Below are 128,794 nucleotides of genomic sequence, written 5' to 3' on the forward strand. Positions count from 1 at the left end.
TCTGGTCACCACATTACAGGAGGGATGTGATTGCACGAGAGGGGTGCAGAGGAGATTTACGAGGATGTTACCAGGATTGGCGAACTTTAGCTATGAGGAAAGATTGGATAGGCTGAGGTTGTTTTCTTTGGAATAGAGGAGGCTGAAGGGAGACTTGATTGAACTGTATAAAATTATGAGGGGCCTAGATAGAGTGGATAGGAAGGACATATTTCCCTTAGCAGAGAGGTCAATAAACAGGGGGCATAGATTTAAAGTAATTGGTAGAAGGATTAGAGGGGAGTTGAGGAAAAATAAATTCACCCAGAGGGTGGTGGAGGTCTTGAACTCACTGCCTGAAAGGGTGGCAGAGGCAGAAACGTTCATCACATTTAAAAAAGTACTTGGATATGCACTTGAAGTGCTGCAACCTACAGGGCTAAGGACCAAGAGCTGGAAAGTGGGATTAGGCTGGATAGCTCTTTTTTGACCAGCGCAGACATGATGGGCTGAATGGCCTCCTTCTGTGCCATAAATTTCTATGATTCTATGGTCGCGATTTCACCGACCTCGGTGGGTCCGGTGCGGCCGGTGTCGGTGGCAGGTCCCGACCCCGCTGTTGGCTCCAACCCGCTCTGTAGAATGATTTTCCCCTGATTGGGCTTGTTAAGTCCACGCAGCGCATTTGCCGGCCAATTGAAGGAAGCAGGTCTGATGACATCACTTGATGACGCGTCATCAGCCGGTTTCCTTAAAGGGACCATGCGCAAATTGATTTTGACAGTTGTGCTGTCAGTGTTCTACATTATCGAGGTGCTGCAAAAACTGACAAGCACTGCACAGAGGTGCACGGCTGCACGCAGACTCTCCCATGACTCCCTCCGTATGGAGAGAGTCACAGTACGCAGGGAGGTTCTCTTCCCTTCCATGGGCGGAAGAGACCTCCCCAGGAGATCAACGCAGTCTGGTTGCACATTGCACAAGAGGACACAAGCGGGGATGTCATCAGGAGGACCTGGCTACAGTGACGCAAACCTTTAAATGATCTCAGTAGATCATGAAACGTTATTGCAAAGCTACACTCAGCCTCATCCTGCTGTGCCACTCATCACATCCCCATCATTCTGCCTTCGCTGCCCTACTCCTGCACATCCTTACTCACACCAACTTACCTTGCACCTCCACCCATCCCGCTCTATCTACATTATCACTTCCCCATCTCACTAGCCACCCCTCACACTCACCCTCATCCTAGTCCAATCATACCAACTAACAACACACAAGGGTAGGCACTTATGGCCTAGAAATTCAGTTGCGTTCGCCAGCCGTTAGCGCCTTAGGAGGGGTAGATCTCGAGCGCTAGGCACTTAGCGCCCGGGCGCAGGATGATCTGCGCCTACGTCCAACTTCAGTAGACATTTAGCGCCGGCGCAAAGTGTTTGCGCGCGCTCAGCTGCGCGCGCAACTTATGACGTCATTTCGTCGTGCAACACCCTTTGTGCGCCCCAAACCGGAACTTCAGTCGCGCCCGCCCAATGTGGGCGTGGCGGTGTTAAGAACTGTGAAGTGGAACGCAGCAGAGGCCCTGCGGGCCTCGGGGAGCGCTAATTAAAGGGCACTTACACTGAACTATAAAGGCCAGCCATTTTGCTGCAATGACTTTTCTGCAACGGATTTCTGGACAGAGACCAAGGAAGAGACCTTACTGATTTGGCCCAACATAGGAGAGGTATTTTTGGCTTCTGGCCAGAGCTTGGAAATTTGCCTCATTGTGATTTCATTGTTTGCAAGTATATTATGGGGGCTGCATGGGGTTCCAACCCTCAGTTCCAGCATTATGTGCGAAGGGCTCGCAGACGCTGTGTGAGAGGGGCAGCCATGCCTAGACGCAGAGGGGGCATCAGGCGTCGGCAACGTAGGCCTTACCCACTCAGGGAATACCGCCAGCAGGTGTCCTATCTCACCATGACTGCCGCGCAGTGTGTTAAGAGGCTGCGCTTCAGAAGGGAGGTGGTTGCAGAGATCTGCCAGCTGCTTCACAGAGATCTGCGTCCACAGCTGATGTGCAGGACGTCTCTGTCGGTGGAAGTGAAGGTCACGGTGGCTCTGAACTTTTATGCAAGCGGCTCCTTCCAAGCCGCTACTGGGGACATAGCTAACATCTCCCAGTTCGCCGTGCATCGCTGCATCCGGCAGGTCACCGATGCCCTTTTCACAAGGAGACACCAATTCATCTCCTTCCCCATGACCCTAGAGAGGCAGGAGCAGCGTGCAATCGGATTTGCGAGGATCGCCGACTTCCCCATGGTGCAGGGCGCCATTGACTGCACGCATGTGGCTTTGCGGGCACCTATCGACAATGCCGAGGATTACCGCAACCGGAAGGGCTACCATTCCCTCAATGTACAGCTGGTGTGTGACCACAGGCAGCGCATCCTAGCTGTCAATGCCCGCTTTCCAGGCAGCAGCCACGATGCATTTATCCTGCGCCAGACTACTGTGGCTGACATGTTCCAGGCACAGCCTCCCCCAAGAGGATGGCTTATCGGCGACAAAGGCTATCCTTTGTGTACATGGCTCATGACCCCGCTCCGCGCACCCAGGACCCCTGCTGAGGAGGCATACAACGAAAGCCATCAAGCCACAAGGAACATCATAGAGCAAACAATTGGCATCCTCAAGCAACGGTTCCGCTGCCTGGATCGCTCCGGCGGATCTCTGCAGTATTCGCCGGATAGAGTCTCCCAGTTCGTCGTCGTTTGCTGCATGCTGCACAACCTGGCTATCCGCAGGACTCAGGCACTGCCACCTCACGTTGGACCACCACTTCAGGAGGATGAGCAGGAGGACCATGAGGAAGAGGAGGAGGAGGAGGAGGAGGAGTACCAGCCCAGGAGGGAGCCACAAGGTCCAAGGGCCGTCCGTCGGCGGCTTATTGAACGACACTTCTAGGCCCCCTGTCAGGGAATGGCTTGTGGCAATGAAGGCACATGAATGCAGCCGCTCCGCAAGCCCTCAGCCGGTTAACGCAACAACCACTTGAAACATCACACATGGACAAGCTGAATAAAGAAAAAGCTTTATTGAACAAACTCAGGGCCCTTCCCACATGAAACCCAAAAACAGACAACACCCCCAAAAAACAGTCAAAAACATATCTCACTCCCACAACCTGGGGAGGAATAACAAAACTTGTCCATCCAAATGGCCTTCATCCTCAGCCTTACCAAAAGAACACCCCCCATAGACAACACAACCACCCCCATATAAAAAAACATTTGCCAACACACTCTACTTTGTGTGTCGAGAGGGCGAGTCCTTGTCCAGGCTTTTCCGGCCCCTGGCCGACCTGCTGCTCCGCCTCAACCTGGGCCCTGTGGGTGCTGCAAGGCTGGGGGAAGGCTCCTGAGGGGCACATTGCGTGACGGCAGATGCCCTTGGGGGTCGGCCTAGACGAGCTCTGGCCCTCGAGGGGCCGGCTGCTGACTGCTGCAGCTGTGGCTGGGCAGCATCAGTCCCTCCAGCAGCTCGTCGCAGCTTCGCTGGGGGAGTGGCAGTGGCGGCTGCAGCAATGGGGGCAAGCTGGCTGATGCCAGGCGCTCGCTGCTCGCCTGAGACACTGGCACTCGGCCGGGCTGGCACTGCAGCAAGCGCAGCAATCTGGTGAAGGCCAGACCGCTGTGCTGCTGCAGCGCGGCGGGTGCCCTGGCGATGCCTGCCTGACACAGCGAGTGTGGCAGCAGTGAGTGCCCGTACTGCCCTGGTCTGTGCCCGCATCAGACCAGCCAGTGACTGCACGGCACCACTGATCAACTGTCCACTCGCTGCCTGTGCTGCCCTGAATTCGTCCCGACTCGCGTCCTGTGCTGCCCTGAATTCGGCCCGACTCGCGTCCTGTGATGCCCCGAATTCGGCCCGACTCGCGTCCTGTGATGCCCCGAATTGGTCGAGACCCCTGGCCTGTGCTGCCGCGAGTTGTTCGAAACCCCTGGCCTGTGAGGCCCCGAAATCGGACACACTATGAGCCAGGGACTCAATGGCCTCAGGCAACCGTGCCACAACCCCCATGAACTCGGTGTGCCGACGATCCGAGTCCGCGGACATTTGATCAAGGAGGCGCACCTCCTGGGCGAGGACCGTCTCCGGACTGGAGGCCGGACTCTCCCTCTGGGGAGAAGGCAGCCGAGCTGCCTGACCCTTCCCGCATGGCTGCACGCCACTGGGCCCAGCAACTACACTCCCCTGCAACACTTCCCCCCTCTGGGGAGAAGGCAGCCGAGCTGCCCGACCCTTCCCGCATGGCTGGACGCCACTGGGCACAGGAGCTACACCCCCCTGCAACACTTCCCCCTGGCTCTCCTCCAGGGAAGACGTGTCCCCTCCATTGCCATCCCCTGGTGCGGATGAGGGTTCCCCCGATGGGCCGCCTTCCTCTTGCTCCTCCTCGTCCTCCTCTTCCGAGGGACTGACACTCGCAGCTTCAGGGACCTCCTCCTCACCAGCTGAAAGCAGGAAGGCACAAGAGTAGCTTTAGAGTGAGGACAGGGCGTCAGCGAGGGAGGCATGAGTGGTGGCATTCTGCGCATTGGTCGGACAGTGGCAAAGGATGTAGATCTGAAGCGCAAGGGGAACGAGAGAGGTCCAAAAGGTCATGTCCTTACCATTGGGGCCCAGCACAGGGTTGGCATCTCCAATTGCAACGGGGCCAATCACCCGGGCACCCATGAGTCGACCCACGCGCTCCTCCAGGTCACTGAGCTGCTGGAACTGGGGACGGCCTCCCCCGGTGACAGTCCGGCTCTTCAGATTCTGGGCCAGCTTGGCCTGCAAGAGAAAGGATGGCCTCTAAGTACAGTGTGGTGCCCTGTTGTTGTGTGCACTGCCTCCCATGGTCGAATAGCTTGGCCAGTGTGTAAAGTGCAGAAAGTGCAATTGATGTTCATGCCAGTGCCATAGCTGCTGGATGAGGGCTGGCCATTCGGCCTTTGAGGTCCCTTTGCCCATAATGTGAGGTGCACATGCAAGGATGAGGAGGACACTGGAAAGGGTACTCACCCTGACAATCCGAGTGAGGTCGTTAAACTTTTTCCGGCATTGGACAACAGTCCGGGGGACATCGCAGGTGGCTGTGACCCTCTGGGCGATATCCCTCCAGGCTCTCCTGTACACCCTGTTGGGAGGCTTCTTGCCACTGTCCGGGAACAAGATATGGCTTCTCTTCTCCAAAGCCCTAACCAGCACCTTTAAATCATGGCCAGAGAAGCGCTGCGCTCGCTCACGGGCCCTCTGCATCCTTCCTGGCGCTATTTCTCTCCAGCAGCAGTGTTTAGGCCTAGCTGGAGGGCTGCAGTATCCAGGGCGTGGCAGCAGACCAAGTCGACCCTTCCCCCTTTAAGAGCTGGCCGGCGCCAGGGTGTCTGCTGTCAATCAAAACATGACCGCACCTGCGCTGCGCCCGGCCTCGGCGGTATCAGTCTGCACCGCCGGCTTAGCGCCTAAGGATAGCCGTGCATCGCCAGTTTTAGCGCTCGAGCAAACTCCTTGGCCAAAGCTACTGAATTTCGGCGAACTGCCCTCCACTTTCCGGCGGGCGCAAACTTTAGCGGCCGCCCGACTTTACCGCCCCAAAAGTGGCTATACTGAATTTCTAGGCCTTATGTGTTTTAGCCAATGTTCATGTGAAGTTTTTGTTAATGTGCTGTCAAACATTGAAATCTTTATTTTCAACACTTTGCATTCTTGGACAGATTTCTGTGCACCTTTGGAAGTGGCTTAGTGAGTTGCAGTGAATGGTGAGACATAATGGTCCCCGCCCCCCACAATGGTCATGAGTGTGAAAGGAATGGCTTTGGCATCGTAGGTATGCTTCATGGTGTTGGTGTGGGGTGGTGCCAACCTGGCACATCATGTGGCAGCCAGGGTATACAGCGTCAAGTGAAGTAAATCTGGTCATGGTGAGGCCATCCCTGGCCTCCCGGGCAGCAATGTGCTCGGGTGCTGGTGTCCTGTGCAGCATCAGTTGATTGCGGAGAAGTTTGGTGTTGTTGTTGGTGCTGCTGGTGTGCCTGGTGTTGCTGGTGTGGGGGCTGATCGTGGTGGGATTCTAGGACCAAGGTGAGATAGTTTCAAGGGCGCTAATGCTGATGGAATAGATGGCAGGTGAAGTTGAGATGATAGTAGTGATCTGTCACTGGTGAGAGAGATTGTTCCAATGAGGTGACACTGAATACAGAGTTTACTCCAAACACTTGCAACCTGCATAAAGCTCAATCTGTCTTCCAAATTCAGTAAGCAACAGCTTCTGAGCTTGGAAAGTGAACAGCTGTGAGATGGGAGCTTTTATAGCACATTTGCAGCAGTCAAGTAAAGAGATCATTTCATGGTAACACAACTCCCGACCTCCTTACCTGACGTGATCCCCGAGCAGCGTGGACCCCGTGGGCAACCTCATAAAATTTAAAGGTGAGCTCAAAAAAACATTTTAAGTGGCTCTTAACAAGGTCATAATAACTTGAATTTCCTCCCCTGCCACTGCGTGTCGGGTCTGTTCAGCGTTGCCAGACCCGTCATCTGGGAAAGTAGCGTGGCGGCAGGTTGACAGTGGGTTCCTGACCCACTGTGAAAAAGAAAGATTTTCCCACCTGACCCACCACCAAACGCGCCCGCTGACCCCCAAAAAAATTCCCCCCTATGAATCTATACAACTTTATACACTCAATGGTTGCAAAGTCATCCTTGTAAAAGTGCAGTTACCTCAAAACAATTTTGACCAACTGCTATAGAGCTTCATCTCATCAAACACCTTTGCTTGTCAATCAAGAAATTAATTTAGAAGTTACAGGAGAATAAATAATAAACTGGCCTATGTGAAGAGGAATGTCATGATTTTCAGCCCATGGGTATATCCAGTCCTAGGCACAGTGATGGGCTTGAAATTAATCAAACTATATCTTGGTCATTCGAGATAAAAGTTTTTAAAAATGCAAATGCTGATTAAAAACAGAAAGAGATGCTGGAGGTGCAGATCCATTAATATTTGAGGCTAGAAATTCCGACGGCACCGCTGGGCCACCACACATGTGGGACTTCCACCCACCCATCAGTCCCCACCATGACCCTGTCCCAAATCTGCAGATAAGGTCATTTGCATATTAGCGACAGTCAAATGCACCAGTCGCCACACTATAAAGGCAACTTATAGTCGCAGATCTGGCAGGACTTCCGAGCGGCTCTTTGCTGCTCCATAGGATGTGGCCACAGGCCAGTCTGGCCAAAGAGGGAGAGCCTGTTGATGGCCTCTGTTGTTGCTCCCTCGATGGTAGGCCCCGTATTGAGATGGCAATTGATCCCTCTGGGATTGATTGCTATTTGGATACTGTATAATGGGACCCACACAGGGCCCTGTACAACATGTACACCTGCTTCCTACAGGTGAATGTACCACTGGCCGTATATGTAACTTAACTGGCGGGATCTATATGGGAGCCCATGATCCTATTAGTCACGGTCCCAAAAATGACAGTAGGACAGGCTGCATACAAAGGAACCGCATGTTCCCCCATCACTACCCACCGGCCAGAAGTTTCTGATGGAGTGAGAAAGGGGCAGAAACCCAACAGAGTTGTGCCCCAATTTCTGTTTTCGGGGTGACTGATTCCTGCTCCAAAAAGGAGCAGAAGTTCCAGCGTCCTTAGAACAAAGGCCTCCAACGGAAGCATTTACTTGTCTTTTCTCTTTTTAAATATGTGTACTTCCAGTATTTTCTCTTTTTATTTTATATCTGCATTTAAGAAGGGAGATAGAACATGTCCAGGGAACTATAGACCAACTTAACATTGGTGGTAGGAAAAATAATGGAATCCCTACTAAAGGAGAAAATAGAAGAACATCTAGAAATCAAATATATAATAATGAATAGTCAGCATGGATTTCAAAAGTGAAAGTCTTGCTTGACCAACTTCATTGAATTTTTGGAAGAGGTAACAGAGAGAGTAGACATGGGTGATGCAGTAGATATAATTTATCTAGATTTTCAAAAGCCCTTCGATAAGGTACCATATAATAGACTCATGAATAAGGTCAGAGAATGCAGAGTCAGGGACAAGTAGCAGAATGGATAGCTAGCTGGCTTCAAGACAGAAAGCAGAGAGTAGGGGTAAAGGGTAGCTATTCACAGTGGCAGAAGGTGGCTAGTGGTGTTCCACAAGGACCAGTGCTGGGACCACTGTTGTTCACAATTTATATTAATGGTTTAGACCTTGGAATCAAAAAACACAATTTCTAAATTTGCGGATGACCCAAAATTGGGGGGCATAGTCAATACTGAGAAGGACTGCAACAAATAACAAGAGGACATTAATAAACTTGCAGAATGGGCATATAATTGGCAAATGAATTTCAACACAGATAAATGTGAGGTATTATATTTTGGTAGGAAGAATAGGGAGGTCACTTATTACTTGAAGGGTGCGAGTCTAGGTGGGGCAGAGGAGCAAAGGGATCTCGGAGTACAAATACACAAACCACTAAAAGTAGTGACACAGGTTAACAAGGCCATAAAAAAGCAAACCAAGCACTAGGTTTATTTCTAGTGGGACAGAATTGAAAAGTAGTGAAGTTATGCTAAACCTGTATCGAACCTTGGTTAGACTACACTAAGAATACTGTGTACAGTTCTGGTCACCATATTATAAAAAGGATATAGAGGCACTGGAGAGGGTGCAGAGAAGATTTACAAGGATGATACCAGAAATGCGAGGTTATACCGATCAGGAAAGGATGAACAGTCTGGGTCTCTTTTCTCTTGAAAAAAGAAGGCTGAGGGGTGAACTAATAGAGGTTTTTAAAATTATGAAAGGTTTTGATAGAGTGGATACAGAGAGAGTGTTTCCACTTGTGGGGAAGAGTATAACTAGAGGCCCTCAATATAAGATAGTCACCAAGAAATCCAATAGGGAATTCAGAAGAAACTTCTTTACCCAGAGAGTGGTGAGAATGTGGAACTCGCTACCACAGGGAGTGGTTGAAGCAAATTGTATAGATGGATTTAAGGGGAGGCTAGACAAGCATATGAGGGAGAAGGGAATAGAGGGTTATGCTGACAGAGTTAGGTGAGGAAAGACAGGAGGAGGCTCGAGTGGAGCATAAACACCGGCATGGACTGGTTGGGCCGAATGGCCTGTTTCTGTGCTGTAATATGTGTACTTCCAGCATTTTCACTTTTTATTTTATATCTTGGTCAGTACTGTTTTATTAATTAATTCTGTGTGATGTCTTCAAATAAGTTATTTGTGTTATTATTTTGAATTGACTGGGCAAGAACATTTACTTGTTACATGGTCAGACTGTAAAGGTGACTTGTAGTGAGCTGTCTTTTGTTTTCCCAGTGAGAACATTGACAGGCAAAAGCTCTCCTGACCTTTCACAGAGTGTTAGTCAGAGACTCATTACTGCAGGATTTGAACTTCAAAAGTCAAATTGATCTTTGTATCCTCCAAATATTAACGCCATAAATCTCTTTCTTACAAAGAGCAACTTAAATGAGAAAATGTATGTCCTATTTAGTACCAAGAGTACACAGCAAAGAGAGAGCATTTCAATGCACAGCTATTGTATTCTAAAGAGTGCTATTAGTCATATTGAAAATAATACTGCTGAAATTTGTTTCTAGATCACTGTAATTGAAAACAGGCCTGAAAAGCTGCAGTTTTATAGGCTGATCTGCAAGTTGAGCTGTTCTGTGCTTCCATGTATGGAATCATTATGTCATGTCTTTAAGCTGGTGCTTTTACCCAATTGGCATATGTGGGTTGAAATTGGGCCTCTCTGCCTTGTTTTTACTGCAGTTAAAAAGCCCAGATCTCTCAAGTTTGTTACTCTGTCAGTATTAAATGCACAATTTTACAATCCAATCCTAATGGTGGCCTACATGGTGGGGGCAGGAACTGGTTTGCGGCTTGAGTGATGTCTCTGTCAGTATTGAATATAAGGAAAGCCTCAACCCGTTCTGGTTTAGTGATTTAGAAATGACATGCCGGGAAGGAACATATGGCATCACATTTACTGCTTTATGAGAGTCCTAATCCTGTAGGCTGCTCGAGCGGGGACACAGAAATGACTGACAACCAGCTGGATCATCCCTATACTATGTGCGATGGGGGTTTACACTTCAATAAAGAACTGAAGTGCTGGGGCCTCATTGAATTAGAGCCAGCACAAGTGCAGTCCAGTGTCATTTTGGTTGAGCTGTACTGAGGTACTCAGTTGTTATTTTCATTCCGAGAGGAACTAAAATGAGTTAGGATACAGCCACAAACCTGGAAATTATGAACTACAGGAAACTTTGGTTTATCCGGAGGTTACGCTCACGCCACCAGCAAAAATCAGGAGCCGTTTCGTTAGTTTTTTTTTCTTTTCGTTGCTTTTTTCTCAACAGTCAAGCTCTGCAAGGTCTTGCTGAAGCTGTTGCTAAGCTACAGAGACGCTACAGAGACGCATGCAAGGTACGGCCGACTGTTTAGAAGCTGTTGCTAAGCAACAGGGTTTGTTGCCAGATACGGAGCTCAAAAGCTCCGTATGTTTCGACATTAGCGCTGGTTTGTCCGGCAGTTTTGATGGGACGACAACAGCTCGGTCCCATCGGTGCCGGATAGCACAAAGTTTCCTGTATAAACGTGCATGTTATGTGGCTCCGTGCTGGGTGTAGTATTTCATCCCAGCCACGTTCCTCCAAATGTTACCAGCATTCTCTTTAAAACAAAGACGTAAATAAATAGAAAAAAAAGGTTGCAACAGTTAATCAGTTCTATATGACAAGATTTTTTTTTTTTAAGTTCTGGCCATTCAATATGAGAGGAAATTTGGACCAAAATAGTTAAACAGCAATTTTCAGCCTCCTCAGTGGTTCTGTTGGTAAATGCAAAGCCCGATATGGAACAGAGTTAAACAAAGCAGGAGATCCCGCTGTACATTTTCAGTAATATGAGCGTTGCCAGCTGATATCAGGGAACAGAACCAACAGGAGCAACATTTTATTTCACTGTTCAGCCATCGTAAATGGGCGAATTCAAATAAAAATGACGAATGGATGAATAGTGTAATATATACAGTAATAAGGGTTGTGTTTTCCTTTTGACAGGACATTTCAGATGAGTGAATTGAAGGATGCTCCTCCTCTACACACAGCAACAAGTGCACTCATTCAGATGTTATTAAATAATAGCTTGACTCATTGGATTACATGCAGAGACTTTAGAATGGAAATAAAAACCAACTTATGATCTCGAGAGCAGCGGGCCTGTTTGACAAGAGTTGGCGACAGGAATTTATCACAGCAGAAACCACGTTACACGTTGCATCTCACTTGACTTCTCGGGATCCCTGGGGAGGTAAACAATGGATGTGGCAGCACCATACATTTATATTAAATAGGTGTTTCCCTGCTCTTACTCCTCTTGATGTTAGCTCTGTTAGTCAATCACTATTGCTGCAGGAGTGTGACCATGATGGTTAAAATCACACAGTGCGATATTAGTAACAAATATGTTAACATGCTCATAGAAAATTCCTTCATCTTGTATTTTAATTGGGACAATGCCTCACTTAAAATAGTAGACAGAGAGAAAGTTCATACAAATGTGTTAACTTGCTTGTTTAGCAATATCACACAGAACAATTTCAACCCATAAGTATCTTTGCAAATCTTTCTTGTGTAAAGAGAATGGGGGAGAAATTCGGTATCGCCCCGTTTGGGGCGCAATTATCGGCCGGGCGCAAAGTTTTGCGCCTGGCGCTAATTATCGCCTCCGACTGCAAACTTGGCTTCTATCGCCCCTGGAAGTGATTGGAGCTACACACCTGTCTTAAGGTGCTAACGCCGAGGAGCGAGGCGCTACCTCAGAGCGCTGGCGAAGCTCAGGTGATGCCAGTCAGCAATGGAACACAGACACACTGGCGCCGGCCAGTTCTTAAAGGGGAGGGTCGAACTTGCTCTCCATCCACACCCTGCTCATTGCAGCCTTGAATCTTGGCCTGGAGAGACCTGTACATCAAGTCTGCTGGAAAGAACAATGGAGAGGCCCAGGGAAAGAGCTCAGAGTGCAGCCCCCATAATCTCTTCTAAATCGATGCAAGGAACGTCAAATCAAAATGAACCTGCAAAGTGCTGCTCAGTATCCAAAACTTCTTCACACAGCATTGAATCTCTCCAAAAGTCTCTCTCTCTCTCTCAGAATGCGTGGTGCAAAAATGTCACTGACAAAAAAAGGCAGGAAGCGGTCGTCTTTAAATATTGCTCCCCCAGTCCCTTCCCAACTGCAAAACGCTCCCCTCAACTTGTAGTTGCTAGCAGCAGGCGGTAAGGCAGGGGGTGCCACTCAATATCCGGTCCGGGGCGCGACTGGGGCATTGCACGCTCAACTGATGTCACAATCTGTGAGCGCAGGAGATCGTGGCGGTAGTGTTTAGCACCACCGCAAAATGTCTGGTCAATTTCGTGAGCGGCGCAGACATCGCCATGCCCGGGCGCTAGTTGCTTTGCACCCCATTAGCACCCTCTTAAGACACTAACGAGAGGCGCAAAGCAACCAAATTTTTTCCCCAGTGAAAATATCTGACTAACAAATATTTGGGCAGTCAAAAAGCAGTGCAGGCACTATTTAACTATTCTATTACATGTGCATGTGGAGTCATCTTCCTTTCCTTTATTTTGTCATTGAGATCTCTTCAGGTTGTCCCTATGCAGCTGCCACAGTAAGTGGGTTCAAAACATCTACGTTGGAAGGTAAGCTTGTTATGGGAGGGTAGGAACAGCCTGGGACAATGGTGGACATTTCTTTACTTTCCAGCTTGTGAAAGCACCACCAGTATCAACAAAAGAGTTGCATGAACTGACAGAATCATGGTTATCAGATTCATTCAACAAAAACAGCATTCAATTCGATACTGAGAGGATGAAATTCCTCCTACCAATCATTTTAGTAAAGTGTCACGCCTTAAGCGAGTTATTACATTAGGTATCTCCGATGTGCAGTCAAAGTGTGCAAGAGAGTTTAATGCGGGCCTTCTAACTACTTCCTCAAACTATTCTTGCATTTGAGTCAAATTAAGGAATGCACTTAAAGGGGCATCATCACTCTTCTGGGAGATTTCAGGCAGGTAAGTCCACGGAACAGACAAGGGCAACTAGTTAATACTCTGTTTTGGAGACATCCTACTGGCCATTCAGAATGCTTGCACTCAGACTCATGTGACTGTTGAAGCCCAGCCCTTTCTGATACATATTTTATAAGATCGTGCTGATTTATTTTTTAGCATACTGTAAGCATTTTTAATTTTAGATACAAGCTTGGTGATTTGGATGGATGCACATACAAATGCTAATGTAAAGCTATGCCAAACAACTTTTACAGTTTATGTGGATCAGGTTCCTTATAATTATTTTTGTGGACTGTTAATTTTCATCATATTTATTTGACTATCAGTTAAAGAATATCCTTATTAAACAAACATTTGAGGTTTTTCATCACTTCAATCAAGCTCTACCCAGCATTCAGTAATACTTCTCCAAACTATCATTATTGATGATACTACACCAGACCATGCCTGTAAGTTTCAAAACTTTTACCTTCCCAGCTTTTCATGATTGCCCATATGTGAGCTATTTAAAATGGTGCTGCTCCTAGTGATGCCACATCGGTCTCAGGATAGAAGGGCGTGACTACATTTTTTTGTTTTTCAAAACCCAACTGAAGATCTGAAACGTATTTTCCTTTCAAAAGCAAAGCGCATGAAGGAATTCACTCAAAAATATAAACAATTTAAAAGAAAGACAGTCATCCGAAAATCATATAACATTTTTCTAACGAAAAAGCCATGGAGCAATGGATAAGACTATAATGTGCGCCAAGAGACAGTCCTGTATTTTGCATTACACGCCCACTCGTCAGTTTTCTGACCAACGCTGCCATCTAGTGGCGACAGATACTAAAGATGTTCACGGTGGGCTTGTGTGTCGAAGAAAAGCTCTGAATGCACAACATTGGCATATTATCAGAAGATTGCCATGATACTATTTGTGCTATTTGTATTAGTGCCTAACAGCAAAACTAAAGCACCATCCCAAGGACCAAAACTGTTTACTCATGAAAAGCAGTTATAAGAGTCACGACAGTAGTCCAGGGAGGAAAAAAGAAATTTTATACGGTGCTTTAATTGTTCTTTATGTAAAATAAATCTTCAAAACAGCACAATGGCTATTTTACACTTAAGATATAATAGGGTATCAATTTATGTCTAATTAATGGGAGGAAATTTAGCAGGTTAGCAAAAATAGCTTTGTTAAAAAAAAAATCAGTGTGTAGGTTAACTATTAATGTTGCTGTCATGATCTGAACAGGGAGGCGAAGTGGCTTAAGCTCCAGTGTGAATCTGCGAGTTTCTCATTTCAACAGATTTTAGTCACAAGACCAATGGCCTCCCACAGTCCATTGTCATGCTAATTTTTTGTTGCAATTCAAATGTAGGATAAACTTGGTTTCCAATTGGTTTTAGTATTTGAGCAGACTTTACCCTGGCGACAATCAGATATATTGGGGGGTAATTTTGACTTTGGGCGATAGTGTAAAACGGGAGATATTGGATCAGCTGCCCGTAATACACCTCTCCCGAGTTTTATTTCCATTGAAACGGGCGACTGATCCAATATCACCCATTTTACACTATCTCCCAAAGTCTAAATTATCCCCATTGCCACCACAGAATTTCTGTTCATCATTAGTGTTCACAGACTGAGTGACTGAGAGCGAAATCCATCTTAGTTTACAACTAAGATGGAATTTGGGGGCAAAAAGGTCTGGGTGCAATTGTCATAACATTCTGGAATTAAAACTAACCAATGATATTTAGTGCAAGTTAAAGTTGGAATTACCTCTAAATGATTCTAACAGTGCAAACACTGCCCTCTCAAAACACTCTTTAAAATGCCAATACTGACAACTTTCATACTTCTGGCCCCTTTTGCTCATTGAGCAAACATGCCTATCGGCACGCAGTAAGGAAACTTGCTGACAATCATGGATGAAAACAAAATACTAAAGAGCTGTGTATCATGGAGCACCTCTCAGAGTTAAAAGGTGACACGTTTCGCCGTTTGACTTTGACAAATATTTCAAATCCTTGGTTGCTTTAGCTTAGATTTCTCTCTGGCCTCCAACCTGGCGAGCTGCATTTGTCTTCTCCTAAAATGGGCCCAGGACCTTTGGTGATCATGATTAGCATTCTAGAATATGAGACGCGGGCCAAGCTTGCCTACCTCTCAGCCAAGCCTTTGTTGTTTGCGAGTTGGTTATTAATTTTAATATTTTCAGCCAGTGGTGCCCAGTGGACGCGGATATAATTCTGGGCCCAAATGTTGCTTCAGGCCATTTTAAAACTTCTTCCCCTACATAAGAACAGCCACTGAATTTCAAAAAAGTAATCCATTGGTTGTAAAGTGCTGTGGGATGTCCTGAGAGAGTGACAAGGTGCTGTATATAAGTGCAAGTGCTTCCTTTCGACAGCAGTTATGCCTCTGTTTGCCCATTGTTTGTCTGCCATGTCCAGGCTGGCTGCCAATAAAAAATAATGTCGGATTTGTTAGACAGGGTTAAGTGGCTCTTAACCAAATTCCTCAGTTCATTAATTTGCATGGTGTCAATTGAATTTGATTGGGCCATTAAATTATCTGCCAATGGATTTATTGTTGCACCTCAGTGAAATGTGCCACATTAGCATTAATAGTAATTCTGTTGCTTTCCTCTCAGTTAACTGATACTTACGGCCATGCGTAGACAGAATACTTATGGTTCAGGGGTGAGCACCAGTAGTGTTGGGGCCACATAAAAGGGTAGATTTTCTGATATGCACTCATGGGAGGTGAGGTACCTCCTTCAGGATGAGGACTTGTAAAATCTACTCTATAAAGTTTAAATTCATGTTTCCATTAATATGTATATATCTCTAAAGTTGCTGATACTAATTGATCCTTGTGTTCTGATTTCAAGATTTACCTGCCAATGATGCAACAGTGCTAAGAATAGACCTTTCCAAACCTTCAGCCCCACATAATTCAAATGGGACAAACCAGCAAGTAAGAAATATAACTGCAATAGGACATGGTTGCCTGGGTTTCAAGAATCAGAATTCAGGGGCTCGGGGCTGCGTGTGGCCCACAAGCTAAGGTTCAGGCACCCCTGCTATAGTAGTATTAAACTTACTGACTGCTTAATTGTGCTTCCGACCCCATGTCCTCTCCATCATAAAGGCCGCCTACATCCATCTTCATAACATTACATGTCTCCACCACTGCCTCAGCTTACCTGCTGCTGAAACCCTCATTTGTGTGTTTTTTACATAGATTTGACTATTCCTCTCCTGGCCAGCCTCCCATCTCCCATCCTCCATAAACTTGAACTCTGCTGCCCGTATCCTAACTTGCACCGAGTCCTGTTCACCCATCACCCCTGTGCTCACTGGCCTACAATGGCTCACCAACACCTCGATTTTAAAATTCTCATCTGCTTGTTCAAATCCCTCCATGGCCTCACCCCTTCCTATCTCTGTAACCTCCTCCAGCCCTACAATCCTCAGAGATCCCTGCATTCCTCTAACTCTGGCCTCTTGTGCATCCCCCACTCACTTCACTCCACCATTGGTGGCTGTGACTTCATCTGTCTAAGTTCCCTAGACCTCCCTACTTCTCCAGCTCTCTCTCCTCCTTTAAGACTCCTTAAAACTTACCTCATGGACCAAGCTTTTAATCACACACACAAAAAAGCAAAATATTGCAGATGCTGGAAATCTGAAATAAAAACAGAAAATGCTGGAAACACTCAGCAGGTCAGGCAGCATCTGTGGAGAGAGAAACAGAGTTAACGTTTCAGGTCGATGACCTTTATTTTAATCACCCATCCTTCTATCTCCTTCTTTGGCTTGGTCAATTACTTTTCCTTTCTGTCTCTTTTTTTCTCTCTCTCTTAATCCAATCTTTCCTTCCCTCTCTTCATTTCTCTTTCTGTACCTGATTTGATTCTAATTCACCTATTTCCTTCTCTGTCATTTTTCTGGGTTTTTTTCTCAATCGTTAAACCTCATTGGTTAAGGAGATAGACTGTTGGTCCCGTCTTTCACCAAGGTCCCAGATGCCCTGTTGACCTCACGCGCCATTATCAGCTCGCACTTCCAGCAATCTGCGGCTCAAAAAATAATTTTGAGTTGAAGGATGAGGCAAAAGTCTAACTAACGAAACACATTGCGTTCTCCGCTGCCCCGCTCCAGCAAATGCTGGACCATAGTTTATTGTTCCTTTCAAGGAAGCAGGTTTTTGTTTGCTTTCGGAATCTGTAAAGCCTTTGGGAGATGGGTAGCCACTGTTCTTTTAGTTACTTCAAACAAAGATACTGGCCACCTCAGATTCCTCTGTCAGGCTAACTCTGATTAGAAGCATACCAAAGATACACCTGAGAAAAATGGACATTAAAATGCGGTGTATTATTTTCCAATGGATATTGTTTTACTGTCTGATTTTTGTTTATTCTCAGTGTCAGTTAAGACATCTTTGCGAGTTTAATTATTTATTCTCAAGCATCACAGCACAGCATTAAGAACCAAAAGTTAGTGCTCCCCGATGAGTAGATTTTGACTTTGTGTGATTGTATAGCATGGGCGATAGCGAGTCTGCAGCCCGTTTTACATCTCTTCTGATTTTTAATACCAGTTTCACACCATCGCACAAAGTCAAGATCTTCGCCATTGCGTGTGTAACTGAGTCATAGGGGGTAATTTTGCCAGCCCTGGGGAGGCGGGTTTGGAGGCGGGACTGCCGGGAAAATGGCAGTCCACCTCCGTGCCATCTTCCCGGGAGGCGGGTCCCCGACTCGCGCAGGGACCCGTCTCCTCGAGGCGGGAAGGGGATTACAGCCACTTAACTGCCCGTTAACAGGTAGTTAACAGGCAGTTAAGAGGCTTATCCCCATTTTACCAACACAAGTGCGGGTTTCCCGACGTCGGGAAACCCCGCCAGGGTCAGTGAGGCGAGCACTGGGTCTGCGGGGGTGAGAGGGGTCGAAAAGTGCGCTGTGAAGGTAAGTGATGGGTGCAAGTGTGGAGAGGTAAATATGGGAGGTGAGTGTAAAGTGTTAGAAAAAGTTTCCTTACCTTTGCTTCTTCCTGCAGGCTTCAATCGTTGGGGATCCGGAGGCTCCTCATCTCCACGGCAGAGATGACAGAATGGCTGATGCATTCTCTGATGCAACAGCCATCTGATTTCTGCTCAGGAAAGAGGTTTTGGTGAGTCTTCAATACAAGAACTTACCATAGAACAGAGATTGTCAGTGTTTGACAGTTTCTTAGAGCTGTCAAACGATGACAATTCAGATGAAACATTATACGCTGACGTTCTCTGTCACCGGCTTTCCCTTAATTGGCCTGTTAAGCCCACTGGGCAGGCTTAACAAGGTCAATCAAGGGAAAATAGCGTGGGTTGGCCAGACGATGATGGAGGCGGGACTGAAACCCAACAACCAGCGGTCCCGTCCCCAACGCACCCCCATTGATAAAATCCAGCCCATATAGTCCAGGTAGAGCCCAGGTTTGACCTCTGGCCTGTGCTGAGTTAGCTGACCTCATCCAGAATGGTGGTAGGGGCACGACAACTTACCTCAGCACCTCTGAGCTAGGGAAAAGTTGGTCAGGTTTACCACTCCAGCTGGATGTCGAACTATCCCTACTCTAAGTTCGTGTGTGAGGACACTGGACAAGGACAGAATTGGCCTCAGCTGTGATGTCCCCTCATGGATCAGTTAGCCTGGTGACACTCACTCTTCACGGTTCACTTATGAATATTGGCCATTTGGCAAGGTACAGAAGGACAACCAGCACCAGTGAAACTATTGCTGTCTATGAAGGGGTAAGTGCCTTCAAGAGTAGGAGAGCGAAGAAAATCGGTGATAAAGAAAAACCTAAAAGTTTTTTTTTTAAACAGAATCTTCAGCTCCGCCCATCCATAACCTAATAAACTCAAATTCCACACTTTGCTGCCTGTTTCAGAGCTCTCATCATGTTAAATGGTTCATGACAGTAGAATGTAAATAATGATGAAATGTGGGGATAAAAGCACTAAAGTTTGACCTTTGTTCTATAGAGTCAGGAGTCTGTGTCTGGTGCTTCTCAATATCAAGGCAATTGTTATGTTAGACACTTCCTACAAGTGGGCGGTAACTTAAAGGATTTTCAACCTACAAAAGGCAATAACCACAGTATCTGTAGCCTCAGGTCACAACAGGAGGTAAAGATAACTTTGAGATATATGCTGCCAACATCTTTGAGACTACTTTTCAATGATGACTGATCGACAGTGAGCAAGAAAGTACTGTATCCTCAGTCCTTAAATATCCGTGGTGCCCATGCCACACGTTTGGGTCAAGTGTGTTGATTCCTACTTTGCACTGTTTTAATTTTATAAGTTACACCATGCTTAGAAATGACTTTGTAAAAGTTGAGAAAGGATTCACCTGAGAGACAATTAGTTAGAAAGCTTTTTTTTGTGAAACAGTAATTTCAAATAGTAAACAACTTATTCAGAAATTCCTATTTATAGCAATCATTAAATTAAAATGAACCTTCTCAATCCATAGTCTTGCAGTAATCCATAATGTGTTTCATTAACTGATCCTTTAGAACTGAAAGGGCCATACTTTTTGATATGAATATTATTTAATAATTTACTTCAATTGTTTTAAATTACAGGCAAAGAAAAATCTAGGATTTTTCTTTATCTTACTCCTCATTCAATATTCAACAAAATAATTTCAGAAAAATTACCCTGATGCTTCTTTTCTTCCTTCTTAGCTTAGCACTTCCCCATAGCAACCCATTTGAGATAGGGAACTAACCTTGTGGGGAACTATGGGCACTAACTCCGTGTTGGAGCTCCAGTACACTGCGGTACTGGGCCAATCTACTAACTTAGTTTTGTGGTTTCAGCTTTTTGGTTTCAACCTGGTTGATGCCTGGTTCATCTCTTTCTCTTATACTGCCGGCACTGCTAATTCTCCAGCCCAAAACGTCACCAGATACGAATCTGCAAGCAGTAGGAATCTTTGAAATCTGCACAATGAGCCTCAGCCTGCAAAGTTATTCTTCCCGCCTGCTCCAGCAGATTACAAAGAGAAAGACATTCCCTCATGCTGCAGGTACCAGCTGCTGTGTGTCTACAAAGAAACCACTGTGCAGTCACTCCTCGAGCTAGTGCTCTGATATTCAACAACTGTCTTGAGTAGTTTCGAACAGTTCACCTGACTGGTGCAGTGGAGAGTTTTTAGTACCTTTGGACTATTATTAGCTGTCAAAGAGAGAGTTATCAGTTGCAGGCCACACTTAGAAGGGACCTTGCACTCCAAATGTAACTCAGCCATTTTATTCGTTTTAAGTGACTTATTACAAGTATTGCAAATTTGAATTTAGAAAATATTCGAAACACTGTCTTTTGCAACAAGGCAATTGGTTGTGGTCGTAATAAGGCATTTTATCCATTAAAGGAAATTAAAACAGCCCAACATAATGGTCAAATTCTAGTTATTTAGTGGCAGGACGAAATATACCCTGAAGGAAAGTAATTCTGTTTCTTCATGATAATGCCCTGGGCTCAGTGCTTCAACATTGTGAAAGGGCAGTGATCAGGAGATTAATTAGTTCGCAGCATCTAATATGCCACCAACACTGACATTATTGAGAGCTCGCTGGCACAGCAGCACGGATTATAGCAAAGTGGTACCGCATTTGTCTTTAAATATTCATCCTGAGCACACAATTCCATTTTAATGATCCCTATTTAAGTCTCCAGATATCTGTTTTCATCTAAAATAGACTCAAGTGATGTTTCCAGTTCATTGAGAGAGCTATAATGTTATGTCTATGATTACCATTTATACATTAGCCCATAGGTTTCTATCCTTAAGATATAAATCTGACAACACCCTCAACAAAATTCAACAGGAAACAGAAAGAGACGGGTGTAATCTAGTTTGTGAAGAAACTTTTACATAGGGTGCGCTTGCACTATATCTACAGCGTTGGTGCGAAGTGATTTTGACTTAAGGGTTTTCAGCTTCTGTGCTCATCAAAGTGAATCGACAGAAAGTCACAGGCTGGCAAGAGCGGAGGTAGAAAATCCCAGCTGTTATGAATCTTATGATCCATGAAGAAAGACTCATGAAATAACACTGGACGGCCAGCTGGTGGTGACGTCCAAGGAGTATAAATACTCGGGCGTGGGCCCAGCTTGCCCAGGACATTTTGTAAGACAGGAACTAGTGAAAGATAACTAGACCTCCATGTTTTGAAACAAGTTGATTAAAGCCTTGCTTTATACTCGAACCAAGTGCGTAGTGAGTTTTATTACGTCACCAGCCAAGTTGTGTAAATGATGTTTTCAAGCTCAAACTGACTCTGCTTCACCCTGGTGTCAGATTGCGCCGCCCTGACTCTGGACTTGGACTGCATTTACCCTATAATTGCAGCACTGGGGCAAAACAAAACCACTTCACATCAACGCTATCGATATGGGCCTAGAGTTTCCATTAGTTTGTGCTGGTTTTACCAGCGCAATTCGTCTGAAATCGGCCAAACCAGTGTAAACCGCCGAGAAGTTTTAAGCGCAAGTTACGTTGAGCGTAACTCGAGGTTCCGCGATCTTTAAGGCTGGTTTAAAAAATATTGCGGCCCACAAAACGGGCGACGCCCCCGATCAAAATAGTGAGCATGACGAGTTTCCGCTGATTGCGACCGTTCGAGAAGGCTCTTTAAGTTAAGTTTTTTTTGGCACTAATAGACACTTTTTAAATGTTTTTAAATACTAAAAAATATTGAATTTACTGAGAAACTGACTAGTGTACACCAATGAATAGTATATGCAAGACAGAGAGCAATAGATTTTTGAATATTACGGGAATCAAGGGATATGGGGATAGTGCAGGAAAGTGGAGATGAGGTAGAAGATCAGCCATGATCTTATTGAATGGCGGAGCAGGCTCCAGGGGCGAAATGACCTACTCCTGCTCCTATTTCTTACGTTCTTATGTTCAATTTAGTTTTCTAAAATCATATTCAGTGATTTAAAATCAGGTTACTCACAGGTGGTGGACTAGGCACTCATATTAAAAATGTTTATTTTTTTGTGATAAACCCATTTTCAGCTGTATTAATAAATCTGCACCAGGTTACCACTCTTAAATATATCAATGTATATTTTGTAAAGCAAGGGAAAAAAGTAAACAATTACATTCTATTACGCTGCCCGATTGCACTGATTCATGGAAGATTTTACGTTTGCGATTTTGCAAAGGAGTTTGGGCGGAAACCTGAACCAAAACTTCACCTCAGAAAACCAGCGCAATTTCAGGCGCAACTTGCACCCAGATTGGCGATTGTGCCCAAAGCGGAAACTCTACTCCCATAGCGTAAATGTGCCCTTAGAATAATGGCAATTAAAATAGAGTGCAATAGTATTCAATACTAAACCATGTGCAAGGGGCAATTCCAAACTCGTCTTTGCTTTAAGAACAATGTGTTCGGTAAGATCCAAACGTTGCATTTTTTTTTTTTTTAAATGCACCGATGATGTGGATTTCTTCACCGAGTCAACTTTATCATTTGCAACATTTTTTAACTCCCTTGGAAATCTACTAAATGTACATTCACAGCATGGATCAGGGAGCAACCTGTGAGAATGCTGACTGTAGCAAATGCTCCAACACTAATTATTTAAGCTGCCGCTCAGTCACGATGAACAAACTCCACTTAGAATGTAAATTACTTTAGTAACTTGTTTTGAAGAGCAGGAAATTGATAATGAGTAACTTGTTTTGAAGAGCAGGAAATTGATAATGGGCGCACTCAAAAAAGTATCATTTCCTTGTCTGTTATGGTTATGGAAACGAGAAAAGCAAACTCGTCCAAGGTCTCAGTGATTAAATACAGTACTGTATTCTACTAAGCGAAATAGGGCAGAAAATCCTAGGTTTGATCTGTATTTTGTGCTGTGTTGGCTGAACTCAGTCTGGTCACCAGTAGGTCATAGCTACAATTAACGCATTTTCCTCAGGCTAAGGAGGGGTGGGGGGTAGAGGTCGGTGGGGGGGGGGGGGGGCGGAATTAACTACAGTTCCTATTCCCTATTGCTATCCAGCGGACGAAATGCACATTTGCACAAATGTCAGGCAAGGACAGGTTTGGGCTAATTGTAATGATGAATCATCTGCCAACACTCATCATTTGTGCTCCATGAAGAGCAATGATTTGGACTATACACTGGAGAATTTGTGGGACCAGGAGGCAGAACCTTTGGGACTAAGAGGACAACTTTAGAGATGGAAGGTACCGGCAGAAACAAAAAAATTAGTGAGCATTAACTTCCGAACCGTATGTGCTTGATGCAGTCTGTGCTTTTTGGATGCCTTGTCCAACCTGCTTGCTGCAAAGCCATTGGGGGGTTTAACAGTAAAGAAGGACTTTAGGAGAATCAAGGGATATGGGGAATCAGGCGGGAAAGGGGAATTGAGGTTGAAGAACAGCCATGATCTTATTGATGGGCGGAGCAGACTCGAGGGGCCGTATGGCCGACTCCTGCTCCTAATTCTTATGTTCCTATGGTCTTACGTTCTGGGAAGATGTTGGTTTCAAAACGATTGATTGGATTTAGTGCTAAACCTCAACAGGTTGACAAACTTCATCGCTGTCTTCCTCATTAACTGATTACAATCCTTAAAGAGAATTCTAGCTGTCGAGGTCTGCATAAAGTACAGAATGAGATAAAAGGTGTTGGATCCATCAATCCCATTCTCACCACTTAACCATGTACAACTTCCACAATCATAGATTCCACCCAACCCATTCAGTCTCCCAAGTGAGGAGACAGCACAGGTGAAATCTCCCAGAAGATGACATTTTTCACTGAACCTGACCTGAAAGCATTGCTGAAAACTCAAGGATAATGACTCGATTCTACAAATTAAATTTTTTGTTTCTTACCATGTGTATTACATGAGTGACACAGTCACACCAAGCATATAGAGCCATTATGCTTATACAATGTTCCAGCATCTACATCTGTCCTTAGCCTTTGATGCTCTTGTCCCCACTAAAACCATTACTCTTTCTCACCCTGGTCTTTCCCCCGATATGGCCACCATCTTCACTCCATAAGTCCAAGGGACGCAGATTTAAACATTTATTACAGACAACTGGTTTAGCCATTCATTGCCAGATCTGGCTGGACCGCACAAAGCACGATTGGGTCCTGCTGTCCTCTGCCAAAACTGCTCACTGCAAAGATAATGCCCGGCTTCTCTTCTCCACTGCAAACCACCTTCTCAAACCACTCTCCCCTGCCTCCAGGGAGTGAGGCGGAGAATTAAAATGATAGGCGACCAGAAGCTCAGGGTCTTGCTTGCAGACTGAATGGAGGTGTTCCGCAAAGCAATCGTCCAATCTATGTTTTCCCAATGTAGAGGAGACCGCATCATAAGCAGTGAATACAGTTATACTAAATTGAAAGAAGTACAAGTAAATCGCTGTTTCACCTGGAAGGAGTGAAGGACAGTAGCTGTTGGTAATGATTCTGCCATTCCCATTTACACCTCCTCTAGACCCAACGTTTGTTTCTTTACTTGTCCCATTACCATCCCCTTTTGCCTCGCACCATCATCCCTTTTGTCATTTAATCTCTCCTGCCTTCCACCCTATCACAGACCCTCCCTTTAGTTCCTTCCTCCCCTTCCCCCTTTCTCTGCCACTGTACTTGCTTAAGACCTGTTACATCTGTAACTTTTTCCAGTTCTGACGAAAGGTCATCAACTTGAAACATTAATCTTGTTCCTCTCTCCACAGATGCTGCCTGACCTGCTGGGTATTTCCAACATTTTCTGTTTTTATTTCAGTTTTCCAGCATATGCAGTATTTTTCATTTTAGCCTAATATCTATACTGTAACAGGTAAAATTATTCTAAGATGTTGCCTGGAGGAGCATCTGCACAGCAATAACTTTGCAAGAAACAAGAAGATCTGCCTGGGAAACCTCCCCGAAGACCTTGAGGATACTACAGATAAAGTGGATCGCAGTACTTCCCATGATATAATATATATTAGACTTTCAGATAACTTTTGGTCAAGTTCCACATGAAATGCTTCCAATTAAAGTAACAGTCACAGGAATCCAGGGTAGAACGTGGCATCAGCTAAGAAGCTGATTGAAAAGTAGGAAACAGAATACTTGTGTGAGAGGTGTAATATCAGCCTGGGAGGGGGGCGGGGGTGGGGTGGGCTGGGGGGAGGGGGGGAAGGTCTTTGAGTGAGTCCTACCAGGGTAAGTGCTTAAGTCCCATTTTCTAAACTCCATAAATCACCTGGATACCTAAACTAATGCAACAACAACAACGTCAAATTGTATTTATATAGCACCTTTAACTTAGTAAAATGTCCCAAGGCGCTTCACAGGAGTGTCATAAAACAAAATCTGACACCAAGCCACATAAGGAGATATTAGGGCAGATGACCAAAAGCTTGGTCAAAGAGGCAGGTTTAATGAGCTGTCATCACTAAGGTAATGAATACTAGATACTGGAGATGCAGCTAAAGAATTGTAAAAGAATTCATTTACAGTTATGCAACTGGGCAGACAATTTGCAAATTAAATTTAACGTTGATTAATATAAATTGTATATGAGATAAAAAATGCAGGTCATAAGCATTCAATTAATGGAACGGAATTGAATTAGCACAAGGGAAGTGGGAATCGTTCTTACAACTTGTACAGACTGTCTTAATGCACCAATAATAAAAACTTGCATTTACAGGAAACTCTCTCTTAACCAGCAAAATTCAAGAGTAGGTTCAGGTAAGTTTTACTATATTTTAGTGGCCGTGTAACCGGGGCTCCTGCACCTGTGGCCGTCTATGGGGCTCTCATACCTTGGTAAGTATACCTCTCTGTAATCCGGACTTTTTGATCAACCGGCACCACGCCAGTCCCGTCGGTGCCGGATAAAAAAGAGTTTCCTGTATATAGCACCTTTAACATAGAAAAACAAGGTGCAATCAAACAAAAATGAATGCTGAACCAGAGAAGGAGATATTAGGAGGGGTGACCAAAAACTTCATCAAAGAGGTGGGTTTTAAGGAGAGTCTTAAAGGAGGAATGGGATGTAAAGAGGCTGATTAGAGTGAGAACACCAATATAATACTTCCTCTAAAATGTTATTAACATTATTATTTGTCTTACTGAAAGTTCTAAAATTGATAGTGACATAATAAACTCACTTGGTTCGAGTATAAAGCAAGGCTTTAATCAACTTGTTTCAAAACATGGAGGTCTAGTTGTCCTTCACTAGTTGCTGTCTTACAAACTGTCCCTGAGCAAGCTGGGCCCACGCCCGAGTATTTATACTCCTTGGACGGCGCCACCAGCTGGCCGTCTAGTGTTATTTCATGAGTCATTTCTTCATGATGATGAGATTTATAACAGATAGCACTCAACTTTAATTAATAGGGGTATAAGTTTTTCTTGGGTGGTAGCTCAAATCAGACTGCTCGTTTTGCACCATGTCCAATTTCCGAAAATCAGATGGAGTGCGAAACGTGCTGCCAATTTGCTTTTGCCCAGTTAGCGCTACTACACAAGGCAAATTTATACCCCACAGTTTTCAGTGTACTGTACTACTGTACATGTGCTCCTCTCCTCTTTGATGTTTGTTTTAAGCCATTTTAATCACAAAAAAAATACTTTGTTGGTTGCAAGAGCTTTGTGTTTTAAAGCTATTCAAATATTTATTGGCACATTTTCTCTTCTCCTCCCAGACACTGATATTTCTGAAGAAAATGTTAGTGAATTCATTACATCCTAGAGAAGATCTGTTATGTACCACAATGCAAAACCAATTACTTATTTTTGGGATGACAACATTTAGGGGATTGTGTTTTTTCTTTTATTGGCAAGCCTCTGCCTATATTTTATGGAGCTGTGCATATACTGATTTCTTCTCATGCATATAGAATATGAGATTTCAACTTTGATGTACCTTTTATTTTATAATGTAAATGAATCAAAGGATAAATAAAAGTGATGTAGTGGCGCAGGCACAGGAAGGAAACACTTGGTCTAAACTGATCGGAATGGATTGGTTTCGAAGGGCCAACAAAAAGGATTGGAAGGACTGAGACCTTTTGGATTTCCTTTCTCACTCATTCGTACAATGTCGAGAGAAAACTCCACTATTACATGTGTTTTAAAAAAAAGCCTGCACCCCTTATATTAATTGGCAATCTTTGAGCACTGCTAATGTCAACTTTCCAGGCATCGTCCTCAAGCGCACTGTGCTGCAACCTAGTGAATTCTGGCTTTTCAGAAGTAACTTAGTATGTGACTGCTTTAGCCAGAACAGACACGGGTCAGTGGGACTGGAGGGAATCCAGAATGGCTCGGGGAGGGGGAGGGGGAGGGGTGTGGTGTTTTGCTACGAGATGTTTTGCATGAGTCAGGAGAATACAAACTCTTGAGGTTACATTTTCCTTATTGTGATGCTATTGAACTCTTAACACAACACACGCAGTACTAGATACAATCCTATTATTACTATTGTTATTCTAGTTTTACTTGTGTCTGGGAAAGTCCTTTAGCGTTCCATTAGCACCCTATTGAAAGGTCTAGTAAGCATATGCCACTGATATGGATGAAAACAATGAACTAATTGATAATAACTATCCTTTTGTTTGACAATGTTCAAATGTAGTTGCAACGGAGATCTTTCCTTTGTTTACTGTAGCTGGCGTACTGAATCTTCCACTGCAGATTCAAGCCTGAAGCACCATCTACAGACCAAATGCTGGTACTGCCCGGTCGGTGCTGAGGCCTCTGAGGAATTGGTAATTTTGGAATCTATCAATTAGTTAGTTAGATAGGAAATGGAGCAGAATGTGTTACAGATATGTGCCAATACTACCAAAGTATCTTCTAAATGGCCATCGTTCTTATGTCAGCCTTGAGTGTTGACAGTTTATTCGACCACAGGGCCATCACAGCCAACCCTGATTGCGTTCTCACCTGACACCCATTCCTAGGAAGGAAAGAGACCAGGAGTGGGAATCCTGCCTGATTTTGCCATCTCTCCCCCAATAGGTTTGCAGCTACATTTAACACCCACACCCTGGTCATAGCTGAGAATAGCTAACTCAGCACTGACCAGAGACTTTCTTTGCCTCTGTGGCTCAGTCACACACCCTTTTTGATTTCCTTCACTCCGCCATTGGCAACCGTGCCTTCAGCTGTCTAGGCCTCAAGCTCTGGAATTCTCTCCCATAACCGCTCCGCCTCTCTCCTCCTTAAAACGTTCCTTAAAACCTACCGCTTTGACCAAGTTTTTGGTTACCTGTCCTAATATCTCATGTGGCTCTCAAATCATTTTCATTACAGTCATTACATGCACAAAAGAACTTGTATGTATATAGTGCCTTTCATGTCCTCAGGACATCCCAAAGCATTTCACAGCCAATGAAGTATTTTCACTGAAAAGTGTAGTCACTGTTGTTAGGTAGGCAGTGGCTCAGTGGGCAGCACTCTCGCCTCTGAGTCAGAAAGTCTTACTCCAGAGACTTGAGCACAAAAATCTAGGCTGACACTCCAGTGCAGTACTGAGGGAGTGCTGCACTGTCGGAGGTGCCGTCTTTCAGATGAGATGCTCTCTCAGATCCCATGACACTATTTTGAAGAAGTGCAGGGGAGTTGTCCCTGATGTCCTGGCCAACATCCCTCAACCAACATCACTAAAAACAGATTATCTGGTCATTATCACATTGCTGTTTGTGGGAGCTTGCTGTGTGCAAATTGGCTGCCACGTTTCCTACATTACAACAGTGACTACACTTCAAAAGTTCTCCATTGGCTGTAAAGCGCTTTGGGATATACTGAGGTCATGAAAGGCGCTATAGAAATGCAAGTCTTTCTTCCTTTAGGCCATCGCAGCAATCAGTTTGTACAGAGAACAGCCTCACAAACAGCAATGAGAATAGATGACCAAATATTCTGTTTTAGTGGTGTTGATTGAAGGAGAAATATTGGCCAGGAGAACTCGCTGCTCAACTTTAAATAGTGCCTTGGAATCATTTACATCCAGCTGAGGAGCACCCGGGAATTAGCTTGGGCCGCCGTAACTGCAGTGCAAGATCGGCAGAATCCCTGTTTACACGTTTCCCAAGGAAATTCCCAGCGAGCACCTCTGAGAGCACAGCTCTCCATCTGTACTGCACGGAAGCCTCAGCCTAGATATCGTGCTCAAATACCCTGGAGGAGGACTTGAACTCACAACCTTCTAACTTAGATATGAGAGTGCTCGCACTGAGCCAAGGCTGTTAGAATGGCACAGTTGTACATGTATTTCAAAGCAGTTTGTGTCCCAGCTATTGAAGAAAAGTTTCTTAAATACTTTTGCACAAAAGAGCAATGGTCCTTTAAAAGCAAGCCTTTTAGATTCTCTGAAAATCCAGCAATACAAAGTTTATGCCAGATGCAAGAGTATTGTAATAAAAGAACGTAAACAGTAGACTGTGGATGGAAGAAGATATATTAAACTATCATCTAAAATATAAAATAAAGCATCGTGTTAGTTTAAGATATAAAATGCTAAGTATCTTATGATATTAATAATCACTAACTATATTAGTTGATAATGAGTCATTTAATCCTAAAGTCTCTCAAATTTTTTCAAAGCTCTTGGCCAGAGGAGATTGAGACACGATAAATGAATCACAGCAAGAAGCTGGTAAATGTGCATGTGATGAAGATTTTTCCATTACTAGCCAGCTTCCTGGTCACAAGGTAGAATCCTCTCTGCTTGCAGGAAAAAAACAAGATTTTGTCAAGGTGCGTGAAGTTGAACATGTGTATCCAATGGATCTAGAGTGCGGGAAATATACAAATCCATTTGTGTTTGCTTTGCTGCTTTATAACTCCTATATTCATCACTGCAGCTGTAATCTGGTTTGAGCAATTAAATGCACATGAGATTGATTGAAAACTGCCGGGGCTAAATTTCCACATGATTCTCCTGCTTCTCCACCATAACTTGAGTGGACAAGCTGCAGATACCCCGGAAAAACACCATAACCACATTTATGCAGTTTTTCTAGGGTTTCAACAACAACAGCAACAACTTGTATTTATATAACGCCTTTAATGTAGTAAAACGTCCCAAGGCGCTGCACAGGTGTATTTTAAGACAAAAAATTTGACACCGATCCACATAAGGATAAATTAGGGCAGGTGACCAAAAGCTTGGTCAAAGAGGTAGGTTTTAAGGAGCGTCTTAAAGGAGGAGAGAGATAGTGAGGCGGAGAGGTTTAGGCAGGAAATTCCAGAGCCTAGGGCCTAGGCAACAGAAGGCACAGCCACCAAAGATTGAGTGATTATAATCAGGGATGCTCAAGAGGGCAGAATTAGAGGAGCACAGATAGCTTGGGAGGTTGTGGGGCTGAAGGAAATTACAGAGATAGGAAGGATAACAGTGGATGAGCAGGAGAATCCCATGGAAATTCCCGCTCCCCCCCCCCACCCCCACATAGAACCATAGAAGTTTACAGGACAGAAGGAGGCCATTTGGCCCATTGTGTCTGTGCCAGCTCTTTGTTACAGCAATCCAAATACTTATCCCATCACCAATGTTCCCTGTAATTTTTTTCGGTGCGCGGCCCTTTTAACTTAAGCATGGGAACACCACCACCTCCAAGTTCCCCTCCAAGTCACACAACATCCTAACTTAGAAGTATATCGCCGATCCTTCATCGTCGCTGGGTCAAAATCCTGGAACTCCCTCCCTAACAGCACTGTGGGAGTACCTTCAACGCACGGACTGCAGTGGTTCAAGAAGGCGGCTCACCACCACCTTCTCGAGGGCAATTAGGGATGGGCAATAAATGCTGGCCTTGCCAGCAATGCCCACATCCCACAAAAAAAACGAATTAAAAAAAAAACACGGCCCATTCAATTTTTCGTGCATACTCGGTTATTTCCATTGTAAAGCCAGAGAGCGGCCTGCACGGGACCTCCAGACCGCTGCACAGCTTTGCGGGAACATTGCACACCGCCCTGCTCTCTCTCCCCAAAGCCCTATATCTTCCTCTGCTTTATGTTTATTTTCTGTTTCCTTCAAAGATGGAATAGTTTCCTGCCTCAACTGTAGTAAAACATTCAATGTTTTACTACAATTACAAAATGGCCACTGAACAACTTCTTTGATTGCTATTTTGATTATGAAGGACCAGAAAATAAAAGCTGGGTAACAATATTCACAGGAAGGAATAGCTTCACCTTCCCCATAGGAGTGGGCCTTTGGCGTAGCGGTAGCATCCCCGCCACTGGGCCAGATAGGCGTAGGGTTTCGAACCCCACTCCAGACAGTCCCAGCAAGTGAAGTCGGAGCTCCAGCTCTAAATTCTGGGTTGACATCCAGCGGGATATTTGCGTCCATGGGTGTGGGTGGCCCCCCCCCTCGAATGGGTTGTGGGAGCCTGTAAAACCCTCCCGCCATAGGACTAACCACCCTAATGACTGGTACGAAGATGGTTACGGTCACGGAAGGAGCGTTAATCGCGGCCAGAAATCCTTCCACCACTTCATACAGTTCCCCAAAGGGAACAGTATGAAGACACGTACGATGACGACCTTCCCCATGCTTTTGTTGGCCTTGTAGTTCTACTGAGGAAAACGGTTCCACTCCATTTGGTTTTTTTTTCTTTATGGGATGTGGGCATCGCTGGCAAGGCCAGCACTTATTGCCCATCCTTAACTGCCCTTGAGAAGTTGGCGGTGAGCTGCCTTCTTGAACCGCTGCAGTCCGTGTGGTGAAGGTACTCCCACAGTGCTGTTAGGTAGTGAGTTCCAGGATTTTGACCCAGCGACGATGAAGGATCAGCGATATATTTCTAAGTCAGGATGGTGTGTGACTTGGAGGGGAACTTGGAGGTGGTGGTGTTCCCATGCGCCTGCTGCCCTTGTCCTTCTAGGTGGAAGAGGTCACGGGTTTGGGAGGTGCTGCCGAAGAAGCCTTGGCGAGTTGCTGCAGTGCATCTTGTAGATGGTACACACTGCAGCCACAGTACGCCGGTGGTGGGGGGTGTGAATGTTTAAGGTGGTGGATTGGGTGCCAATCAAGTGGGCTTCTTTGACCTGGATGGTGTCGAGCTTCTTGAGTGCTGTTGGAGCTGCACTCATCCAGGCAAGTGGAGAGTATTTTGTTACACTCCTTACTTGTGTCTTGTAGATGATGGAACGGCTTTGGGGAGTCAGGAGGTGAGACACTCACCACAGAAAACCTAGCTTCTGACCAGCTCTTGTTGCCACAGTATTTATGTGGCTGGTCCAGTTAACTTTCTGGTCAATGGTGACCCCCAGGATATTGATGGTGGGGGATTCGGCGATGGTAATGCCGTTGAATGTCAAGGGGCGGTGGTTAGACTCTCGCTTGTTGGAGATAGTCACTTCTGTGATGTGAATGTTACCTGCCACTTATCAGCCCAAGCCTGAACATCGTCAAGGTCTTGTTGCATGTGGGCATGGACTGCTTCCTTATCTGAGGAGTTGTGAATGGCACTGAACACTGTGCAGTCATCAGCGAACATCCCCATTTCTGACCTTATGTTGAAGGGAAGGTCATTGATGAAGCAGCTGAAGATGGTTGGGCCTAGGACATTGCCCTGAGGAACTCCTGCAGCGATGTCCTGGAGCTGTGATGATTGGCCTTAACCACCACAACCATCTTCCTTTGTGCTAGGTATGATTCCAGCCAGTGGAGAGTTTTCCACCCGATTCCCATTGACTTCAGTTTTACTAGGGTTCCTTGATGCCACACTCGGTCAAAGGCTGCCTTGATGTCTAGGGCAGTCACTCTCACCTCACCTCTGGAATTCAGCTCCTTTGTCCATGTTTGGTGAGTGGTCTTGGTCTTGGCAGAACCCAAACTGGACATCAGTGAGCAGGTACGATAGCAAAATACTGCGGATGCTGGAAATCCGAAATAACAACAGAAAACGCTGGAAAAACTCAGTTTCTCTCTCCACGGATGTTGCCTGGCCTGCTGAGTTTTTCCAGCATTTTCTGTTGTTATATCAGTGAGCAGGTTATTGGTGAGTAAGTGTCACTTGATAGCACTGTCAATGACAGCTTCCATCACTTTGCTGATGATTGTGAGTAGGCTGATGGGGTGGTATTTGGCCGGATTGAATTTGTCCTGTTTTTTGTGGACAGGACTTACCTGGGCAGTTTTCCACATTGTCGGATAGATGCCAGTGTTGTAGCTGTACTGGGACAGCTTGGCTAGAGGCGCGGCTAGTTCTGGAGCACAAGTCTTCAGCACGATAGCCGGGATGTTGTTTCTAGACCATAGGGCTGATTTCCTTCTCCTTACTGCCCCTTTTTTATGTCAATTCTAAACTGGGATTGAAATTGATGATAATGAGAATGTGCAAAGTATCAGTAAATTTAATGACCCTGAAAATGGTGGGGGTGGGCTAGTGTAAATGCTAAGCTACTCCCACCCAGGACCTCCGCCATGGACCTTGCAAAAGTTCATAGGGTCTGCAGAAGCTCCACTAATTAATATGGGAATGGCAACTGGTGGAGCATCTCTGGTGCCTGCCATGGTGAAGAATCCCAAGTTTACCGAGTCTTGGTAGGGGCGTTGGCCTCCCCCTGTGAGGGGACCAACATTCACCACAAAAAACTCCTCAGTGTTCAGGGGTCCAAACAGGACTCAGGCCTAGAATCTCAAGTGGTCCTCACATGCACTGTTTGGTGGATAAGTGCACTTGATCTCACCAGGTAAAGCTCTACCAACTTTATGCTAGGCCCGGTCTGGCCCCAGCCCCAACCTTCTTACACCAATGGTCTTGGTGGAGACAAATGTAAGAAATCACACAACACCAGGTTATAGTCCAACAGCTTTATTTGAAATCACAAGCTTTCGGAGCGCTGCTCCTTCTTCAGGTGAAGTGGAGAAATGCATAAAGACACAGCTTATATAGTCAGAGAATCATGTCAGATGTTTACAGGTAACCTTTCCAACTGCCATTTATCGCACCTCGGCAGAGAGATAATCACAGCAGTCAAAGGTGTGAATGGTGTCCAAACAGGTCAGTCAGGGAAACATTACATCAAAGAACAATGAGGTGGGGTCACAAGGGGTCAAATATTGCAGATGCTGGGGTCTGTATGAAAAACAAAAAAAGACAAAAAACATTTTTTTTGGCTGGAAATCACAGCAGGTCCAGCCGCATCTGTGTAGAGAGAACAAGCCAATGTCGACTCGAGTCTGGATGACCCTGCATCAGGTGGGGTTACATGTAGCGTGACATGAACCCAAGATCTCGGTTAAGGCCGTCCTCATGGGTGCGGAACTTGGCTATCAGTTTCAGAAACTGATAGCCAAGTTCCGCACCCATGAGAACGGCCTTAACCGAGATCTTGGGTTCATGTCACGCTACATGTAACCCCACCTGATGCAGGGTCATCCAGACTCGAGTCGACATTGGCTTGTTCTCTCTACACAGATGCGGCTGGACCTGCTGTGATTTCCAGCCAAAAAAAATGTTTTTTGTCTGTTTTTTTGTTTTTCATACAGACCCCAGCATCTGCAATACCCTTGTGACCCCACCTCATTGTTCTTTGATGTAATGTTTCCCTGACTGACCTGTTTGGACACCATTCACACCTTTGACTGCTGTGATTATCTCTCTGCCGAGGTGCGATAAATGGCAGTTGGAAAGGTTACCTGTAAACATCTGACATGATTCTCTGACTATATAAGCTGTGTCTTTATGCATTTCTCCACTTCACCTGAAGAAGGAGCAGCGCTCCGAAAGCTTGTGATTTCAAATAAAGCTGTTGGACTATAACCTGGTGTTGTGTGATTTCTTACATTTGTCCACCCCAGTCCAACTCCGGCATCTCCACACCTTGGTGGAGACAGGCAAAGTTTCTACAGGAAACTCTTTGGTATCCGGCACTGACGGGACCGGGATGGTGCCGGTTGATTAAAAATTCCGGATGACGGAGAGGGTTATCTACCGAGGCTATTTTTAACAAACAAAGGGGGAAAAATTGGGCGAGTAGCGCCACCTGTTAGCGCCTAAAGAGGCAGTCAGTGGCTGTAGCGCCACTGGCTGCGCCTCCCGCGATATTCAGCAGGGGCGCTAATGGTGGCATTAGCCATTTGCGCTGCGCCGCCACCGATGACGTCATCGGTGTGCGCAGCGCCCCATTCGCGATATTTGGTAGCGAAAGCCGCAGTTGCGCCGTTCGCTACCCGCGCCCAGTTCACGGGGCCTTACTGTGCCGGCAGCGGCGCAAGTTAAGGTGGAGGTGCGGGGCGGCCGCCTTTTTCAGCGGCCGCCTGCCAGCACCTCCGTCCCCGGCCTCCTAACCCCACCCCCCCCGTGGCATTGCCGGCTGTTTCCCGAGAGCCCGGCACTTCTCCTTGGTGCCGGGCTCGTTTGCCAGCACTCGCGAGCGGGGATCGCGCTGTTGCAGGCCCCTCCCCCTTAACAGTGGGAGGAAGGCCTGCAGTACCGCAGCGTGCCGTGCCGCAGCGTGTGGCGCTGCGGCACATTGCGCTGCGATATTCAGTTTCAGCGCCCTAAGAGGGACGCGGAGCGCCTCAAGCCTCGCCCCGTGTCCCTCGAGGGGCAATGAAACTGAATATCTGACGATCGCTAAAGCCTCGAATGCTGCGCTAAATCCTGCGCTCAGGCGACTTTTGCGGCCCAACCCAATTTCTAGGCCAAAGAGTCAGACTCCTGTTATTGAGGTGTTCGGACTTCTGACAGTGCCAAGAAGCCGAGTAGTGGCAGTTTGGAGAACTACCCCCACTGACTAACTCGGCCACCGCGGGAGACTCAGACTCGGACTCGGCAACATTTCTGGTTATTGAGGTGTTTTCAGAGTATGAATTTTGCCGGTTAATAGAGAATTCCGGATATATAGGTGCCGTTTAAATGAGAGTTTCCTGTACACCCAACAGGACATCCCGGAAACACTGATGCAAACCTGTGATCCAGCATATCCAGATCCCAGCCTAAATTGCAGCCGTTATGGCAGGTATTTTGCAACTCATCTTGTTTTGAGCACAAGATGGAAAATTTAGGTTAAAATGATTTTTAATTTAGAACTATTAATTGAACATGGTTTAATTGCGATTGAAAAATGTAAAATATTATGCAACAAGGTGTGATGTAAGAAAAAGGAGACTTACCATCAAGTAACTTTAAAGTAAGCTTTAAGTAACTTATAAACACACTATATACACAAGAGAGGTCTTTACCATGCCTCTGGTAGAAGCCTCTTACAATACTGAACAGACCAGTATTTATACCAGTCCAACAGGAAGTGACATATGACAGGAAGTGAGGTATGTACACAGTTCATAGTTCATAGTTCACAGGAAGTGATGACATAACTTCCCGGAAGTTATCATTTTTATCACATTCTTCCCTCCTGCAGGATTAGGAGGCTGTGGTCTACCTTTTGGTCCGCAGCCGCCGAACAAGGAAGAGTCGCACCCGTTTGGATTCCCGTCGTAGAGGGCCGCTGGTCCGCTTACATGCGGTTGGCCATTGGTCAGAGTCTGTGTGGCCTGGATTGCCCTGTGAAGGGTCAGGGAGATCATGGCTTCGAGTACAAGCCCCAATAGGTTCAAAGTCGGACTGCCTCTGTTCAGAGGGAGGTGCAGAGCTGGTCTGTGGCGGATCAGTACTTTCATGCGCGGTACTGGGAGGGTCGCAACCTTGAGTACGGGGTTCTACCGGCACCAAGCTAGTTGGTGTCCGATCAGGATCCTGGAGAGGGGTACCCGATAGGTCCCAAGAGTTTCCTGGTGAAATGCCATCACCCGATGTCCCACTAGGTCCTGGTGGGCAGGGAGCCAGATCCCGTAATGATACGGTAGATTCTCGGCCGTCGGAATATCGTATGTTTGCATAGGTGGGGTTGGCATCGGTTAGTTCGACCTCGTCTACAAGAGGGTCATTTTTAGACGTCCGAACGTATCTTCGGAGTAATACAGGTCCAGGAGTAGTTAGCCATGACGGGAGTGATGTCCCATGAGATGAGCGACGCTGGAATCCAAAGAACCGCTCATGAGGTGTAGTATTTGTGGCTGTAGAAAGCAGAGACCGTATAGAGTGCAATGCATCCGGAAGCACTGTTTCCCATTGCTGGTCTGGTAGGCCCCAAGATCTTAAAGCGAGACGTACGGAATTCCAGATGATACCGTTATACCTCCCTACCTGCCCATTTCCGATGGGATGGTATGGTGTTGTTTTGCTTGTAGCAATTCCCCGTTCTGAGAGGTAGTCCTTGAGTTCCCTTGACATAAAGGATGGACCCCGATCTGAGTGAATATAAGCCGGCATGCCACAGAGAGAAAATACCTGCTCAAGGCAGCAGATTACTGTGGACGCCAGCATATTGGAGCAGGGGAAGGCAAACGGAAAACGTGAATATTCGTCGATCATGGTGAGCAAATATGTGTTCCGAGTTGAAGAGGGCACTGGGCCATTAAAATCGATGCTAAGTCGTTGCATCGGTTGGGTTGCATGTATGAGTATACCATCTGAGGGGCGGAAGAACTGAGGTTTTAATTCCGCACAAAGCCGGCATTCTGAGCATATTTTCTTTACATCTCCAGTGGAAAAAGGGAGATTCCGTGATCGTACGAAATGTAGCATGCGCGTAACGCCAGGATGACACAAACCATTGTGGACACCCATGAGAGTGGAGGATGACATAGTGGAGCAGAATGCCCGTGTGAGGGTGTCCGGGGCCACATTCTCCTTGCCAGGCCGATAGAGAATGGTATAACCAAAAGAGGCCAGTTCCATCCTCCAAAGTTGTATTTTATTATTCTTAATTTTGGTTCGTTTTCGATTATCGAGCATGAAGGCGACTGATCGTTGGTCCGTGATCAATGTAAAGTGCTGGCGAGCTAGAAAATGGTTCCACTTCCGTACTGCCTCTATGATGGCTGTGGCTTCTTTCTCAACCGGAGGATAATGTAGCTCGGCACCTTGTAAGGTCCTGGACATAAATGCTACAGGACGACCTTCCTGATTCAGAGTAGCCGAGATCGCCACCTCCGAGGCATCACATTCAACCACGAAAGGGAGATTCTCATCAATGGAGTGAAGAGCCGCTTTCTCCAACTGTTTTTTGAGAAGGTTAAAGGCTGCAACAGCCGCTGTTCCCAGTGGAAATGATCTAGCATGCAGCAAGGGTTGGATTTTGTCCGAAAAATGAGGAATCCATTTAGCGTAGTATGCAAACAGACCGAGAGCCCGACGTAAAGAAGCCGGATTCTTAGGTGATGGGAGCTCTTGGAGCGGGCGAAGTCTTTCTGGGTCTGGCTTAATGATACCATTGCCTACGCAGTAGCCAAGGATGTTGATGGTCGGTTGCGACTCAACAGATTTGGATTCATTCAGGGTCAAATTACGGCGATGGAGGGCATCCCGAAATTTTTGGAGGTTGGAGTCGTGTTCCTGTTGATCGTGACCTGCAATGGTAATGTTATCAAGATAGGGAAAAGTGTCCCTTAGGTTTTCCTGCTTAACCAGGCCATCCATTGCCCGTTGAAAGACAGCCACTCCATTAGTAACCCCGAATGGGAGGCGACGAAATTGGTACAGCCGTCCATTAGCCTCAAAGGCTGTGTACTGCTTATCTGAGACCTTCAAGGGTAACTGATGATAGGCACTTTTTAAATCGTAAGTTGAGAACACTTTGTATTCGGCCAGTTTATTAACCATATCATCAATGCGTGGCAATGGGTAGGCGTCCAAGTCGGTATATTGATTGATGATTTGCGAATAATCGATGCATAGTCGCTGTTTGTGAGGTTTTAGAGGGTTCTTGACAATGACGACTTGAGCCCGCCAGGGCGACGAACATGGTTCAATGATATCCTCTGCTAGAAGTCGAGAGATTTCAGCTGCAATAAAAGATTGGTCTTCCTGATTAAAGCGCCGCGATTTCGTTATTATCGGTTGGCATTGAAGCGGAATACTGGCAAATAATGAGGGTTCATCAAGTGAAGCTGCTGATAATGCACAAAATGGTAATTTAGACAGTATATTAGAAATAGTAAGTCCGGGTTTGGATCCACCAAACTCAATGGTGAGTTTCTTATGCTGTTTTTGGAAGTCCAGCCCTAAGAGGAGATCACTACATAAGTCCTTGAGCACCGAAAGTCGGGTGGAGGGATACATACGACCATGAAGTGTCATATCAACAACACAAAAGCCGGAGATTCTGGTATTAAGTGATGACTGGGCCATCGCAATTGCCTGGTCCGATGGGAAGACATGGAGTTTCAATTTCGCAACAATCTGTTCCTTAATGAAACTATCAGTACTTCCTGAGTCAATTAAGGCATCTAAGGTATGCCCTTTAATTGAAATTTTTGTGGCTGCATGAGACAGGTTCTGTGGGCAAGCAGCTGTAATTGGTGTCGTTGCACAGAGAGTGGCTAAAACTCTCGGTGTGCTTCTTCGGGAGAGAGCTCGAGAGGAAGCTTGATAGGTCCTAGCTGGAGCATCTTGATAGGCCCTAATTGGGTCAGTTCGGTAGGCCTTAGCTGGATTGGCCCTCGTAGAGGCCCTTGATAGGCAAACTTTAGCAAAGTGTCCTTTTTTCCCGCAATAACTGCAGATTGCATTGCGAGCAGGGCAGGTTTTCCTAGGGTGAAAAGCATCTCCACAAAAGAAGCATTCCTTCCTAGATTGCCAAGAGGCTGCTAAAGTGGGGTCGTCCTCCTCTTCTTCATCAGAATTATCAGAATTAGATTCCCCCATGATAGGGTTCACCTGAGACCGCTTGAATTGTCTGGTTGCAGCTACAGCAGCAGATCGAGATCTGGGCAGCTGATAGAGGTCTGCATTTCTCTTTGCCAAATCCAGTGAACAAGCTAGGTCAAAAGCTTTTTGTAGCTCAAGTGTTTTACTTTCTAGTAGACGCTGGCGTATAAATGGAGAGGCAATCCCGCAGATGAAAGCATCACGAATCATTCCTTGGCGGTACAGCTCAGCTGAGGCTGCCTGAAAGTTACAATCTACGCTGAGCCTGCGAAGTTCTTGCAGGAATTCGTCAATTGATTCCCCTGGCCCTTGTCGGGCTGTGGCCAGTAGATGTCTAGCATAGACCTCATTTGGGGTCTTCGCATACAGTTCCTTAAGTGCCCGAATCACCTCTTCGTAATTATCCCAGTCATCAACATATTCGAACACTTTTGGGGTCACATAATTGACAAGTATCTTCAATTTAGCAGGAGCATCCGCTTTACATTCATCCAGAAAATTCTCAAAAGTACGATACCAATGCTTCCATACCCTGCCAGCTGCTGGTGTATTCGGGTCCAAGTCCAGACGAATAGGTCTAAGGATTTTCTCCATGATGGGTGGTTCCCTGGATCCTTAACTTCCGAGTTTGTCTGAAGGTCTAGTATTTGTCAGTGTAAATATTAAGTTACTTAAATTGATGTAAGAAAAAGGAGACTTACCATCAAGTAACTTTAAAGTAAGCTTTAAGTAACTTATAAACACACTATATACACAAGAGAGGTCTTTACCATGCCTCTGGTAGAAGCCTCTTACAATACTGAACAGACCAGTATTTATACCAGTCCAACAGGAAGTGACATATGACAGGAAGTGGGGTATGTACACAGTTCATAGTTCATAGTTCACAGGAAGTGATGACATAACTTCCCGGAAGTTATCATTTTTATCACAAGGTGTACTTCAGTTAATAATCCATTACTGCTTCTCCCCTTGCCTCTCCCCTTTCCCCTCCCATTCCCACTGCCTTCATATTCTAATTAAAACATTTGAGAATTACAGAAAACAACATCAGCTCTCCTGTTCAAAGAATTACTATTTGTGTCATTCAACCTAACTTTGACATAAAGAAAATAATTGCGTTGATGGTTTTAATGACAGTTTCTCAGTTGCTTTTGTTACTTAAAGTCTGGGTGTGATTGTGCAACAACACCATCATGGTAGTTTTGACCCACTGATTTTCAGCTAATGTCACATTAGGTTACTGTCAAGTATTAAACAATGGAAACTAAAGACAGGTTTGAGTGGTGCACATTAATCAATTGGTGTAAATGTAAGCCATGGTCGATTGTGTTAGGTTGCTTCTACTTTAAGCACCATGAAGATTTCCGATGCCTTGAGTTCAGTGCTGAAATCCAGACTGGGGATTATGCCAGTAGTGAGGTTTGGCAGACAGAGACTCACTGCTACCTCACACCAGGCAGGTTCTGTATACATAGGATTTGAGCCATTGATCAGGTGCAGTGGGATTTTATTTCCTGAGTCTACTTACAGTATTTTTCCCAGGAGTGTACTCAGTCTGGAAATGTAAGCCAAACAAAATGTTTCACAGAAGAGGCCACATCGGCAGTTCCGAGGTTGAATGGTTTTTAACTCTCACTTCGCCATTTTTATACTGCTTGGCTTGAAATCTGAAATGTTATAATCTGGGCTTTGGCCGGGTGTGTGATTGCAAGACCAGTCCTATGGCCCAACGTAAGGCCAACGTAACACATTTCACATAAATCACCATACATTACGTATGAGAAATGAAAAATTACATCACCTCTGTTTCTCTGTGATAGAAAATGTACGTAGTTTAAAAGAATAATCAGTATTCAAAGAGTTAATCCTTTCCAGCTAATCATTGGGTGAGTACTGCAGTGCTTCAGGTTTAGTGTTTACACCTGTGTGTGACAGTCATAGTTCAGCAAGCTAAATATTCTTGTGGGAGTTTCTACGGGCTCCTACTGAAAGTATTCACCTCCTTGCTATGTTGTTCAGCAGCTGCTTCTTCAGAAAAGTACTCTGCCCCTCCGCCTTCAAATTCCTTCAGTCCTTGAGGGTGATATATTAGCATGGATAGAGGATTGGCTAACTAACAGAAAACAGAGTCGGGATAAATGGGTCATTTTCAGGTTGGCAAATTGTAACTAGTGGGGTGCCGCAGGGACCGGTGCTGGGGCCTCAACTATTTACAATCTATATTAATGACTTGGATGAAGGGACTGAGTGTAATGAAGCCAAATTTGCTGATGATACAAAGATAGGTGGGAAAGCAAATTGTATGGAGGATGCAAAGAATCTGCAAAGGGATATAGAGAGGCTAAGTGAGTGGGCAAAAATCTGGCAGATGGAGTTCAATGTGGGAAAATGTGAGGTTACCCACTTTGGTAGGGAAAATAAAAAAACAAATTATTTAAATGGGGAGGGATTACAAAATGTTGAGATACAGAGGGATCTGGGGGTCCTTGTAAATGAATCACAAAAAGTTAGCATGCAGGTACAGCAAGTAATTAGGAAGGCAAATGGAGTGTTGGCCTTTATTGCAAAGGGAATGGAATATAAAAGTAGGGAGGTTCTGCTACAACTGCGTACAGTTTGGTCTCCTTATTTAAAGAAGGATATACTTGCATTGGAAGCAGTTCAGAGAAGGTTCACGAGATTGATTCCGGAGATGAAGGGGATGTCTTATGAAGAAAGGTTGAGCAGGTTGAGTCTATACTCATTGGAGTTCAGAAGAATGAGAGGGGATCTTATTGAAACATAAGATTCTGAAGGGGCTTGACAGGGTAGATGCAGAAAGTATGTTTCCCCTCGTGGGGGAATCTAGATCTAGGGGGCATAATTTCAGAATAAGGGGGCACCCATTTAAATTGGAAATGAGGAGGAATCTCTTCTCTCAGAGGGTCATGAATCTTTGGAATTCTCTTCCCCAGAGAGCTGTGGAGGCTGGGCCATTGAATATATTTAAGGTGGAGATAGACAGATTTTTGAAAGGTAAGGGAGTCAAGGGTTATGAGGAGCGGGCAGAGAAGTGGAGTTGAGGCCAAGAGATCAGCTATGATCTTATTGAATGGCGGAGCAGGCTCAAGGGGCCAAATGACCTTCTCCTGCTCCTACCTCTTATGTTCTTATGTTCTTTCTCTTTTTGACATGTTATCCAATCTGGTGTGTGTTGTTGAGTGTGAGAGTAATGAGATTTACTTCATAAACAGTGATGATATGACAACACACAAAGGGGGAAAAATTCAGTATCGTCTCGTTTGGGGCGTGATTATCGGCCGTGCGCAAGGTTATAGACTCCAACTGCAAACTTGGCTTTTACCGCCCCCAGAGTTGATTGGAGCGCTAAATCAGGTGCTACACACATCTCTTAAGGCGCAAAGGCTGAGGAGCGAGGCGCTACCTCAAAGCGTTGGCGAAGCTCATGTGATGTCAGTCAGCAATGGAACACAGACACAATGGTGCCGGCGAGTTCTTAAAGGGCAGGGTTGATCTTGCTCTCCATCCACATCCTGCTCATTGCAGCCTTGAATCTCGGCCTGGAGAAACCTGTACATCAAATCTGCTGGAAAGAACAATGGAGAGGCCCAGGGAAAGAGCTCAGGGTGCAGCCCCCACAGTCTCTTCTAAATCAATACAAGGAAGGGCAAATCAAAATGAACCTGCAAAGTGCTGCTCAGTACCCAAAACTCCTTCACACAGCGTTGAATCTCTCCAGAAGCCTCTCTCTCTCTCTCAGAATGCGTGGTGCAAAAATGTCACCAACAAAAAAAGCCAGGAAGCGGTCGCCTATAAATAGCGCTCCCCAGTCCCTTCCTGACTGCAAAACGCTCCCCTCAACCTGTCGTTGCTAGCGGCAAGCGGTAAGGCAGGGGGCACCACTCAATATCCGGTCCGGGGCGTTCCACACTCGACTGATGTCACGATCTGCCGATGCAGGAGATCGTGGCAGTAGTGTTTAGTGCCACCGCAAAATGTCTAGTTAATTTTGCGAGTGGCGCAAACATCGCCGCGCACAGGCGCTAGTTGCTTTGCACCCACTTAGTGCCCTCTTAATGCGCTAACGGGAGGCGCAAACCAACTGAATTTTTCCCCCAAAGTGACATTAAACAGCCATTGTTCTCCTTTGTATATTGCAGATCCAAATCATTGAATGATTCTGTGAAATAAAATGGTATCATTTCCTTAGTTTTGATAAGATTACATACATGAATCACGTCACGTTATGTCAGGTCCACTGCCTGTCTCCAGACCAGACTAACTGCCTTTTGAAAATCCCCTTCATTGATGACATGAGATGTTCATAAGGACACGTACACCAGAAGGTATTTGTACTCATACAGTGAGCCATGGACTCACCTCTGTCAGAAACATTTAAAAGCACTTGGCTTAGAAATGCAATGATTGTTATGTAGGATTTAATGTACATGTTGATACCCATGACAAAAAGCACATCAGATTTCCAGTTGCCCACAGTTAAGGGAAGAATGACACTTCCATTTGCACAGTGTGAGGAATGCCATACCACACTAGCTAACAAACTGATTATCTTTTATGTTTCCATTTTTGCCTCTCTCATTCTTTGAAGGCACTGGGGTAGATTTCGGTCTGGGTCCTTTATTAGACCCAGACTCGTGCTGCACAACTAGTGCGCGCCCAAACCATGAGGCCCGAGGATCGACAGAAATTGGTCCTCGGGTCTTGTCGGCATACTCGGTGCGAGATGCAGGCGCTGGTCACGCCTCCATAGGCAGCTCGCCCAAGCGAAGACATCAATGTTGGGCCTCCTGCCTCACCAGCAGTGACCCTCAGTCAAGTCCCGGGAGGGGAGATTGGAGCGTGCTACCAGCGGGAGTGGATGGGGGACCACTGTGACTGCTATAGAGTTGGGGGAACACTCCTGCTCCTCCCGGCTCTACAGGAAGGGGTTTTTATTTACCCTAAGTATGTTTTATTACTTACCTTATGTTGGTGGCCGCAGGGGGACGCTGAAGAATCCTGAGAGTGGCTAATCCCCAACAAATTTTGAATAAGGGGTCCTTCAACAGAGACTACACTTCAGAAAGTATTTCATTTGCTGTAAACTACTTTGGAACATCCTGAGGGCATGAAAGGTGCTATATTCTTTTTTTTTTCTTCAAATCACAAGGAGGAGACAATTTTGTGAAGAAGAAAATTGCCACTGACATGATAAGGCTAACAGTAAACTTCCTTTGTCACTGTTGGTATCTAAAATATCAAAAATCAGGCAAAAATCGTGAATCACCATTCTCATTATCTTAAATTTGCCCACGTCAACAGTAAACCACGACTGCTATGGTGGGCATTTTTGTAAATGCACTTTTGCCCGAATGATGCCATTGGACAATAACAAAACTGTCCACAGGAAAGCGCAGACCCAAGTGTTTACAAATTCTGATTTTTTTTTAATGGGTTTGCAGAGAAAAGAATGGATGAGGGTTCTTCTTAAGGAGCCAAAACAGACTGCTTGAACATATCTTTATTCTAGTATAACATTTTCTTCAATCCATTACCAAACAGTTAGAGATACCGGTTTCAAATCTCCCAGTATTATGAAAATACAGGAGAATTCTCTATGGTCATTCTAAACATTCGGGAGAAAAAATGACCATATGGCTTAGCATAAGCTCATTTGTGTAACTGTGTCTGAGACACCTACTTATGTATATATTTTAAACAAGTGTATATTCACATTACAATATAATAATAATAAAGTATTATAATCATTTTGGAAACATACACACACAGATCTGACACTTCCTCTTTCAGTAGGTTTCCCCTATCCCTTCCTGTCAGCTTTTCTTAAGTATTGAGGTTGTACAAAAGTCTAGCATGAAACATCTACAGCCATAAGAACTGGACATATTACTAAGCATTAAATAATTTCCTATATTAAACTCAAAGCACATGAAGTAACAAAAATGTCTGCCAAAAGATACAATGGAAAAAGTACATATTCATGTCTCTGCAAAAACTTCAATTTTGGCACCAGTTTTTTGTGTCTGTACCAAGCCAAATGAACATGACAGTTTTCTGGCTTTGAAGCGTAGTGTTTATTGTATAGATAGTGAAACCACATAGGACATGCCCACACATTGACTGACAGCAGATAGCTCAGGCCATGGTAGCCCCTTGATTATATTCTATATGTAATTAACAAAGTGTGGATTAAATTGCACTGAAACTGGTTAATAGCAAATTTCAAGTTTGATCTATAAATGCTTCATTTTGTCAAGCCATTCAGTGCATATAAATTAACTTTGAAAAGCGCAAGCCTCAGGTTGAACCCACTTCTGAAATAATGTGTGAACCACTTTACTAATTGTTAAGTGTTTGAAGCAGCAATGATTTGATTTCCATTGCTGCAGAAATGTTTCATCTCTGTTGATTTGTGTCTTTCCAATTATCAATGATATAACTGAGCCTCCCATGTTGACCAGAATCTTCCACTTTCTACCCTTTTCAGAGCTCTGCAGCATGGCTTCGGCAGAACCATATAGAGATAACAGGAATGATTTTCAATTGCTAGCCTCCAATTTCTCACCTGAAAAACAGTTGATTGGGAGTTGGATTGGTAGGGTGGGGGTGGGGGGGGAAAGGAGGTGAGGGCACCTCAGCTGCCCCATTAACGCTCATTTTCAGGCTAGCCTGTAAATGGGCGAGCAGCACACCCTCCTGCTGCTGCTGGAAGTTTATAATCCCCCCACATTTCCTTTGCTACGTTGAAGGCCAATATCTTAAGATTGTAAAGCATCACAGTTTGAGCAAGGTGTTTATTCAAATTAAAAGATGAAATTGAGTTATTAAAACTTTTTCTTCCTAATGTGATTTGTCCATTATGAAGGTACTTTGGGTTTCACAATGAGTTAATTTTAGCTCATTTTGTATGATAACACTACCAAACACCATGCTTAATCTCTGGTCTATGGCTGTGGGAATGTCAGGAACTCAGTCAGATAGAGCATAGGTCAGGGTGCTGGTACATACACAATGGCCCTTATCTGAGGGCTCCCGGTGTTATGTATTGTGTGTTCTATTGTGTGTTCTCCTCCCACCTGTGGTGGCGCTGTCACAGGAGATAAATGGTTGGGTATTCTCTCGGTTAAGTTTAGCTCTCTTTGTTCGGAACTTTCCAGAACTTCCTTTCCTTCCAATAAAGCACTTCATGTTTGAATCTCTGAGTTCTGAGTCCTAAATTATGTCTAGGTAAAAAGGTACCGACACAACAAGTGGTGACGAGGATGGGATGAATCTGCGTACGTTACGGGTGCAGTGAGTAAACAGAAAATTTAATTTGAAATGTGAGATGGCTACTACATTAGGAAACATCGGTGATTTTGATGAAAATGTGGAGCAATGGAGCGCATATACTGAACGTTTTGACTATTTTGTATTGGCGAATGCGGTGGCAAATGAAAAGGTCGTGCCTACCTTTTTGAGTGTAATCGGGCCGAAGACTTTCAATTTACTTCACAGCCTCGTGCAGCCAGGTAAGCCAGGAACTAAAACATATAAGCAACTAGTGGAAATTCTTGGAGCACATTTTTCACCAAAACCTCTGGTTATTGCTGAGAGATTTAGATTTCACAAACGGAATCAAGAGGAGGGGGAATCAGTGACGATGTTTATTGCTGCTTTAAAAAGGTTGTCGGAACACTGCCAGTTCAAGGAGGTGCTGAATGACACCATTGGAGACAGACTTGTGTGTGGTCTGCAAAATGCAGCCACACAGAAGCGCCTTCTTACTGAGGACAACCTTACTCTTGAAAAGGCCATTGAAGTTAGTGTCTCCATGGAGATGGCGGAAAAGGAGGCTCACCAGTTGAGTTCAACAGGGAGAGTTCACAAGGTGTCGTCTAAGCCTAAAGGTGCGCGGAACGGCACATGTTACCGTTGTGGGAAAACGGGCCATCACGCTAATGACTGCTGGTGTACGGAGCTGGAATGCCGAAATTGTGGCAAAAAGGGTCACATTGAACGCGCCTGTAGAGGTAAAAAAAGAACAGACAGAGCTGGGAAGCATGGAAGCAAAATGTCTGTATTTGGACAAGAGAGGAAAAAGAGTGTTCATTCAGTGCAGTATGATGGAACAAGCAAAACAGAGGGGAGCGACACCTCTGAGGAGGAAGAGGTGCACATACTGACGGTTGCAGGTGGTTCAAATGGCTACTGGGTGTCACCACTGGTGGAGGGACAATCAGTGCGGATGGAGGTGGACACAGGCGCGGCTGTGTCCCTTGTTTCAGACATTGTCTACAACAAAATGCTAAAGCATCTTACCCTTCAGCCAACAAACATTGTGCTAAAGACGTATACCGGCGAACCTGTGGCCATGAGAGGCGTCATTGAGGTGACAGTTAAATTGAACGGACAGACTGCAAAACTGCCACTATATGTGGTAAAGGGAAATTACCCATCGCTACTGGGACGTGCGTGGCTAGAGAAAATCACGCTGGACTGGCCTGCAGTCCGCATGATGTCAAAAGGGGAGTCAGGTCTGACTGCAGTGTTAAACAAACATGCAGAACTCTTCAATGGGGAACTTGGGAGCATGAAAAAGATCAGCGTGAGACTGGACATTAAACCTGACAGCAAGCCGAAGTTTCACAAAGCCTGACCTGTACCCTATGCAATTAGGCCAAAAGTTGAGGCTAACTTGGAGGCCTTAGTCGAGAATGGAGTCCTGGAGCGTGAGCAAATGGGCCACACCTATTTTTCCGGTCCTGAAAAAGGATGGATCTGTTCGAATCTGCGGGGATTTTAAAGTGACTATTAACCCGGTGCTGTCTGTGGAACAGTACCCTCTTCCCCTCATTGATGATCTTTTTACGGGCCTGGCCGGAGGGCAAAAGTTCAGCAAAATAGACTTATGCCAGGCTTATCTACAAATGCATGTCGATGACAAATCAAAGGAGCTGCTGACAATTGTGACACACAAGGGGCTATACAGGTACTGCCGCCTTCCATTTGGAATTACATCGGCCCCTGCTCTATTCCAAAGGGCAATGGATCAGATTTTGAGTGGACTGCCAGGAGTCCAGTGCTACCTGGACGACATCCTTGTCACTGGGACAAATGAGGAGGATCATCTTCTGAACTTGGATGCGACACTACAACGACTGAAAGAGTATGGACTCAGAGTTCGTAAAGACAAATGTGAATTCTTTCAGTCTTCAGTTGAGTACCTGGGGCATGTGATTGACGCTACTGGCCTGCATAAGGCGCCGCCAAAGGTCAAGGCAATCGTGGAGGCCCCAGCACCCCAGAATGTGAGCCAGTTACGTTCATTTCTGGGGCTACTTAACTACTATGGGAAGTTTATTCCAGACTTAGCAACATTGCTGAAGCCGTTACATCAGTTGCTATGTCAAGGCAAAAAATGGAAATGGACTGAACTGTGCAACGAAGCTTTCGCCCAAGCAAAGAAAGCATTGCTGAATTCGGAGGTCCTGACACACTTCGACCCAAAGCTACCCGTGCAGCTAGCATGTGATGCATCACCATATGGTGTGGGAGCAGTCATATCCCACATCATGCCTTCGGGTGAAGAGAAACCTATCGCCTTCGCATCACGCACCTTGAACAAGGACGAGAGTAACTATGCGCAGATCGAGCGCGAGGCCTTGGGAATCGTTTTTGGAATTCGAAAATTTCATCAGAACCTGTTTGGGAGAAGGTTCATACTCCTGACAGACCACCGTCCATTGACTTCAATCTTCGGGCCCCACACCGGAATTCCGTCTCTCGCTGCAAGCAGGATGCAAAGGTGGGCTTTACTGTTGTCAGGACACACATACGACATCAAATATCGCAAATCAGACTTGCACGGCAACGCAGACGGTCTCTCGAGGCTACCCTTGCCTGTTGCTCCCCCAGAGCCTTGTCAGATAGACATCTTCTACTTTAGACAAGTGGAGGGAGCACCTGTCACTGCAGTTCAGGTGCGAAGGTACACCCGCAACGATCCAGTCCTGTCTGAGGTAATGGACGATGTCATTCGAGGGAGAGCGATAGGAGATTCTCCTAGTTTGAAACCTTATGTTTCAAAAAGAAATGAGCTCTCCGTCTAGGCAGGTTGTCTTCTTTGGGGACGTCGTGTCATCATTCTGCCACCTCTGAGGGAACCTATACTGCAACAACTTCATACAGGCCACAGTGGGATGGTTCGGATGAAGGAAATGGCAAGAAGCTACTTCTGGTGGCCAGGTCTCGATGGGAATATTGAGGAGAAAGCCAAAACATGTTCCCCATGTCAAAGGGTCCGGAATGTTCCACAGCTGGCAACCCTACACCCCTGGGATTGGCCTGCAGAAGTGTGGCAGCAAGTACATGTGGACTTCGCCGGTCCTTTCGAAGGGAAGATGTTTATGGTGGTTGTGGACGCTCGTAGCAAGTGGCCGGAGGTCGCTGTGATGAGGTCTACCACGGCAGAGAAAACAATTGAGAAACTTGGTGAGATGTTCAGCCGTTATGGCTCACCGGAACAACTCGTAAGTAACAATGGTCCACAATTTGTATCACAGGAGTTTGCAACCTTCCTGCATGTGAATGGTGTCCAACACATCAGGTCTGCGCCCTATCATCCCTCTACTAACGGCCAGGCAGAAAGGTTCGTGCAAACTTTGAAGCACGCCTTGAAGGCATCGCAAGGTCCAGGCTCAATCCACCAATGTCTGAACAGCTTCCTGTTGTCCTACAGGAACGAGCCGCATGCCACAACCAAAACTTCCCCCGCTTCGCTCATGATGAAGAGGCAGTTGCGGACAAGTTTTGACTTACTCAAACCTCCAAGGGCAGAGCAGGTTGTCCATCGTCAACAACAAGCTCAAGTTGAAAAGAGAGAGAAAAGAGCCAAGGAGAGACAGTTTCATCCGGGAGAGCACGTCCTAGCTCGAAACTACAACACTGGACCGAAATGGGTTCCTGCTACGGTGATCGCGCAGACGGGCCCTGTGTCTTACACGGTTGAGACTGCTGAGGACGTCGTCTGGAGAAGACACACAGATCAACTGTTGCTAGGAGCAGAGACAGCCACAGAGGCTCCAACAGCTGGTTGGCCTGAACTGTTTCCGAATGATACCGCAAACCAGCATCCTTTGCCACAGTGCTCTTCTCCAACACAGGAAGTCAAAGAGGCTGTTCCACCTGTGCAAACTCCTGACTTTCGACTGACACAGGCACCTTCTCCATCCAGCCCTGTGTCAATGCCTACTGCTGTGGAGGCACCTTCTCCATCCAGCCCTGTGTCAATGCCTACTGCTGTGGAAACCAGTGATGACCGCCGGTATCCTGTCAGAAAGCGGCGGCCTCCAAGACGCTTGGATCTGTAGGCTTAGTGACGTACCCACAAGACTGGGGCAGAATAAACCCCAGGGTAAAGTCAGGGTTTGAGGCAGTCTACCTCTACCTTAGGTTAGTTGAGTGTATTGAAAGTAACTTACCTATTGAGGAATAATGTGGACCTTCCATTTAAGAGGGGAGGAAATGTTATGTATTGTGTGTTCTATTGTGTGTTCTCCTCCCACCTGTGGTGGCGCTGTCACAGGAGATAAATGGTTGGGTATTCTCTCGGTTAAGTTTAGCTCTCTTTGTTCGGAACTTTCCAGAACTTCCTTTCCTTCCAATAAAGCACTTCATGTTTGAATCTCTGAGTTCTGAGTCCTAAATTATGTCTAGGTAGAAAGGTACCGACACAACACCCGGGATGCACACGCTTCTGCTCCTAGGCCTCTCCAAACTCCAAGTGCGCAGGGCCCACGTATCCCAGAGGCACAGGCAGTTCGCAGCATCCCTGGAATCACGTGGGCCATGGGGAGCCAATCACAGAAGGGAATCTCCCTTCATACACTTGACAGGAAGACCTGTCAAATGTATGAATGGAGGTCACCCCAAAAACATAGTAAAACTTTAAATATTTTTTTTATATATCACATTTTTAAAATGATTTCAAATTACAATAAATTAAGTATTTTAAACAAAAATTAAATTTTTTGAAAAAATAATTAAAGTTTTTTACAGAACTAAAAATAAACTTACCTTTTTTTAAAAAGTATTTTTAAATGATAAATCAGTAAAAAAAATGTATATTTTTAAAACTTTTTTTTCAACTCTTATCCTGGTTTTACCAGGCGTAAGAATTGTAAGGGTTTTCTGCGGGCAGAGGGTCTCCAAAAAGCAGAACTATCTGCCCACAGAGGTCCTTCTCCAGGACAGGCGGAAGATCTGTCAAGACCATTCTTGACAGATCGGAAATGCCGGTCTTCAGCGCATGCACTGTACATGCCTGAAACCGGCATTTCCGATGTCCCTACAGGTGAGTACACAGCCCGTACCCACCCATAGGGATCGGAACATCTGGGCCAATATCTTCCTGAAACTAACTTCTGCAGCAGCAAATGAAACATCTGCACAGCAGGCATTACTAGGGAGAAAATATTTTCACAGCTGGCTTTGTATGTTTCTAGCCACATGTAGAATCATAGAAGCATACAGCACAGAAGGAGGCCATTCAGACCATCATGACTGTACCACCACTTTGAAAGAGCTCTCCAATTAGTCCCACTCCCCTGCTCTTTCTCCATAGCCCTGCAATTTTTTCCCCTTCAAGTATATATCCAATTCCCTTTTGAAAGTTGCCATTGAATCCTCTTCCAGCACTCGTTCAGGCAGTGCTTTCCAGACCATAACAACTCACTGCATAAAATAATTTCTCCTCATCTTACCTCTCAAAAATGTTGAAAGAGGGACAGAAGCTTTTTATTTATTAAGAAACTACTTTCATGATATAGGTGAAAGAAACAGAAAGACTTACATTTATATAGCGCCTTTCACAACCACCAGACATCCCAAAGCGCTTTACAGCCAATTAAGTACTTTTGAAGTGTAGTCACTGTTGTAATGTAGGAAACACAGCAGCCAATTTGCACACAGCAAGCTCCCACAAACAGCAATGTGATAATGATCAGATAATCTGTTTCAGTGGTGTTGATTGAGGGATAAATATTGGCTAGGACACTACTTCGAAATAGTGCCATGGGATCTTTTACATCCACCTGAGAGAGCAGACGGGGCCTCGGTTTAACAGCTCATCTGAAAGACAGCACCTCAGACAGTGCAGCACTCCCTCAGTACTGTACTGCAGTATTCTGCCCTTGCAGCGCGTTCCTATGCAGAGCTAGACAGGTAGCTAACAACTTGATATCTTCCCATAAAAATCACAAGGCTTGACTTTTCTTGTAAACTTTACTGAAAGATTCTTATTGTGAAACTGAAATACAATACAGAAGTGGAAGCATACATTAGTACACAAGCACATAACTGATATGCATACACAAACTTAGGTAAGCATGAGCAACACAGTACATTTTGGCATGTAACTTACCAAAACACGTGAAAACACAGCTTGCTGTGAATATACATTTAACAAACTGAAAGGCATTCTCTTACATTCACTTTAAATTAGCCCTGTACATAGTGCATCAAAATACAGCTACAAGTTAACCAGCTAGGCCCAGAGAGCGAGCAATTTACGGCTAGCTGTGTAGGTTTGCTTACAAAGAAAGGTTACAAACTAAACATTTTCTACAAAATATAGTGTACACTAATCATCTATAACATTCTCAAGTACTTACAGACAAATAGTGTCCAAGGCCGAAGCGTAACAAGAAAATAACTTCCAAGACCATGTGTCGAGCTGCAGGTCTTGTGATGTACAGCAATTTACTTTACAGCACTTATTTACTGCACTTTACTGCGCTTTACTGCACTTGCTAGGTACCAAATATCCACTAGGTGGTGGCACACAATGGGAATTGACCCAAATTAATTAAACCCCTGAATTAACTTGAAAACCAACATAAGTTCCTAAAGGAAGGCAGCACACTGCAGTGTCAGCCTAGACTTTTGTGCTCAAGTCTCTGGGGTGGGACTTGAACCCACAACCAACCTTCTGACTCAGAGGCAAGTGTGCTACCCACTTTTTTTTATTCTTTATTGAAAAATAAGAACATTTACAACATCGATCATTTCATTATATCATACAAATCAATTCCGCCGCTCTGCACAGCTCTCCACCACATTTTAACATCAAAACCTGAAGTTTAATTTGTCTCCTGTAACATATATTAATCATTTGTACTTTAAAAATTGATTGTAAAATACTATCTTTAAATTCCTTTCTGAATAAAACATCCACAGAGCCTTATAATGATCTTTTAGCTTATATTTAAAATACTCTTTTAGATTGATTCTCCTCCCCTTAAAAAACAGAGCATTCCTTCTTTGCACAATCACAAATCTAGCAAAACTGATCATTAAATTAATTGCCACTCCGCTGGACTCGGGCAGACTCTCCTGCAATCCCCATCTCAAAATTGAGTCCCACGGGATTCCCATTCTCGCTCTTCGGTCCCCACCCAGCAAAAAACTTCACACAACTGTCGAACATAGTACTTAAAATCATTTAACTGTGGACATAACACCAGTAAATGGGGCAGAGTCCCATCCCATGTCCCACACACTGGGCAAGTTGCCCCCTCCACTCGTCCAATCTTGCACAAGACCGTCATGGTAAAAATCCAGTTATGAGCCAATTTGAAGTCCAGTTCAATCCACTCTGGGTATTTAAAATTCGCCCACACTCCCTTCCAAATCCTGTTGAAGTCCAGCTGTGGGTATATACGCTGCCAAAACTCCTGACCAGCAGGTGTCTTGAATCTCCATTCTCTAAATACCTCATAGAAATCTCAAGTATTACAGTTGTCAAATTGGACCAACTCTCCCCCTTTCTCCAGCAGAAAGCTTGGAAAAGCAGGACGCATTTTACTTCCTTTGGAGATTTCCGCATTTATTTCTTCCATCCAATCCTGTGGCATTGTCCTCACAATCTTCTCATACATGGTCCCTATTGCTTTTTCCTCTACCTCCTGATCCTCCTCCCACACCATGTCCCTCACTATCGCTTCCGGCAACCAAACTGGAATTACCTCGTATAATACATCTTTCACACATATAATATCAGCTTTTATAAAAGCTTGATTAAATAAAACCTCTCCTTCGATGTTGACCCACCTGTTCAAAAATAAGGGCTATTCTAAAAATTCCTCAGCCCCCTTGGGCATAAACTGCACACTTTTTAAAAATTGGGCCCAAGTCTCTACAACCCCCTTATAAAACCTAGGGAGCAGTTTAATCGATTTCAAAAACATATTATTATATTCCATATACAATATCCCCTGCCCTCCTATCCCACTTCATTTAAAAAAATGCTCAAAATAACTCTTCCAAAAACTTGTATTTGACTTCTGAAGAAATCCCTTCACCCATTTGGTTCTAAAGGATTTTTTCTTCAAATCAATATCTGGGAAATTGAGTCCTCCCTGATTTCTCTGTCCAATGATGGTATTGTAAGCCACCAAGGCTGGTTTCCCTTCCCATAAAAACCTCACACAAGCCTCTCGGATGGACTTTTCTGCCCACTCAGGAATATCCTCCACTGTCAATAAGCACCATAGCTTAGATAGCAGGAGAGTGGACACCACTGTCGCTCTTCCTTGCACTTTCAACCACCTTCTTTCCCATCTTCCCAAAATCTTTTTAATTTTCATAACCTTCGGTTCCCAATTTAATCGATCCACTTCATCCCTGTCTTTCTTGTACCCCATATGTACCCCCAGAACTTCCAAAACCTCCACCACCTTAAAGGGACTTTCCTCCAACCATTCCCCCCTACCCCTTCCTGCAGCCAGGCATTGGGATTTACTATAATTCACTCTGGCTCCTGAAGCTCTACAATACTACTCCACTACGTCCATAGCTTTCCTCACTGACTCCCCATTTCTCAATATGTGTCATCTGCATATTGGTGTATCATCGACACCAGCCTGGAACTGGGAACCGCAATCCCAACTACGCCTTGTTTCTTTCGCATCAATAACCGTAGAGGGGTGGCTGTTTTGGTGAGTCCATTGCACTTCTTCCATTGTGTTGAATTTCACAGTGTACGGTAATGACTTCACCCCCTCTGGGAACCGCACCTTTACGTAATGGGATCCATCTGCTACCCGTGTTCCTGGATAGTATCTCCTCTTTATTGCTGAGCAAATTTTACTGTCCCACGACTCCAACTTTTTGATTAGCACATCGTCCTCAATATAAACTGGTAAGCTTAAGAATGAGACCACCACCTCTTCTGAATATAGCAGAGATACCTCCAAGAACTTATCACCAACCTTCAAACTCAGTAAAAGTCTTTCCACCTCCTCTCGGCCACTGACCGTCACCTCGAACCCAACATTCGACTTTGGTCGGCAGGCAAAGCAGCTTCCCTCGTCACAGTCCTCATGTACTGCTTGGATAATATCCCAAGCTCGTATCTCCTTATCCTCGCACTGAACTACCACCGTGTTTTCTTTTACAAACTTCCTGGGGTCCCGGCCCAAATCTTTGGGCCTTTTTCTTTCCCTTCCAACCACAGTTTCTCCCCTGATTAAATTCATCTTGGGAACACTGTCCTCTGAGGGGCCCGGCACTCCGGACCCCTCAGCAGCCATCTGGCTGCTGTTTATGGGCCAAAAAGGCCCTAAAATCTGAAAAAAAACCACCACCAACTTTTTACAAGCTCACTCCAACTCCCTGCAGCAATCAGGCAACCAGTAACACCTGCTCACTCCTAGCCCCCCCCACCTAGAGAGTGCTACCCACGGAGCCACAAAAACTGAGTTGCGCCCCCTTTAGCGCCCCGAAAAAATGAGCGCCCCCCCTCAGCAGCCAAATTTCACCGGTAGCACCCCAAGAGGGAAGCGCGGTGCTACTGGAAGCACTCCACCTCCCTCTTGGGGCGCTGCGAGTGAATACTGCGGTGCTACGTGCCACAGTGCATCGCACCGCAGTACTGCAGGCCTTCCTCCCCTTATTAAAGGGGAGGGGCCTTGCTCAGCGCAACCCAGGGCCCAGCTGGGCCACCAGGGATCGGAGTGCCGGCAAAAGAGCCCGGAACTCAAGAGAAGTGCCGGACTCATTGTTGTGTATGTACCTTTAAGAGAATAACTGGTCTCAGACTGCAGTACCGGCAGTGACCACCCCTGTATAAAAGGCGCCAGTAAGCCTCTGTAGTTTCAGTTTCCCGATTGACTCCTTTCAGTAAAGACTTGTTTTGTTCAACTCCGGCTGTCCGTGTCTCAATCATACACGGACATAATACTGGCGACGAGCAGATACGAACTTACCTACAGTCTGCACCACCTCCTGGGATCCATTCCTGCAGCGAAGTGAGCAGAGGTCGAGGCCAGAAGGAAGAAAGAAGCAGTAGAAACGGGCGTCGACCGTGGGCATCCGCCCCTGTGTTAGCGGAGTTGAAGATTGCTGGCGAAGCTGTCGAAAGCGGGGCCTGGTTCCTGTCGACGGTGCTTCAGCTAATCGTGCTGGTGGCAGGTAGTACACTGATCCTTCCTGGGCTGCGGCGGTCGCGAACTCGAGCGGGTGGCTTGCAACGGGGCTGAGCAGCGTTGTCAGGAAGAGGAGAGAGAGAGGGTGGAGCACACAGGGCGCGGCCGGTGCTACGAAGCCGGGCTGCGTATAGACCGGAGAAGAGGGAGGCAAGAGTCCCACAGGGTTGTTCCACGACGGGAAAAAAAAATAAATATTAAGCGCGCAGGAAACCGCGAGGAGCTGCAGGTTGCAACGGAAACTGCGGAAAGCAGCACTAGCAACAGCGGGGAAGAAGGCAAAAGCGCGGGAGGCGCCATCTTAATCAGCGGGGAAGACGGCAAAGCATGGGAGGCGCCATTTTAGATTTTCAAGATGCCGAAGACTGGCTGTATCACTGCCTTTGATAATACAATAGAGGACTGGACCACGTATGTGGAAAGAGTCGAGGTATATTGCGAGGCAAATGAAATAGCCGATGAGAAAAAGGCATCGGTATTGCTAAACTTAATGGGCGCTAGAACGTACGGCCTATTGCGGGACCTGATTACTCCAGCCAAACCGAAGGCGAAGAGTTTTAACGAAATTGTTGCTGTCCTACAGGAACACCTAAACCCTGCACCGCTGTTGATAGCAGAAAGATTTAAATTCCACAGGAGAACTCAGCATAAAGATGAGAGCAATGCTGAGTACCTTACGGAACTACGCAAGCTATCAAAGCACTGCCAGTTTGGAGCAGGACTGGCAGATACACTACGGGACAAATTTGTCTGTGGACTCCTGAGTGAAGGAACACAGAAGAAGTTACTCTCAGAGAAAGAGCTGATGCTAGATAAGGCTTTCAGCGTGGCAGTATCGTACGAAGCAGCAGCCAGGGGAGCTGCGGAAATTCAACAAAAGCCATAGGAATATGGCACCCACGAAATGACACGGGGATTTGCAAAATGTTATCGCTGCGGCAGAACTAACCATGACCAGAAGGGCTGCTGGTCCAAGGACAAAATATGCAGGCAATGCGGAAAGATGGGACATATTGCACGAGTTTGCAGGTCTGGGAAGAAGACCAGCGACAACAAAAAGGCTACTAAGGAACCGTACAAGAAAGTACAAAAGATGACGGACAGTAGTTCCGAAGACCAGATGAGCGATAGTGAATCCGGGAACAGGAGACTAAGTTGTCTCAAACTTCACTATGTAATTGCAAAAGAGGATCACCGAACCATTTGGGTCACCCTCACGATAGCAGGGTCCCAAGTTAAAATGGAATTGGATACAGGATCAGCGCTAACCGTCATGAATCGACGAGACTACGAGAGGCTATTCTCACACATACCCTTGAGAGAGACATCCATCGTCTTGACGACGTATACGGGGCAAAAAGTATACCCCAGAGGAAAAATAAGGGTGCCTGTCGAATACAACGGCAAGAAAATACGGAAATTGTATCTCTACATACTGCAAAATGGTGGACCACCGTTATTGGGACGTGAATGGATCAGGAAGATAAGCTTAGATTGGCACTCCATTCATGCAATGACGGTGGACGGTAAAAAAGATGAAGACGTCACTCCTGGACGATTGTCAACAGTCTTAGCTAACGCCAAAGAGGTATTTCAACAAGAACTGGACACTCTTAAAGGCGTAACCGCCTCGATAAAAATAGAAGAGAATGCAATTCCCAAGTTTTTCAAAGCAAGACCGGTACCATATGCAATTCGCCCAGCCGTCGAGGCAGAGCTGGAGAATCTGGAGAAGGCAGGCATGTTGTCTAAGGTCGACTGGAGCGAGTGGGCGACACCCATCGTTCCTGTCATGAAGAAAACGTTAAGCAATAAGTCTGAGGAGCCAAGGAAGGTTCGCATCTGTGGGGATTTCAAGGTGACGGTGAACCCAGTCCTTCACACAGTACAATATCCCCTTCCAAGGATAGAAGACATCTTTGCCTCACTGTCTGGAGGGAAGCGTTTTACAAAAATTGACCTAGCACAAGCATATTTGCAGATGGAGGTTGAAGAATCCTCTAGGAAGTATCTCACGATTAATACTCACAAAGGTCTTTACCAGTATCATCGATTGGTATTCGGAGTAGCATCGGCTCCGGCGATATGGCAAAGAGCGATGGAACAAGTCCTGCAAGGGATTCCGGGGACTCAGTGTTACTTGGACGACATCCTTGTGACAGGTGAAGATGACAGTGAACACCTTAACAACCTAGAACAGGTGCTCACTAGAGTACGGGAACATGGGCTACGAGCCAACCGCCCCAAGTGCGAGTTTTTTAAGAAACAGATATCGTATTGTGGCCACGTGATTGATGAAGAGTGGTTACATAAGTCCCCTGACAAAATTGAAGCGGTTGTTAAGGCCCCAGCGCCTGAAAATGTGTCACAACTGAGGTAATTCCTCGGATTGGTGAATTACTACCATAAGTTTTTGCCGAATTTGTCGACAATCCTGCACCCACTGAACGCCCTGCTACGAACGGGAGTAGCATGGAAATGGAGCAATGACTGTAAGCGGGCCTTTCAGAAGAGTAAGGACTTAATCACTTCAAGAGAAGTATTGGCTCACTACAACCCAGCACTGCCGATCAGACTGGTGTGTGATGCGTCTCCCTACGGCATTGGGGCGGTACTGTCACATAAATTCCTTGATGGTTTAGAGAGGCCGATAGCTTTTGCGTCACGCTCGTTAACTTCTGCCGAGCGTAACTACGCCCAGATTGACAGAGAGGCCCTCAGCCTAGTGTGGGGGTGAAGAAGTTCAATCACTACCTGCACGGTCAAAAATTTACTCTACTAACCGATCATCAACCTCTTGTCTCCATTTTCAACCCTCAGAAGGGCGTACCGATAATGACAGCGCAACGGCTGCAGAGTTGGTCCCTTTTCCTAGGGGCACACCAATATGACATCGAGTACAAAGGAACTAAACAGCATGGGAATGCTGATGGATTGTCACGCCTACCATTGCCGACGGTGGAAGAAGAAGACCTTGCTGTGGATCCAATGGAGTTATTCCACTCGACCATAGTCGAATGTCTCCCTGTGACGAATGCAAACATAGAAAAGGAAACACGGAATGACCCGACACTATCACGGGTCTATGATTTAATGGTGAAGGGATGGCCAGCACATGGCGAACCACTGCTGCCAGCATTCTCGCCGAGAAGAGAACAGCTGTCAGTGTGCAGAGGAAACTTGATGTGTGGATCCAGAGTAGTAATTCCACCTAAGTTGATGGATAGAGTGCTCAATGAGCTTCATGAGGGTCATCTGGGTGGGGTAAAAATGAAGAACTTAGCCAGAGCGTTTGTGTGGTGGCCGGGAATCGATAGAGAAATCGAAGAGATGACCAAGAGCTGTGCAGGATGCCAGAAGGTCCAAAACGCCCCACCACAAGCTCCTCTACATCCATGGGAGTGGCCCTCATCTCCATGGCAAAGGGTGCACGTTGATTTTGCTGGTCCCTTCATGGACTCGATGTTTTTAATTGTGGTGGATGCACATTCAAAGTGGCCAGAGGTAATAAAAATGTCCTCAACCACCACGGAAAAAACGATCACAGTTTTACGAACCATATTCGCCAGGAATGGGCTGCCTGAACAGATTTGCTCTGACAATGGACCACAGTTTGTGTCTGAAGAGTTCCAGAGGTTCTTAAAGAACAATGGTGTTAAGCATTACACATCTGCCCCATATCATCCAGCCACTAATGGATTGGCTGAGAGGTTTGTTCAAACATTCAAGAAGGCTATCAAGGCAATGTGTAATGAAGATATACCCCTACAACACAAGGTGGACAACTTCTTGTTTGCCTACCGGAATGCGACACATGCGGTTACCAACCAAACTCCAGCCATGATGTTCTTCAATCGAAGACTACGATGCCGCTTGGATTTGGTTAAGCCAAATGTCCGAAGAGATGTGGAGAACAGGCAGTTTCAGAATATGAATGAAAGGCCGACCAGGAGTTTTAAGATAGGTCAACCAGTTTTGGCCCGGGACTACCGCACAGAGAAATGGCAGCCAGGAACGATTTGTACACGGCAAGGACCTCTCATGTATACCGTGGACGTTGGAGAGAGCATTGTAAGACACCATGCTGACCAGATTCTAGAGTCACTGGAAAACGTCAACTCCACACCATGATCTGATACACCTGGTAATGAAATCGACGTACCAATTGCAGCTACCGCAGAATCGGTGATATTGGAAGCAGATGAACCAAACAACGACATTGATCCCGACTCAACCTTGCCAGAGGAACCTGATACCCCAAAGAGGCGTTATCCAGACAGAATCAGGAAGCCTCCTCAAAGACTGAACTTATAATTGCTTAAACTTAACCAATGTATCTAGCAACCGTAATTGTGATTGTAATTAGTTATCATTTAGTTGTTAAATGAATGTTATGTACTGTTTATCTAAAAGGGGAGGAATTGTTGTGTATGTACCTTTAAGAGAATAACTGGTCTCCGACTGCAGTACCGGCAGTGACCACCCCTGTATAAAAGGCGCTAGTAAGCCTCTGTAGTTTCAGTTTCCCAATTGACTCCTTTCAGTAAAGACTTGTTTTGTTCAACTCCTGCTGTCCGTGTCTCAATCATACACGGACATAATACTCATGGAGCGCAGCCAGCACTTAGCGGGGGGGGGGTGCTGCAGCGGAGGCCAGGGACGGCAGAGGGAGGCAGGTGCTGGCAGGCAGCCAGCAACAAAAATGGCTGCCCGGCATCTCCCTTTTAACTTGCGCCGCCCTGGCCACAAGTAGGCCCCCCTGACCCAGTCGGACATAGCGTCCAGTGGTAAGTCAGGGGGCGCTACCAAAAATCGCGGCCGGGCGCGAGTGGGGCGCTGCACACGGCAATGATGTCATCGCCAGCGACGCAGAGCTGCGAGGTGCTAATGATTACCGCCGCCGCTAACCTCCCGCTGAATTTCGCAGGAGGCATTGGCGGTGCCGCGCCCAGGCCCTAGTTGCTTTGCGCCCCGTTAGCGCCCTCTTAGCAACCGAATTTTTAGGCCTTAACATTTATGCACGTTTCTTGCATCAACTTTCCTCATTATAAATTCCTACATCTACACTTTTAATGAAAACTGCCTAGGTAAACTTGTCACGCTGTAATTATATCCTTCTGTTGATAGTAGCACTGTTGTCGCTCACCGGTCGGCCACTCAATAGTTAAAATTTACCTCATGGCTTTAAAATGGGGACTAAATTATGTCTGGTCCAATTATCACCTGCATTCTAACCCCACTTCACAGCTTATTGACTAGCATATATGAATATTTGCTCTCCTTTGTATAATATTAGATTTCTTTTTAAAATACTGCTCAACAATTTAATATCCATGCTCAGTACCTATTCTTTTCAATGTTAATCTGTTATTATACAGATAAATATAGAGGTATATTTTCCAGCTGGCACTGTTCAAGATGCTAAGCACATAAAGCAACTGTTACCCCAGATAACGCAAGCAGTAACCCATTTAAAATAAACAAGAGGGATTTAGTATAAGTGTGCTAAACTATTGTGCAGGAACACCCCTTAAATCAGCTTGTGTCCAATCAACCTTAAATCACCATCCATCCAATCACCATTTAAATTACCATCCGTCCAATCACCCCTTAAATTACTATCCACCCAGTCACCCCTTAAATTACCATCCATCCAATCACCCCTTAAATCACCATCCATCCAATCACCATTTAAATTACCATCCGTCCAATCACCCCTTAAGTTACCATCCGTCCAATCACCCCTTAAATCACCATCCATCCAATCACCCCATAAATCACCATCCATCCAATCACCCCATAAATCACCATTCATCCAATCACCCCTTAAATTACCATCTGTCCAATCACCCCTTAAATCACCATCCGTCCAATCACCCCTTAAATCAGCCTGTGTCCAATTATCTCTTGGATCAGCTTGCATCCAGCCAACATTCAGTCACCTACATATTATAAATGTAATTAAGTTCAAATCAACAGATTATTACTTCTATAAGAACTTAAAGTGATTTTTTTGTCTGATCTAGTACACTTTTGCCATATTTACTGAAGTCGCATTCCTTTCAGAGAGCCAGCACAGGTGTAATAGGGAAAATGGCACCCTTCTGTGTCGTAAGATTCTATTCTAACTTCACATTTCTTACTCTCCTTTTCAAAGGTTTCCTGTGTATTCCTGCACTTATTCATGTTGTCGCTCGAAGCTTGTATTTCACTGATAAGTAAGGGTTTCATAACTTGTAGGGTCAAAACACTCCAAATATTGATTCCTAATGCCAGCAGTTTAGTTCAACACAGTAGTTATACACCTTTTAAAGGAACCGTGTTGCTGAATTTAGTGTAATTATTGATTGATCAATTCCATGGCGTTGCAGAAAACACTGCTGTTATTTCCTGCACACCAGCAGCTTGACAGTGTCTCCCATGTGACTGGTAACACAATGACAAGCACAATAATGAGATTATTACTGTTACACAACCAAAAAATTGAAGCATCAACTCTCTCCTCCCCAGAACATTAAATAATAAATATTTTTAAAACCAATGCACACAAGAGATAGTGCATATAATTATATTTAAAGATCTGCTGTTTCTTTAAAGCTGACCAGTTTGAAATATGATGTTAATCTATCAATCAGCCATTGGATACAGTGGTGTGTATTAACTTATTGTTTGCAGGGGCCATGTGAAATTGGTGCTGGCAGTTCACTATCATGACCCCATCTTGCAGCCAGTGCTACCTGCGCTATTCTTTGGCTACATGCCTGTTTGGGGTGGCGGGAAATCAGGCTTGGCTGATGCCACCTCTTAAAGGGGAGGTGCAATCTGGCTGCAAGCAGCAGGGCAACTTCAGGAAAACCTCACAAATGGAGAAATGGCTGCAAGACTTCCAGAGGGGCCACCCAGACTCTCAGATGCTGTGATGTGAGAGATATGAGTTACGAGTATTACATTAGCAACCTTTCTCAGGTCATTACATTTGTGCAGCATTACAGTCAAGTCCTCGGGGCGATGCACTTGGCGCTCACCCGCTCTGCCACCTCTGACCACCGGTACCAGCTGGCTTGTCGCAAGAGCTTCCTCCAATTGGGTGGAAATAGTACGTACCTCCTCCTGCCAACCTCCTCCACCAAAACCCCCAAGGCAGCCTCAGAAAAGTAGTAGGCCCTTGCAGCTTCTCCTCTCCCTGCCACTTCAGTCTCTGTAAACTTGAATTTCGTTGACAGCAGGCACTGTGCACCTCCCCTTCAAGAGGTGTAGGCTGCCTTTAACTGGTGTCAGGGATGCCCGTTTTTCTCACCTCCACCCATTAGGTGCTGCCAATCTGAATTTGGACCAATTTCATGAGTCACTTGTGCCCACGTGACTGCGCACAAAAATATGTTTAAACCGATTTCTACCCCATTATTTTTTATGCAGCCCTTTATCTATATGTACAAACTTTTTAATAAGCACGGTGGCATAGTGGTTAGCACTGTTGCCTCACAGCACCAGAGACCTGGGTTCGAATCCGGCCTCGGGCGACTGTCTGTGTGGAGTTTGCACATTCTCCCCGTGTTTGCGTGGGTTTTCTCTGGGTGCTCCGGTTTCCTCCCACAGTCCAAAGATGTGTGGGTTAGGTTAATTGGCTATGATAAATTGACCCTTAGTGTTAGGGGGATTAAATACGTGGGGTTACAGGGATAGGGTGGGATATGTGTTGGTGTAGGGGTTACGGGGATCGGGTGGGATATGTGTCGGTGCAGGCTCAATGGGCCGAAATGGCCTCTATCTGCACTGTGGGGTTTCTGTGATTCTGTGAAGAGCAGATCAAGTGCAAGATCAGCTGTTTTCGTACGTGCTGGTGAGAGACTGGAGAATGAAGTGATTACAATGGGATTAAGTTTATTCATTCTTCACAATAAGTAAATCTTCTGCTTAAAGAAACAGTAAAAAGATTAAACAATGTGGTGTTAAATTAATTTTATTCACTACCAATCAACCTGCAATAGAAACATAGAAGATAGGAGCAGGAGTAGGCCATTCGGCCCCTCGAGCCTGTTCCGCCATTCAATGTGATCATGGCTGATCATCCAAATTCAGTACTCGGTCCCTGCTTTCTCCCCATACCCCTTGATCCCTTTAGCCTTAAGAAATATATCCAACTCCTTCTTGAATATATTTAATGTATTGGCCTCAACTGACTTCTGTGGTAGAGAATTCCACAGGTTCACCACTCTCTGGGTGAAGAAATTCCTCCTCATTTCGGTCCTAAATGGCCTATCCCTTATCCTTAGACTGTGACCCCTGGTTCTGGACTCCCCGACCATCGGGAACATCCTTCCTGCATCTAGTCTGTCCAGTCCTGTCAGAATTTTATAAGTTTCAATGAGATCCCCTCTCATTCTTCTAAACTCCAGCGAGTACAAGCCCAATCGACCCAATCTCTCCTCATACATCATTCCTGCCATCCCAGGTATCAGCCTGGTGAATCTTCGCTGAACTCCTTCCATGGCAAGAACGTCCTTCCTCAGATAAGTCGACCAAAACTGCACATAATACTCAAGATGTGGTCTCACCAAGGCGCTGTATAACTGCAGCAAGACATCCTTGTTCCTGTACTCAAACCCTCTCGCTACGAAGGCCAACATGCCATTTGCCTTCTTAACCGCCTGCTGCACCTGCATGCTTACCTTCAGCGACTGGTGCACAAGGACACCCAGGTCTCGTTGCACTTCCCCTTCTCCCAATCTATTGCCATTCAGATAATCTGCCTTCCTGTTTTTGCCACCAAAGTGGATAACCTCGCATTTAGCCACGTTATATTGCATCTGCCATGCTTTTGCCCAATCACCCAACCTGTCCAAATCATCCTGGAGCTTCTCGGCATCCTCCTCACAGCACACATGCCCACCCAGCTTTGTGTCGTCTGCAAATTTGGAGATATTACATCTAGTTCCCTTGTCTAGATCATTAATATATATTGTGAATAGCTGGGGCCCAACGACTGATCCCTGCGGTACCCCACTAGTCACTGCCTGCCACTCGGAAAAAGACCCGTTTATTCCAACTCTTTGCTTTCTGTCTGCCAACCAGTTCTCTATCCAAGTCAATACCTTGCCCCCAATCCCATGTGCCTAGAAAGAGAAAGAGTGGGGAAGTTAAATTGATCAAATTCAAAGGATATGTTATTACGCCCAACTGAACACTGTACTTCCGCAAGGATCAGTGCTTGGGCCTCAGCTTTTTACAATCTATATTAATGACTTAGATGAAGGGACCGAGTGCAATGTGATTGAGGAGTGGACCAGGGTGTTGTAGAGGAGCAGTTTCCAGCATTTTCTGTTATTGTTGATATAAAGTATCAGCCTTAGCTCAACGGTCACCTCTCCAGAGACGAGCACCTGATCTAGGCCAGTGGTGGGCAAAATATGGCCGTGGGCCATATCCAGCCCGCCAAGTCATTCTATCCGGCCCGCTAGATGGGACAGAAATAGAACGCGAGCCAGAGCTCAAGCTGCACATTATTTTATCCACTTTCACTTCTTGTGGGTCAGAGACAGACCCAAACTGCAGCCAGGGAACACACAGTAATACTTAATTTAATTGATCAATTCGCAAAAGCGATTCTCCCCGGCCCAATCTTAAAAGGATCCGTTCTGTGATTCTGGGCCCCAATGGCGGATGTCTGTACCCAGAATGCACTGTGTACTCGCATATGCCCCATCCATTGTACAGTCGCCTCATGGCTGCTCATCGCGATGACTCTTTTAGCGAAGAAAGAGCCCGGCGCTGCGTCTTTCCTCTCCCGGTACCAAGAGTACGACAGCAGGGGAGTTCTCATCGCCGTCTTAGACACAGGAGTGGATTCCGTAGCACAAGGACTTCAGGTAACGTGATTGTAGTTCAGGCCTTGCGAAGCCTAGGGCTCCTGTACTCAGCAACAACAACAGCTTGTATTTATATAGCGCCTTTAACATAGTAAAACATCCCAAGGCACTTCACAGGAGTATTATAAGACAAAAATTTAACACCGAGCCACATCAGAAGAAATTACGGCAGTTGACCAAAAGTTTAGTCAAAGAAGTATTTTTTAAGCAGCATCTTAAAGGAGGAAAGAGATGTAGAGAAGGAGAGGTTCAGGAAAGGAGCTCCAGAACTTAGGGCCTAGGCAGCTGAAGGCACGGCCACCGATGGTGGAGTGACTATAATCAGGGATGCTCAAGAGGGCAGAATTTGAAGAGCACAGATATCTCGGGGGGTTGTGTGATTGGAGGAGATTACAGGGATAGGGAGGGGGCGAGGCCATGGAGGGATTTTAAAACAAGGATGAGAATTTTGAAATCGAGGCGTTGCTTAACCGGGAGCCAATGGAGGTCAGCGAGCACAGGGGTGATGGGTGAACGGGACTTGGTGCGAGTTAGGACACGGGCAGCCGAGTTTTGGATGACCTCAAGTTTACGTAGGGTAGAATATGGGAGGCCAGCCAAGAGTGCATTGGAATAGTCAAGTCTAGAGGTAACAAAGGCATGGATGAGGATTTCAGCAGCAGATGAACTGAGGCAGGAGTGGAGACAGGCAATATCACGGAGGTGGAAATAGGCGGTCTTAGTTATGCTGCGGATATGTTGTTGGAAGCTCATTTCAGGCCCAAATGTGACACCAAGGTTGCAAACAGTCTGGTTCCGCCTTAGACAGATGCTACAGAGAGAGATGAAGTCAGTGGCTCGGGAACGGAGTTTCTGGCGGGGACCGAAGACAATGGCTTCGGTCTTCCCAATATTTAATTGGAGAAAATTTCTGCTCATCCAGTACTGGATGTTGGACAAGCAGTCTGACAATTTAGAGACTGTGGAGGGGTCGAGAGAAGTGGTGGTGAGGTAGAGCTGGGGGTCGTCAGCATACATGTGGAAACTGACGCTGTGTTTTCAGATGATGTCACCAAGGGGCAGCATGTAGATGAGAAATAGGAGGGGGGCCAAGGATAGATCCTTGGGGGACCCCAGAGGTACCGATGCGGGGGCAGGAAGAGAAGCCATTGCAGGTGATTCTCTGGCTATGATTAGATAGATAAGAATGGAACCAGGCGAGTTCAGTCCCACCCAGCTGGCCGACAGTGGAGAGGCGTTGGAGAAGGATGGAGTGGTCAACTGTGTTAATGGCTGCAGGTGATTTTTTTTTATTATTCGTTCATGGGATCTGGGCATTGCTGGCAAGGCCAGCATTTATTGCCCATCCCTAGTTGCCCTTGAGAAGGTGGTGGTGAGCCGCCTTCTTGAACCGCTGCAGTCCATGCAGTGAAGGGTCTCCCACAGTGCTGTTAGGGAGGGAGTTCCAGGATTTTGACCCAGCGACGATGAAGGAACGGCGATATACTTCCAACTCAGGATGGTGTGTGACTTGGAGGGGAACTTGGAGGTGGTGGTGTTCCCATGCCCCTGCTGCCCTTGTCCTTCTAGGTGGAAGAGGTCGCGGGTTTGGGAGGTGCTCCCGAAGAAGCCTTGGCGAGTTGCTGAGGTGCATCTTGTAGATGGTACACATTGCATCCACGGTACATCGGTGGTGGAGGGAGTGAACGTTTAAGGTGGTCGATGGGGTGCCAATCAAGCGGACTGCTTTGTCCTGGATGATGTCGAGCTTCTTGAGTGTTGTTGGAGCTGCACTCATCCAGGCAAGTGGAGAGTATTCTATCACACTCCTTACTTGTGCCTTGTAGATGGTGGAAAGGCTTTTGGGGAGTCAGGAGGTGAGACACTTGCCACAGAATACCCAGCCTCTGACCTGCTCTTGTTGCCACAGTATTTATGTGGCTGGTCCAGGTAAATTTCTGATCAATGGTGACCCCCAGGATGTTGATGGTGGGGGATTTGGCGATGGTAATGCCGTTGAATGTCAAGGGGTGGTGATTAGACTCTCGCTCGTTGGAGATAGTTGTTACCTGGCACTTGTGTGGCGCTGCCACTTATCAGCCCAAGCTTGAATGTTGTCCAGGTCTTGGCGCATGCTGGCATGGACTGCTTCATTGTCTGAGGAGTTGCGAATGGCACTGAACACTGTGCAGTCATCAGCGAACATCCCCATTTTTGACCTTATGATGGAGGGTAGGTCATTGATGAAGCACTGAAGATGGTTGGGCCTAGGACACTGCCCTGAGAAACTCCTGCAGCGATGTCCTGGAGCTGTGATGATTGACCTCCAACCACCACAACCAATGGAACCAGGCGAGTGCAGTCCCACCCAACTGGATGATGGTGGAGGGGCGTTGGAGATGGATGGAGTGGTCAACCGTGTCAAAGGCTGCAGACAGGTCGAGAAGGATGTCATTTCATTCATTTAGTAACGGAAGATTTTACTATTTTACACTACATTTTATGCATTTAAGATAGTATTTTTCTGCTGTCTGAAATTGTGTTTATGTTTATGTTTATGTAATGATGTTTATGCAATGTTCCCTCTATTTTTTTTTCATGCGTGGTCATTTTAAATTTACGCGGCCGTGCACCTTAGGGGGAACATTGGTGTATGGCCCTCAACAGCTCACCAAAACTTGTTAAGCGGCCCTCCAGCCCAAATAAATGCCCACCCCTGATCTAGGCTGACACTACAGGGCTGACCTGCCAGTGCCTTCCTGTGTGACCCTATTGGAGCCTGTGGTAGCAGCGGGAGAGCACCTCATGAGCACAGGGCTGGTAGATGCCAGACACTGACACCAACTATTCCAGGGTGGGGGTTGCTCACAGTCAGAACAGTCCCAATGGTATAATTCGGAACTTTGAATCCAATGGTCCAAGTTCTCAACTTGGTGGGACTTCATTTATTTTAACGTGGCCCCATGGTGTAATGGTTAGCACTCTGGACTTTGAATCCAGCGATCCGAGTTCAAATCTCGGTGGGACCTTACATGTTTTAACAGCGTTATATAATTCTCAGCACGCGGGATTCTCAATCCACCCAGATGAATACAAGTCTCAGTAAAACTTTGCACCTTTCGATGCACTGCCACCTCTGGTGCTTAAGAGTTCAAAGCTCAGTCGGACCTCACATTGCTTGTGCTCATTTCAAAATCGGAGCAATGCCTTCCAATCTAGCGTGTGTTTCATTTTAATTTTGGACCGCGTGTTCGGACTATTGTGCTGCTGGTTCCATTCAAAAGGGGGAACTTTTTTCTTATTTCTGTCAGGTGAGACTGGGGGGCAACTCAGTGCCAGCGCCCTTTGCGTGCAATTAAAATAGGCATTCCTCATTGAGCAGAGTGTCCCGGCTCTCTGACCTGGTTAGAAACGGCTGAAGGTTCCATCCCATAAGGGCAGCACCTGGTGTAACCTGGTCAACAACCTTTTTCCAATCCGCTTTGCGGGATTCCGGCTCAACTCGCTGAAAATTCAGACCCTGTAATATTGTTGCAATTGCACATTTCATATTTCTCAATGACCCCGAATATTCTGTGGGGCAGCTGCAAATGGTATCCATTTCATTTTTTTAAAAATGTAATGATCAGTTTCTCTTTGTGTTGATAATAGAATATTTTCGTTTATATAAAGTGCTTTAAATGGGAGGGTGTAATTTAAGGCGGCAATTTGCCTCACTGGCCGGTGCTTCCCAATCCCACTGTACGACGGAACACATTTTCAGGAGGATCGAGTTAAATAATCACAGGACAAATCAGCGCCGGGCTGTATCTTAACATCCTCCACAAAATGCCCTGCGTGCTTGAAAGGTGTATTTTAATAGAGCTACTGTCTCCGGAAGAATGGGAGATTCTTATACATCGCCTTGCAGCTCGTCCCGAAGCACTTTACAGCCAGTGACGTGCTTTTGAAGTGTAGTCACTGTTTTAGCTTTTAAAAAATGTGGCCTGTTTTTGTCGAGGCGTTTAGCCCCAAAACTGGTCAGGGCCAACACACTGGGTCAACGGCACAGCTCTCTGTACATTGCAACTAGCACGGATATCATTACAAAACTTGGCACCACATTTAGAAAGCAATGCTGAAACAGAATCATTCGAAAAAAATCACCCCAAAAAAAAAATGTGGACTGTTAACATATATTATTGTTTGACAAACTTTCTAAAAAAAATATTTGAGGTCCCACCGAGATTTGAACTCGGATCGCTGGATTCAAAGTCCAGAGTGCTAACCATTACACCATGGGACCGGCTTGTCAGCAGCTGCGGAATCCCTCCTTTAATCAGGGAAATTATCCGCTGTTCGCTCTCATTCCCTACCGGCTGCTTCAGTCGAATGACCAGACGTGCAGCAAAGTGCCCGCCGTTAGTCAGCGGGAGAAATGCAGCGTTTTCATCTTCGGGGAGGGAAACTTTTCTTGCCGCCGCCGTCGTGCGACGAACGCAGGCCCGGAACTTGCCGAACGCCACAGTGACGTCACAGGCCGCTCGGCTCTTTCCGCCGCGGGAAGGCGGCCCGGAGCCCGAACCATCGCGAGAGTTACAAAAAACGCGCCCCCCCCCCCCCGCAGGCCGGCGCGAAATTTAAATTCATGCCAACCAGCAAGAGTGGTCCAGCTGGTTAACCAAACAAAAACACTGGGGGAGATACAGGGAAGAGTTAGAGGCCCCATCAAATGTAGTTTTCAATAAAATGGTTTAGAATTCTTTGAACTTTTATATGAGCACAGTCATAAAGCTAAACCTGAAATCATTTTTTATTATTAGTTTATGGGATGTGGGAGTCGCTGGCAAGGCCAGCATTTATTGCCCATCCCTAATTGCCCTTGAGAAGGTGGTGGTGAGCCGCCTTCTTGAACCGCTGCAGTCCGTGTGGTGAAGGTGCTCCCACGGTGCTGTTGAGGGAGTTCCAGGAATTTGACCCAGTGACGATGAAGGAACGGCGATATGTTTCTAAGTCAGGATGATGTGTGAACTGGAGGGGAATTTGCAGGAGATGGTGTTCCCATGCGCCTGCTGCCCTTGTCCTTCTAGGTGGTAGAGGTCACGGGTTTGGGAGGTACTGCTGAAGAAGCCTTGGCGAGTTGCTGCAGTACATCTTGTTTCAGCATCACAATGTCTGATGCTTGAGTTAAATAGCTATTTACCTACAACAATGGGGCATCAAAATGTCTGGGATGAAATTGTCTAAGGATTGAATATATATATATAAGTAGCAAGAAAAAATGCATATGCCATAAGTAGTTTGGGGTACACTGCAGGTACTGGAGATTCGATTGTCAGCCAGCAGCCTGGGCACAACTTGAATTCTGCTGCCCACGAGAGAGCTGGGTGCGTGCATGCTTACACACCAGAGATAATGGCCCGGAATTTGTGGTCAGCAACAAAGCAAAGGCATTCGCCACTGGCCCTGAGGTAAACTTCGCACAAAGATCTCGCGATCTCTGTGGCGAGAAGTTCGGCTTTTCCGGTGCGTAATTCAAATCAACGTAGCATAGTGGGAATCCCCTAACGCGAGCTGCTGTGATGTCAACTAGCTGTCCAAGCAGCCAATCAAGACACAGAATTCTCACAGACAGCGAACCAGGAAGTGGGTAAGCTCTTAAAATTCTAACTTTTTAAAAATGTCAGAGAGAGCAAAATAAAGATTGGGGCTGTCGCACAGGGAAAGAGCAAACCTGAAATAAAGATGGACAAACTTTTTTTTAATTAATTTTTTTAAAGTTCCTTAAACATTTAAATTTTTATTAAAATAGATAAATTTAGCACTGCACAAAATTAAAATTAGTTTTTCAGGGCCATAACCTTTGTTTAGCAGTCAATACAATGTTGAAAACCCCAGTTACACCTAATCCCTTGGGGTTTAACATTTAATGGGGTATTTAACAGTGTAATACTGTGGAAGAGCCGAAGATTTTGTCAGTTTCAATGATTTGAGAGATTTCACTGATTGCGGCTCTGTGGGGAGGAGAGGGGGTGGGGGGTGCACAGCGCAGCCTATGGAGGAGCAGTGAATGACAGACCACAACTTCAGGATTTCTGCATTAGGCTGTGCATGCGCTAAATCCTGAAGTTACGGTCAGTTTCAAAGGCGAAATGACGACGAACGCTGCCAGTTCATCGTCATCAGGACTGCAAATTCCAGGCCAATAGAATTTCTGCTAAATGATGAGATAACTAAACATCTAGAGACAGATAATATATTAAAAAATTGTCAGCATGGATTTCTAAAGGTGAGGGCAATGGTTCCCCTGGGGAATACAGCCAGAGCCAAGTCCACGGCACCACGGGTGGTTCAGCTGTACAGTGGTGGGGTGGGGGAGTAGGAAGATCAGGAAAGCAATAGTGATAGGGGATTCGATAGTTTGGGGAACAGACAGGTGTTTCTGCGGCCGCAGACGTGATTCCAGGATGGTATTTTGCCTCCCCAGTGCCATGGTCAAGGATGTCATTGAGCGGCTGCAGAACATTCTGAGGGGGGAGGGTAAACAGCCAGAGGTCGTGGTCCATATCGTTTTCAACAACATAGGTAGAAAGTGGGATGAGGCCCTCCAGGCAGATTTTAGGGAGCAAGGAAAGAGATTAATAAGCAGGACCTCAAAGGTAGTAATCTCCAGATTACTCCCAGTGGCACGAGCTAATGAGTATAGAAATAGGAGGATAGAACAGGTGAATGCATGGCTGGAGAGATGGTGCATCAGGGAGAGCTTTAGATTCCTGGGACATTGGGACTGATTCTGGGAGAGGTGGGACCTATACAGACCGGATGGGTTTCACCCCAACAGAGCTGGGACCAATGTCCTCGCAGGAGGTTTGCTGTTGGGGAGGGTTTAAACTAATTTGGCAGGGGGATAGGCACCAGGATGTAGCATTAGAAAGGAAAAACAAGGTGCACAAAGGATTGGGAGAGACAGATAGCAGTAGAGTAAGAAATAGTACGGTATTAGGTGGGGTCAGACTAAGAGAGAATACAAGAAGGTCTAAGATAGGTTTACAGTGCATGTGTGTAAACGCACAAAGTGTGGTAAATAAGGTTGTGAACTGCAGGCGCAAGTAGCCACAAGGGAATATGATGCCGTGGCGACAATGGAGACCTGGCTCAAAAAAGGGCAGGATTGGGTTTTAAATATTCCTGGATATAAGATGTTCAGGAAAGATAGGGAAGGAAAGAAAAGAGGTGGGGTGGCAGTATTGATTAAGGAGAATATTACAGTGCTGGAGAGAGAGGATGTCCTGGAGGGATCAAGGGCAGAATCTATTTGATTAGAGTTAAGAAACAATATAGGTGTCATTACACAGCTAGGTGTATTCTATAGGCCACCAACTAGTGGGAAGGATATAGAGGAACAATAGAGTAGTGATAATGGGGGACTTCAACTATCCTAATATAGGCTGGGATAGTAATAGTGTAAATGGCAGAGGGGGGAAGAATTTCTGAAGTGTGTTCAGGTTAACTTTCTTGATCAGTATGTTTCCGGCCCAATGAGGAAGGAGGCATTGCTGGATCTGGTTCTGAAGAATGAGGTGGGTCAAGTGGAGCAAGTGTCAGTAGGGGAACATTTAGGGAACAGTGATCATAGTATCATAAGGTTTAGATTAGCTATGGAAAAGGACAGGGAGCAATCTAGAGTAAAAAATATTTAATTGGAGGAGGGCCAATTTCAGTGGGTTGAGAATGGTAAATTGGAATCGAAGATTGGCAGGCAAAACTGTAATTGTGCAATGGGCTGCCTTTAAAGAGGAGATGGTTCGGGTACAGTCGAGGTACATTTCCACGTGGAGGATAGGTAGGGCAACCAAAGTCAGAGCTCCCTGGATGACGAAAGAGAAAGAAAGTAAGATGAAGCAGAAAAAGTATGACAGATGTTGAGAATGCAAGTGAGTACCAGGTTGATTATAAAAAGTTCAGAGGGGAAGTGAAAAAGGAAATAAGAGGGGCAAAGAGAGAGTATGAGAATAGATTGGCAGCTAACATAAAAGGGAATCCAAAAGCCTTCTATAGGCATATAAATAGTAAACTGGTAGTAAGAGGTGGTGTGGAGCCGATTAAGGACCAAAATGGAGACCTATGCATGGAGGCAGAGGGCATGGCTGAGGTACTAAACGAGTACTTTGCATCTGTCTTTACCAAGGAAGAAGATGCTGCCAAAGTCATAGTGAAAAAGGAGGTAGTTGAGATACCGGATGGGATAAAAATTGATAAAGAGGTACTAGAAAGGTTGGCTGTACTTAAAGTAGATAAGTCACCAGGACCGGATGAGATACATCCTAGGATGCTGAGGAAAGTAAAGGTGGAAATTGCGGTGCTACTGGCCATAATCTTCCAATCCTCGTTAGATACGGGAGTGGTGCCAGAGGACTGGAAAATTGCAAATGTTACACCCTTGTTCAAAAAACGGTGTAAGGATAAACCCAGCAATTACAGGCCAGTCAGATTAACCTCGATAGTGGAGAAGCTTTTAGAAACTATAATCAGGGACAAAATTAACAGTCACTTGGACAAGTGTGGATTAATTAAGGAAAGCCAGCACGGATTTGTTAAAGGCAAATCGTGTTTAACTAACTTGATTGAGATTTATGATGAGGTAACAGAGAGGATTGATGAGGGCAATGCAGTTGACGTGGTGTACATGGACTTCCAAAAGGAGTTTGATAAAGTGCCACATAATAGGCTTGCCAGCAAAGTTGAAGCCCATGGAATAAAAGGAACAACATGGATACGAAATTGGCTAAGTGACAGGAAACAAAGAGTAGTGGTGAACGGTTGTTTTTCGGACTGGGGGAAGGTATACAGTGGTGTTCCCCAGGGGTCAGTACTAGAGCCACTGCTTTTCTTGATATATATTAATGACTTGGACTTGGGTGTACAGGGCAAAATTTAAAAATTTGCTGATGACATAAAACTTGGAAGTATAGTGAACAGTGAGGAGGATAGTGATAGACTTCATGAGGATATAGGCTGGTGGAATGGGCGGACACGTGGCAGATGAAATTTAACACAGAAAAGTGCAAAGTGATGCATTTTGTTAGGAAGAACGAGGAGAGGCAATATAAACTAAAGGGTACAATTCTAAAGGGGGTGCATGAACAGAGAGACCTGGGAGTATATGTGCACAAATCATTGAAGGTGGCAGGGCAGGTTGAGATAGCAGTTTAAAAAGCAGACGGGATCCTGGGCTTCATAAATTAAGGCATAGAGTACAAAAGCAAAGAAGTTATGATGAACCTTTATAAAAGACTGGTTCGGCCTCAACTGGAGTATTGTGTCCAATTCTGGGCACCACACTTTAGGAAGGATGTGAAGGCCTTAGAGAGGGTGCAGAAAAGATTTACAAGAATGGCTCCAGGGATGAGGGACTTCAGTTACATGGGTAGACTGGAGAAGCTGGGGTTGTTCGCCTTGGAGCAGAGAAGGTTGAGAGGAAATTTGATAGAGGCGCTCAAAATAATGAGGGGTCTAGACCGAGTTGATAGAGAGAAACTGTTCCCATTGGCGGAAGTGTCAAGAACCAGAGGACACAGATTTACGGTGATTGGTAAAAGGAGCAAAGGCGGCATGAGCAAAAACTTTTTTACGCAGCGAGTGGTTAAGATCTGGAATGCACTGCTTGAGAGGGTGGTGGAGGCAGACTCAATTGTGGCTTTCAAAAGGAAATTAGATAAGTTCCTGAAGGAAAAAAAAATTGCAGGGCAAAGGGAAAGAGCGGGGGAGTGGGACTAGCTGAAGTGCTCTTGCAGAGAGCCAGCACGGGCTCGATGGGCCGAATGGCCTCCCTCTTCTTTAACCATTCTATGATTCTAAAAATAGAATCTTTAATGCAGAAAAGTCTGACAGCATTTCATGGTGCGAAAATTAAAAGTGTGGCATTCCGTAAGTACAAGATTCGAATGATCACGCAGACGTTGCCATTCATGCACCGATAAGCAGTAGTTTCGCTTTTAACAGAGAGTTATGTCTACCTTAAAGTAACGGGGTCAAACCTATCAAACATTAATCTAAACACAGGGCAGGATTTTCATTCAGGAGTCGGGTTGGAGGCGGGACTACAATTTTCGGGGTTGTAGTCCCACCTCCATCGAGATGCGGCCAATCCACGCAATTTTAACTTGATTGACCTTGTTGAGCCTGCCCAGCGGGCTCAGCAGGCCGATTAAGGGCCACCCGGCAAAAGGTGACATCACAGACTGAAATTTCATCTGTCAAGAGGTTTTGACAGATGAAATATCAGTGTTTCACAGCTGTTTGAAGCTGTCTAACACTGACAGTCTTACTTCTAACCTGAGTCCTTCTCCACAGACTCAGTAAGAAATCTCTCCTGCACAGAAAGCTGAAGGCTGTCACTTTTGACAGTTCACAGCCATTCTGCTTTCTGTGCCGGTGAGATGAGGGACTCCTGGGACCTAAAGGAGGGAAGGCTGAAAAGGTAAGAAAAGGTAATTTAAACTTCTTTAATCACTTTAGACACACCAAACACACTTACCTTTGCACTCATGCACACATCACTCACCTGAACACCAACATCTCGACCCCTCCAAGTCCTTCAACCCGACGGCCCGCCTCCTCTAACTTGGCATGGTTTGGAGCCGTCGGGAATCCCACTTCAAGCTTTAAAATAGGGATTAGGCTAAAAACTGCCTGTTAACTACCTGTTAACAGGCAGTTAATTGGCACTAATCCTTTCCCGCCTTGGGTAGGCGAGTCCCAATGCGGGGCGGGCATCCGCCTCCTTTGAAACTGGCATGGAGGCGGGTTTGGGTGCGGGATGGGGTTGGGACCCCTGATTTCGGGATTTTAACCCCCACAGGCCTCCAATCCCGACTCCACGGCCCAATGAAAATCCTGCCCATAGTCATAAATTTGCCGAATGAGATAACAATCACTTACTGCTGAGAATAAAGACCAAAACATCAGTAATCATTTTTACACTAAGAAAGATAATGGCCTGGAACTTGTGGCAACTTCAGGTTTTAGCGCATGTGCAGCCTAACGCGGAAATCCTAAAGTCTGTCATTCACAACTCCTCCACAGGCTGCGCTGTGGACCCCCCGTCCCCTCCCGCCAGAGCCGGCAATCCGTGAAATCACTGATCGGAAGAAAATGTCCCCTTTTCCGAACAAATATCGCTGTTAGAAACCCCATAAAAAGTTAGACCCATTCAAATGAGGTGTAACTGGGTTTTTAATGGCGATCTGAGTAATAACTACCGATAAACAAATGTTATGGCCCTGAAAAACAAATTTTAATTTTGTGCAGTGTCAAATTTGTACATTTTAATAATAAAAATTAACATTTTTAAGAAACTAAAAAAATTATGTTTTTTTTCAAAGTTTGTTCATCTTTATTTCATGCTTACCTTTTCCTCATGTGAGAGCCACAAACTTTGTTTTGCTCTCTATAACATTTTTTAAAAGTTAGAATCAAAGGAGCTTACCCACTTCCTGGGTCTCCGTCTGTGAGAATTCTATTTCCTTGTTCCCTTAATGCAGAGTTAGGCTTATGATTTTTCGCTTACTGAATATTACATATTCTTCTGCAGTGGTGTGCCAGGAGAATCGTGGCACAGTTTTTTTTTGCGGGGGGGGGGTGTTTGTGGGGCGGTGGGGAGGAAGAAAAACTGCTGTTTTCTCAATCAGCTCTTGAATGCTTGTATTACTCAATGTTGGAGAATAAAACTCGCAATCACAATTTGTCTTGTCAGATAATGTAATGGAGCAGATACCTGAAAAATACTTGAAGGGGTAAGCCTGGAAATTTAGCCACGCAGCACGTGTGATTCAGACACTAAGCGGTCTCCTAAGCCTGCAATATGGTGGGCAGGAAGCACACACTGCCCACCATTTTGGTAAAGGTCAAAGATCAGCATTCAGGACCCATCTCTGAAATAGCCATTAGGCACTTTGTGTACGTAAATAAGGGGCCGAACAACCGGTTGAGGCGCAGTCTGAAGATTGGTTTGCCCTGAGGCAACCAGAAGATAATTGTGAATGAGGAAGGCCATTCAGCCGACCCATCCCCCACCCCTACCTCGCCTGCTGTGGTTTGCAAATGTTTCTAAAATAGTTCCAGGGATTTTGCATCTAGTACTTTATCTGGATATCTGCTCCATGCGTGATAACTCTTTGTGTGACGAATTTCCTGATAGCAGTCCTAAAAATATCCTTTACCAGTTTGAACCTGTGCCCTCTCGTCAACATCATTAATTCTCTTTACACAAAGAAAGAAAATGCAGTTGCTGAAGTGACATTCTGGCATTAAAGAGATCAAAATCATCATATTTCAACAAGGTAATTAATGTGCCAGCTTTTGAAAAGCATTCATTTGTTTGTCTTTTGGGTGGGTGTTCGGTAACTAGTACTGTAGGGATTGGGGAAGCTACTGGTTTTAGATCAGGGAGGCAGAGCAGGATTAATAATGCTGTTGGAATAGAAGCTTAGCAGAAATAATTAGAGGTAAAATATTCCCAGAGCAGAAAGGGAAGGAAAGAGGTCTTTAGGTAGTGAGAAATAAATACACTTGTAGAAAGAACAAGGGATGTCAAAAAGTTAAATGAGGTAATGGAAGAAAAGAATAAAGGTCAATGTAAGTTTATATGGAGGGAGAGATTAAGGGCTTGATTTTGCCAGGCCTGAGGAGGCGGGATTGGAGGCGTGTGAGTTGTTAAAATCACCAAAAATGGCAGGTGGGCCCGATCCCGCCTCCGAGCAATTTTCCCAAATGCGTGTTTTCTGACCCCCTTTCCATCCCGCCTCCAAGAGGCGGGATAGGCCCTTAACAACCACTTAATTGCCTCTATAATCCCCTTTTGAGATGACTTTCCGATTTTTAGACATTACCCCCATCCTACACGCCTCCTCTGGACCACGCCAGATAATGCTGGCGGCCTCACAAGTGGATTACTTACTCACAGTTGCAACTCCACCATTACAAAGGAGTTTTCACCAATGAACATTTGCAGGTGGCAGAACTTTGTTTTTCAGGTCTGGGGGAACTTTTAGCAGGCATACTCAGTGTTGTGGAAGTTTGGAGCCTGACACCCATCTCAGTGTGACCTCCTGGGAAACCCCTCTCCCATAGAAACATAGAAGATAGGAGCAGGAGTAGGCCATTCGGCCCCTCGAGCCTGCTCCGCCATTCAATGCGATCATGGCTGATCATCCTGTTGGAGGGAATTTCGGTACTAAAGGACTTTGCAAAGCTCGTCGGGATACTTGACATTCGTTACAGGCTAAAACTGGACCTTGAGCTACCCTGGGATGAGTAGTGCCAGCTGCATCCTGTTTTGTACTTCGGTTATCTTGCAAGGACAGACAGTCTGCTATTGTTTTATTTCTGCTTATCATATCTCACGGTGAAAAGTCCGAAGAAGTCTTAGTTCTGCTGAACATTGTTTAAAATATTTTACTGCTACACTGTCATGAGGCATTTCTGTGATTAATCTGCTTAACCTTTCATTTGTGTATAAAGGTAAACGCATTTGGAGTGTAAAACGAGAAGCTTGGCGGTTGCACAGGGGTGCATAGCACTTCTCCCAGAGCGCACTGCAAATAAAGTGTCCTCTCACATTTCAATTAAACCACAGTCGTCTGAGTCTTATTACTCTATTAAGCTGAGGTTGGGTATACGTCGACCTTGTATATCACTTGGTACGTTCAGGCTCCAACTCAGCAGTAACAATCCAAATTCAGTACCCGGTGATGTGACAAAAAAGAGTCTCACACATCAAGGAACTTTAAAGTAAGCTTTAAGCAACTTATAATTATACTATATACAAGAGCGGTCTTCACCATGTCTCTAGGAGAAGCCCTTTTACAATACTGAGCAGTTCAGTATTTATACTAGTCCAAACACAGGAAGTGACGTATGCACAGGAAGTGATGTATGCACAGAGTTCACAGGAAGTAATGTGCACATAACTTCATCCGGAAGTTCATTTATTATTATTACATTCTTCCCTCCTGCGAGATTAGAAGGCTGTGGTCTTCCTTTTATTTCGCAGCCGCCGAACGAGGAAGAGTCACACCCGTTTGGGTTCCCATCGTAGAGGGTCTCTGGTCCGCTTACATGCTGTTGGCCATTGGTCAGAGTCTGTGTGGCCTGGATTATCCTGTGAAGGGTCGGGGAGATCATGGCTTTGTGTACGAGCCCCAATAGGTGCAGAGTCGGTCTGTCTCTGTTCAGAGGGAGGTGCAGAGCTGGTCTGTGGCGGATCAGTACTTTGGTGCGCGGTACTGGGAGGGTCGCAACTTTGAATACGGGGTTCTACCGGCACCAAGCTAGTTGGTGTCAGATCAGGATCCTGGAGAGGGGTACCCGGTAGGTTCCAAGAGGCTCCTGGTAAAATACCATCACTCGATGTCCCACTAGGTCCTGATGGGCAGGGAGCCAGATCCCGTAATGATACGGTAGATTCTCAGCCGTCGGGATATCGTATGTATGCATAGGTGGGGTTGGCATTGGTTAGTTCGACCTCGTCTACGAGAGGGTCATTTTTAGACGTCCGAACGTATCTTCGGAGTAGTACAGGTCCAGGAGTAGTTAGCCATGACGGGAGGAATGTCCCATAAGACGAGCGACGCTGGAATCCAAAGAACCGCTCATGAGGTGTAGTATTTGTGGCTGTAGAAAAAAGGGACCGCATAGAGTGCAATGCATCCGGAAGCACTGCTTCCCATTGCTGGTTTGGTAGGCCCCGAGATCTTAAAGCAAGATGTACGGAATTCCAGATGATACCGTTATACCTCTCTACCTGCCCATTTCCGATGAGATGATATGGCGTCGTTTTGCTTGTAGCAATTCCCCGTTCTGAGAGGTAGTCCTTGAGTTCCCTTGACATAAAGGATGGACCCCGATCCGAGTGAATGTAAGCCGCCATGCCACAGAGAGAAAATACCTGCTCAAGGCAGCAGATTACTGTGGACGCCAGCATATTGGAGCAGGGGAAGGCAAATGGAAAACGTGAATATTCATCAATCATGGTGAGCAAATATGTGTTCCGAGTTGAAGAGGGCACTGGGCCCTTAAAATCGAATCTAAGTCGTTGCATCGGTTGGGTTGCGTGTATGAGCATACCATCTGAGGGGCGGAAGAACTGAGGTTTTAATTCTGCACAAAGCCGGCATTCTGAGCACATTTTCTTTACATCTCCAGTAGAAAAAGGGAGATTCCGTGATCGTACGAAATGTAGCATGCGCGTAACGCCCGGATGACACAATCCATTATGGACATCTATGAGAGTAGAGGATGACATAGTGGAGCAGAATGCTAGTGTGAGGGTATCCGGGGCCACATTCTCCTTGCCAGGTCGATAGTGAATAGTGTAACCAAAAGAGGCCAGTTCCATCCTCCAAAGCTGTATTTTATTATTCTTAATTTTGGTTCGTTTTCGATTATCGAGCATGAAGGCGACTGATCGCTGGTCCGTGATTAATGTAAAGTGCTGGTGAGCTAGGAAATGGTTCCACTTCCGTACCGCCTCTATGATGGCTGTGGCTTCCTTCTCAACCGGAGGATAATGTAGCTCGGCACCTTGTAAGGTCCTGGACATAAATGCTACAGGACGACCTTCCTGATTTAGAGTAGCCGAGATCGCCACCTCCGAGGCATCACATTCGACTACGAAAGGGAGATTCTCATCGATGGAGTGAAGAGCCGCTTTCTCCAACTGTTTTTTGAGAAGGTTAAAGGCTGCAACAGCCGCTGTTTCCAATGGAAATGATCTAGCATGCAGCAAGGGTTGGATTTTGTCTGAAAAATGAGGAATCCATTTAGCGTAGTATGCAAACAGACCGAGAGCCCGACGTAAAGAAGCCGGAGCCTTAGGTGACGGGAGCTCTTGGAGCGGGCGAAGTCTTTCTGGGTCTGGCTTAATGATACCATTGCCTACGCAGTAGCCAAGGATGTTGATGGTTGGTTGCGACTCAACAGATTTAGATTCATTCAAAGTTAAGTTATGGTGATGGAGGGCATCCCGAAATTTTTGGAGGTTGGCGTCGTGTTCCTGTTGATCGTGACCTGCAATAGTAATGTTATCAAGATAGGGAAAAGTGTCCCTTAAGTTTTCCTGCTTAACCAGGCCATCCATTGCCCGTTGGAAGACAGCCACTCCATTAGTAACCCCGAATGGGAGGCGACGAAATTGGTACAGCCGTCCATTAGCCTCAAAGGCCGTGTACTGCTTATCTGAGACCTTCAAGGGTACCTGATGATAGGCACTTTTTAAATCGTAAGTTGAGAACACTTTGTATTCGGCCAGTTTATTAACCATATCATCAATGCGTGGCAATGGGTAGGCGTCCAAGTCAGTATATTGATTGATGGTTTGCGAATAATCAATGCATAGTCGTTGTTTGTGAGGTTTTAGAGGGTTCTTGACGATGACGACTTGAGCCCGCCAGGGCAACGAACATGGTTCAATGATATCCTCTGCTAAAAGTCGAGAGATTTCAGCCTCAATAAAAGATTGGTCTTCCTGACTAAAGCGCCGCGATTTCGTTATTATTGGTTTGCATCGAGGAGGAATACTGGCAAATAATGAGGGTTCATCAAGTGAAGCTGCTGATAATGCACAAAACGGTAATTTAGACAGTATATTAGAAATAGTAAGTCCAGGTTTGGATCCGCCGAACTCAATGGTGAGTTTCTTATGCTGTTTTTGAAAATCCAGCCCTAAGATGAGATCACTACATAAGTCCTTGAGCACCGAAAGTCGGGTGGAGGGATACATGCGACCATTAAGTGTCATATCAATAATACAAAAGCCAGAGATTCTGGTATTAAGTGATGACTGAGCCATCGCAATTGCCTGGTCCGATGGGAAGATATGTAGTTTCAATTTCGCAACCATCTGTTCTCTAATGAAACTATCAGTACTTCCTGAGTCAATTAAGGCATCTAAGGTATGCCCATTAATTGAAACTTTTGTAGCTGCATGAAACAGGTTCTGTGGGCAAGCAGCTGTAATTGGTGTGGTTGCACAGAGAGTGGCTGAAACTCTAGGTGTGCTTCTTCAGGAGAGAGCTCGAGAGGAAGCTTGATAGGTCCTAGCCGGAGCATCTTGATAGGCCCTAATTGGGGCAGTTCGGTAGGCCTTAGCTGGATAGGCCCTCGTAGAGGCTCTTGATTGGCAAACTTTTGCAAAGTGTCCCTTTTTATCGCAATGACTACAGATCGCATTGCGAGCAGGGCAGAATTTCCTAGGGTGAAAAGAATCTCCACAAAAGAAGCATTCCTTCCTAGATTGCCAAGAGGCTGCTAGAGTGGGGTCATCCTCCTCTTCTTCATCAGAATTATCATCAGGATTAGATTCCTCCATGATAGGGTTCACCTGAGGCCACTTGAATCGTCTGGTTGCAGTTACAGCAGCAGATCGAGATCTGGGCAGCTGATAGAGGTCTGCATTTTTCTTTGCCAAATCCAGAGAACAAGCCAGGTCACAAGCCTTTTGTAGCTCAAGTGTTTTACTTTCTAGTAGACGCTGGCGTATAAATGGAGAGGCAATCCCGCAGATGAAAGCATCACGAATCATTTCTTCGCGGTACAGCTCAGCCGAGGCTGCCTGAAAGTTACAGTCTACGCTGAGCCTGCGAAGTTCTTGAAGGAATTCGTTAATCGATTCCCCTGGCCCTTGTCAGGCTGTGGCCAGTAGATGTCTAGCATAGACCTCATTTGCGGTCTTGGCATATAGTTTTTTAAGTACCCGGATCACCTCATCGTAATTATCCCATTCATCAACATATTCAAACACTGTTGGGGTCACATAGTTGATAAGTATCCTCAGTTTAGTAGAAGCATTCGCTTTACATTCATCAAGAAAATTCTCAAAAGGACGATACCAATGCTTCCATACCCTGCCAGCTGCTGGTGCGTTTGGGTCCAAGTCCAGACGAGTAGGTTTAAGGATGTTTTCCATGATGGGTGGTTCCCTGGATCCTTAACTCCGAGTTTGTCCGAAGGTCTAGTATTTGTGAGTGTAAATACTAAATTGCTTAAATTGATGTGACATAAAAGAGTCTCGCACATCAAGGAACTTTAAAGTAAGCTTTAAGCAACTTATAATTATACTATATACAAGAGCGGTCTTCACCCTGTCTCTAGGAGAAGCCCTTTTACAATACTGAGCAGTTCAGTATTTATACTGGTCCAAACACAGGAAGTGACGTATGCACAGGAAGTGATGTATGCACAGAGTTCACAGTTCATTTATTATTATTACACCCGGTCCCTGCTTTCTCCCCATACCCCTTGATCCCTTTAGCCTTGAGAAATATATCCAACTCCTTCTTGAATATATTTAATGAATTGGCCTCTACTGCCTTCTGTGCTAGAGAATGCCACAGGTTCACCACTCTCTGGGTGAAGAAATTCCTCCTCATTTCTGTCCTAAATGGCCTACCCCTCATCCTTAGACTGTGACCCCTGGTTCTGGACTCCCCGACCATCGGGAACATTCTTCCTGCATCTAGTCTGTCCAGTCCTGTCAGAATTTTATAAGTTTCAATGAGATCCCCTCTCATTCTTCTAAACTCCAGCGAGTACAAGTCCAATCAATCCAATTTCTCCTCATACATCATTCCTGTCATCCCAGGTATCAGCCTGGTGAATCTTCGCTGAACTCCTTCCATGGCAAGAACATCCTTCCTCAGATAAGGCGACCAAAACTGCACACAATACTCAAGATGTGGTCTCACCAAGGCCCTGTACAACTGCAGCAAGACATCGTTGTTCCTGTACTCAAACCCTCTTGCTACGAAGGCCAACATACCATTTGCCTTCTTAACCGCCTGCTGCACCTGCATGCTTATCTTCAGCAACTGGTGCACAAGGACACCCAGGTCTCGTTGCACTTCCCAATCTATTGCCATTCAGATAATAATCTGCCTTCCTGTTTTTGCTACCAAAGTGGATAACCTCACATTTATCCACGTTATATTGCATCTGCCATGCTTCTGCCCAATCACCCAACCTGTCCAAATCATACTGGAGTTTCTCAGCATCCTCCTCACAGCACATACGCCCACCCAGCTTTGTGTCGTCTGCAAATTTGGAGATATTACATCTAGTTCCCTTGTCTAGATCATTAATACATATTGTGAATAGCTGGGGTCCAAGGACTGATCCCTGGAAACTGATATAATAATAACTTTCAAAAGGGAATTGGGTAAATACTTGAAGAGGAAAAATTTGCAGCGGTATGGGGAAAGAACAGGGGCGTGGGACCAGTAGGATAGCTCTCTCAAAGAGCCAGCTCAGGGTCGACGAGCCCAATATCCTCCTTCTGTGCTGTGTTATTCTTTGATTCTATGAAATCTGTTTTCCAGCAGGTCAGTTTTGATGTTTTTCTATTAGCTGTTTATGGATGAGGGAAGGGGAGATAATGGCCGCGATTTTACCATCAGCGGCGGGTTGGAGTCAGGTTGGCTGTTCGGCGGGTTCCGGTCCCGCTGCCGGTTTCAGACGCTCTGAATTAACGATTTTCCCTTAACTGCGCTACCCGGCCCAATCAGTGGGTTCGGGTCTGCTGCTCACCTCTGCTGACGTCTTCTATCCAGCTGCATTTAAGGGGCCCATGCAGCCTTGTGGTTTTTCATTCCTATTCTGATGCTACTCAGTGTGGCAGATAGCGAAATGACTGCTTCAAGACCAAAGGCCTCTCCAAGATTCGATGATGACTCCCTCCATGCTCTTGTGGAGGGAGTGAGAGGGCGTCAAGAGGTACTATTCCCCTTAAATGGACGGAGGAAGTCTCCTCAGCAAACTAAGGCAGCCTGGCTGCAAATTGCTGAGGAGGTGAGCACCAGGTCTTTGTGTGGTGGCACCTGGGTTCAGTGCTGCAAAAGGTTCAATGATCTGCTACGCTCAGCAAAAGTGAGTATAGCATCACACTTACCTTCAATTTGCTCCCCATCTCCTCTCATCACGAGCACTCTGCATTGTCAACCTACTCCTGCACATCCCAATTTACCCTTACATCCTTTGCACCCTTAACCATCCCTCTCTCTCTATGTACAGAATCACTCCACCATTTTACTATGCACCCCTCACACTTGCTCTCACTGTTGTGCAATGACAACAACTAAACGTACGGGGAGGGCCCTTGGTATTGGCACCACACTCCATCTTTGTCTCCCTCTAAGCATTTGTGTTATGGATTCTCTACACTCACTCCAAAATTCTCACTCAAACTCCACTTGTGTCCCTCATTGCAGGAAAAGAGAGCCCACAATAAGAGGGAGAGGGGCAGGACAGGAGGAGGGCCACCTTCCATGGCGCACTTGACCACTGCTGAGGAGGCTGCTCTCCACATCGTCGGAGGTGCTGAGGAGCTGGAAGTGGGGGACGGAGAGACGGATGCAGTGGAGCAGGCTGGTGTCAGAGTAGATTTGCAACCCTCTCATTTAGATTGCATGAGTGACTGATATGGCATTTGATGTTCATAGAGATTGAGTTCTGATCATCTGCACAATTAGATGCGTCTGCTACATTAATATCACATGTCTAACTCATGCCTTTACTCCACCACAGGACAATCGAGAGCCCCCTTCCCCACTGTCCAGGAGGAAGAGCTGGAAGACTCCTCAGAGGAAGCTGCAACCTCTGAGGGTGCAGTGTTAGCAGAATTGAGTCCACCCAGCACCAGCGCAGAGACGAGCACCTCGGCAGGTCATTCGCGAGATAGATTAGTGTTGTCACCTGGTGTGTCACAGCTCACAAGTGAGCATCAGCAGATGGTGGAGACAGGGACAGCAGTGGAGAGTCCTCGTCGGAGGGCACTGGACGCTCCTAGCTCTGCTCAGTTGCATATGGACCCTGGGCCATCCAGAAAGAGAGCGGTGCTGGAACTTCAGGAACAAGTGCAGGAGGCTCTGACAGGGTTTGCAACCACAGTAACTGCGAGTGTGCAGAGAATGGAGGAGTCCATGTCAAACATGAGCAATGTCGTGGTGCACACAATGGAGATTGTAGGTGCCGCCATGGAAAGGATGGCAACCTCCATGGAGGACATAAATCACCAGATGCAAATTAACATGGTGACTCTTCTAAATAAATGGTCTGCTATGGAGGATAGATGGGCATCTATTGAGGAGAGGAACTAGAGGTACATGGCATCCCCGTTATGAGGACTGTCAGTACAGAGACGGTCCTCATGGCCCCACTGATGTGCAGCAAGGTGCTCTCCAGCTACTTGCTAGCACTGAAGTGCACGTGACCCATGAGAGGAATGTTGGTGGTCGACAACAAGGAAGTGTGAACTCCTCTCCAAGCGCTCACACTCCCATGCCACTGTGGAGTACTCGGTCGGAGCCCCAGATTCCTCACCCAACTGAGATGGCCATCTCAGCCCTTGCACAGCCGCAGGAGGAGCAGACTGTTGCCGAGCCCTCCCAGGCTCCCAAACCCAGAGGACGCCCGCCAAAGGTGTTGAAGCAGGAGCAGCATGTAAGTGAGCAAGGTGCCTCAACATCTGCTGAAACCACAGGGGAAGCACCACATAGAAGCACGTGTAAGACAAAGTTAACACATAAATAGTCACAAGGTTAGTCACTTGGGTGTTTTGATGTTATACAAAGTAAAGATTATCATCGTTATTTTAATTGTAATAAAGTAATGCGATGGCAAAGATTCAAAGAGTTGGCCTATGTGTGTCCAGAAATGGAAGTGTCACAGTGAGGTGTCAGGGTGCCTTTCATTGGTAATGATGGTGGTGAGAGTGATAGGAACCCACAGGTTATTGTACAGATGGTGTATGGTGTGCTATGAAGGTTGGCCAGACACTCATTTCCATGTGTTTGCTTCGAAAACTTAAGCGAATCTGGCATGGATTAGTGCATCCCTTGCCTCACGGCCAGCAATGTGCTCGCGTGCTGGTGGAACTGACACAGCCACCTCCGTAAGGTCTTCCTCCTCTGAGGAGGAGGAGAAGGCTGTGCACTGAGCCACTTGTTCCTCAGGTAGCGCTAAGCCATGATGCTGTGCGATGTTGTGCAGTGCACAGCAGACCACGATGATTCTGGAGACCCTGGCTGGTGAATACTGTAGGGCTCCACCTGATCTGTCGAGGCATCTGAATCACATTTTGAGCAAGCCGATGGGTTTGCTCGATGATGCCTCTGGTGGAAATTTGTCTCGCATTGTAGCGCTCCTCAGCTTCGTTTGATGGGCTCCTCAATGGTGTCATTAGCCATGTCTTCAGGGGATAGCCCTTGTCTCCAAGTAGCCATCTGGAAAGTTGGGTTGGTGGATTGAACAGCTGAGGCACACTAGACTGCCGCAGGATGAACGAGTCATGGCAGCTGCCAGAGAACTTGGCGCAAACATGCGTAATGTTCTTCCTGTGGTTACACACCAGCTGGACAGTAAGGGAGTGGAAGCCCTTGTGGTTGATAAATACAGCTGGGTTGTGATGGGGTGCCCTAATGGCCACATGTGTGCAGTCTACGACACCCTGCACCCTTGGCAAGCCTGCCACATTTGCAAAGCCAATAGCATGCGCGGTTACACTTGCTTCATCCATGGAGAAGTGGATGTAATTGTGCGACTTTGCAAAGAGGACATCAGTAACCTGCGTGATGCAAGTGCGTGCGGCCGACTGGGAGATGCCGCTGATGATCCCTGGAAGGACCCTGAAGCAAAAAAGTTGAGGACGGTGGTGACTTTGACAGCCACTGGTAAGGAGTGTCCACCCGCTCCTCTGGGCTCCAGGTGTTGGTGCAGCATTGTGCAGATGTCAGCGACTACCTCTCGCAGAAGTCTCAGCCTCCTTTGGCACTGTTGCTCACTCATGTTGAGGAAGCTCATCCTCTGCCTGGTATCTCCTGCGGCGAGGTGCAGTCCTGCGCTGACGCCCTCTGCTCTGTGCAGTATCAGGTGGCTGAGGAGAAGGTTGGCGCTCCTGTTGTTGCTGCTGCTGTTGTGCCTGGTTCTGCTGCTGCCACGGCTGCTCTTCCTCCGATTCTGAGGACCAGGACGAGAGGGTATAAATGGTTCCCATTCTGTTGGTATATATTTCAGTTGAGGAATAGATGTTATAAGTCAATGTGGGGAGAGGGTTTTCCAAAGAGGTCACAGTGCATATGGATCTCAGCTTAAACACTTATAAACTCAATGCAAAATGTGTTCCAACACCTCAAAACACAAAGTTCTGCCACCTGAATGTCAGCCATGTTACAGGTCCACTTTTCTGCTGCAGGTGCAGCTGTCAAGAATTCAGGTCGTTGCTGAACCCGGCATAATCAGCTGGCATGTTTGGCGCAAGACGTGGAACACGCTGAAAATGTCATAAAATGGGAAGAGCCTGGTAAAATGGGATTATGTAGGCAGTTAACAAGTTAAACCATATCCTACATGTGGTTTAATGCCAAATCTCTCGGCTAGGTGCCAGTGTAGCAAAGCTTGTGGAGGAGCAGGGCAACTCGGACAGCAACTTTCTGATTTCTGCGTTTAACTGTGCATGTGCTGATGCCGGAAGTTGCTGTCCGATTTGCTCCTTAATAATGGTAAATGCTGATAGCCTCACTGTTATTCCTACTGAAAAATCCGGGTCAATGTTCCCACAAAGAATACCTGTTTCACAACCCAATTAGTTTAGACTGGCAATGCCCAAATAGCACTGCTCATGCCCAAAGAAGTAGATCATATCCTGATATCTCTAATTAGCTCATGCAAAGCATAACCCAAATAAAACTGCTGGGTAGTAAAAAAAAGTTGTGTTTAGTTCAAAACATTCAGTGGTCTCCATCTTGGGCAGGCATGTACAACAGTACAGACCAGTTACCAAAATCTTACCTGCTTAGACAGTTAATGAGACTGACCATATATGGGAAACTCTCGTTTAAACGGCACCTAAGTATCCGGAATTCTCTATTAACCGGCAAAATTCATACTCCGAAAACAACACCTCACTAACCGGAAATGTTGCCAAGCCCGAGTCCGAGTCTCCCGCGGTGGCCGAGTTAGTCAGTGGGGGTAGTTCTCCAAACTGCCACTACTCGGCTTCTTGGCGCTGTCAGAAGTCCGAACACCTCAATAACAGGAGTCAGACTCTCCCGCGCTGCCGGGAGTACCCAATTACTGTATACTGCACATTTCTTGATTTTTAAATTTTTGTTTGTTAAAAATAGCCTCGGTGGATAACCCTCTCCGTCATCCGGAATTTTTAATCAACCAGCACCATCCCGGTCCCATCGGTGCTGGATACCAAAGAGTTTCCTGTAGTAAGGAATTATAACAGTACTGTATTCCAAAACCTGTCATTTGTATTTTCGTCATGTATCTCATATTTTTGCTTAAGCTAAAATCCTCATTAATTTTGATAAATAAAATACTACAAATTGCGATTAATGAGTATCATAACAATAAAGTACAATACTTTCTAAAGGCTCTGAAATGATTTTGCATGTATTGCTTAACTCAAATATTTAATTCTTAATTCTGCTTGTATCTTTTTCAGCATGCAACGCAAAACATTTTGCCAAATCATGTTGATTTTAGTGTTGGTATTTTTGCTCATGATATTCATTGACAAGAAATGTATTACATCATGGAATTTAATTCCAATCATGAGAAGTCAGAACCCCATTGCTACCCTGCACTTAAACCTCACACCATCAGAAAAACTAACCTATCTGTCTCCGTATGGAGGAAGCTGGTTAGCCTTGTTGTATAATATTTATTATGTGAAATGAATCCCGTTTTAGAAATTTTTTAATATATTCTGAATTCTGTCCTTGGAATATCTAAGGAATTTTGTTTTGTGTCCACCTGTTGCAACTTTCCTTTATTTAAAGCAGACAATTGTCAGCACTAAGTCTATTGCGGAACAGCGCTTATAAAACTGGTGAATACCCCCACTCTGCTGACCCACCCATTGCCGATGAGAGAGCGGCTCCTGGAGATCCCTGAAGGCACTTTCCCTGAATATTACATGAATGAACCGAGCATTCTCCAAGGTGTCAGGGCCGATGGCAGTGCCCGCCTACTAGCAGCCAACCCATGGACACAGTTCAACTGTAGAGCAAAGCTGTTCTCGGTACTAGCCCTACCTTTCCCTGCTGATGCTGAGCCCTTCTCCGGGAGGTCTGTATATATGTTCCAAATGGACACCATGCCTGAGCTGGTTCATGATGCCATTACACAGAATGGCTAGACTTGTCTTTGGGAAGCGATGTTGTGTAATACCATTAGTGAAAAAGTTGAAGGCAGGTTGAGAGACAGCAAGGAAAGATGGTTAGGAAGGGAGTTCTAAAGAGCAGGAACATAATGGCTGAATGATCGACATCCAGTGGTGAATGGAATGGGCCTGGAGACAGCATCAATCAGCAGTCAAGACAAACAATTGAAAAGGAGCTGTTTTAGAACAGGATTGAAAGCCTAAAGGATAAAGATGTAGATAAATGATGAATACTTTATGGAACATGATGGCTCATTCACTGTTAGAGCCACTAGGTCATATAATGACATTGAATTGAGGCAATTAACCCCACTTGGATATGGCTGACAAGATAAAACCTCTTGATGCAGCTATCAATGATTCAGCTAAAGGTAAACATTAAAATCTTTCCATTTGTAAGTACTTTGCTAATTGTGTGTCTCAACTTGTGGCTAAATACTCACACATGCCTACCCAAGAACCTAGGGACAGAATGGAATAGTTGAGAAAGCTACATCACTGTGAAACAACCCAAACCACGTAGCTGTTCACTTGGGGTTCTCAATAATTATTATTGAATGGTTAAAACATTTCCTAACCGGGTTGGCAAGGGCAGTATCAACGGTTAAGTGGATCTGTCTTATGAATCAATGTAGCAATACGTACGTTGAATGTGATTATAATGAGTAGATATATGACTGTCCTCTTCTTTTATTTGTCACTTTGGCTAATGCCAATTTCAAATCCTCTACAGGTCATATGGCAAAAATATTTGCACCTGTAACATTGGGAGACTATTGCCTTTAGAAAAATCTTATGATCAGAAAGATATTTCATCAGTCAAAGAAAGGAGAAAACTACAGTATGAACGACACAGAAAGAGGTATCTAGTTTGGAAAATGTCTTTTGAGCAGTTACTCTCACAAAGCGCACAGTCGGTCTCCCAAAAGTCCAAATCTACCCGAAGTAATCCAAGATTAGGATGCAGATTAAAACTCCTTCTTCCTCAACACCAAACTCAGAAGGCCCCCATTCCCTGGCCTGTAGTTAATGCAAATTTAACAACAGTCTTATGCTATAAGCACATGCCCTGGATTGGCACTGCCCAAACTAATTTCACACTGGACCATTACAGACAGAGGAGAATCTCATTGTGAGCTGGATTTGAGCCCAGATCCCATTGGTCAGAGACCAGAATATAACCCACAGGTCATTTAATTCTTGTGGGGACCTGATAGAGGTTTTCAAGATTATGAAAGGGTGAAAGGGTTCGATAGGATTTGATAGGGCAGATGTAGAGAAATTTTTCCACTTGTGGGTGAGTCCAAACTAGATAAAATATAAGATAGTCGCTAATAAATCCAATCGGAAATTCAGGAGAAACTTCTTTACCCAGAGAGAGGTAAAAATGTGGAACTTTCTACCACAGGGCGTGGTTGAGATGAATAGCACAGATGCATTTAAGGGGAACTAGATAACTACATGAGGGAGGAAGCAATAGAAGCAAAACATTCCAGCATAAACCAGTTTGGCTGAATATCATGTTACTGTGCTGTAGACTCTCTGGGGGAGAAACTTGTTTTAGCCAGCAAAGTTGCCGGTATCACGATGCGGTCTCCTCTACATTGGGGAGACCAAATGCAGATTGGGTGACCGCTTTGCGGAACACCTCCGTTCAGTCCGTAAGGGTGACCCCGAGCTTCCGGTCGCCTGTCATTTCAATTCACCGCTCCATTCCCACTCGGACCTCACCGTCCTTGGCCTCTTGTACTGTTCCACGGAAGCTCAACGTAAACTCGAGGAACAGCACCTCATCTTCCGATTAGGCACTCTGCAGCCTTCCGGTCTCAATATCGAGTTCAACAATTTCAGATCATAACCTCGGCCCCCATTTCATTTTCACTTATATTTTTCCACTCCTTTCCTTTCCCCCCCCCCTTTCCTTTTGTTTCTCTCTCACACCTGGCAGCTATCTTTTGCCCTGCCAGTACACTTTACACCTAATCACAGCCTATTACCATCTCGTCTAGCTTCTAATCTCTTTTACTTCTTTTGGTTCTTTTATTCTTTTGTCTGATCGCAGCCCTGCCTTCGATCTAGTTCCTTTTCTCTCCAGTTTTGAAGAAGGGTCAAACCCGAAACGTCAACTCAAATTTCTCTCCACGGATGTTGCCTGACTTGCTGAGTTTTTCCAGCATTTTCTGTTGTTTGCCGGTATCACCTGCCATGCAACGCCCTCCTGGAGGCATTGCTGGAGGCATCTGAGGTGAAGTTTGTGTGCAGGTGCGGCATTGTAGCTTCCCACAGCCTCTGGAAGTGAGGCTGTGGAGCTCACATGGAATTGTGGGTAATGAAGAGGTCTGAGAGTTAAAGGGGCCATGCTCACTGAAGCAATACAAATTAATATGGTGAAACAATACAGTTCTCTGTCCTTCCTGCCTTTAAAAACAATATTTAACATTGACCCAGATATTCTGATCCCTATGGGCTGTGTATCCACCCGTAGGGACATCGGAAATGCCAGTTTCAGGCATGCACTGCGCATGCGCTGAAAACCGGCATTTCCGATCTGTCAAGAATGGTCTTGACAGATCCTCCGGCTGCCCTGGAGAAGGGCCTCTGCGGGCGGATAGTTCCGCTTTTTGGAGACCCTCTGCCCGCAGAAAACCCTTACAATTCTTACGCCTGGTAAAAGGAGGATAAGAGTTGAAAAAAGTTTTTAAAAACATTTTTTTTCACTGATTTATCATTTTAAAATACTTTAAAAAAAGGTACGTTTATTTTTAGCCCCGTAAAAAATTTTAATTATTTTTTTTTTTAAATTAACTTTTTGTTTAACATACTTTATTGTAATTTTAAGTCATTTTAAAAATGTGATTTTTTTAAAAATGTATTTAAAGTTTTACTATGTTTTTGGGGTGATCTCCATTCATATATTTGACAGGTCTTCCTGTCAAGTGTATGAAGGGAGATTCCCTTCTGTGATTGGCTCCCCATGGCCCACGTGATCCCAGGGATGCTGCGAACTGCCTGTGCCTCTGGGATACGTGGGCCCTGCGCACTTGGAGTTTGGAGAGGCCCAGGAGCGGAAGCGTGTGCGTCCCGGGAGCCCTCAGGTAAGGGCGTAGATTTTTCCAGATCGCAGGCCTCCGTCCAAGGGAGGTCTGCAATCGGAAAATACGGGCCATTAAAAAGAAGTCCCAATATTCAGCTCTTAAAGCTGAATTCCTTGTCTAACCTCAAAAAATGGGAAAACTGCCTCAGCACTAACACAAATGGCTCAGCAAGCCAGGGAAGGGGCACCCAGGGTCTCGCACGCAGCACTCCAGCTTTGTGCAGGGGGTCAACACTGCAAGACAGGCCCTCTACCCACAGGGGCCAGGAGGCCCTCCAGAAACAATGATGTGGGACCACATCGCCGAGCCCGTCACTGCCAACAGTGTTTCCCCCACCACCTGGCTACAGTGCCCAAGGAAGTTTCATGACCTCAGACCATTGGTCAAGGTCATTGAATGCATCTTCAAAAGCCATCTCCTATTAACTGCACCACTAGCCTCACACACTGCTCAATGAACAACCCCCACCCCCAATCACTCACCTACCAATAATCTGCACCAATCACAAGGCACATTTCCCATTCCTAGCCTCACCTCACCCCTTGGAGGAGATGGTGCAGGCCATTCTTGGCAGGGGCATGGCTGAGCCCTTGGCCAGCGGCAGAGCTGAAAGGATAAAAGATGCTGGTATCCTCATACATTATCCTCCTTCTGGCATGCACCTCATGCTCTCCCGCCCTCCCATCACCACAACTCCATCATAGTGCCTTCCTCATTTCACACCCCCAAGAAATGCAGCCTGCCCAGCCAGTGGGTGACAAGAAGAGGGAGAGGAGAGTGAAGAATAACAAGAAGAAGGTTGATTTGAAACTCCCAGCCACCAGCTCTTCAAGGTCAACCAGTAAGGACAGTTGCAGTGTCCCCCACTGAAAGTCAGCAGCAGTCCACCAGCCATGCTGCAGCCACTGGGGTAGCACTGCGTGACATCAGTAGGCAAAGGCACACACAAGCCACTCACTAAGAGAATGCATACAGGTGATGAGTTGATTTCTTGATGTCACATTGGATGGCTAGATGTATATATGTGGATTGGAAAGTTTGCTTTGTGGTGGCTTTAATTTCAGCATTGTGGCCAAGAGGATGTTGTGATGGTCAGTAACAGATGATAAGGTGTGGGACTAATGTTGAAAGGGGAATTGGAGTTGTGGTCACTGGGACCGCAGCGTATGATTCCATCCCAGATATCCCGGCCACAAAGGGGCTGTCTGGGTTACATCCTTCCGTTTGATTTCTCCTCTTCGGCTTCCTCCTCTTCTGTGCCTTCCTGGAAATACTCAGCTGGTCAGCCAGCATCTCAGCCTGAGACGTGAAATCTGTTTTTCTCTCCACGGATGATGGCTGACCTGCTGAGTATTTGCAGCATGTCCTGTCTTGTCAAAGCCCTTCCTTTACCACCTGAGCCCTTGCAAGTGTCCAGCAGCACTGCCTACACACTTAAAAAAAAACTTTTCACATCTATTGCAGCAGTTCAATAAAATCAAAAAACCCAGTCCAAAACCTTAATTGCAACCTGACCTGAACAATGTGTCTGTCCATTTAAGAGGTGCAGACATCGCCACTGGCAGCCTGCTTGCACGCCAGATTAACCTAATGTACTTAGGACCCAGCGCTGAATTCAGTGCTAGGGTCAAAGTTTGCGCTTAAAGTCACAACGCCGTCATTTTCTCCAGCATGGCGCTGACAGTTATCGGCAGCGCAAAGGTAAGCATGAAAAAAACGGCCACCGCAGGAACCGCCAGCAGCTGGCAAAAGAGCGGCAGCCGCCGTTGCAGCACCATTTAATGGCACTACAGAGTGCTGCTAAGGCCTCAAATTTCTAGCCATATCTATATGAAATCCTCTCGCATTTTATATTGTAATCAGGGGCATGGCCAGCATTTTGCAATGGAATTAAACTATTTATTTCAGAGGTTTTAGGAAACAAGACTAGCTCACCATGTTTAACTCTCTGAGGGGAGTGAGCCTTTGCCTTAGTGGTGGGATTCCCATCTGTGAGTCAGAAGGTGCAGCATTTAAACTCTGCACCAGAGAGTTCTGGCAAGTGGGGCTCCAGCGGTTGACTCCGGCTCTGAATTCTGGGTTGCAGGATATTTGAATCTGGTGGGTTGTGGGAGCCCGTAAAACCCTTCACGACTTCACACCACAACAACAACTTGCATTTCTATAACAGTTTTAGAATAGTAAAAAGTCCCACGGCCCTTCACAGGAGCGTTATCAAACAAAATTTGACACCGAGACACATACGGAGATTTTAGGAGAGATGACCAAAACGTTCGTCAAAGTGGAAGGTTTTAAGGAGCGTCTTAAAGGAGGAGAGAGAAGCGGAGAATATTAGGCAGGGAGTTCCAGAGCTTAGGGCCGAGACAGTTGTAGGCACAGACGCCAGTGGTGCAGCGATTAAACTCAGGATGCGCAAGAGGCCAGAATCGGAGGAGCGCAGACAGCTTGAAGAGTTGTGGGGCTGGAGGAAGTTACAGAAATAGTGATGGGCGAAGCCATGGAGGGATTTGAAAACAAGGATGAGAATTTTTTAATTGAAGCGTTACCGCACCAGGAGCCAATGTAGGTCAACAAGGTGATGGGTGAATGGAACTTGGTGCAAGTTAGGATACGGGCAGCAAATGAGCTCAAGTTTATGAGAGGCTGGGCAGGAGATTGTTGGAATAGTCAAGTCTAGATGTAACAAAGGCATGGATGAGGTGGAAGCCTTGGTGATGGAGTGGATATGTGGTCAGAAACTCATCTCAGGATCAAATATGACACTAAGGTTGTGAATTATCTGGTTAAGCCTCAGACAGTTGCCAGGGAGAGGGATGGAGTCGGTGGCTAGGGAACGGAGTTTGTGGCCAGGATCGAAGACAATGGGCTGGATTTTCATTGAGAAGTCGGGTAGGAGGAGGGACTACAACTTTCGGGGTTGTAGTCCCGCCTCCATCGAGTTCTAGCCAACCCACTCGATTTTCACTTGATTGACCTTGTTGAGCCCGCCCAGTGGGCTCAGCGGGCCAATTAGGGGCCACCCGGCAACAGGTGACGTCACAGATTGATATTTCATCTGTCAAGACCTTTTGACAGATGAAATATCAGCGTTTCACAGCTGTTTGAAGCTGTCAAACACTGACAATCTGTATTCTAAGTTAATTCCTTCCTCTCAGGATGATTTAGAGATCTCCCCAGAACAGAAAGCTGAATGCTGCAATTTTTGACAGCTCGCAGCCATTCTGCTTTCTGTGCCGGTGAGATGAGGGACTCCCGAGACCGGAAGGAAGGAAGGCTGTAAAGGTATGTAAAACTTATTTAAACACTTTACACACACCAAACACACTTACCTTTGCACTCATGCACCCATCACTCACCTGAACACCGGACATCTTGACCCCTCCAAGCCCTTCATCCCGACGGTCCGCCTCCTCTAACTTGGCGTGGTTTGGAGCCATCGGGAATCCCATACTTCACCATTAAAAATAGGGATTAGGCTAAAAACTGCCTGTTAACTACCTGTTAACAGGCAGCTAATTGGCACTAATCCCCTTCCCGCCTCGGGGAGGCGGGTCCCAGTGCGGGACGGGTATCCACCTCCTTTGAAACTGGCATGGAGGCGGGTTGGGGGCGCGATGGGTTCGGGACCCCCGATTTTGGGATTTTAACCCTCCGCACGCCTCCAGTCCCGTCTCCACGGCCCAATGAAAATCCTGCCCAATGGCTTTGGTCTTCCCAATATTTAGTTGGGTGAAATGTCTGCTCATCCAGTACTGAATATCAGACAAGCAGTGTGAAAAATTAGAGACAGCAGAGGGGTCAAGAGAGGTAGTGATGAGGTAGAGCTGGGTTTCATCAGCATACATGTGAAATCCGACGTCGTGTTTTAGAATGAGGTCGCCGAGGGGCAGCAGGTAGATGAGAAATAGGAGGGGGCCGAGGATAGATCCTTGGGGGACGCCAGAGGTAATGGTAGAGGAGCGGGAAGAGAAGCCATTCTGGCTAGGACTGGATAGATAAGAATGGAATCGGGTGAGTGCAGTCTCACCCAGCTGGTCGACTGAGGAGAGGCATTGGAGGAGCTTGGCGTGCTTAACCACGTCAAAGGCGGCAGGCATGTTGAGAAGGATGAGACCTTTACCAAGGTCACAGTCACATAGGATGTTATTTGTGACATTGGTAAGGGCAGTTTTAGTGCTGTGGCAGGGGCGGAAACCTGATCGGAAGGATTTAAACATGGGTGGCAATAGCACGTTCAAGGACTATGGAGAGGAAAGGGAGGTTGGAGATAGGGTGGTAGTTTGCAAGGACAGAGGGGTCAAGGGTTTTGTTGAGGAGAGGGGGACAGTACCTGAGGAGAGGTAACCGTTAACAATATCAGCTAACATGGGGGGTCAAGAAGGCAAGTTGGATGGTCAGCATTTTGGTGAGAATTGGGTCGAGGGAGCAGGAGGTGGATCTCATGGACAAGATGAGCTTGGAAAGGGCATGAGGGGAGATCGGAGAGAAACTAGAGAAAGATGCGAGTTCAGGGATAGGGCAAGGGGGATCCTTAGAGGAAGTTTGGTCCGGCGGGCTAGGGGAAGGGTGGGAAGCAGCAGAGGCAGCTGAACAGATGGCATCAATCTTAGCCCATGAGCTTCTCGCATTTGTTGTTGGAGGTGAGGGTGGAGGGTGCAGGGGAGAGGTGTTTCAAAAAAAAGTTTGTAGTGGAGAAGAGAAGGTGAGGGTTTTCTTTGCATTCCAGGATGATTCTGGAATAGTGAGCAGTTTTTGGCAGAGGAGAGCAGGTCCCGATAGTGCTTTATGTGGTCCAGCCAGATCTGGCGATGAACGGCTAAACTAGTTGTCCACTATAAACGTTCAAGTCGGCGTCCCTTGGACTTAGGACAGTTATAAACTCAGCAGGTAACAACAGCGGTGGGGGTGGGCTGTAAGCTAGACAAAGTTACCGTAAAACTTAAGCAAATGAATAGCAGATGAGACAGCAGCTGAGTCTTACAGTGTAGTCCAGTGGAGAAGTGTAGTCTTGACATGTGGAGAAGTCCAGAAATTTGGAATCTAAACTTGAGCAAAGATCCAGTCCTCACTGAAGAAATTAAAGAGGTCAGGGTATGGACAGTGGGCCCAGGTAACTTTAAACAAGCAGTTAGGGCTAAAATGCACCCACTATTAGAGCCAGGGGAACTTAGACAGTGGAAAAGAGAAGATTGTAGGAGAAAGGGCAAAGGATGGCCAAGGATAGAGTTGCACAACAAAGGAGCTCCCTAGGGAACTGGCAGCCCAGGAGCCATCTCAACAGAGGTCTATTCTCCAAGGGAAGGGAATGAAAATAAGACAAACAAACCTCTCTGAGGGACAGGGCTAGGATTTGAAAGTGAGCACAGAGGTCTATTCATTTCAAAAGAGTTTAATGGAGAAATCGAGGAAGGGGGCTCAGGATTATTCTTCCTAGGTTTTACTGTAGCTTTTCAGCTGCTGCAATAACATTTTGGGGTCAGTGGAATTTTAACTGGAGATTCAGGTTGATCAGCAGACATTTGATTCAAGTTTATTGTAGTTGAAAACAAAAGTAGAGTGCATGTACAAAGTTGTATTGTTATAATGACTTATATTTCTATACAGGAATGAATCACCCATGAAGAATGGTGGCATCGTTTAGGCGTTGATAGTCGCCGCATGGCCGCCATCCGCCGCCAGGCTTCGGGACGATGTGGAGGGGTGAAGACCAGGGACTATTCGGCCGGCAAATAATCCCTAACCGTTCCATGGTCGCGAACTCCGCTTTTGCGACCTCCAGCTTGCCAGGTTCCAGGCGCCGGGCCCGCGCGTAGACCGGGGGGCCATTGGTGGTGATGTGGTGTTCCACACCATGTTTCGTGGCTGTGGAGGAGAACGTGGGTCTTGTCAGGTCGGGGAATTTGCCGAGCAGGCGAGCGAACTCATCCGGAGCCGGAAAAGCACAGGCGACGGTGCACAACGTAGTGTTACTGCGGTAACAAGGGATAGAATGAAAAGTTGCCACGTTGATCAACCGCCGGTTCCTCACGTCAACCAGGGGGCTTTTGGCGCACAGGAAATCCGCGCCGAGAATGGGTTGTGAAACCTTGGCCGTCACAAACTCCCAGTAAAAACGTTGGCCCCCGAAACACAACTGCACCCGCCGTCTGCTGAAGGTCCGAATCGCTCCGCCATTGGCCGCTTCAAGGGTGAGGCCATGAATCCCGGTCTGCACATCGAGGGCGGACGCGGGTAATATGCTGCACTGCGCCCTGGTGTCGCACAGAAAATGATGACCGGAGAGAGTATTGGTGATAAACAGCAACTTGCCCGCGTTGCTGATTGCCATCGCGGCCGCGGGGCGCCCGTTAGACCCGTTCCTCGGTGGTCGTAGTTTTTTGTTTTGGGGGAAACTGCAGGGAGGGCGGCAACGTCTCGCTTTCACGCCGAACTGCGCGTGGTAGAAACACAGCCCAGCAGGCTGACGAGCCGGGGCGGTGTCTGTGGGGGATGGGCGCCTCGTGGCGGTGCAGTACTGCTCAGTAACCGCGAAAATTTTGTCTGCCTCTGCCGCGAGTGCTGCGCAGTCCTCAACTTCGGATCTGGCCAGGGCAGCTTGCACCTGTTCTGGTAGCTGGCTGAGGAATATTTCACGGAATAGGAAGCATTCCGGTTCGGAGCCAAGGAGTGTGAGCATTTGGCTCATTAACTCCGAAGGCTTGGAGTCCCCGAGCCCGGGCATAGCGAGCAATCGACGGGCGCACTCCGCTTTAATGAGCCCGAAAACTTGCAGCAACCGCGCCTCGAGGGCTTCATACTTGCACTCCGTTGGAGGGTTCTCGAGGAGGCTGACGATCCGCGAGGCGGTAGAACTGTCGAGTGCGGAGACCACATAGAGATATTTGGTCTGATCCGCAGCGATGTCCCTCAGGGCGAATTGGGCCTCGACCTGAATGAACCACGAGGTCGCTTTCTGCACCCAGAATTGCGGTAGCTTCAGCGAAATGGCGTTGGCCTCCATGCTGTGTCCTTTTTGTGAAAAACGTTCACAAAAAACGGGGTCACCAATGTAGGAATTGACGAATTCCTAACTAATAACTGAGGTCGACTCAGGAGATCAATCAAACAGGTCTTTAATGTAAGACTAAACGAGTTCAAACAGTTTGATGAGATCGATACAGGAGAGCCACGAAAACAGGTCTTAACAAGATGGAGATTCCACGAGGACTGCCTGAGCAGTCACGTGGTTTGCGATGTGACGTCATCGCATTTGCCCACATTTTCCCGTGCTCTTAAAGGGGCCACGCCCCGTGCATACAAACACTATATACAAAACCAAGTAATGTCTAACACAATGGTACCGGCTTAGGCTGGTATTAGAACATCGTTAAAGGGAATTATATACAGTTGCCCAGAGTCATTCAGTGGCTCCGCCACAATATATTGATTAATATATTTGTTGAGTTCTTGTGTCCCGATTTGCTATTTTAAAAAGAAAACGGTGTGGTTGTTGTGAAATGTAATTTAATTTTGAACAATAGAAAATTAAAATGTTGAAAAATTATTCTTTCAAATAAAGTTTTTTCATGGTCAATGCAAATACCATGCTGTGGTTTGAATCAATAAAATTATTTGCATGTCTATATTCCATGTTAATTCATATTTTGAGCAGCTTTGAGAAGACTCTAGAGTGATGGATTTTACTGTATTAAACTGGCAAAAATTATCTTACTAGATTGACAGAAGTTAGTAGTAATGAGCAATCATGTACATGGTAATGAGTTAATACAAATCATTAGGCCTGAAGTTACTGTTCTTTCACAAAGTAGGGGTTTAGTGAGCATTACTTAGGTTTTGAAATGTTACCACATGCTCGTAAACCCCTTATTTTACTGATTATCTTCTATGTGAGATAACATACACTGCAATGCTTGCACAATAGGCATTCAAAAGACCAAGATCAATATTATCCACCACTTTTTAACAATTCTAAGCACCCACTTAAAACATTTAACTAGAAAGCAAGAAAGAAAGACTTGCATTTATATAGCGCCTTTCACAACCTCAGGATGTCCTAAAGCGTTTCACAGCCAATTAAGTACTTTTGAAGTGTAGGGGGTGATTTTGCCAATGGGGACATGATGGAGGCGGGACTGCTGCTTGTCGGGTTTTAGTCCCGCCTCCATCGACGTCCGGCCAACCCACGCTATTTTCCCTTGATTGACCTTGTTAAGCCCACCCAGTGGGCTTAGCAGGCCAATTAAGAGAAAGCCAGTTACTGGTGACGTCAGCGAGTGACTTTTCATCTGTCAAGAGCTTTTGACAGATGAATTGTCATCGTTTGACAGCTCTGTGAAGCTGTCAAGCACTGACAATCTGTCTTCTAAGTTGAGCCTTATAGAGAATGACCTCGATAATGAAAAGGGGTCCAGGAAACCGTGACGCCATTCTTTTCTGAAGAGGTTGGTCGGAGGAGCATTTCTCTGCTGTATTGGGATCTCCGAGTTATTCCCACCCCTCATGCTGTGCATTTTCAGCAGCTGCAGTAACATTTTTCGTGTCAGTGCGACTTCAAGTGAAAACTCCAGATTAGCAGCAGACATTTGATTAATGATGATGATTATAGACAAATGTAAAAAGGTGTGTTCAAAGTTGTATTGTTCTTCGTATAATGCCCATTTCTATACAGAAATGAATCACCTGTGAAGAATATAATCATAGCCCAACCCAATTCTCCTCTAAGCTGTCCAATCCAAGGCGTTGAAGTAATGCCTCTGTATACTATTCTCATCCCAGGTTTGTACATTGGTTTCATTTTTCAGTAAACATGAAAATAATACAATTTTATTTTTCACTTCACATAAAAATGAATCTGTTTAAATGTAACTTTCTTTAGGTTTAGGGGTGCATGTCTTCCAAAGAGAGAACTATATGGTATGTAAAACCTTAATGAACAGCAGTCATTGACATACAGAGAACCAAAGAAGTTTGTAGAATGGATGATATTTGTAAAAAAAAAGTAAATTATTTGCTTTCTGTACCAAGGTCAAACTGAAAGCTGCACAAGGACTATTCAATACAATTGTTGAAACTTCTGAAGGTGTGTTAAATGGATTAGGTGAAAAAGAATTGACAATAACGAGCCCAAGTTTGGAAATCATCAATAATATACTCAAATATGTCACTTATACAAGCATAAGGTATCAAATTGACACTGCTGATTTAGGTAAGCACAACATTCCCTACTTAGTCCTTAAAGTACTACTGAAGCTAGAAGGTTTTAAGATTTTTGACTCCTGGCACGAACTACCAAGTCCTAGTACAAAGGTAGCCAGAAGTGCAGTGTGTGGGTTACGCACAATTTTTTCAAGTCAGCTCATTTCCATAATTACTCGCGGCTTCAAGTGCAGCTTTTGCCTAACCATTTGCCTAGACTAAGGAGTGGCGGGAAAGATACCAGTAAATCCCGATGTGTGAAATTTAAAGAGATACAGCCATTTAAAGGAAATTGGCTGTATAAGGGTCAAAAATTCTTATAGCCTTTGAAAAAGCTCAAAAGACACTTCAATCCTTTGGTAGCATGCAGTTGTTGGTAAGGCTGAAGGGGGAAGAAGTGCCGGACAAAAATGAAGTGAAAGGAAAGTTAATATGAAGGAATAATACAGAGGCTGGGGGCAAATGACTGAGCAGCCTAGCACCTGACCCTGTTTCAATGGCTGGAGAAGTGGGCATTATGCTGTATGAAGTTCCCCTCCGTGATGAAATATATTCCATTGATCACTGCCTGTGACTGTGGTCGGTTTCAGTGTCATTTCCCTTCCCCCAGTCCTCATTGTATTATGTATTGGAATGTGCTGGAATGTGCTGTGTGTAGGGCTCCGCCCATACCTGGCCCCTTTTGTAAGCTGGCTCAGTCTGGCCTCAGCCTCCAGAAGGAAGACATCTCTCTTTAACGTGTTACTTTCTAAGTTAATAAAAGCCTTGTTTTGTTTCGCTAACATCGAGTCTCGGAACTTATTGAGGCACATCACCCTCCAAGTCACACACCATCCTGACTTGGAAATATATCGCCGCTCCTTCATCGTCACTGGGTCAAAATCCTGGAACTCCCTACCTAACAGCACTGTGGGAGTACCTTCACCACACGGACTGCAGCGGTTCTAGGTGGCAGCTCATCACCCCCTTCTAAAGGGCAATAAATGCTGGCCTTGCCAGTGACATCCACATCCCATAAAAACAAATTTTAAAAAATTGGCTGTGTCAGAAGGTTCCCCTTATTGACAGTCCAGGGTACCTTCTCCATAGGGCAGATGTGCATCATGCCTACAATAAGCCTGGGGCATAAAAGGTAAGGGCTGAGGTGCCATTGACAGTGCAGTGCCTGTGCTGGAGTTTGATTACAGCCAGATTGCAGCATGCAGCACACCCTCTGTCACTGCCTCAGTGTTAATTTGGAGCCTAGGCAAACAAAATGCTTCAGACAAATCCAGGTAAATGCTACTGTGTCGGTGTTTGCAGGTCAGATGCTATAAAGGCAGGTAGGCACTGATTCCTGTGGTAAAATCTCAACTGCCTGTCATCTGCCGGATGCTCCTTCTCTTCCTCCTATAAGCATGAAAATAGCAGGAATCCCATAACCCCCATTGCTCATATTCCTAGGACTTAAGCGAAATATAGCAGTAACAGAAACCGTGGCACAAATTTTGTTCCACGAAATGACCAAAAAAAATGAAGCGCAATAAATACAGAACCATTTACAAAACGCCAACAAGCAAAGGGAACCTTGGATGACAAGGGATATACAAAAATGCATTAGGAAAAAAAGGGGGGCTTTTGGCAGTTACAAAAGACTAAAGACGGAGGAAGCCCTAGAGGAGTATAAAAAGTGCAGGGGCATACTTAAAAAAGAAATTAGGAGGGCAAGGGGGGCCATGAAATAACACTGGCGAGCAAAATAAAGGAAAATCCTAAGATGTTTTATAAGTATATTAAGGGCAAGAGGATAACCAGGGAAAGGGTAGGGCCCATTAGGGACCAAAGTGGCAATCTGTGTGTAGAGCCAGATGATGTAGGCGGGGTTTTAAATGAATTTTTTGCATCTGTGTTCACTATGGAGAAAGACGATGTAGACATAGAAATCGGGCAAGGGGACTGTGACATACTTGAACATATTAGCATCGAGAGGGAGGAGGTACTAGCGGTTTTAGCAGGCCAAAAAGTGGATAAATCCCCAGGCCCGGACGAGATGTATCCCAGGCTGTTGTGTGAGGCAAAGGAGGAGATTGCAGGGGCTCCGACACAAATTTTCAGAACCTCTCTGGCCACAGGGGATGTACCAGAGGACTGGAGAACAGCTAACGTAGTACCATTATTCAAGAAGGGTAGCAGGGATAAACCAGGGAATTACAGGCCAGTGAGCCTAACATCTGTGGTAGGGAAATTATTGGAAAAAATTCTGAGGGACAAAATTAGTCTCCACTTGGAGAGGCAAGGATTAATCGGGAATAGTCAGCATGGCTTTGTCAGGGGTAAATCACGTCTGACCAATCTGATTGAATTTTTCGAGGGGGTGACTAGATGTGTGGATGAGGGAAATGCTGTGGATGTGGTTTACATGGATTTCAGTAAAGCTTTTGACAAAGTCCCGCATAGGAGACTGGTCAAGAAGGTAAGAGCCCATGGGATCCAGGGTGCCTTGGCGCGTTGGATCCTAAACTGGCTGAGTGGCAGGAGGCAGAGGGTGATGGTCGAAGGTTGCTTTTGTGACTGGAAGCCTGTGTCCAGTGGGGTACCTCAGGGATCGGTGCTGGGACTCTTGCTGTTTGTGATCTACATAAATGATTTGGATGAGAATGTAAAAGGTATGATCAGTAAGTTCACAGATGACACGAAAATTGGTGGGGTGGTAAATTGCGAGGAGGAAAGCCTCAGGCTACAGGACGATATAAACGGGTTGGTCAGATGGGCGGAAAAGTGGCAAATGGAATTTAACCCTGAAAAATGCGAGGTGATGCATTTTGGACGGACAAATAAGGCAAGGGAATACACAATGAGTGGTAGGACCCTAGGAAGTACAGAGGGTCAGAGGGACCTTGGTGTACATGTACATAGATCCCTGAAGGCAGCGGAACAGGTAGATAAGGTGGTTAAAAAGGCATATGGGATACTTGCCTTCATTAGCCGAGGCATAGAATATAAGAGCAGGGAGGTTATGATGGAGCTGTACAAAACACTGGTGAGGCCACAGCTGGAGTATTGTGTGCAGTTCTGGTCGCCTCACTATAGGAAGGATGTGATTGCTTTGGAGAGGGTGCAGAGAAGATTCACCAGGATGTTACCTGGGATGGAGCGCCTCAGCTATGAAGAAAGACTAAACAGGCTGGGGTTGTTTTCCTTGGAGCAAAGAAGGCTGAGGGGGGACCTGATTGAGGTGTACAAAATGATGAGAGGCATAGATAGGGTAGATAAAGAGGAACTTTTCCCCTTAGTAGGGGGGTCAATAACAAGGGGGCATAGATTCAAGGTAAGGGGCAGGAGGTTTAGAGGGGATTTGAGGAGGAACTTTTTCACCCAGAGGGTGGTTGGAATCTGGAACTCACTGCCTGAAAGGGTGGTAGAGGCAGGAACCCTCATAACATTCAAGAAGCATTTGGATGAGCACTTGAAATGCCATTGCATGCAAGGCTATGGACCAAATGCTGGAAAATGGGATTAGACTGGACAGGGATTGATGGTCGGCGCAGACACGATGGGCCGAAGGGCCTCTTTCTGTGCTGTATAACTCTATGACTCTATGACCCTTTAAAGCCATTAGATTAACAGCCTCCGGCCTCTTCAATTTATATTTTCAATATTGAACAGCTGGTTAGTAATCCTGGCTGCCCTTTACATATGGACATAAGTAAGATGCAGGACTGAGTGTGCAATGCAGTGTAATTACTGAGAAATAACAGGAACATCTACATGACAGCAGGTAACTTTAATTTTAATGTTGTAATGATGCCTCTGTCTCTTTCTAGCAGGAACTCCCTGTAAGGTTCAATTCGCCTGCAGGAAATGCACATTATGGATAGAGTTTGACAAAACCTGATCTCCACTTGTTCCGTCCCTACAGAGCCCAAAATCGCGGCTCATATGTACAACCTGAATCTAAAATAAATCCCTTTACTTGGTAGATTACTCCAGACCTCCTTTCATGTTGGAGAAAGTGTGAAACAGTAACTACTTGTTGAAAAACAAAAAGATTGTTAATTTTGTTTTTTGTTCCCTATGCCAAGAGACTATTCCACCTAACAGAATGAGGGCTCTTCCCAGATCTCTGCCTGTGACACAATTTGACTGTCCATTATTCTTTCATGAGAGCACTCTCCGCATTCTTTTAGTTTTCACTGCACTCCCTCAGGGAAAAACCATTGGCCTGGATTTTGCACTGAGATTAACAGTGAGGCTATTAGCGTTCACTGTTATAATGGAGTAAATCGAACAGTGACTTCCGGAGTCCACACATGCGCAGTTAAACGCGGAAATCCAGAAGCTGCTCTCTTTATTTCACTTGCTGTGCCTGATTTACAATGGATTAAATCTAATTTATACTTCCTGGTTTAGACTCCGTGGGCTGGATTTTTCCAACCTCGGCAGGTCCATAGTAATGTCGGTGGCGTGTGGGGACCTCGCATTGTGTTGATCCCGGCCTCCAACAAAATATTCCAATGATTGGGCTTGTTAAGCCCACCCTGCGAAGTTCCCAGCCAATTAATAGGAAGTGAGTCTGATGACGTCATTTGATGATGCATCATCAGCCGGTTTCCTTAAAGGGGCCATGTCCAAATTGATTTTGACAGTTCTGCTGTCAGTATTATACAGCATTGAGGTGCTGCAAACACTGACAAGCACTGCACAAAGGGGCACGACTGTACCTAGACTTTCCCATGACTCCCTCCATATGCTTATGGAGGGAGTCACAGCACACAGGGAGGTTCTCTTTCCTTCCCATGAGTGGAAGAGACCTCCCTAGGATACCAACGCAGCCTGGTTGCACATTGCACAGATCATCACAAGCAGGGATGTCGTCAGGAGGACCAGGCTGCAGTGGTGCAAACCTTTCAATGATCACAATAGATCACGAAACGTTACTGCAAAGCTACACTCAACCTCATCCTCCTGTGCTACTCATCACATCCCTATCATTCTGCCTTCCCTACCCTACTCCTGCACATCCTTACTCACACCAACTTACCTTGCACCTTCACCCATCCCTCTCTATCTACATTATCACATCCCCATCTCACTAGCCGCCCCTCACACTCACCCTCATCCTAGTCCAATCATAACAACTAACAACACACAAGGGTAGGCACTTGGGTGCTTTAGCGAATGGTCATGTAAACTTTCTGTTAATGTGTTGTCAAGCATTGAAATCCTTATTGTCATCACTGTGCCTTCTTGGACAGATTGGTGTGCACATTTGAAAGTGCGTTAGTGAGTTCCAGTGAATGGTGAGAGATAACGGCCTAGAAATTGACTATAGCCCCGTTTGGGGCGTCAGCCTCGCCAGGGTGCTAAAAGTAGCGCCCCGGAAGCAGTCGCGGCCACCCGCCGGAAATTCAGTTGGAGCATCCCAAAGGGAAGCGCGGTGCTACTGGAGGCACCCTGCATCCCTCTTGGGGCGCTGCAACTGAATATTGTAGCACGCTGTGGCACGTCGCGCTGCGGTACTGCAGGCCTTCCTCCCCTTCTTAAAGGGGAGGGGCCTTGTGCAGCGTGATCTGGGGCCCAGCTGGGCCCCCGAGGATCGCGAGTGCTGGCAAAAGAGCCCGGCACCGAGGAGAAGTGCCGGGCTCTTGGAACGCAGCCGGCACTCCACCGGGTGGTGGGGGTGTTTCAGGAGGCCGGGGACGGCAGCGCGGAGAGGTGCTGGCAGGCGGCCAGCAACAAAAATGGCCACCCCGCACCTCTCCTTTAATTAGCGCCTCTACCGCCGCAGGTAGGCCCCTTTGAACCGGTCGCACATAGCGTCTGGCGTTAAATCAGGGGGCACATCTAAATATCGTGATCGGGTCATCAGCGGGGCGCTGCGCACACCGATGACATCATCGGTAGCGGCGCAGCGCTAACGGCTAGTGCCACCATTAGCGTCCCGCTAAATTTAGCGGGAGGCATGGCCAGTGGCTTCCGACCCACTTAGCGCCCTCTTAAGGCACTAATGGGTGGTGCAGCTCACTGAATTTCTAGGCCAACGTCTCCCCCTCCCCCAGTGGTGATGAGTATGAAAGGAATGGCTTGCACATTGTAGGGATACTTTATGGTGCTGGTGTGGGGAGGTACCAATGGTACATCATGTGGCAGCCAGGGTGTACAGTATTAAGTGAAGCAAATTTGGACATGGTGAGTCTATCGCTGGCATCTCGGGCAGCAATATGCATGGGTGATGATGCCGAGTCCAGTGCAGCATCAGTTGATTGCGGAGCAGGCTGGTTTGGATGTTGGTGCTGCTGGTGTGTCAGGTGATGCTGGTGTTGGGGCTGATCGTGTTGGGATTCTGAGGACCAAGGTGAGATTTTTTCAATGGCACCGATGCTGATGGAATAGATGACAGGGAGGTTGAGATGACAGAAGTAATGTCAATGTTGAGATAGGTTGTTCCAAGGAGGTGACCGTGGATAGAGAGATTACTCCAAACACTTCAACAGTGCATAAAGCTCAAAAGTGGGTTCCAAATCATTAATGCTCCAGCTTCTAAGATTGTGAAGTGAACAGCTGTGAAATGGTAGGTTTTATACCACTTTTGCAGCTTTCACCTATTCACAGCAATCCAGAGTCGTTGAGAACCCGCCACACTTACTTGACGTGATAGCCGCTCTCCAGGAACCTTGTTGAAAACCTGGTAAAATGCTAAGTACATGGGAAAATGGTTCTTAACTACCTTTTAATAAGCTTTTAAATATCTAAATTGGCTGTCCCGCTGCTTGGTGGTGGGTCTGTTCAGGGATGACAGACCCGACACTTAGGAAACTCACAAGGAGGCGGATTCAGAGCGGGATACCGATCCGCTGTCAATCTTTGTGATTTTTACAGCAGACCCACCTCCAAACCCGCACTCTGAGTGCTGGCAGAATTCAGCTCTGTGTGGCTCAGTGAGGATTCTTCAACCTGATTGGTGGAAGAGCCACGGTGTTGCTTGTCCTGCTCTCACATGTCACTGATCCCCTGTAAAGGGCACCACGCTGGATCAGACACCTGATGATGGCAAGTTGCCATTCAAAAGCCCACAAAAAGTCTGTGGGCAGCTGTCAGCGTGATGAACAGCAAGCGACGTCCCTCCGCCGCTGACCGCTAAACCCAGGCCATTGCCTCAGCTCTGAATCTCACCATCTTGTGGGGAACCATGGGTGAAATCCTACCACAACCTACTGCTCTCCTCCATCATGTTGAAATTTCTTATTTAAAACACAGCTCATATCAACAGGGTCCAGCAAAGTTGTTCTTATTATAGCTTCTGCTTTGATATAATGGGGGATTCACCAGGACCAGCAAGATGGTTGAAATAATGGGGTTCAATATAGATTTCTTATCACTGTTCATTAAGATTCTCCACTGCATTTTATGATCCATAATAAAATAAGTTTTCTTTAAAAAAACTTAATTTTCCTATCCTATATAAGAAGTGCTCCTTTAATTTTGTTTTAAGCAATCAGTAGATTTACTCATTTGGAGTTTTGTACATTTGTTGTGCAGAGATGTTTTAGACAGTAGCTGTGGGAGTCAGTGGGCTTGCAGTGAATGTTGGTCAATAACCTATCCCCAGAGATGGAGACGGAGACGGAGAAGTCGAGGAAGGGAAGGGAAGAGTTGGAGATGGACCATGTGATGGTGAGGGAAGGGTGGAAATTGGAGGCAAAGTGAATTAAATTGTCTAGTTCAGGGCGAGAGCAGGAAATGGCCTAAATCATCTACCTTTGATTCCTGTCCTAAAACCAACTTTCTATCCATGCTACGACAATTCTCATACTCAATGCCTGAATTTTTGCAACAAACCTATGAGACACTTTATCCAATGCCTTTTGAAAATCCATAAACATTAGAGCTACTGGATCCAATTTATCTATGACCACGAATGGGTGGGTTGGAGGGGGGGGGGGGGGGGAGGGGAGTGAAAGTTGAAAAAATGTGAACCCCAACCCCAACCCGCCCACTTTCAGCTAGGAGAGATGGGGGCGCGGGCTGCCAACCCGTTGCCAGGAGATGGGTTGGCAATTTGAATATTATAATAAGGCCTGAAGCCTCCACTTTAACCTGCTTTGCAGGTTTTACTGCAGGCGGCCGGGGATCCTGGGGCTCGGGATTCCCAGTAGCTGCAACGAGGAGGCCTCAGCCTCAGCCTCGGGGAGCAATCCTTGTGGGCCGGGAGGCGCAGGAGTGTTTCCTCCCAGCCCCCCAAGCTCCCCCACCATCAGCCTGGCCCTCCCCGGGGTCGGGGTTCAGACAACCCTCCCCCCCACAGGATTGAACCCCCCAGTGATCACAACTCGGCCCCGGGGTCGGGGATCATAACCCCCCCGCCTCCCCAACGGGCTTGGACCACAACCCACTCCAGGGGGGATCTGACCCCGCCTCCAGAGCATCAGAGCCCCTCCCACCACCATTCTGGGCCTAGCTCAGGTGAGACCTGGCAAAATCCAGCCTAATGTGTTTAATAGTTTGCAAACAGTTTTTTTAAACTAGATTACAAAGATTATTTCAGTCAGGTGCTGAAAAAGCACTGCCAGCAATGCTTAGCAAAAACAGTTGTTGATTTGTCAATCTCCAAAATAGATCTTGATAAATATCTGATTAAGTATAAGATTTAAAGTTATGTGTGTAATCGAAGATCAAAAAATACTCCATGGGATATAGTAGCTCTGGGTCACTCAAGGAAGGCCTCAAGTGTGGGGTACAGCCACTCAGATTGAGTAAATTGAGATTTTAGGATGGATAGATGTTTTGGAATTTCACTTTGGATGAAGTGCCTTTCCTTGTTCCGCATTATTTGTAATCAGTATTTGTAAGGAAATGGTGTTAGGGAAATTGACGGGATTGAAGGCCGATAAATCCCCAGGGCCTGATAATCTACATCCTAGGGTACTTAAGGAAGTGGCCCTCGAAATAGTAGATGCATTGCTGGTCATCTTCCAGAATTCGATAGACTCTGGCACAGTACCCATGGATTGGAGGGTAGCTAATGTTACCCCACTATTCAAAAAAAGTGGTAGAGAGAAAACGGGGAATTATAGACCGGTAAGCCTGACATCGGTAGTGGGGAAAATGCTAGAGTCCATTATAAAGGATATAATAGCAGAGCACTTGGAAAACAGTGACAGGATCGGACAAAGTCAACATGGATTTACAAAAGGTAAATCATGCTTGACTAATCTACTGGAATTTTTTGAGGATGTAGCTGGTAAAATACATAAGAGAGAACCAGTGGATGTGGTGTATTTGGACTTTCAGAAGGCTTTCGATAAGGTCCCGCATAAGAGATTAGCGTGTAAAGTTAAGGCACATGGGATTGGGGGCAAGGTATTAACTTGGATAGAGAACTGGTTGGCAGACAGAAAGCAAAGAGTTGGAATAAACGGGTCTTTCTCCGAGTGGCAGGCAGTGACTAGTGGGGTACCACAGGGATCGGTCCTAGAACCCCAGCTATTAACAATATATATTAATGATCTAGACGAGGGAACTAGATGTAATATCTCCAAGTTTGCAGATGACACAAAGCTGGGTGGGCATGTGTGCTGTGAGGAGGATGCTGAGAAACTCCAGTATGATTTGGACAGGTTGGGTGATTGGGCAGAAGCATGGCAGATGCAATATAATGTGGATGAATGCGAGGTTATCCACTTTGGTGTCAAAAACAGGAAGGCAGATTATTATCTGAATGGCAATAGATTGGCAGAAGGGGAAGTGCAACGAGACCTGGGTGTCCTTGTGCACCAGTCGCTGAAGGTAAGCATGCAAGTGCAGCAAGCGGTTAAGAAGGCAACTGGTATGTTGGCCTTCGTAGCGAAAGGGTTCGAGTACAGGAACAAGGATGTCTTGCTGCAGTTGTACAGGGCCTTGGTGAGACCACATCTTGAGTATTGTGTGCAGTTTTGGTCACCTTATGTAAGGAAGGATGCTCTTGCCATGGAGGGAGTGCAGCGAAGATTCACCAGGCTGATACCTGGGATGGCAGGAATGACGTATGAGGAGAGATTGGGTCGATTGGGCTTATACTCGCTGGAGTTTAGAAGAATGAGAGGGGCTCTCATTGAAACTTATAAAATTCTAACAGGACTAAACAGACTAGATGCAGGAAGGATGTTCCCGATGGCCAGGGAGTCCAGAACCAGGGGTCACAGTCTAAGGATAAGGGGTAAACCATTTAGGACAGAGATGAGGAGGAAGTTTTTCACCCAGAGAGTGGTGAACCTGTGGAATTCTCTACCACAGAAGGCAGTAGAAGCCAATTCATTAAATATATTCAAGAAGAAGTTAGATATATTACTTAAGGCTAAAGGGATCAAGGGATATGGAGAGAAGGCAGGGACAGGGTACTGAATTTGAATGATCAGCCATGATCGCATTGAATGGCGGAGCAGGCTCGAGGGGCCGAATGGCCTACTCCTGCTCCTATCTTCTATGTTTCTATGTTTCTATCTCAATGTCCGACTATTTTTCTACACTAATATTAATCACCAAAATGTATTTCAATCATTCCTAGAGTTTTTCATTGATGGTCTTGGTAGTTTGCTTGTGGGATCGTGCAATGATGTCAACTTTGGCCATCAGAAGAAGGGTAAACCAACACAGGAATCACTGAAGGCAGTTGAAACGAGATATGCAACCTTTCGACATGCAAATAAACGTCAATTCAAATCCCGTCTTGCTTTGGTCCATTTCAAAAATTGGCTTAAATGTTACAGCCAATACAAGCACTGAGGGATTGGATTGCCTTTGACAATTGAAGCTGCTTCATCTTTTGCATACTGACGCAGTCCGTGTCCATATGCAGCAAGACCTGGACAACATTCAGACTTGGGCTGACAAGTGGCAAGTAACATTTGCACCACACAAGTGCCAGGCAATGACCATCTCCAACAAGCGAGACTCTAACCATCTCCCCTTGACATTCAATGGCATTACCATCACTGAATCCCCCACTATCAACATCCTGGGGGTTACCATTGATCAGAAACTGAACTGGACCAGCCATATAAATACTGTGGCTACAAGAGCAGGCCAGAGGCTGGGAATTCTGCGGCGAGTGTCTCACCTCCTGACTCCCCAAAGCCTTTCCACCATCTACAAGGCACAAGTCAGGAGTGTGATGGGATACTCTCCACTTGCCTGGATGAGTGCAGCTCCAACAACACTCAAGAAGCTTGACATCATTCAGGATAAAGCAGCCCGCTTGATTGGCACTCCATCCACCACCTTCAACATTCACTTCCTCCACCACCGGCGCACTGTGGCTGCAGTGTGTACCATCTACAAGATGCACTGCAGCAACTCACCAAAGCTCCTCCAACAGCACCTTCCAAACCCGCGACCTCTACCACTTAGAAGGACAAGGGCAGCAGACGCATGGGAACATCACCACCTACAAGTTCCCCTCCAAGCCACACACCATCCTGACTTGGACCTGTATCGCCATTCCTTCACTGTCGCTGGGCCAAAATCCTGGAACTCCCTTCCTAACAGCATTGTGGGTGTACCTACACCATATGGACTGCAGCGGTTCAAGGCGGCAGCTCACCACCATCTTCTCAAGGGCAATTAGGGATGGGCACTAAATGCAGACCTAGCCAGCGATGCCCACATCCCATCAATGAATAAAAAAATAATTAAAGTTGCTTGAACTAATCATTTTTATTTGAAGATAAGATTGAGGTTTTGGGACATAGTGAGCATAATCAAGTTTAATTTGTAATGTTACAAACCTCAAAATAAACTAAAATATTAATATTGTTTCTTCATCTGTTGATCGGGATTCTCTAGGCTGACTGCAGGAAGAAACTACGTATACTTTTGCATTAACTACAAAATAGATTTCACGTTGAAGGGTAATTCTCAAGTGTGCAAGCACCTCCTCTTCTCAACTAGCTCCCCCATTCATCTGGATACATTTATGCTTCAGAGGAACTAAAGACTGTCAGGAATGAGAAAAGGTCATTCAGCCTGTTAAAGCCCATCTTTCGGCTACATGCCCACCTTTCAACTACATTAAATGCGCATTTATACTACAAGTGTAGTGTCATTGCAAAGTGATTTTTACTTTGCACCAACATTAAGCTTGTGTAGTATTAAAGCGGATGTTAAGGCCCAATCCCGACTCCAAAGCAAAGTGGAGGGTGTTTCCCCCTCCTAGGAACATAGCAATCTATGGAATTCCTCCAGGGAACCTCACTCAGATTCACTCTGGTGCTGGGTTAGGCCCTGACTACAGATTAAGGTTGCATTTTTTGCTATTGCTGCAGTGTTGGTGCCAAGAGAAAGCACCTTACACGAACATCCTGTTGTAAATGAGCCCCAACCCTCCGAACATTGTATGTAATTGTATTTTGAATAACCGAGGTTTTTGGCTTTATTGTTTGGTTGATTATTTCTTTGAATAATGGGAATTTTTGGCATATCAGTTCTATATTTATTTTCGCTAGTTTCCATTTATTAGCTGTCAATTTTCTTGTGTAATTTAAACCAATATACTATTTAATATTTTATGTATTCTGATGTGGTCCTACTTAACTGCTTTCCTTTTACAATATTAAAATTTTAAGCTTCTTGAATCTTTCATCAAAGTTTATCCATTTTACACTTGGGATCAGTTTTGTTGCTGTTTTCTGTACCTTTTCTAATTTAAGTATTTTTTTTATTTGTTCAAAATCTGGCTGCATTTTGTGGAGTGTCAAATTTCTCCGTAATTATGAAAATTACAATTTTTAAGAAATTTTATTTAAAAAATTATATTCTTTTTAAAGTATGTTTATATTTACTTCACGTTTACCCTTTCCCCATGTGAGAGCCCCAATTTTTGTTTTGCTCGCTAACATTTTAAAAAGTCTGAATAAAAGCAGCTTCTTCACTTCCTGGTTCCCTGTCTGCGAGAATTCTGCATTGTGATTGGCTGCTCGGACAGCTTGTTGACGTCATAGCAGCTCGCGCTATGGAATCCCCCACTACACTACACTGCTCTCAACTGCACGTTGAAAAAGCCAAACTTCTCGCCACAGAGATTGCGAGATCTTTGTGGGCAGCCTTCTCCGGGGCCAGCAGCGATCACCTTTCCTTCGCCGCTGACCGCAAATTACGGGCTATGAATATAACTTCTGTAAACATCAATAAGGGTAAATTTTCAGAGACCCCACTGCCAGCACAAAGACTCACTCGAATGAAGTATCAAGCAGAAAATCTGGCAGGGAGATCAGCGTTTCCAATTTGCAACCCTCTCAATTGCCCAGTTACTGAAATTAATGACCTGAAAATCAGGTATGCTTACCTGTGTCCAATTTGCACTCACATCGAGTGAGACTCTGCACCATGAGTGGAGTTGCCAAACCTTTAATCCCAATATGCAGTTGCTTTTTCACATCATCTATTCATTCAAAATAGTATGTTCACTATGACTCCCTGGCCCCTTTCTAATGTTCGCTGTACTGATGCAATGCCATTCATTGCATATATACTTACTATATTTTTTCAACCCAGTTAGATTTACAGTCCCCACCACTTACACCATCCACACTTATCGTGGACAGCCGCCTATATCAGTCAAAGGGGATTGTGATAAATCCATTAAGTGGAACAAGGACTCAAAGAGGCGATATCGTAGAATTAACACGAGTACTTTATTAACAACTGGGAAACACATATATCATGCCTGCATCCTGGCATTTCACCCTTGCTGACCTATACAGGAAGCAAACCTCTGACCTTAGTAGCAGCATTGGCTACAGCACCACCTGGTGGATAACCTTAATCATAACATCCCAGATTACTATATCCCTCCCCCCTTAAGATTTCAGTATGAATTTCTTAACAAACAACCATTCCTGAGGGTCACATAAGGAGTCTCCATTCATCATGTTCCATACTTGACGAATCTAACAGTTCAGTATCAATCTCTCTGGTGGCTTGTGAGACCTTTGTGAACGTCTAACAGTAAAGTCCCTGCTTGTTTGTGGTGAAGCCACCAGCTGCTCCCGAGCAGTGCTCAGATATCTGACTCTGCAACAATGGTTTCCTCTTGACGAATAGGTTCCTGTGGAATTATCTCTGTCCCTGGTGGTGGCACCACAGATGCACTTGGATAACTGGGGGCAACCCTGTCTTCAGTCATTGCATCTGGAACCTTCATTTCAATTTCCCTTTGGGAAGTATCTGATCTATATGTCTGCGTACTACCCTACCATCTCCCAACATGACCTTGTATGATACTGGACCTGTCATTGAGTCTATGAAGCCAGGAATCCACTTTGGTCCATAACTGAAATTCCTGGTAAGGACCGCATCTCCTTCTCCAAAACTTCGGCTCTTTGTTCTTTTGTTATGGTTCTCTTTTTGTTTGTTTTGTCTGTTTTCCATTTTCCTTTTTAGGTCTGGGTGGACAAGGTCAAGAGTGGAGCGTAGTCTACGACCTAATAACATCTCAGCAGGAGAGAGTCCTGTTGTGGATTGAGGTGTTATTCTGTAGCTGAACAGAACCCGTGACACTTTGGCTGCTAAACTCCCTTCTGCACTTTTTTTCATCATCTCCTTAAATGTTTGTACGGCTCTCTCCGCAAGTCCATTTGAGGACGGATGATATGGAGCTGAGGTCACCTGCACTATGCCATTTTTTCTCAAGAACTCTTTTGTCTCTGTACTCACAAAACAAGTCACTCACCATGATTTCCGGTAGCCCTTGATTACTGAAGCTCCGACGCAGGCAGTCTATAGTAGCAGTGGCGGAAGCAGAATTTACAGGATAAACATCCATCCATTTGGAATGTGCATCAATGATTATGAGGAACATCTTCCCCATGAATGGACCCACATAATCTAAGTGCAATCTTCTCCATGGTTTATCCGGCCACTCCCAGGGGTGGAGAGGAGCCGCTGCTGGTGCCTTCCGGTGTTCCTGACAAGTGCTGCATGTCTTGACTAGATTTTCTATCTCCTCATCTAGCTTTGGCCACCACAAGTAACTCTTAGCCAAGGCTTTCATACGCGAGACCCCAGGATGACACGGATGTAGTTGCTCTAGGATAGACTGTCGTGCTGGCTGTGGAATAATCACTCGTGCTCCCCACAACACGCAACCATCCTGCACACTCAGCTCTGTTTTCCTGACACTGTAGGGTGTGAAGTCAACCTCTTCCAGATGCTGTGGCCATCCCCTCACCACATATTCTCGAACTCTAGATAGTACTGGATCTTTACCTGTCCATGTTCTTACTTGCTCTGCAGTCACAAGTGCCATGTCAGTGTCCTCCAACATCAAAACTCTGTCGTCTGGAGCTGCACGGATAGGTGTGCCTGGCAGTGGAAGACGGCTCAAGGCATCTGCGTTCCCATGGTACTTGCCCACCTTGTAGACGATGACATACTCATATGCCCTCAACGTCACTGCCCACCTTTTGGTTTGGATTCCTCCACAGGTGATTTCGCTCTGCAAGCTCATTTTATGTGTCCTTCTTTCCCACACTTGTAGCACTTTTCCTCTAGAAACTGATATTCACTCGCCAGGTGATCGCCCTTACATCTATAACATGCCTTCACATGCTCACGTTGTGGTTTCTGATGCATGTTCAACTTGTGCACAACAACCTGACCTGCAACTTGCGTAGCATTAGCTCTGTCTGAACCCTGTATTTCTTTTACATCTCGGTTCGCTGTCTCTATGGCTTGAGCAAGTTCCAATGCTTTTTCATAAGCCCAGTCTCGGATAATAATCTACGCTGCATTCAGTCATCCATAATTCCGCAAACTAGCCTATCTCGCAGCATTTCCTTCAGGTTGTTCCCATAATTGCAATCTTGTGCTAATTTACGCAACACCGCTACATAGTCCATTACACTCTCTTCCTCTTTCCTGTTCCTTGAATTAAACTTGAACCACTGTACAATCTCACTAGGCTTAGGGTTGAAATGTTCTTTTAGCAAGGCCACTAATTCAACAAATGATTTGTCTCCAGGCTTTTCAGGACTGAGCAGATTCCTCATCAAACTGTAGGTCTGGCTTCCCACTGAACTAAGCAGAATGGGCTTTCCTTTTTCCAGCATCATTTATTTCATTTGCTTCAAAAAAATAACCCAACACTTCACAGTATTCTTCCCAGGTTTGTGCTTGAATATCAAAGGCGGAAACCATTCCTACCGTGGCAGCCATGCTCTCTTCCAACTGGTAGGTAACCGTAGCTCGTAATTTTGTTGTTTAAACGTCCTGGCAGACTTCTCTTCTTCAATCAGGGTCCTTTTAGATACCTCGTTGCCAAATGTGATAAATCCATTAAGTGGAACAAGGACTCAAAGAGGCGATATCGTAGAATTAACTTTATTAACAACTGGGAAACACATACATCATGCCTGCATCCTGGCATTTCACTCTTGCTGACCTATACAGGAAGCAAACCGCTGACCTTAACAGGAAGCAAACCTCTGACCTTAGTAGCAGCATTGGCTACAGCACCACCTGGTGGATAACCTTAATCATAACATCCCAGATTACTATAGGGACTAACCATTTGCCATGACCATAGCCATCAATTACAAAGTGCCCGTACACGCGCCAACTATTTTGTGCAGTTCAGTACTTACGGTCTTCGAGCAGCTTCAATTAGCTGTTCACACTGTTAACAACTATAGGAGGCAGTCAGAATGTGAAGACTTCAGGCAGCTTCAATCAGATGGTTTTACCGTCCACCTCTTATAGTGGGCAAATTGTGTTCGCACGAACACAATGGGCTGGATTTTCATTGGGCCGTGGAGGCGGGATTGGAGGAGTGTGGGGGTTTAAAATCCCGAAATCGGGGATCCCGACCCCATCCCGCCTCCATGCCAGTTTCAAAGGAGGCGGGTACCCACCCCGCACTGGGATCCGCCTCCCCGAGGCGGGAAGGGGATTAGTGCCAATTAACTGCCTGTTAACAGGTAGTTAACAGGCAGTTTTTAGCCTAATCCCTATTTTTATTGTTGAAATGTGCGATTCTCGATGGCTCCAAACCACACCAAGTTAGTGAGGCGGGCTGTCGGGCTGAAGGGCTTGGAGGGGTCGAGATGTCCGGTGTTCAGGTGAGTGATGGGTGCATGAGTGCAGAGATAAGTGTGTTTGGTCTGTGTAAAGTGTTTAAAGAAGTTCTATTAACCTTTACTTACCTTTACAGCCTTCCTTCCTTCAGGTCTCGGGAATCTCTCATCTCACCGGCACAGAAAGCAGAATGGCCACCAGCTGTCAAAATCTGCAGCATTCAGCTTTCTGTTCCAGGGAGATCTCTAAATCATCCTGAGAGGAAGGAATTAACCTGGAGTACAGATTGTCAGTGTTTGACAGCTTCAAACAGCTGTCGAACGCTGATATTTCATCTGTCAAAAGCTCTTGACAGATGTAATTTCAATCTGTGACGTCACCTGTTGCCGGGTGGCCCTTAATTGGCCTGCTGAGCCCGCTGGGTGGGCTCAACAAGGTCAATCAAGTCAAAATCGCATGGGTTGGCTAGAACTCGATGGAGGCGAGACTACAAACCCAAAAGTTGTAGTCCCGCCTCCTACCCGACCCCTCAGTGAAAATCCAGCCCAATAATGCTATTCAAATGATAGGACTAGATTTGTCGTAACATTATTCTACTAAAAATATATATATACAAATTTAAATAAAAATTTTAAAACATTACTTTTGCCTCCATTATTCTTTTCTCCCCATAGTATCAATGATTTTACATTATTTCTAATATCCTGTACACAAACTAGTTTATTTAACTTTTGCCTTTGCGTCCATGGTCCCACATTCCATTCTGGAGCTGGGAACTAATGCACCAAGATTTGGCCTATGATTGGCTGGACACTGGCTACAGATAGCACATTTTCAGCCAGTTTAGGGTCAGAATGTTGTAGCTACTAGATTTTAACCTGGCCAAAAAATCAAAACCCAGTCTTGACGTTACTAGCTCTGACATCCAAATTAGCGTAAAAAATCCTCTACACATTTTAAAAACATATCTGCAACCACTTTCTAAATCATTTAACATAAAAAGGGATGGTATTAATTAGAAAATAAGGTTTCAACAGTCAGCTATGAAGCTTTCTATTCAGGCGTGTCGAGGAAATGACTTTTGATTGATATTGTGCACCTATGGAAGGAAATCAATGATAACATAGTTGGTCAGGAGTATTTCTTGTACTTTTGTATTTTTCATGTATCAGTTTACATTTTTTTTTTGATTTGCAATGATTTGGTTTTATTTACACTTAATTATTCTTGTGATTTGTTCACTGATGTGGTTTTAAAATGTGATCGCATTCTAACACTAAATTGAAATGCTCAAGAATTATTGCTGCAAATCACAGCTTTCTACAGGAAATGCATGTTGTGACTTAAAATCAATAAGGCTATCGGTCTTGCAATACTCTGTTAGATCCTTCTTTCAAGTAAGCTTTCCACCTTGAAACACATTGGGGGAGAAAGTGAGCTCTGCAGCGCCTGTTCTTAGGAGCTACGCGGCCTCCTTATGCTCGAAAATGGTGTCCAAGATGCACGATCACACTTCTGATGGGAAGTGCATTGGACACCATCTTGGTACTGGGATTTGCGCGCAGGCTGCTAAAGACAGCTGGCAGCACGCAGATCAGGAAAAATCATCATGTCAATAAGTGTGCAACACTGATTTGACGCCAGCGCTGCAATTCTGAAACGCCTCGCTCCAGCCTAAACCTTGTACAGCTGAACACGACGTTAAATGGCATGAAGGACCTACCACCAGCACTATTTCTTCTTCTTCTTAAGCAGTCCCTCGGAACCGAGGATGACTTGCTTCCACATTAAAAATGAGTTCTCAGGTGACTGATGAGTCCAATGCGGGATCTATAGTCTCTGTCACAGGTGGGGCAGACGGTGTTTGAAGGAGTGGGTGGGTGGGGTGCTTGGGTTGACATGCGATCCTTGCGCTGCCTGCGCTTGGCTTCCGCTTGCTCCCGGCGAAGAGACTCGAGGTGTTCGGCACCTTCCCGGATGCTTCTCCTCCACTTTGTGCGGTCTTGGGCCAGGGATTCCCAGGTGTCGGTGGGGATGTTACACTTTTTCAAGGAGGCTTTGAGGGTGTCCTTGAAGCGTTTCCTCTGCCCATCTGGGGCTCTCTTGCCGTGCCGGAGCTCTGAGTAGAGCACTTGTTTTGGGAGTCTCGTATCGGGCATGCGGACAATGTGACCCATCCATCGGAGCCGATTGAGCGTGGTCAAAGCTTTGATGCTGGGGAGGTTGGCCTGAGCAAGAACACTGATGTTGATGCGCCTATCCTGCCAATGGATTTGCAGGATCTTGCGGAGGCAGCATTGGTGGTACCTCTCCATGTTGATTTAAAGGATCATTAACTACTTACCGGTTAGTTGCTGGATTATTTCTTCCGACTGCTGGTACAATTGTACACATTTTTGGAGCTTTCCTATACTTGCCTAAAGTTTGAATAGTCTACAGGGAGTGGTCTGGCTGGTGTTGAAGTACTTCTTTGTTGATTTAAAAGCTTGTGCTGATACAAGTTGCTTCCAGACATGGGTGGCCTGGTAGGCCGTCCTCTTGGAATTGAGCATGACTGGGAGAATGAAGAGAGGCCACGCAGAGCAGGACCAGCTGCTCGGAGGGGGAGGAGAGCTTTCAGCAGGCCATATCTGCAGAGGGTCTTTAGGAAGCAATTCTCTTACCTGAACTTCAGCGAGGACCAATGTTTGAGATGTCTTCGCTTCACTAAAGCGGTTGCGACTCAAATCGACCAAATGCGGCAGTCACAACTACAACCTCAAATCAGGACAAGGACCGCATGGCCTGTGGCTGTCAAGGTGACCGCGGCTCTTAACTTTTATGCATCTGGCTCCCTCCAGGCTGCTGCTGGAGATATAAGCAACATCTCGCAGGTTGTAGTACAGTGCTGCATAAGGGAGGTCACTGAGGCTCTCTATACACAGAGAGACAGCTTCATCTCATTCGCTCTTGCCAGAGACAAGCAGGCAGAACGAACACAAGGTTTTGCACGGATTGCAGGCTTCCCCATGGTGCAGGGTGCCATTGACTGCACACACATTGCCTTGCGAGGGCCTCGTGTGAATTTGGCCATTTTCATGAACCGAAAGGGATTCCACTCCCTCAATGTGCAGCTGGTGTGCGACCACAGGGAATGCATCATGCAGGTGAATGTCAGTTATCCTGGAAGTATTCACGATTCCTTCATTCTGCGGCAGTCCTTAGTGCGACCGACATTTGACCCACCACGGCAAGTCAAAGGCTAGCTACTGGGCAAGAAGGGTTAGCCTCTCATGACTCCAGTCCGGAACCCACGCACACGTGCACAGCAGGCCTACAATGAGAGCCATGCTGCCACAAGGAAAATTATAGAGCACACCATTGGTATCCTCAAGCAACACTTCTGCTGCCTGGACTGTTCTGGAGGAGCCCTGCAGTACTCAGCTAAGTGGGTATCAAGATTTATGATAGTCTGCTATATGCTGCACAACCTGGCCATTATGAGGGAACAGCCCTTGCCACCACCCATCAGGTGAGAAACTGAGGAGCACGAGGAAGAGAAGGAGGAGGAGGAAGAAGAAGAGGAAGAGGAAGGGAGGCTACAAAATAGACAGCCCCTTTCTGCCCAGGCTCTACGTAATGAGCAATACCAGTAACCTCAACTACACCACCCCATTCACCAACAGTCCCACGCTCCTTACCTTTCCTCTATCACTGACCATCACATCGTCCTCTTTCTGACAACACAAAAAAAGCCACCAGAAAATGCACATTCCAATCCAAATTTATAAATACAATGCATACAAAAATAAACTAATCCCCCTTGTGCATTCTGTTAGTGCCAGTCTTCCGTGTGAACTTTGCCTGTGCTAGTGCTCCCACGAGGTGCTGCCCCTGTGGCTGCAGCATGGCTGGTGGAAGGCTGCTGACCTTCAATTAAGGAGGCTGTAGCTGGCCTTGGAGGGTGACTTCGAACAGCCCTGGGCTTAAAAGGCCCGGCTTCAGGCTGCACCATTTTGGTCTGGGCTGGCTGGCTGACAGGCAACAGCAAGGGCTCTGGCCGAGTGGCAGGGCTGGGAGCACGAATGCTGTCATCCTGAGAGGACAGCAGGTTCATGCTACATGGAGCTACTGTCGCTCTCCCGCGGGGAGCGGCGCATCAGCAATCCTACTAATCTGTTGGAGAACAGGCTGATGGACTGCTGCAACGCCCTGGAAGCTGCTTTGAACAGTGGCATCCTGAGCCGTAATAGCAGTAGTCTGAACTTCCATTCTAGCATTCAGAGCTTTAATGGAAGTTGTTTTTGCTGCAATGGAAGTGAAGACATCGGCCATCAGATGCTGCATCATGGTGGGTTCCACAGGTGTGCCGATGGAGGTGATCACCCATTTTACATTGGAAAGGTGCTGGTGGCTGCAACTGTAAGATCGAGTGACTGTTTCTCTTCATCTTCACTGTCTTCTACCTCTTCTTCCACTGACTGGGAAGCCTCCAGTTCTTGGGTATCTGAAATGAAACAGGGACAAGGGTTGGGTTGTGGTGAGGGGAGAGGAAAAAGTAAGACGTTTAAGATGTTTACACCATCTGCAGCTTCTAAGTCAGAAGAGATTGAAGGGATAAGGCAGAAGTGGGATGAGAGAAGGAGGATTATGCAGATACCCTCATCAATCACTTCAGTCCTGCCAGTGGCCACAGCCTCAGTGAGCCCCTTCCCATGATGGCCAGCACTGTCTCATGGGGGTTAAAACATGCAGGAGCGCTATTCCTTCTTCAGTTCTTTGCTGCTGCCTGCTGTTATGTGCCACCTTCTCCTGGAAGAAAGAGAGAAGTGTGTCAGTGAATGTCCTGCAATATGTGTGGGTGATGTGGCTGTCATGGTTGAATAGTTGCTAATGTGTGCGAGCTGTGAGAGGTTTGCAACAATGCTAAATGTAAGACTGAGGTACAGCATATGAATGCAGGGTTGAGTACTGACTGATAGAGGTTGTTCATCGGTGTGTGATGGGGGTGTAGTGAACTGAGCAGCGGATGAGGCTAGTGGTGCAGTTGAACATAAGACATAAGAACATAAGACGTAGGGGCAGGAGTAGGTCATTTGGCCCCTCGAGCCTGTTCCACCATTCAATAAGATCATGGCTGATCTGATCTTGGCCTCAACTCCACTTCCCTGCCCGCTCCCCATAACCCTTGACTCCCTTATTGTTCAAAAATCTGTCTATCTCCACCTTGAATATATTCAATGACCCAGCCTCCACAGCTCTCTGGGGTAGAGAATTCCAAATGTTCACGACCCTCAGAGAAGAAATTCCTCCTCATTTCCATTTTAAATGGGTGCCCCCTTATTCTGAAATTATGCCCCCTACTTCTAGATTCCCCCACGAGGGGAAACATCCTCTCTGCATCTACCCTGTCAAGCCCCTTCAGAATCTTATATGATTCAATAAGATCCCCTCTCACTCTTCTAAACTCCAATGAGCATAGGCCCAACCTGCTCAACCTTTCTTCATAAGACAACCCCTTCATCTCCGGAATCAACCTCATGAACCTTCTCTGAACTGCCTCCAATGCAAGTATATCCTTCCTTAAGGAGACCAAAACTGTACGCAGTACACCAGGTGTGGTCTCACCAATGCCCTGTACAGTTGTAACAGGACTTCCCTACTTTTATACTCCATTCCCTTTGCAATAAAGGCCAACATTTCATTTGCCTTCCTAATTACTTGCTGTACCTGCATGTTAACATTTTGTGATTCATGTACAAGGACCCCCACATCCCTCTGTACCTCAGCATTTTGTAATCTCTCCCCATTTAAATAATAATTGCTTTTTTATGTTTCCTACCAAAATGGATAACCTCACATTTTCCCACATTAAACTCCATCTGCCAGATTTTTGCCAACTCACTTAGCCGATCTACAGGGTATATCCCTTTGGAGATTCTTTGCGTCCTCCACACAATTTGCTTTCCCACCTATCTTTGTATCATCAGCAAATTTGGCTTCATTACACTCAGTCCCTTCATCCAAGTCATTAATATAGATTGTAAATAGTTGAGGCCCCAGCACCGATCCTTGTGGCACCCCACTAGTTACAGTTTGCCAGCTGCCTTCATACAGGACACTAGTTTGAGACCTAGCTTTCTCACCCACAAACTGAATTTGAAATTTGACCATGCTCCAGCAAATTTGTCAAACATGATTTCCCTTTCATAAAACCATGCTGACTCTGCTTGACTATATTATGATTTTCTAAATGTCCTGCTATCACTTCCTTAATGATAAACTCCAGTATTTTCCCAATGACAGATGTTAGGCTAACTGGTCGATAGTTGCCTGCTTTCTATCTCCCTCCTTTCTTAAATAGGGGCGTTACAGTTGCGGTTTTCCAGTCCACTGGGACCTCTCCAGAATCCAGGGAATTTTGGTAGATTACAACCAATGCATCCACTATCTCTGCAGCCACCTCTTTTAAGACTCTAGGATGCACGCCATCAGGTCCAGGGGACTTGTCCACCTTTAGTCCCATTAGTTTGCCTAGTACTTTCTTTCTAGTGATAGTGATTGTTTTAAGTTTCCCCCCACCCCAATAGCCCCTTGATTATCCATTATTGGGATGCTTTTAGTGTCTTCTACCGTGAAGACCGATACAAAATATTTGTTCAAGGTCTCCGCCATTTCCCTGTTTCCCATTATTAATTCCCCAGACTCATCCTCTAGGGGACCAACATTTACTTTAGCTACTCTCTTCCTTTTTATATACCTGTAGAAGCTCTTACTGTCTGTTTGTATATTTCTTGCTAGTTTACTCTCATAAGCTATCTTCTCTCTCTATCATTTTTTTAGTCGTCCTTTGCTGCTTTTTTAAAAATTCCCAATCCTCTGGCCTTTCACTATTCTTTGCAACATTGTATGCTTTTGTTTTCAATTTGACACCATCCTTTACTTCCTTAGTTAGCCACAGGTGGTTCATCCTTCATTAGAGTCTTTCTTTCTCACTGGAATATATCTTTGCTGAGAGTTATGAAATATCTCCTTAAATGTTTGCCACTGCTTTTCTACAGTCTT

The 128,794-nt window shown here is 45.9% G+C and overlaps 1 protein-coding gene and 2 non-coding genes across 3 annotated transcripts; 2 read left to right on the plus strand and 1 right to left on the minus strand.

The window, feature by feature from the left end:
* The first annotated feature begins 70,191 nt into the window (after positions 1–70,191).
* trnaq-uug (transfer RNA glutamine (anticodon UUG)) lies at positions 70,192–70,263 on the plus strand. Its single transcript has one exon. It is a non-coding gene; the product is annotated as a tRNA-Gln (tRNA).
* Positions 70,264–71,447: 1,184 nt separating this feature from the next.
* On the minus strand, positions 71,448–71,519 carry trnaq-uug (transfer RNA glutamine (anticodon UUG)). Its single transcript has one exon. It is a non-coding gene; the product is annotated as a tRNA-Gln (tRNA).
* Positions 71,520–91,743: 20,224 nt separating this feature from the next.
* Positions 91,744–115,465, plus strand: LOC147101133 (beta-1,4 N-acetylgalactosaminyltransferase 2-like). Its single transcript, XM_085966015.1, has 6 exons — positions 91,744–91,913; positions 93,169–93,297; positions 104,199–104,305; positions 104,406–104,443; positions 104,555–104,735; positions 115,248–115,465. The coding sequence occupies exons 1-6, from the start codon at positions 91,744–91,746 to the stop codon at positions 115,463–115,465; spliced, it is 843 nt and encodes a 280-aa protein (XP_085822141.1).
* Positions 115,466–128,794: the final 13,329 nt, after the last annotated feature.

Source organism: Somniosus microcephalus, chromosome 24 (genome assembly GCF_052327205.1).
Source record: "Somniosus microcephalus isolate GS21.2 chromosome 24, FLI_Smic_1.0, whole genome shotgun sequence".
NCBI classification, from domain to species: Eukaryota; Metazoa; Chordata; class Chondrichthyes; order Squaliformes; family Somniosidae; genus Somniosus; species Somniosus microcephalus.

Bases quoted from the DNA above. Each gene is read 5' to 3' on its own strand.
- LOC147101133 (XM_085966015.1), top strand. From the start codon at position 91,744: ATGTTGATTTTAGTGTTGGTATTTTTGCTCATGATATTCATTGACAAG. The intron at 93,298-104,198 runs GTATCTAGTTTG...ATTTCTATACAG, and splicing joins TATGAACGACACAGAAAGAG to AAATGAATCACCTGTGAAGA. The intron at 104,736-115,247 runs GTAAGCACAACA...AATCATTCCTAG, and splicing joins AATTGACACTGCTGATTTAG to AGTTTTTCATTGATGGTCTT.